Source organism: Carassius auratus, chromosome 18 (genome assembly GCF_003368295.1).
Source record: "Carassius auratus strain Wakin chromosome 18, ASM336829v1, whole genome shotgun sequence".
NCBI lineage: Eukaryota > Metazoa > Chordata > Actinopteri > Cypriniformes > Cyprinidae > Carassius > Carassius auratus.
In genome coordinates this window covers 7,023,484-7,167,662 of record NC_039260.1, presented here as the reverse complement: position 1 = coordinate 7,167,662, position 144,179 = coordinate 7,023,484, and the positions used below count along the sequence as shown (strand labels likewise).

The 144,179-nt window shown below is 36.6% G+C and overlaps 7 protein-coding genes and 2 pseudogenes across 10 annotated transcripts in view; 6 read left to right on the top strand and 3 right to left on the bottom strand.

The window, feature by feature from the left end:
* LOC113118777 (carbohydrate sulfotransferase 1) overlaps positions 1-6,402 on the bottom strand; it is an 8,615-nt gene extending 2,213 nt beyond the window's left edge. The window contains exons 1-2 of the mRNA XM_026288192.1: positions 6,296-6,402; positions 2,681-2,848 (exon numbers count right to left, since the gene is read on the bottom strand). Coding sequence (XP_026143977.1) covers positions 2,681-2,819 — 139 coding nt within the window. The 5' untranslated portion in view covers positions 2,820-2,848; positions 6,296-6,402. The remainder of the gene's footprint in view (positions 1-2,680; positions 2,849-6,295) is intronic.
* A 14,956-nt stretch (positions 6,403-21,358) lies between these two features.
* Positions 21,359-22,836, top strand: LOC113118005 (transcription termination factor 2, mitochondrial-like; annotated as a pseudogene).
* Positions 22,837-25,693: 2,857 nt separating this feature from the next.
* On the bottom strand, positions 25,694-29,350 carry LOC113118265 (dihydrofolate reductase-like). Its single transcript, XM_026287315.1, has 6 exons — positions 29,095-29,350; positions 28,126-28,175; positions 27,558-27,663; positions 27,012-27,138; positions 26,803-26,918; positions 25,694-26,399 (listed from the first exon to the last, which is right to left on the bottom strand). Exons 1-6 carry the CDS (start codon positions 29,196-29,198, stop codon positions 26,321-26,323), a joined length of 582 nt encoding a protein of 193 aa, XP_026143100.1. The 5' UTR covers positions 29,199-29,350; the 3' UTR covers positions 25,694-26,320.
* Positions 29,351-31,298: 1,948 nt separating this feature from the next.
* Positions 31,299-32,791, bottom strand: LOC113118004 (cryptochrome-1). The gene is given in 9 exon segments (XM_074559966.1): positions 31,299-31,411; positions 31,575-31,676; positions 31,809-31,871; positions 31,874-31,974; positions 32,093-32,153; positions 32,156-32,222; positions 32,306-32,525; positions 32,527-32,706; positions 32,748-32,791. Coding segments are annotated over 9 exon segments (951 nt in total).
* A 4,229-nt stretch (positions 32,792-37,020) lies between these two features.
* btbd11b (BTB (POZ) domain containing 11b) lies at positions 37,021-94,624 on the top strand. 2 transcript variants are annotated; one of them, XM_026287313.1, is made up of 18 exons: positions 37,021-37,139; positions 40,445-41,681; positions 73,799-73,942; positions 82,720-82,924; positions 83,960-84,112; positions 84,394-84,559; positions 85,907-85,996; positions 87,623-87,724; positions 88,034-88,127; positions 88,230-88,365; positions 88,475-88,695; positions 89,888-90,066; positions 91,076-91,181; positions 92,035-92,137; positions 92,290-92,371; positions 92,525-92,593; positions 93,181-93,294; positions 93,394-94,624. In XM_026287313.1, the coding sequence occupies exons 2-18, from the start codon at positions 40,817-40,819 to the stop codon at positions 93,601-93,603; spliced, it is 3,039 nt and encodes a 1,012-aa protein (XP_026143098.1). In that variant the 5' UTR covers positions 37,021-37,139; positions 40,445-40,816; the 3' UTR covers positions 93,604-94,624. The 2 variants fall into 2 exon arrangements, with proteins under 2 accessions (XP_026143098.1, XP_026143099.1); XM_026287314.1 differs by lacking the exon at positions 37,021-37,139 and having other exon boundaries at positions 40,274-41,681.
* Positions 94,625-98,525: 3,901 nt separating this feature from the next.
* LOC113118776 (membrane protein MLC1-like) lies at positions 98,526-104,679 on the top strand. The gene is made up of 12 exons (XM_026288191.1): positions 98,526-98,807; positions 99,915-100,159; positions 100,560-100,649; positions 100,737-100,790; positions 100,874-100,975; positions 101,266-101,367; positions 102,247-102,315; positions 102,403-102,519; positions 102,607-102,663; positions 102,844-102,966; positions 103,898-104,041; positions 104,337-104,679. The coding sequence occupies exons 2-12, from the start codon at positions 99,920-99,922 to the stop codon at positions 104,415-104,417; spliced, it is 1,179 nt and encodes a 392-aa protein (XP_026143976.1). The 5' UTR covers positions 98,526-98,807; positions 99,915-99,919; the 3' UTR covers positions 104,418-104,679.
* Positions 104,680-106,501: 1,822 nt separating this feature from the next.
* Positions 106,502-117,329, top strand: LOC113118263 (pannexin-2-like). 3 transcript variants are annotated; one of them, XM_026287311.1, is made up of 7 exons: positions 106,502-106,765; positions 106,898-106,934; positions 108,308-108,684; positions 112,677-113,791; positions 113,878-114,013; positions 114,102-114,296; positions 116,346-117,329. In XM_026287311.1, the coding sequence occupies exons 3-7, from the start codon at positions 108,456-108,458 to the stop codon at positions 116,636-116,638; spliced, it is 1,968 nt and encodes a 655-aa protein (XP_026143096.1). In that variant the 5' UTR covers positions 106,502-106,765; positions 106,898-106,934; positions 108,308-108,455; the 3' UTR covers positions 116,639-117,329. The 3 variants fall into 3 exon arrangements, with proteins under 3 accessions (XP_026143096.1, XP_026143095.1, XP_026143097.1); XM_026287310.1 differs by having other exon boundaries at positions 108,219-108,684; XM_026287312.1 differs by lacking the exon at positions 106,898-106,934.
* A 7,312-nt stretch (positions 117,330-124,641) lies between these two features.
* On the top strand, positions 124,642-131,654 carry trabd (TraB domain containing). The gene is made up of 10 exons (XM_026287309.1): positions 124,642-125,024; positions 125,706-125,755; positions 126,298-126,355; positions 127,366-127,532; positions 127,618-127,758; positions 127,876-127,986; positions 128,209-128,348; positions 129,031-129,203; positions 129,757-129,853; positions 129,938-131,654. Exons 2-10 carry the CDS (start codon positions 125,732-125,734, stop codon positions 130,107-130,109), a joined length of 1,083 nt encoding a protein of 360 aa, XP_026143094.1. The 5' UTR covers positions 124,642-125,024; positions 125,706-125,731; the 3' UTR covers positions 130,110-131,654.
* A 2,872-nt stretch (positions 131,655-134,526) lies between these two features.
* LOC113118261 (selenoprotein O-like) lies at positions 134,527-141,685 on the top strand (annotated as a pseudogene).
* Positions 141,686-144,179: the final 2,494 nt, after the last annotated feature.

The following is a 144,179-nucleotide window of genomic DNA, read 5'->3' as shown; positions in this document are numbered from 1 at the left end:
TGTTATGCAGTTTTTGAGCTCTGTAACTTTATGTCTGCATAAAATGATTTCTAAATGTTTTGAGATATATGATCTAGTCAAGCTCAGATACTTCATTCATTCTATTTATATGAATATTTACACAATGGAAAGAAAATAAAGGGAATGGAAATCCATTTTTACCATCTTTTGACATATGGATAATATCGTAATTTGGATGATGGATGAATGGATAAATTTAACAGAATACAATCATAATTTTTACTGTACTTGTTGAAAAGTGAACTTGAGGACATAAAGAAACTACAGGTGCATCAATTAGAATGTCATGGAAAAGTTCATGTATTTCAGTAATTCAACTCAATTTTGTGAAACGTGTGTTAAATACATTTAATGCAGTTCAAAGTAGTTTAAGTCTTTGGTTCTTTTAATTGTGATGACTTTGGCTCACATTTAACAAAAACACACCAATTCACTATCTCAATAAATAAGAATACTTCAGAAGACCAATATAAAAACAAAACATTTTAAAGTAAATTGTTGGCCTTCTGGAAAGTATGTTCATTTACTGTAGATGTACTCAATACTTGGCGGGGCTCCTTTTGCTTTAATTACTGCCTCAGTTCAGCGTGGCATGGAGGTCATCAGTTTGTGGCACTGCTGAGGTGGTATGGAAGCCCAGGTTTCTTTGACAGGGGCCCTTTAGCTCATCTGCATTGTTTGGTTTCTTGTTACTCATCTTCCTCTTGACAATAGCCCATAGATTCTCTCTGGGGTTCAGGTCTGGTGAGTTTGCTGGCCAGTCAAGCACGCCAACACCATGGTCATTTAACCAACTTTTGGTGCTTTTGGCAGTGTGGACAGGTGCCAAATCCTGCTGGAAAATGAAATCAGCATCTTTAAAAAGATGGTCAGCAGAAGGAAACATGAAGTGCTCCAAAATTTCTTAGTAAACGGGTGCAGTGACTTTGGTTTTCAAAAAACACGATGGACCAACAGCAGCATTGATGACATTGCACCCCAAATCATCACAGACTGTGGAAACTTAACACTGGACTTCAAGCAACTTGGTCTATGGGCATCTCCACTCTTCCTCCAGATTCTAGGACCTTGGTTTCCAAATGAAATACAAAATCTCATCTGAAAAGAGGACTTTGGACAACTGGGCAACAGTCCTGTTCTTCTTCTCCTTAGCCCACGTTGTATGTGGTTCAGGAGTTGCGTAACAAGAGGAATACGATAACTGTAGCCAAATTCTTTGACATGTTTGTATGCCTCGACCCCAGCCTCAGTCCATTCCTTGTGAAGTTCACTCAAATTCTTGAATTGATTTTGCTTGACAATCCTCATAATGCTGCGGTTCTCTCGGTTGGTTGTGCATTTTTTTCTTCCACACTTTTTCCTTACACTCAACTTTCCGTTAACATGCTTGGATACAGCACTCTGTGAACAGCCAGCTTCTTTGGCAATGAATGTTTGTGGCTCCCTCATTGTGAAGAGTGTCAATGACTACGTTTACAAGCTGTTAAAATTTGGGTTATGGTCGGGTTAAGGTCACTATACGGGTTTCTGAAACATTCGGGATAACCCGTTTACATGCGTGAGCAGAGAGAGTTACTCCTGTACACATGGAATGTGTAATCAGTCGCCAATATCCCGATGTAAACGGCGACGCATGGTTAGCGTCTGGACGTAAGACGCAATATGCGTCATTTCCGATTCTTCTTCCTGTATCCAAAGACTCAAAAGACCAAGATTCCTTGCGAATAGAACATGCGCAGAACACACATTTTGATGGGGATATGCCGAAACGCGTTTACAAGACCAAATATTCGGGTTAGAAAAGGGGTACCCCAGGTATAATATCCCGGTTTTTAAAAACCAGGATATGAGTATATCCGGGTTTTTGCCGGTGTTTACATGGCCGTGCGCGACCAGGTTATTGCTAATATCCCGGTTTTGAACGGGTTATTGGCTGCATGTAAACGTAGTCACAGATTGTCTTCTGGACAACTGTCAGATCAGCAGTCTTCCCCATGATTGTGTAGCTTTATGAACCAAACTAAGAGACCATTTTGAAGGCTCAGGAAACCTTTGCAGGTGTTTTGAGGTGATTAGATGATTGGCATGTCACTATATTCTAATTTGTTGGGATTTGGTGGGTTTTTGTTAAATGTGAGCCAAAATCATCACAATTCAGTCTGTGTGCACTGAATTTATTTAATACACACGTTTCACAATTTCAGTTTAATTACTGAAATAAATGAACATCTCCACGACATTCTAATTTACTGAGATGCACCTGTATAAAATGGATACCAGTCAATATAATATAATTAATTCATTTTTTTGACATTATGCTTTTAATCAATATGTCATGACCCAATATTCGAGTGAATCAACATAGTTATCTTGCAAAGATCTGTCATTTAATCTGTTTCATCCTAGCTTTAATAAATATATTGTATGATGGGAACATGCATCTGTACAGCACACAGAAATGACTCAGAAGCAGATAGAGGAAAACCTTGTTGATCTGTTAATCAAAATAAATGCAAATACAATCCATCCATCAGTAAGGTGTTGTAAACATGATACAATTTAAAGTAAACCACACATTGCACTGATCTGCAGAATGCTCATGCAATACTAAATGTCATTGTGAAAATCTAATGCATTGTGTTACAGGACAGTGACTCACCTTTACCCTGGCGTCCTTGGCAGTGGGCAGAGTCTTGGCATGGGCCACTGAAGGAGTCGTGGAGGGAGCGGATGGCAGTGTACTGAACCCCCAAAGACGTGCATACGAGCAGCAGCAGAGTCTTCCACGAACACTCCATACTGCTCCGTCACCATCACATGCTTCATTCTGTCAGAAAGGCAAGCATAAACACTTATTATCTAAAGCAACCTATTTAACAAAAATGAAGGATTACACTTTATTTTTGGACGTAATAGGAAGTGCATTTCAAGAAGAGTTGTTTTAAAATTATAAACAAAGTAACTGCTTTGCTTTGAGAGATCATTACACTTGAGTGCTTGTGGAGTTGGTATTACATATTTTTCACATTTAATCATCATCACAGTCACAGAATAGGCTGCTTGGCCCTATTACCATAGTATTTCCATATTTAAATGATTGCAACCTTATAACTTAAACCACAGTAACAAGGTGGTCATTTCTGTCACCTGGACTCACACCCACCGAGCAGTCCATTTGCTGGCCAAATACCTAATGCATGCATATCTCTCTTGATCTGTCAACTCTAATCTGATTTATTAGTTAACCAGGGAACAAATTTGTGTTTACAAGGTACCAATCTGATACAACAAGCACCACTAAGGATTAAATAATTCAAATAGTTTGCCAAATTTTGTCTATTATTCATATTAATCGTGTTGCTTTACATGTCGACATGTTGATTTTCATGTTGATCAGGCAGTTTGTTCCTATCCAGGGTTATTATATAACTATAACCATATGAAATGAAAACCATAAAATCATTTTCTTAAAACGAATGTTAACGGAAAAAAGTATTTTATTTCAGCTACTTGCTAAATAAAATACTTCTCATTTTAATGAATTAGGGTTAGGGTTAAAACTATAGACAAAAACACAACAACAATTTTAACTAAAGAAAAAAAGAAAATGGAAAACATAAAAACTATAATAGCACCTCATTGATACTTAAAATAACAATGTTCTGTTCATGTAAGCAGTTCTTGGCCAGAATAAGATGTGATGTGACCAGGCCTATTGACTTATTTTCAAAGATACTTAAGACTAATGAGTCGGAAGCATTCATTTTTGTCCATTTGCATGTGCTTTTAAATTTATTTACTTTTGAATGCCCAGAATTCAGCTCAACACTAGTACCATTTCAGTATTGGTCACAGATGACAACCCAAGCTAGTTGGTCTGTCCTCATCTAAAAACATTTCAAATTGCCCAAACCTTCCCCAAAATCAATGTTTTGCTGCAGTTTTCAGTTCAGACAGTTTGATCTGTAACACATTCTCTCATCACAATCCCATTTCTCTTCAAGTGGCAAAAAATACCAACTTAATGCAGTGCCTATTTCAGCTGTGATGTATGTTGCCACATGTTTCTCTTGAGGAATAACCATTTCATCAATCATAGGTGGCACAAAATTGGCAGTGATCGTCTGTGGTATCAGAAATGCTATATTACATATTTTCTTCTGCAGCTAATATAAATTAAGATGTCAGAAAAATGTAGCATGGCAATTTCAGACATTGTCAGAATTTCAAACACAGAGCAAAAATTTACAGATATGGCAATCAAGCACTCAACAACCTCCTTATCAGTGAACAGCCATGTCGCTTGCCTCAGGTTCCTTGAACTTTAGATGAAAACACTCTTGCTGGCCTGCTAATTGAACATTCAATGAGGTGGTTTCCCTGTGCTTTTTAATAGCTCCTGAGAGGGACTAGTCACCACTGCAGCTCTGTATAGTGACAGTTATATACAGCTAATGGTATAAGAGGACTGTGACTAAACCAGTCAAGCATGTTCCAGAGATCAATATATTGAAATAAGTCAACCTAAATATGCATGTGACCAGCTGGTTGTATTTTCTTGAACTTCTGGTTATGTCAGCTCTCCTGTTCTTTCATTTCCAAGAGAGGCCAAAAACACATTATGATGGCTTTTGAAAAAAAAAAAGAATAAAATCTGACACATATACTTTAGCGTCTAGACTGCAGTAAAGATCTTTTTCTTTTCAATCACAGCGATCTTGAAATCCTCATTGGCTACAGCAAACCATTTACAGGATTTTCAGGGTTGTCTCTTACAATAAACTCTCTTATGATTTTGCTTTTTCAGTCAACAAACTGATTACCACACTAGGAATAGGGAACGTGGGGGGAAATGTATTTCCATCAGTGTGCACACTGAGAGCTACGATTAGCTTTCTCTGTCATTTGACAAAATCGCTCCAGCCACATCGACCAACACAATCAAGCACCAGTACTATCAGCCATCAGCTACTGGAAGAAAATGTATATCTTTTTCTCTCTGTCACATTTCTCGTATGTAAATGTCTTTACGTCTCTTGACCTTGCTGTGAATATATTCATCTGTTTTCAAAAACTCATTACAGCCATGTTAATGTCTCCAAAGATGACCAAATAGTTATTATTTTACCTCACCTAATAAATGTCTAGAGTAGTTTGAAACCACAATTTAAAACTTCTTGTCAAATCAAAGTGTTTCCAAGGTCTCAATCTGCATTGGTACATCTATAGCAGATATTTGACCACTTTGAACTAAATCATATGAATGAATTTTTTTAGATTAATTAAGATGTTTATACAAGTCTATAAACATATGCAGGATTCTAAGTTATGATAAATTATTTAATATTACATATGTGTCTGAGCTCTCTCCAAGTGTCTATTTGTCTACAGGCACAGCAGGCTACTATTCAAAGTTAATGTGTGTCTATATATGTCCAATATAGCTGCAGGCTAGACACTAATGTGAGCGACCAATCCATAATATATATAAAAAAACAACAACACATACATACTGTATAAGTCAATAAACGACCATCAAAATGTCTGTAAAACATTACCCAATAGCTTTCCTGCAGAATTTGTAAGAATAAAAACTGCTTAACAATGGTTTTGCTGGTTTAAGACGGTATTCAGTTGGTTTGCTGGTCTCATTAAGATGGCTCACTTCCAAGACAAATTAAATGAGACGTGCCTTAAACCCTTCTTATGAACTCAGAAGACCAGCAAGAAACCATATAAGACCGGCTAAGCAATAAAGTCTGGTGTTTTTCTATTTTACCAGAGCATGCCTAATAGCTGGAACCAGGTGCAATGCATAATATTTAACATGCATGGTTTTTAAATCATAGTTAAAATGCATTAAATGTTTTATTTTTTTACACTGATAAACCAACCATACCAAACTCTTCCCACGAGACTGACAAATTAATTACATGCACAACTAATAGAATATTTTACCAACATCTTACTGGTAAATATACCAACATTAGTTTACATATCACTGATGTTCACAGTTTATAGTGCCAGTTTTTTTTTTTATAAGACTATTCACATCTGTCAAGAGCATCCCTTGTCACACAGCCTCCGCTGACACAACTTCTTGCCCGAGCTCCGAGAGAAGCTGTATTAAATACATCTGTAGTCTAAGTTATCATGATCAGTAGCCTACCGCTAGTCTAAAATTACACACCACATACACAAGATTGATAAAACCTGACGAAAGCAGTTAGATGAGATCAGACACTGACAAGAGAATTATCCGCGCGTCTCTTACCACTGACGACGTTCAGAAATATTCCCCAATAAAACACGCATGGACTCGGTCCAGTAAGTTGCTCTACAGATAGTCCTGCGGATCTAGAGTCAGCCCATCTATATCAGCCGAACGATAGGCTACATGTGCTGAGCGTCTGTATTAAGTGACAGATGGATGTTGGCTTTTCTGTAAACGCAGGGGGTGGGCACCGCGCGTGGATAACCAGTGGGTTTTTCTTTTCCTCTGTCTTGTCTGCGTTCAGTCAGAGACGATCGCAGAAAACCGGCATAATGAAAGACAATAAGTTTCTGGTTGTTATAGGCTACCTGACGCAAATCAGTTGATTCTTTCTTTCACTGACTAATTTCTAACACTTATTGACAGCGTTTCTAAAAAATCGTTTCTTTATGAGTCTATTATCGGTATAGTTCACTAAAAAAAAAAGAGTTTATATTTAATAAGCTTCATTTGGTTTTAAACCTATTATTTTTTTCCCTATAGAAATATGGTGATATGTCAAGCTCGTAAAAGGGATCTTAGAGCACTTAGTGAATCTTTTAAAGTCACATGATACTTTTTTGTGATGAACAACAGAGCGACATTATTCATGATAGCCTAGGCCGGTGTTGTGCCCATTTTCGACCCCCTGCCTACTAATTAGGACCAGATCAAACAATTTATTGAAAGGATTGGGCTCCAATAAATCTGCCCACTATTAGACATTGCTAGTTCTCTTGTGCATTGAATGTTCATGAACAACCCAAGACAGTTATGGCAAATTCAAAGATTGTTTGTGTTCCCACACAATTGCTATCATAAAAGACTTGAAATAGTAGTGAACATTTGTGCTGACTACTTCTGGGCCTGTGCTTTTATGTTGATATGATTTGCATATTGTTTTCCTACATCATTTTCTCACTTAAAGTATTATGTTACACTTGCAACCCTCATAAGTCAAGCATGTGTCCAATTTAGCAAATACATAAATACTTAAAGCTGCAGTAGGTAACTTTTGTAAAAATATATTTTTTACATATTTGTTAAACCTGTCATTATGTCCTGACAGTAGAATATGAGACAGATAATCTGTGAAAAAATCAAGCTCCTCTGGCTCCTCCCAGTGGTCCTATTGCCATTTGCAGAAATTCATCTGCTCCCGGTAAGAAAACAACCAATCAGAGCTGCGGTCCGTAACTTTGTTTGTGTTCAAAATGTGGAAAAATGTATATAATAAGCGAGTACACCATGAATCTATTTTCCAAACCGTGTTTTTAGCTGGTCCTGAATCACTGGGGTGCATCCTATAATAAGTGTTTATATTCAGACTATTTTAGATTGCTTCGGGGGTACCGCGGCGGAGTAACCCAGTACCTTTGTGATTCTTCATAGACATAAACAGAGAGAAGTAGTTCCGGCTACGATGTTCTTCCGCAAGACGCAAGCAGTTCTGTTTATTAACCGCTAGAGCATCCAAAGTTACCTACCGCAGCTTTAAATAAATAAATAAAAAAAAATGTGTGTGTGTGTGTGTGTGTGTGTGTATATATATATATATATGCAAGAGTTGATCAGGTTATTGATTGTGGCCTGTGGAATGTTGGTCCACTCCTCTTCAATAGCTGTGTGAAGTTGCTGGATATTGGCAGGAACTGGAACACAGTGTCATATACGCCGATCCAGAGCATCCCAAACATACTCAATGGGTGACATGTCCAGTGAGTATACTGGCCATGCAAGAAGTGGGATGTTTTCAGCTTCCAGGAATTGAGTACAGATCCTTGCAACATAGGGCCATGCATTATCATGCTGCAACATGAGGTTATGGTTGTGGATGAATGGCACATCAATGGGCCTCAGAATCACGTCACGGTATCTCTGTGCATTCAAAATGCCATCAATAAAATGTACCTGTGTTCATTGTCCATAACATACGCTTGCCCATACCATAACCCCACCGCCACCATGGGCCACTCGATCCACACCATTGACATCAGCATACCGCTCACCCACACAACACCATTCACACTGTCTGTCATCTGTCATGTACAGGGAAAACTGGGATTCATCCGTGAAGAGAGCACCTCTCCAAACCGATTGTTGCAGCAGCTGTCCGGGTGGCTGGTCTCAGATGATCTTGGAGGTGAAGATGCTGGATGTGGAGGTCCTGGGCTGGTGTGGTTACACGTAGTCTGCGGTTGTGAGGCCAGTTGGATGTACTGCCAAATTCTCTGAAACGCCTTTGGAGATGGCTTATGGTAGAGAAATTAACATCCAATTCATGGACAACAGCTCTGGTGGACATTCCTGCAGTCAGCATGCCAATTACACGCTCCCTCAAAACTTGCAACATCTGTGGCATTGTGCTGTGTGATAAAACTGCACATTTTAGAGTGGCCTTTTATTGTGGCCAGCCTAAGGCACACCCGTGCAATAATCATGCTGTCTAATCAGCATCTTGATATGCTACACCTGTGAGGTGGATGGATTATCCCGGCAAAGGAGAAGTGCTCACTAACACAGATTTAGACAGATTTGTGAATAATATTTAAGAGAAATATGACTTTTTGTATCTATCTATCTATCTATCTATCTATTGTATATATGTGTGTGTGTGTGTGTAGTTTGTAGTTTGTAGGTGTGCTTGCTTGTTTGTGTGTGTCTAAGAGCAATTCCTCACCAGATTCATGAATATTTTAACAAATGCCTTACTTATCATATTTTACATGTACAAAGCTCTGATTTCATCAAAAGTACTTAACATAGACAAAACCTCAAGCAAAAATATAATCAATGGTAGATTTGTTTTCGAAAGGTTGGAGATTCATTACAAGATCTCTCTAAATACTGTCCATATAACCACCAAAGGCGGAGCTGACAGACCCCTGATGCCAGGCTCCAAATCACTTCAGAGGAGCCCGCCACCAAGAAAAACCTGTAGAAAGATAGGCACAAGCATACACCCACACATAAATACCCATGCAACAAGCTATGTGCAATAATTATACCCACATCAGGGAAAAAGAAATGCAGCCCATGGCAGCAGGAAACTGAGCCTGCAGGTCTACAAACACCCTGAGGAGGCAGTGTACACAAGAAGACTAGAAGGAAAACATTATTTACAATAGGCAGCTGGTCCCATAAAAGAAAATAGAAAAATAAGCCACATATTCCTTCAAAAGATCATACTAAAACAGATAATACAAATCTTAACTAGATCTGCCAATTGAATGAACAATTAATTAAACCTAAGTACAATTAATTATTTTAAAATGAAATATATTCTCTGACACATAGAGAAACTTCATAAGGAATTTTCACACTAACTTGAAGTACCACCTGTGTGTTTTAAAATCATTTTTTCGCAATATCTAGTTGATGTACTGTACTGGTAATGTTTTAAATTATTTTAATTTGGGGAATTTCCTCAGTTCATTTGAAAATTAAATTATTTAATCAGCACAGTATGTAATTAATTCAATAAAAAAAAAATGGTTTAACAATGCTTCTATTAACACAGATTGATAATTTTTTTCAGGTTTGTCAACCTCATTCATCATTTGAGCCATTATCTCACCTAGAAACCCTGCACTCATCACACTCATTATAAAATCAGTTTACCTGATAGACATTTGATCCTCTCTACTTAATTTCAGTCCCATCAGAAAGCAAGAGGACTTATGCTGCTAGTGGCTTTTTTGTCCTGGAAGTCACTCCTAGCTCATAGTGTTTGTGTGTGTGTGTGTGTGTGCGGTTCAAGGGCTATTTCAGGGGGCATATCCTGTCTGCACAAATACTCTTGGTTGGTTGAGTTTATTAATGTGATTTTTTTGATTTAGTGTTGCTGTACGGCAAAGTCACATTGCCTCATGACACACATTTGAATTATAAACGCGGCTCGTCTCTAGGAACTGATATTTTTCATATATTATGTGTCATGTTTAACATGCAATGCTTTATGAAAAAAGAAACTACCAAGGTCACACAAGTCAGTGAAGATTTCAGAAAGAAAAACAGCATTCTTTCATGCATGCATTTTTATTTGAAATCAATATCAGGTAATTCCTTTAGATCACCACAAACTCAATGTTTAATTTTCTTTACAAAAAGGACACCCCCCAGTGGACATGCACTTCACTACAGGCCCGAAAAATCTTTTCGATGAAAATCGCAGCTATTTTATCAGCAGGGGTGCAGCAACTATGTCTTTAGGTAATGTCTTTCAATGCATGCTGCAGTTAAATGACTTTAAACATCACAAGACCGCGTAGACCCTAGATAAACTGGGTAAAATTAATTTACAAAGATGACCTAGATGGTCTGAATGAATCTTTTGAATAAAACAACGCTTATAAGAATCTACAGATGTTTCAAATAAAGGACAGAAGTGTTAAAGTTTTAAGACAAATACAAACATGTGTTGGAGCACAAATGACACCATGAAATACGACTCTTGCCTTTTAGTAATGCATAATGGCAGTTAGGGAGGTTGACAGCCTATTTTGACAAGTGAAAGCAGACATGGCCCATCTAAAAACCTGCCTGTCGAACTGGTCTACATTGCTGGATGATTCATGGTTAGGGACTTCGTTATGAATCATTGACACATATCAAAAGAAAAGAAAACAGTACACTAGTAAATCAGAGATGTGTCAAAGTGGCTTCAATCACGCAAAGGCAGTCTAATAAATGTAAGCACTGTTTTTATTTAGTGGCAACCATCAACACCTCTTTAAATCTGGCTTTGTGTCTCACTCAACAAGTTCTATTATTATATGGTTATGTTGCTATGACATGTTCAGTTAATTACCAAGATCGTTATATGTTCCCGAATCACTTTTTTCAATCATTTGACAGGATTTCTGAATGCAATCAAGGGGTTATTATACAAAGAAAAATCCATTAACACCACCCTGGATCTTTTATTTCCAGTGGATACATTGAGAATGCACCTGTGTTGTAATAAAAACACAAATATGGATTAAAGCTTTCAAACAATTCCAACCATCCCACAGTAACTCAAATGATTTTAATACTTATTTAACAAAGACAGTACTTTGGCTGTCAGCCCAACCACATTGATCATATCTGGAATGCACATTAACAGAGCTGTTTCTCTAATCTGTGTTTCCACACAGGACCACCAGCACAGCTTTACATGACATGACCACGTCCATCAAATCCACACTGTGCTCTCTACACACCATCCGTCAGCCTTTCTCTCACTAACTGCCGGTGCTTAAACACAACCAGCTGCTAGGATATTCATTTCAGCAGTAGATTCAAACTCTGTTGACACATTAATTGAAACCGAAGAGAAATTAGATCAGGAAGTGTTCTACACGTCCCCAGTCAGGAGAAGGAGGAAAATATTTATGGATGTGTTTGCACATCTGTTGTTTATCATTATCAAGTTTTCTGTCTTGGGAGAGATGATGTTCTAATGGTAGCAGTTCAATAGTGCTAAATGCCTCTTTACAGTATGGGATACATGATTAATAGAGATGTTTTTACGAAATGTGCAATTTTGAACCATAAATGCAGAAAAGAACTGAGAGAAATGTCTGTATAGGTGCTATATGTACACTATCCTCTATAAAACATATAGTAAAAGGAATAGTTCACTTAAAAAGTAACATTCTTACATCATTTATATTTTAATTTTTTTTTACCCACAAAAATAAGTCATACTGGTTTGGAACGACATGAAGGTGAGTGAATGAAATTTGTGTGAACTATCCCTTTAGGACCCATATGTTTGTCTTCATGCGAAATGAGCTTTGATGTAGGCTTTATGGCTTGTTTATTTTTGAAGCACCATTTGCTTAGTGTGTACTCAAGATTTGACAGGGAAACAAACCAGCTGGTCTTGTCTTTGTTGCACAAGGAAATGTCACGTGTGCTAGTAGCTGCTTTACATTACCCTCATGCCTGAGTCTTGCTGCGTGCTCACCTAGAAGACACTTTTGTGATCCATTTCAACACTTACAAGAACAACAATCGCCAAATGTGTAATTGTGAAATTGAACACCCTTTTGTCATACTTGAGCACCCTTTTGAGTAAATCTTACAAATCTTTCAGGTACAAAGGTGAAACTGTACTATATGGACAGTTCACTTAAAAATAAAAACTATTTCATCATTTACTTACCCATAAGAGAATATATTTTGAAGAACGTTAGTTACCATGCAGTTTTAGTGCCCACTGACTTTGATGATATGTACAAAATACAAACAAACAAAATATCTTAGTTTGTATTCCATAGAAGAACGCAATTCATACAGATTTGGAATGACATGCGAGTAAGTAAATGATGACAGAATTCCTGGTGAACTAAGCCTTTAGCTTAAGTAGTTTCCTCTTAAGTTTCACAATTACACTGTTCATGAACATTATGCACACATTATTGCTTAAAAAAGCATTGACCTTATATTCTACGTTTTCGTCGATTTAAGTGCTATCCCTTCCTCTTCAGATGGTTTAAGACCTCCCCCATGAATAGACGCAGATATTTTCTTAGCTCTAATTTTTAGAACCACCACAATACAGATCACAGCCAGTAATAATAGGCCTACAAGCCCTGCACACAAAGCATACAATGTCAGGTTAGTCTCAGGTTCAGGTTCAGGTTCAGGTTCAGGTTCAGGTTCAGGTTCAGGTTCAGATTCAGGTTCAGGTGGAGCTGCATAATTCCCCATTCGTTTTATAACAGGTTGGTGGTAAAACTTTAGATTGGTGACCTGCCTAAAGAGACACATCTCCAAGTATTCTTCATCCATTGCCCGTGGATAGGATTCCTCCTCATCATCATCGTTACTGCCATCATCACCGCCGTAAGCATCCTCATCATCACCTTCATCAGTCTCCAGCAGCACCACACACCAGTATGTCCCACTGTCCTCCTTTTGAGGATCAGTAAAGGTGAGAGAGGAATCTACCTTTGAGAACTTTACCCTACCTTGTAAATCAATAGGTGGGGTAAAAGAAGGATCCCCAGGGTCCATTATTTGGATGTCCTTCTCACCATTCTTTCGATACCATAGAACGCTGGCGTACTCAACTTTACCACTAAATGTTGGTAAGGACATAAAGTTACATTGGAGGACCACTTTCTTATCGCTTGCAGAAAAATAAATATCGGTGGTTTCACGCAAGGGGCACACATACAAAGAATAATCTTCAACGAGGAAGGTAGAGAAACATTTATAGTTCCCAGAATTATCCGAAACGAGAGACTGAATGACTAGGGAATAGTTATCAGAATTTGTACTTGTTGACACAAACATCTGATTTTTGGATGTCCCTTCGGGTGAGGATGAATTAATTTGTCCAACGGGTGTTTGCCAGTGATTCTGTCTGAGGGGGTCTACTGAACATGTAAGGACTACATCTTCTCCGTAAGAACGATAAATAGTCTTCAGTTCAGGCTCCTCTGGCAGTCCTATGGTTTGGAAGCTCCTGCATTGCTCTCCCTCCATGACCTGACAGAAAAATTTAGGTCTGTCCTGGATAAACTCATCTGAAACGTGTAAAAATGAGCCTTCGCCATGAACCTGAATGAGGCTTTTAAACTCTGCATGTAATGGCTCCAAAGACATCTTAGTATCCATGAACAAAGACACGTTGTGCACATCTCTGTACCATTTTACTGTAGCATGCTTTATGGAATCCATATTGCATACCAGATCTGCACCTGTGCCGGGTATCAGTGAGATTTCCTTAAAGTCGAACTCCTTGTCACAAACATAGAGATAGTGTTTGCCATAATTTTCCATAGAGCTGTCACTCCAGCACTCTCTGATGTAGATGCCAGAATCAGAGAACTGAAGATTAGTGAGCTTCAGACCCAGCAGCCCTTCATATTCAGAGGAGAATCTGATCCGACCCTTAAAGGTGTCAGGTGGTGAAACTGAGGAATTTGAGAACTGACCCAGTAGCTCCTTTCCATCAGCAGTGATTCTATACACAGCCATATCATTGCCAAAGCAATAACCTATCTCAAGTTCCCCACCAAGAGCTTTAAAAATGGGGTCTGGGTCTTTTTCTGCAAAAGTGCTCACCATCAGCAGAGCGAGAAGAATCACAGAGTTCTTGGTTTGGATCATCCTGTTCTACTCTGTCCATCCGTGAGACTGCATTCAGCCTGTTGCCTTCCACATACTCAGAAATTTGAGTAACCTGTTTCTGAAGTTTGGCATTAAGATCCACCCACATTGTGATGTTGTCCTTCTTAGGTGCAGGGTTTTTTCTTCAGCTTCTAAGGTGCAGTTTTCTCTCTTATGCTCTTCCTGTATCTTGTGTGTGTGTCTGAGTATTTATTTCAAGTGACACTAAGCACAACATTTTAACCACCGTGTTAATGAAGCATAATAGAGAAAATGCAATATGTAAAAAAATAGTCTATGTTAGTTAATTCTGATGTAAATCTGAAAAAAGAATACACCTGCACATTTTTTTTAGAGAGTTACAGCTTCAGTCAACCATTTCAGCAATGTTCTGCAGGAACCTGATTGTTTGCATACAGGGAAATTTGTTCACATGAGTGTTCACTCTTGTACTACAACAACATACTGCAATATCTGGCAAAGTAATGAATTAAATAGCACAGATGAAAAGTGTAACTGATTTGAGTTAAATTTATATTAGAATACACACACACACACACACTCTCTCACAAACACACACACACACACAAACACACACACACACACACACACACACACACACATACATCCATTACATAATACATAATAATATATACGCCGACATAAAAAAATACTTATACCTTTATATATATAGTAAATACTATAGTGTACAGCATACATTAACTATGTGAACTGATAAACTGTAATACAAACTGTAGTATACTTTTGTGTTTACCATATTAAACTGTAGTGTATTTTAGTATTATATACCCTAAAGTTGTAGAAAGCTTAGTACAGTATTGGGTAAAAATATTTGTTTATATATTACTATAGTTGATATATTAGCACAGCAACTACAGAATTACCACAACAAATTGCAGTTTTTCTCGATTGCTAACAATTCATGAAACAATTCACCATTTGCTCACAACTACAGTATAAGCACAATCTCAAAACTACACATCACCTTGTGCAAACTTGCAAAATACACACTAGTTCACTGCCTAGAGAACACTACTGAGATCAATTCAAAACACTGTTACAAAAACCAGTGTATTCATTCAATTCATTCATTCATTTAGCATCCTCTGCCAATTTGCATTATAGTATTGGTAGAATCCTTATTTGTTATAGCAGAGACAAAAGACTTCTCTGCCTCACATCGACAGTCATCTCCCAGTTCTGCATAAATACAATACACACTTCAAAATTCAATTCAACAGTAATGAGCTTGAGGGTGTACAGCATGTAGGCTACTGCAAGTCTGTGAACAGGGGGGGTCGCCCGCTGGCTAGAGCCACTGCCCCTTGCCCTCATTGGCAGAGGTGCCCCTCTCACCAATCCCCAATCACTCCCGCTCAAAGCTGTCTGTTACAGCTCCACTAAAGTTCCACTGATTCCACTAATCCACTCTGTGTGAAAAAAAAAAAACCTAAACAAAACAAAGAAGACAGAGAGTGAAGGGAGGCTGTTAAATTCAGTTCTACATTGCACACATGAATACAAAGCTCCAGCAAGCCAGCAGGTAAATCATCATAGAATATTTTAGCAGTCTGTCACACTTTAATTCTTGCAATTGAATATATTTAGGGCCCAAGCACGATGGTGTGAGGACCCTCTTGTTTCTGCTCCATTTATTATTATTCTTTTTTTTCTGTAACTTTCTCGAAAAGTCATGAAACTTGGCAAACACGTCAGAACTGGCAAAATATTAGGTATGATATGGTTTGCTAAGGTGGGTGTGGCAAAATGGCTCGACAGCGCCACCTATAAATTTTCAACGAAGTGCATCTTGAGCTACGTTTCACGTACTTGTACGAAAATCAGTACACACATGTAACACACCAATATCTACAAAAAAGTCTCTTGGTACGAAATCCAAATCCCAACAGGAAGTCAGTCATTTTTTTTCGATGTTTCGCCATGAAAAAGGAGGTTGCTGTAACTCAGACATACAATGTCCACTCTGCCCCAAACTTCACATGTTAGATAAGACTTCTGCCCTTAACAGATCTACATGCCCATATTCAGTTATAGTCATAGCGCCACCTGCTGGCAACAGGAAGTTTTTTCGCTGCGAAAAACTACTCCTAGAAATTTTTTGACATTAATGTATTTTTTGTGGTCAGTCTAATCTAAAGGCCTGTGCAATGTTAAATTGAGTTTTTGTTAAAGGCCGTGTTCATGGTGCCGTGACAAAATTTGATGTCTCGCCAGAGCAAGAGAAGTTGTTGTAACTCACTAATCCTGATAATAGCAATCTATAACACATCATATTTTATCAAAACCAAATTAATAGTAGGCCTATAAATAGTAAAAAAAAGTTGTTTATTTATTAGTATATAATATAGATTTATGCTTTAAAATATTAAATTAAATATCTAATACTTACAGGGGAGTGCTACTTAGCTACTTTTTTCTTATGTGGTCCTCAAGATAAGGGAAAATTAAGCAGAAGTACAATGTCTATCCTATTCTTGCCTATCCAAATGAAAGTATTCCTAACATTTTAAATGATCAGAATGTATCTATGACAAAGGGTTCTAAAAGTATGGCTTCTTCCAAAAAAAAAAAAGGGTTCCCATGGCTCAGTTTGCCCCGGGTTTGGGGTAAGTTGACCCGAATTGAGTAAGTGGATAAGATGCACCATCTGGGTGCAAAATTTGACCATTTGAACAAATCAGATAACTAATAATTTAAAAAACTAATTTAATAATTTCCTTTTACAGACAGTCATACTTTCTTTTCTTAAAGTTAACTTTAACAACATAAAACCAACCAAATGAAGTTTAAATTTTAATATTTAATTGTTTACATCTTTGAAACAATCTGTTGAACACCAAAGTTGTAGCCTTCCTAAAAACTGACTAAACAGAGAGTTTTTTACCCATTACTGCCTACAGGTGGAAATATATTTTTATTTATTTCTTTTTATTGGTTTTCATAGCAATATCTGGTAACACTGCCAGAAGTAATAGTAATCAAAAGAGCCCACAGACATGTTATTGCTGACAGGATACCACATACGGTGAGGCAAAGGTTTTCAAATTCAAAGATTGTATCTGTCAGAAACGTTATCAATTCTATCAAAACAGTAGCATATAACACTAGCTATCTTTAGATCTGTAGAACAAGTATGTTATGTATGTTAGCATATGTCTATGCTATTTCGTATTACATTTTCACAAACTCGTGTCAACAACATTCAGTGGTTATTAATGGAAACTATAACAGAAATAGGCCTATATGTATTGTGAATAATAGTAATAAAAACAAAACTGATAAAATTATATAGCCCTAACCTATGTAATGGTGCAATATAATATCATTTACCAATGCTCATTCCTCCAAAACAGAGAAAACATCTTCCACAAACATCTACATTTCTGTCTCTTTTAGTGTATATAATGAGTGGGGTTATTATAGCACAATTCTCACCCAGACCACACAAATTTACAAACCCTGGCTACGGCCATGGTGCCTTCCATTTCCCTAATGTATTTCTCCTTTTCACAGTCTGGCAGAAATGATGCCTAGTTCCAAAATACATGGTCACATGACATTAAAATTGTACAGTTGCCAAGATGCAGGGGGTGGATCAACTTACCCACTGGCTCAACTTACCCCACTCTCCCCTACTTCCATTGAAGATGAAGGCCGAAGCAGGCTCAGAGAGAGGGAGAGCCCACTCTAATCAAAACATTTACAATAAAGTTAATTATTACAGAGTGTGCTGTCTTCTCTTTTAACTGAATATTTGTAACAACTGTATTAGTATTAACAAGAACCCACCTTCCTTGTGCCCCTTATTTTGGTTTGGGCTACTGCCCCTGAAAATTGTGGCATTGTGTACTACAGTACTATTTACTGTAATAATAGAAATTCTCTCATCTGAAGTACTGCTACTACTGTATATACATACTGTTATATCATATGTGTAAGCAGTATTGAAGCCTTGTAGAGCAGCCTGTAGGCCAACTTCAATTTTAATGGTCAGTCCATGCAGAAGAACAAGGTCAACTAGTGCTTTGTATTTCATCAGGAACAAATGACATTTGACCTCATCCACTTCATTTTTATTTTCCCCTCCTATTCCTCTTTGTTTCTGACTATCAGGATTCATTTGACAAAATTTTGCATTGTGCTCCTGTGCATATCATCCTGAGATTCTGACCATTCTGTGTCTTCAGTCTTGCTACTGAATGTTCACACATGGATAAATATGCGCTGTTTTTGATGCTTGAGTTAATTATGTTGTGTGTTTGTGTTTTCTGAATGAGAATTTGGTTAAAGCTTTTCAAAATGATGGCGTTTTTGTGTAGAGTTTTGCATAAAACACTGAGCCAATTAGACCGTGTGTGCAAACAGGTGAAAAGTGTTGAAAGTTTTCAGAAACGTGTCTTTGTTTCGAGAACTGTATGTATGGTTCGGAAAATTGGGCCAAATTAATCAGTTATAGTGTGCTAGCAATCGAGAAAAACTGTAATTCAAGTTCTTTACTATAGTATGTTTATAAAACAATATAGTATTTACTATAAATTACTATAGAGTCTGGGAACATGACGTCAGCAACGTAATGCATTCTGGGACTTTAGGACACGGACGCTGCTGTATGCATTGTATTGGATTGATAATAGACTGTTTTGTTTGCTCTCTACAGCTAAAAAATAAGTTACAATGGTAAAACCTTGTTGTGTAATTAACTGCCATACTCGTACTCATGACCGGCATGGAATAATAATTTGAATGGAGTGCGATTTTTCAGCTTTCCTGCTGGAAAACCGCACCTTGATCTCAGGTCTCCGAGTTAACAAAGCGGCGTCACATAGCTTGGTTAGCAGCAGTAAGAAGGAAAAGAAGGATTGTCCCTTTGGTCTGATATATACACACATATGTATGTGCATTTATATATATATAAATATACAGAAATGTACGTTATATAAACAACTTTTTTTTGGATGTGATTAATCGATTTGACAGACTTAGAACCACATCTCCTGCATTATCAGTGTTATGCATATTGCATACCACCTGTTACAGTAATAAACGGCAAAATTGATCAATTCTGTATCTATTTATTTGTGCATCATAACACACTGAGGTTAATTTGTACAGTTTACAATAACGCATATTAAAAAGTAAAGGGGCAGTGTAACTCGCTCGTTGACGCGGAAAATTTGTAGGTTCTGCACCCATCCATTTGTAAATTGCAGGTGAGACTCGAGAGATTTATCATTTTTAAACTGATCAGAGGTGTACGCTCTGACACCACAAACAAGGTAAGAAAACACATTGGGGAAGGTTACGAGCGGCAGCTCTTTAAGATCATCCGACCACTCTTTGTGTTCGTGCAGATTGAGTTCATTGATTGTCTTGACTTTTTTCTAAATACCGCATCTTTGCTTCCTTGTTGAGTTTTTCTTTATATGTAATCTTACACTTGATCTGTATGTCATGTCACTTTCACTTTTACTGATAAGCGTGTCCCCAAAAATGGCCGCAACTACCCAGAATGCAATGCGCAGTGACATAGTTTCCCAAGCTCTATAGCATTTTTCATGTGGTAAATATATATATGTATGCCTGCAACATGTATGGTTTGTTAAAAACTAAAGATTTACATCTCTAAATAAGTCATAGTCTTCAAAAAAATTAATAAAAAAAATGCATTTTCTTAAACTGTAACTTGTGGGCCTTCGATAGTCTGTGGGGGCTGTCTGAATGCAAAGCTCTTTGTAAGTCGCCAGATTGTAGAGACTTCAAGGGTGGGCTGAGTGAACAGTTTGAGTAGGCAGGCATGATCCAGCATTGTGATTAAGCTCCAACTGTGACTCACTCTCCACTGCTGTTTAAACTAATTGCTCTCTGTGCTGATTGTTAGAACTCACAGTCCCTGATGCCATTTTAAGCAACTTTTCTGTTTTGAAAACACAGTTCCAAATGACTGCAGCTTAAAATAGTATTATCTGTTAAATAGTTGGTCGTCATTCATATTATATCAGTGACAGTTCTGACTATTTTGTAGTTTAGGTTAGTGGCAAATTCTCTAAATTCTCTAAATGAACAATCTCTATAAATCTAAATGTTTTTATATTTTCCGGTTTCAGTGTTCTTCCTGTACTGAAGGTGGCGCTGTTGTGCTCAGACCGCATGGGCTTTACAACCAGAGCTGCAGATCTAATCAGGTTTACTTATGAATATTTAGCAAATATATTATATGAGTAATAAATGCATGCCGCATTTAGACCATGCTGTTTGTTTCTTTACCTCGATGTCATGACTTATGTTTCATAAGAGAGAATGTACTCCCTCATGTTCTGTTGAGATTAAATTTTATGTGTTTATATGTAACGTTAAATACTGATGTACTGAAGAAAAAAAAATCTAAAGATTATATTTTTCATGGTGGACATTTAACTATTGGGATATCCTGGCTCCTCAAAGTATCTAATGTGTGTTTGTGTTTTTTATTTTTTATTTTCAATCTCATGATAAATATGTAAAGAAACTGTCTAATCTGTTTGTACCTTTTTCTGTGCGTAGTTGCTCTTGTGTAATTTTGCCTTTTTCTCCAAAACTAATATCTAACAGTTAGTTACCATAAGTAAATTATCTTTGGTGTTGATGTAAAATAACATGGCTCTTCTGTGGAATTTTCATTTTGAGGATGTTAGCAATTATACAGCTACACGATTTCTGCTGACAATTCTTTATTCTATGTTAGTCTATGATAGTTTAGTTTTTGAGTGCACACTCTGTAGTGTTCACTCGTATGACTTGATGTGATATCAGCTTTGCATGAGTAAATGAGAATGAGGAAGTGTTTAGTTTACTTTGAGACTTTAAGTAGATTTTCTGATATGTTTCAGGTACGTTACTTGCGTGCAGTGCAAACAGTTACCCAACAGCCCCGCCCACAGACCTGTAGATTGTGCCAACATGTTGCGATTAGTCACGACATCCCTGTGTCTCTACTGCCAGCTGGCTCAAACAACTACTTTGTTTCTCACGAGGCCCCGCTCTGTGATCATTCAAGAAGAGAACCCGGTTGCCATAAACGCCCTGTATGACTTGTCCATAGACATCAGTGAAGTCCGGAAGCTGAGGGGTTGGGTGTTGCGCCAGAGTCCAGTGTACGTGAGCCAGATTGCCATGCTGCTAAGGAACATGGGGGCTAGTAGGCCAATTATCGCCCGTGTTTTGGAACTCCATCCTGGGGCCATCTTCTGCAAACCAGATCAAATGGTGTGCGAAGAAAAAGCTGTGGATGTCAGTATGCACCAGTCAGAAGGATCTAGTAGGAATCATAGAAAAATACCCCATCTCGTTTTTCACCTTGTCCTCCGATCACGACAACCTGAAAGCCAACATCGCCTATTTACAGACGTTACATCTCAACAAATGCATCATCAGCAAGCTCATGGCCAGCGCCCCTTAGAGCTTCAGCCGACCCATCGAGCAAAATGAGCAGATGATTCAAACCCTGCAGAAGACCTATTTGGACTTGGTCGGGAAGCAGGACAATATGAAGATCTGGTTGCAGAAACTGTTTACACAGAATCCCTACGTGCTTCTAAAGCTTCCAGACGCTTTACACGATAACTTGGCGTTCCTACACAACGTGGGCTTTACCAGAGATGAGCTCTTGCAGCTGCTCTCCAAACTGAAGGGATTTGTTACTGAGCTGAACCCTGAAAATCTACTCCTGGGAGACCCTGGGATGCACAGAAGAAGAGCTCAGGCAGATCGTACTTCAGTGTCAAGTCTTGTTATATTATTCTGTGCCTATACTAGCTCATCGCTTCAAATGCCTCCTTACTGCTGGAGTCAGTATGGAGCAGATTGTGGAGACTCCAACAGTGTAAGAACCGACAAAGCAGGTAGTTCAGTATCACTTTCAGAAACTGTACTCTTTTGGTTATTATGTGCATTCAGGTAGCCTGGAAGTCCTCAACGGCACCAAGAAGGACTTTGAGATGAGCTAAAGGGAAGTTGCGTCTTAGGCAAGAGAGGCCACTTTCTAATCCAGTAGCTCCACTTCGAACAGAAGATAAAGCACGGAAGCCTGTTTCCAACATAGAATTAAAATACAAATATAATAACTGCAACTTTTTAATGTCAATTCTGACTTTAGTTCTTGCAATTCTGAGTTTACATCTATACTAACTTTTAATTAACATCTCACAATTCTCACTTTTTCTTTCTTTTATTTTTCTCGGAGTTGCACATTTTTTTCTCGCAATTCAGAGTTTGAATCTCACAATTTTTGAGTTAAAGGAGTGATGAACTGCCCCTGTTTATATTTTGTACTGTTCTCTGAGGTCTACTTCTTAAGTTATCAAAAACATAATTTAGAAGCAATAGGCTATATTCTGTCCTATTTTTGACCGCCTCTTCAGAAAGCTCTGTTCGAATAGGCCTGTTGGATTGTAGACTCCGAGTGAAACACCCAATGCTATGATTGCCTTGCGTGTATTTGTGATATAGTCACCACAGCATCTTCTAAATTTCAATCATTCTGAAAATCCTACATCGAATTGTGCCTTGTTTGTAAATGAATCCATTGTAAAAATGAAGTGAACAAAAGACTGAGTTCTTACTGGAATGGTCTGGAAAAATAAAGTTCATCCACTCTTTCCTAATGTTGGGATCAAAAGGAAGCCCATGCAAGTACAATAACCTCATGTCAAAAGATCAAGGGAATTTTGGTTTCTCAGTTCATGACCAATTTAACCTCTTGCAATTCTCTCCTCTCTTGCAGTTTTTTTCCTCCAGATTCAGATTTTTCCTCTCAGAATTGCAAGTTTATAATATAATTCTGATTTATTTTATAACACTTATTATGACTCAATTCTCTCACAATTTTGAGTAAACATCTCACAGTTTGAACTTTCTTTTTCAGAACTCCATGTTTACATTACATATAATAATATTGAATTTATATTTCACAATTCTGAGTAAAAATTTTAATTGTACAATTAAAAGTTACCTTTTACTTTTAAAATTACTTTTATATTATTATTTTATGGCAGAAATGGGCTTCTATAATTAAAATTGTATGTGCTACATAAAAAGTATATTTATAGTAGTTTATTTGGTCTTTTTTCTGCTTGAATTCTTTTATTTTGATCATTAATTTGCTGAAAGGTATAAATTATTGAATGCTTTGTGTCTGTTGTGGAAGGTGATTCTTACCAAATACAACACTGTCAACTCATATTGTTTTCAAAGAAAATGTCTTATGTCATCTCTCTCTTTACTACATTGTAAATGTATTTCTTGTTGTTGTATCATCACATACTGACGTGTTGTGCCAACAAATTTATGTAGCTTTTGAAATTCCTCATCAAAGTCTTTAATAATGAGCAATATGAAATACCTCTCGGAGGTATGCATTATGCAGATAAATATTCAGATCAATGAATGTTTACCCAAGTGTTGCTGTCAGAATCTCATTTGCAAGCATTTCCCAATATTTTGCCCTCCGGACAGCATTTTGAGATAATTTTACGCTTTTAAATGATTAGACTAAAATCTTCACTGGTATCTATAATGAAGTTACATTACATACTGCCTTATGGCATCTGCTGTTTACGCACTTGACTTTATGATTTCTTTAAAGTTTAACTTTTTTATTGGGGTAGGTTTCATTAATATTTATTGCTGCTCTGATTTTTCTATATCTCTTTAATTATCGCCTCTGCCTTTCTCTTTGTTCTCCACTCTTTGTCCACTCCTCGTGTATGGCTCCAACCGGATGGCTGCTTTATCCTGCAAATGACATTTTGAGTTATACCCGAAGGTTATTAAGCGAGGATATTTTATTTGAAATGTGACAGTGGGTATTATAAGCAAATATTACACATTGATTTTATGGGGCATAACTCTGAAAATAGATGAAACATGCAATTAAAGTCTATAATTTCCTGCCCTGGACTTAGTACGGTGGTAAATATTCCATGTCTGAGGTCAAGTTGAAGCGCTCTGCTGTCCTCTGTGCGATCTTCTCTCAGATGATCTTCTAATCACAATGTGCTGTATGCAAACATGAGTTGGTTTTTATTGATGTCAATGTGGAAATTTTAAACATTAGACAAAACAGATTTAAAAACCATTTAGCAATACCACCAATTTGCATAATTTGATCAAAACATTAAAACAGTAGTATTGTGAAATATTATTTGTATTTAAAACATGTTTTCTTTCTTTTTAATTAATTTTAGCATTTTTCATGACCAGTTTTAAGTGTCACATGAACCTTCAGAAATTATTAAAATATGCTGATTTGGTGCTCAAACACACACACACACACGCACACATAATATTACTATCAATGTTGAAAACATTTGTGCTGCTTATTATTTTTATCATTTATTATTTTTTTTGGAGGATCTTGTGTGCAATCATGGGTGGGCTAAACTCATGTTCGGAAAGAACAGTAATAGACTTCCTAGCTGCCGGCTCCATCTAGTGGGGAAAGCCATTCACTATCACAATGTTCACTGAACATTTACTCAAATATATACAAAAAATAATATCCCATTAAATGTGGTCAATAGGTTCCTGCACACTAAATTAACTTTATTATAGCAGTATAGATTTAATTTCACAAAAAAGTGTATAGGATGATATCACAAATCTGCGAAGTTAAATACACTGCCAACAAAGCATGCATAACAAAAACTATAACTAAAGGCACTCCTACTGTGTCCCATCCCCCTGATCTGCTCTGATCGTGTCACCATGGTGACAGTGAGATGAGTAACAGTAGATCTGTTACTCATCTGTGGTCACAACCTGTTGCATGTGTACTTGTGAAAGAAGTGGTGCTCATCACGGTCAGCATGTCACAATGTCTGTGTCCATCTGCTGTTTCAGGTCATGTGTGGTGTTATTTGTTATGTAATAAAAAAGTTGCCATAAGGAAAATACTCTTCATATGGTTTATATCAAGAATTAGCTGCTTTGAAATACCGTACTTATGATTTGGATGATGATGAAGTAGCCTACCACCAGTTATATACGGTAGCCTTTGAGATAAAGTGTTCTTCTGTACAATATTGTTAGATTGCTGATAACTATTACAACCAATAAAATTATGTCAGGTTGTACCAGTGGGCCCTGTTTGAAATGGTTTCATTTGTATGTTCGTTCTATTTATTTATTTGTGCTATTAACACAAAGTTTAAATTTATAGGTGTCCAGGTACTGAAAACAAATAATTAAATGTCAAATAGCACTGCTTAGTCTTCACTGTAAACTGTCACGGTCAAACCAAACTGTATTCAGACACCCTCAGCATTTCTCACATTTTCACAGTTTATTTGCTTTAGTTTAGAAATTGGTAATAAAATATGACAAGAACTCAGTTAAACTGTGTCAGAACAAATTCATCTTGATACTGTTTGACTTGATAGAAAGGTATGAAATGGATTACAATCAACCTAAAATTCAGATAACTGATAGTATGACAATATTTACACAACTATCAATGTTGAAAAATTTCCAAGCATTAGCAATTAAAGAAAAAACATGTAAGCAAAATATATAAAACTGTTTTAGTGGTTTTTGATATTTTAATAAAAACAATCTTATACATTTTACCTTTAATGACACCAACAGCATATAGTAAATTAGGTGCGGTCACTTTAAGAAAACAAAAAACAAAAAAAGTGACGTGACATTCAGCCAAGTATGGCCCATACTCAGAATTCGTGCTCTGCATTTAACCCATACAAAGTGCGTGCACACACACACAGAGGCAAGAGGCAAGAGGCAAATTCGGTGTTCACGCGACACTGCATGCCCCCTTAGGGGCTCCATAGTTTCAGACTAAGTAAACATAAAACGATTCTAGTTTTCATCATTTTTTGACAGTCTTGTCTCCTCGTGGCTTCAGTTTTAAGATTCTTTCTTGAATACTTGAAATTGAAATTTAATACCATTTTCTTCATGAATTTCATCTGGTACTCCAGGAAAGCTTATATAAAGAAAATCAACAATTAATAAGACAAATTACAATGCATTTGATGCATAAAAGTCTTATCAGTAACACTTTACAATACGTTTCCACTTGTTAACATTAGTTAATTACATAAGTTAACACAAACTAAGATTAATAAATGCTTTTAATTTTTAATTCATTTCAACATTTTCTATATTACTAAAATCAAAAGTTCATTTAATTTAATTGGACCTGAGCTTAAATGAACTAACAATAAACAAACATTAACAAAGATTAATAAATAGGCCTACTGTAACAAATGTATTGCTCATTGTTATGTTAGATGATGCATTAACTAATGTTAACAAATAGGACCTTACTGTAAACTGTTACCTTATTATCTTTCTTACTCCAAAAATAAATGAGAGGATAATCCTACCCCTTTTGCTTTCTGAAAACATTGCGGTCAAATTTTGGGAAAAAGACATTGCAGTCAAAATCGGCCATGATGTCGGTGAGATAGATGAGATCACACCATGGATGCTCAAGACTTTCCTAAATAGCACAGTTGCAATGTAAATCAAATTACTATATTAATAAGCATATTATATATTATATTATACATGTTGCATAAATCAGGCTTCTCACCTTATATACCTTTGGACCTCCTAAAACCCAGATGGTCTCCACAATGTGACATAAAGGAGGCTCAGAAGCCAGGTCAATTACTGACCCGAAATCCTTACACAGATAGTGGGCACGTAGAGGCACTGCACTGAAGTAATACAGAATATGGTAAATAAATACATTCTTTTTTTTACATAATTTCTTCCTGTGATGGCAATTCCACCAGTCTTCAGTGTCAAATGATGCCTCATGAATCATTTTAATATGCTGATTTGCTTCTTAATGATTTATTATCAACGTTGAAAATTCTTGAGCTGCTTAATTTTTTTTCTTCTGGAATCTGTGATACATTAAAAAAATATATATTTGATGAATATAAAGTTTTAAAACATACAACATTTATTTGAAATATAAATCTTTTATAACATATAAATGTCAAAACTGTCACTTTTGAACAGTTTTATGCATCCTTGCTGAATAAAAGTATAGATTTCATAAAAAAAGTCTTACTGACCTTAAAATTTTGAATACACATGCATAAAAATGTTTATAAATGAATATGCTTACCTCAACTTCCTGCTCAATACCAAATTTAAGCAGTTGGCCAAAGGGAAGACTGTTTCAGGACAGGAGATCCAGGAGATTCGGCCCCATACAAGCAGATTCTTTTTTCCTGATGTGCACCAGAAAAAAAAAAAAAAATTATATATATATATATCATCGTAGTTTTTGGACTATAAGTCGCACCTGAGTATAAGTCGCATCAGTCCAAAAATACGTAATGATGAGGAAAAAATCATATAAGTCGCACTGGACTATAAATCGCATTTACTTAGAACCAAGAACCAAGAGAAAACATTGCCGTCTACAGCCGCGAGAGGGCGCTCTACACTGCTCAGTTACTTGGACTACAGAAGCACTGAGCAGCATAGAGCGCCCTCTCGCGGCTGTAGACGGTAATGTTTTCTATTGGTTCATTTCTCTCAGTTCATGTCAAATTAATTTTGATAAACAAGTCGCACCTGACTATAAGTTACAAGTTACACACATATATATTATAATTGTTATAATTTCGTCATACTTTTAAAATTACATATAGAAAATCAAACTACACACAAAATATAAAGCCACTTACCAGGCGCTGACACAGCTGTAATTGTATCCAAAAAGAACTGAAATTCTTTTCTGTAAACAACATGAGCAAATTAGACATACTGTATGGTGCGCCATTTGAAACACATTAATTCAGCTTTGATAACTACATAGTGTGAAAAATGCAATTTGAGCTGCATGACAAATATCTTTGATGTGTTTATAGCATATAAAAAAGCAGGGCTGTGAACCAAAATCAGAGTTGAAGCAAGGATATCCTCCATCATACTGCATGCACTGATCTTATTTAATACGGGTGAAAGGCTCATACAAACATAATATTCTATACCATAAAGATACAGAAATTCCCAGTAGCCTACGATCCCTGTGCTACCTGTCAGCACGTTTTTTTTTTTTTATCTATTAGGCCTATCTCAAATGAGGCAGCTCTGAGGGGCTCAAAGTTCTCTAATCTCTCTAATTCAAAAAACTGCTGACATTCAGTCATTCAGTTTGAGTTCTAAAGGTCAGTGACATGTTCCACGAATAGGACACAGATAGAGAGAGAGAAAGTTAAGAAAATTTTCAAATTGAAAAGGTAAGCTTAAAATAAAAACATTCAAACTTTTAAAATAAAAAGATCAAAATGTATGAGCAGTTATTTTAACTTTTTATAAACACGCACGAACGTTTTAATTTAATGAAATGCAATCTTACAATAACTTCTAACTTGTCTTTTAGGCAACCATGGATTTTAAGTTCAAGACCTCCGACATCGCACAGACAGACAAATCACCGATTTGATGTTTTTAGGCTGCTTTCCATTTTATGATCTTTTCTATAACATTGAATTTGTGCCTTGATGTCAATAAAAGATTAAATATTCGTCAAGTCGCGACGCTCATTAGATCAGTTTATTAATGATTCAAATTATTAATTCATATCTAACATAGCTTATAAAACAGCGATTCCAGCTGGATGAAATCACTAGACTGGATGATGCTTGTCTTACGGAAGACTCCAGGGAAGCTGTCCGTTCTTTCCTATGCCCATGTCACTGCAGGCCGCCGCGATGAGCCGGATTGGTTTACGCATCTCCTCCCTCCCGATGTTCATTAATTACGATTTTCGATAAGAGCAACTTATCTGGTTTATGTCACAAACTACAGCCATCTATTAGATTTAGGATGAGGTGTTGGCATCCTTCTCGAACTCAACCCGTTAGAATATGGAGCATTAAAACATCAGCATGGCTGACCATGTGACATCCAATGGGCGTGGCCTTCTGTAACCAATGGTGCCTACAGGTTAAAGAAGCAGATAAATAAAAAAAGTAACATTTGAAATACACGTTTATTAGCAACACACGGAGCGCTAAATTGTGTCGCATTGCATGTTAGATAAAAACAGAATCTGAAAATTAAGTTTTGTCACTACAGTAAAAAAATACTCAAATGTATTTAAATAAATATATCTTACAATCAATCTTTGTTCAAATCATACAAACATAATAATAGCTAATCTGATCGTGTTAAAACAGATTGCATGTGGTCTGTTAACAGCCAACACTATATAAATAAAAAATAATAAATAATAAATAATAAATAATAAAAATAAATAAAAATAATAAATAATAAAAACAAACAATACTTAAGAACAGGCTTTGAATTATCTCATAATCACTTCAACAGGTCTATCATGTTTTAATCATGATTTATAAAGATATTACAACATTCAAAAAAGGTGTTGTCTTTCATATAAAAACAGCAAGTCTGTAAATAAGAAAGAAAAAAAAGTTATTTACAATGGTTTGTAGACTGAATAACTTACAGTATACACTTATATACATATTAGGCTTTGTTTCCCTGTAAATGACTTGAAACTAATACACTGAAGAGCCACAGGTCTCAATCATAGTTACTCCATTATAATCATAGTTACTCCATTATAAAAATTCACAAACATAGAGCTTGGATGTAGACATCTTAAATGCTTTACGTCTTAGTTTACAGTTTCCTGGGCCACCAAACGTTTGACCTCAAAGCTAACTCAAGCTCTACAAGCAGAATGACCTTAAGGCAAAGTTAAGAATTGAGGAATAGATATGGCATGCAAAGACATTGTCCTTTGTGCTAGGGTTCAGGACAGGTCCAAACACTAGTCTGAGGAGGAGTGTGTGTAAATCCTTGCTTCCGAGACCGTTAGATACTGTCATGCCTTTTAATCTTCGATTCATTGTCTGAAGCTCTGTCTTCAGTATGTCATTTCAAAGTACCTATCCCTATCCCTCTCCCTGAACACAAAAACAGTGTGCAAGGCTATACGTTCTATTTTTTATTGTAACATTATTGTTGAAGTGGCATGAAAAACAAACACTACCGTTCAAAAGATTGGGTTAATTAATGCTTTTATTGAGCAGAGGACACATTATACTGATCAAAAGTTACAGTAAAGACATTTTTAATTTTACAAAAGATTTCTAATTCAAATATGATTATACATGGTAACTTTCTAGAAGTATCTGTCTAGAACATAAGGTAAACCCTTCTTTTTAATGCAAGATCAGATGTGTTTAAACTAGTCTGTCAAAGAAGTGTTGTTCAGTTAAATCAAAACATTTTAGGCCACACTGAAACATTAAACTGCTTTGTGGGTCAATACTAGCCTGGTAATACCAGACTCTGCTACTTCACTTTGCTTCGTAGACAGAGTCTGGAATGGCATAATAGAGAAGTGTTTTCTCTCTCGCTAGGGGGCGCTTGTCTGAAGTTTAAAATCATTGGTTACCCGTAAGCCAATCAGATACGTTTAGTTATGACGTATGTTATGCGCCTGTACAGCCGCATCGAAGCACAGACATCATGCATCGAACTCAAATCTATGATTGAACTTCCACTGTAAACCTGTTGTTAAACACTGTTCTTGTTCTGGCTTCAGTTTGAAAAAGAGTTGAATGTTCTCCATAACAGAGCGAATTGCATCCCGTGTCTCGTTTCCCATTTCCGCGGTCGTTTCGGTTTTCGATTTCTCTAACCTACAATGTAAAACTCGGCGATTAGCATCTACGTCACGGCTCTCAGCCCGCCCTCTGTTCGTTGATTGGCCCGGCTGTTTCCAGACTGGTGGCAAACAGAAAGCTCTGACGCTGTATCAGACTGAGTACAGAAGCGAAATGAAATTGAGCAGAAGTAGGAAGTCTGACGTAGTCAGGCTAGGTCAATACAGCTTGAGTTCAGAATCTGTTAAGAGTCTTCTAAATTGGTTTGGACAGAACTCACCTCTCTGTGACTGTTTTTGAGCTTGTCCAACCATACCACTACCCGAGTAACCTAGATTAGAAAGAAAAACATCTTATGAAAGCAGCCTAAGGCCTGTTTCATAGTTTGTCAGCAGATCACGTGACACTGGAAATGGTGAGAACTCTAGTTGAAAACTTGCTGGTAATAGGTGCACTGGTAAAATCTAAATATAAATATTTTAACACAAGTATACATGCAATGTGAGTGCTCTCCTGTGTGTTGTCTCCTGAGGAAGGACCAGCTCCATTACCATCTCTATTGTTGGTTGTATTGGATGGAACAGTTGCAAGGAGCCCTGAAAAGCATTATGAGAAAACCCATTAAACCCAAAGATCGTACAGCAAAACACCTGCATCTAATTGAACAAATCAATAAATGATAGAAATAAATAAAAGTTCAACTAGATTTTCAAATGCATTTTTCTTACCAAGGCCCCGGTAGCAGGACAGCTGCTGGTAAATCTGCTTCAATCGCTCAATGTTTATTCTCGCACTCCAATTATGCACTTTGCAATCTTCTGAACATTTTCTGGGGCATTCCAAGAGTCATAGATGAATTTGGCAGAGAAGCCCCTCAATATCGGCAAATAGGGTCTGTAATAATAATAATGATAAATCAGCTTTCTAAGACATTAGTCCCAAAACTGAACCAAACTGGTCAATTATAGGAAACCGAATATTAGTGAATGCAAGTAAGGGTCAAGATTGGTACCTTATATAGTCTCCATTAGGGTCAGTATGTCGACCAAAGCCAACCGGACAGTAACAGTGAATGAGCTGCATGAAAGCCAGCTTCCAGCATTGACGCTCCAGTCTGCATCAAGCAGCATCTCCTCAAACACCTTCAAAAAACAAAACAAACAGTGTCAGTATAGATCCTAATGCAACCACAACAGATCTTTACTGAAATCCAGTATTGCAGTACCTTCATGCCCTCTTCCCAGCTGATCCACAGGTCTCCATGTGTGAGAAAGCAAGCAACAGCATGCCTGGCCAGATGGTGGATCCACCCCTCCTGCCTCAACTGGGTCATTATGGCATCAATCCACGGGAAACCAGGCCGGCCCTCTGCCCACTTTGCCAGAGCTTCGGGGTTCCTGTCCCATGGGATCTGCACGCAGATGGGATTGAACTCCATTTTGTGGGTTGTTAGTGGCTGCGGTGTAGAAGAACTCACGCCAGAGCAGCTGACCGTAGAGGGACATTGGTGGGACACTGTTTTTCTTGACCTGTGATTGAAAAGACAAGAGAATAACATTTATTTTATGATCAGTTATCAATATGATGAACAGTACCTTAAATGTCAGAGTAAGACAGTGCTGTTCTCTTTACCTTTCTGTAGAGATCTGTGAGTTTAGCAGCCAAACCGGAGGTAAGGGCTGACGCCTGTGGGGCTGGCCAGTAGGGCCATGACTTAAGCAATTATTTTCTTATTTTATGCAATTAGAATTTTTCATTTAAGGTGATAAGAAATTGTATTGTTTTCATATTTGTATGCTTCATTATATTACAAAAAGCAAAATGAAAAAATATAAAGAAATAATTAAATGCAATAAATGATCATACTATTCATATTATTATAATAACTTCATTTATTTTCAGATTTTTGTATTAAACTATATATACAATATTTATCAGCATAGTTTATTAAAAAAATTGAAAATACCGTAATTCCTCAAATAAAAGCCGGGGCCTTTATTTACCTGAACTGCAGAAGGTAACAGGCTTTTATTTGAAGCAGGCTTTTATGACAGAGATCATAACATTAGCACAGAATCAGTTCAGAATCAGTAACCAAAAGAATCAGTTCGGTTCAGACGCTCTGTGTGTCAGTCTGCTTCACGGCGAATCATGCATGCGCAGTATCATCAGCTCCTCGGTTCTCAAATCAGACGCGTCCGACAGAAACGGTTCTCGGTTCAGTGTACTGGTGATCAAAAATGTATATCATGCAATCGCACAATTTTTTGAGTATTACAATATGTAGTATTTTAAATACCATTTCTCAGCAAAGAGTTAACTATCAAGCATGATGGGCAGCAGCTTCCTACAGGACTGCTGGCAGCTACGTGGGAGTCATATGGGCATATGGCAATGATTACAGATACACTCACTTGTCCAGATCATAAAGTGTGTGGGAGATCCTGACGAAGACTTCCACCCCTGCCTCAGTGGCCAGCTTCTTAATGGCTGCATCACGATCTTTCCCTAGGCTTGGAGTCGTACTCAAATGACAGTCGAGTGACTTTCCACTCCTAGGGAGAAAAAAATTAAAATAAAAAGAGATGGAGAGTCAAATAAGGGGCAGACACAGAACAGCATGTAATGTCAGAGAGTTTACACAAAACTGTTGAGCAGCGTTTTGTTCATTAACCTTGAAAAGGCTTGAAAAGGCTGTTGTCCAAGTCCTCAAACATTGCAGCAAAAACCTATAATTAAAAGAATAATTAACCAAATTTTTATAAATTATCTACAGTAAGATAGTTTTAGATAGACATAGTTGTTCATTTTAATCTCTTGCAGGAAATGGAGAGATTTTTGTGACTTGTCCAGCAGAGGGCACTAACAGATAAATGGTATGGAAAAACACGTTGGTTATACTCTGCATTACATGGGTTGGAACACATACTATTTCTTAATATATATATATATGAAACCAGATTATATTCTAAGAAATGTTTGTGGTAGCCACTGATTTCCATAGTACAGAAAAAATAAATATATTAATTAATACAAAATACTGTACAATTCGATGGCTAACGGCAATGATTTGGTCTCCAGCATTATTAATAATATAATCTTTTTGTGAAGAATGAAACTCAAACTCATTGTCCACAACAACATTCAAAGGCATCAAACCCAAAATGTATTTTCAAAACTTTATTTAATTTATGGGAACTCCTGAATCATGTACATAAAAGAAAAGTACACATTTGAGTTTGTTAGAAAAACATTAAGCAGCCATTTTCAACATTGATAACAATAAAATTGTTAAATGAGCAGAAAAACAGCATACTAGAATGATTTCTGAAGGATTGTGAGACTGCATGACTGGAGTAATGACTGCTGGAAATTAGGCTTTGCTAATGGTTAATGGAAAAATTCCATAAAAAATGTGTAATTATATACAGTATACACAAAAAGTTTCAACAAATATTAAAGAGCAAAACTGTTTTCATTTTTCATGACACTGAAGACAGAAGTAATAGCTGTTGAATATTCACAAAAATAAATCACATTTAAAAATATAATCAAATAGAAACGTTATTGTAAGTTAAAAAAACGATTTTACAATATTACTATGTTTACTGTATTATGGTGTAGGCTAGATTTTATTATTAATTATTTATAGTGTCAGATTAAATAGTCCCATATTTATCATTTAAAATAAAATTGTGCTTCTGCATAGACACAATAAGTATTTTTTGGCATTTTAGTCATTTCATATTCAGTTTCTGAGCTGACTTTCACTGTAAAGACTTCCTGTCGAGCTGTACTGTACAAATAGGCTGTGCAAACATAACCAAGATATCAGTCGGGGTGTATTTGTCACAAAGACCTAATACAAAAGAACAAATTTATTGGAGGTCAATTCAGGGGACAAATTATACATGATGTGACCTCTCAAAAGAAGCCTTTGCGTGGGTTGTAATTTCAGTTACTGTTTAGCAACCATTAAGAGAAGAGGTGGCATACCGTAGGCGAGAGGCTGTTTGAAGGAGGTGGACAAGTAGGTCAGTGCTGAAAGGGGAATGAGGTAATAGCATTTACTAACACACTGACCTACTTCCTCACATCCTGCACCGACGGGGAGAGGAGAGGTGGACGAGCTGTATGTTACATCACCACTCTGCTTTGAGGGTGACTGCTCAAGCATCTCACAAGGATATCCCACCACATAGTACACTCTTATAAAGTGTATAAGTGTCTGCTGTTAGCCCCCCAGCACTAACAGCAGGCAAAAAGAATGGCAGTTACTTTGTATTTACTCTTTTGGTATTGTGTACAGGTCCTTACAAAATGGTAAAACAATCACAAATTAAGCTTAATTAAATGGTCTTTAAGATATCTACATAAGAAAAGGCTCCTCATGGCATATAAATATACAAATTAGCAATGTAAAGCTTTTTTCTTACTATAAACACAAACTTTCTCATTACACAGCACAGCTTACAGAAACTCTGCTACATACTGAGCTATTTATATTCAAACTGTGAACCATTCAGATCTTCAGCTTTTAAGTCACATAAGTGTGTGTGTGCTAATGAAATTAAAAACAGATACTATTGTCTAGTCACTTTGTCTGTGTGTAGAGAGCGAGAGACTAGTGTTCAAGAAATATTAGTATTGATTTGTAGAGTATGAATGTAATAGTTACTAGAAAATTGCTAGGGCTACCCGAATACACAATAGAAATATTGGCCCCAGATAATTATTTCCATTCTTACTGGCAACAAACTTTACACTTATGCTACTGAATTTTATGTTGGTCTATGGTTATTTACTTCACTAGTATGTATTCCAGTTTTTGCTGGTACATTTTCAGATTACACAAAAAAACTATACTAGCAACTTTTGTCACTATTCCAGTTTTGCTAGTGCTCAGTCTAATATCTTTTGGACAATACTAGTACCCGATGACTACTTACAAGTAGTACTAGTAAAGGTACCAACAACAACTGGAATACATACTAGTCTGAACAGTTATTATCTAAACCATATTGACATAGAATTTAAATGCTAAAATATTACTAATTTGTTAAATTAAACAATAGTTATTTACTAACTATCCCTAAATGACTAGTAGCAAATGACAAGTGTCTAATTCAATACATTCTTGTCACTTAAATTACTAGTAACATGGAATATATTAGTTTAGTTACTACTGGATTACTTAAAAGTAATGACAAATACGCACTATGAATAGCTATTGAAAGTGAAAACATACTAGTTACTATTGAAATACTTATTATTATTAAAGCTGCGGTAGGGAACTTTTGACGCTCTAGCGGTTAATAAACAGAACTGCTTGCGTCTTGCGGAAGAACATCGTAGCCGGAACTACTTCTCTCTGTTTATGTCTATGAAGAATCACAAAGCTACTGGGTTACTCCGCCGCGGTATCCCCGAAGCAATCTAAAATAGTCCGAATATAAACACTTATTATAGGTGCACCCTAGTGATTCAGGACAAGCCAAAACACGGTTTGGAAAATGGATTCATGGTGTACTCGCTTATTATATACATTTTTCTACATTTTGAACACAAACAAAGTTACGGACCGCAGCTCTGATTGGTTGTTTTTTACCGGGAGCGATGGAGTTTCTGCAAATGGCAATAGGACCACTGGGAGGAGCCAGAGGAGCTTGATTTTTTTCACAGATTATCTGTCTCATATTCTACTGTCAGGACATAATGACAGGTTTAACAAATATGTAAAAAAATATTTTTTTACAAAAGTTCCCTACAGCACCTTTAACAGATAGGTAGAGTGTTATAGGATCTGTCTGCTTCCATCTGTTCTCTGCAAACACGTGCTCGGATCCAAAGGTAACTTACCTCCATCTGCTGATTTCCACGTTGGACGATCCTGCAAACCCTGTATGTAAACCAGAGTATCGGCTCCTGCTATAGAGTCCCGCAGAGATGGGTTATCGTGGAACCAGTGGATCGTATTGACCACCATTATTCCTAATGTACCTCTGTCACGAATGCTCCAGCAACTCCCAAACTTGACATACCCGGACTTCTCAATTCAGGTAACTTATAAAGTCTGATCTGGATAAGTCTTCTTCAGCCTTGCTCAAGAAAAAAAAAACGTTTCTCATGATGAAGCTGGATCTCAGCAAAGAGTTAAAAACCTGCACCACCAAGAGTAAAACTGACAGACATATAAGTTATATATGCATGCACAAGAAAACCTAAACAAAGAAACCACGCAAAAGTCAACATTGACTCGGGAAGATAGAAAGAAAATACCAATCAATCTCTATCCGCATGACAGTACAGGCGTCAATGTCAATTTTAATTCATCCCGACTCCCGGGAACCGACTGCCAACAGTCGACTACACAGCCGATTGGTCAGATCCGCACGGCAGACGTAATAGCCATCACGTTTCTGCGGCGTGCTCGCGCTGACCATGGCGCTGACCCGCACTTTTAGCACTGATAACGTCACAGATGATTGATGGTAGATTGCGTGAAATTAATGGCATGTTCTCCATTATTTTGACCATGAAGTGTGAAGGTTACTTAAAATAACAGCGCATTTAGATAAATACATAGAAAAAGCTTTTTTGGTGCCCGTTACTGCTCGACTATGATTGGACAAGGCTTGAGTACCCGGATAGGCACATGAACCGGGTACAAGGGAACAGATGAGTATTTGGTAAATATTTGTGCACCAGTGGTAGCACGTAATTTAAACTGTATAAGATATTATGGCCACAAGTTCACTTCAATTTATGGTAAACTAGTAGCAATCTAATAATAAATTATGCAATTGTTATATATAATACACAATAAGCTACTATATATGACTAAGGATAGTTTGTCACGAGGGGGCAGTACATTTTGAGTCAAAAGTCCAATAACACATATCTGTTTTTGTTTTTCCGTCCAAACTAAAATTACAATAATATTATTTTATATAGATTTGGGTAAAATAAATGAAACCATACTGGCATACATTGAGGCAACTATGTAATAAAGGCAGGAATGTGTTGTAGACAGAGAGTGGCAGTAAAAAACACCAGGGTGGTCACATGTTATACAAGTTTATGAAGCCTTGGTTTATTAATTTCAGTGCTTTATTAATTTCAGGCACAACTGTCGGTCTTTTTTTCCTAGGCATTGTAAACTTAAAATTTTGATCGCTTTGATTAATCAGTGTAGCATAACATATATTTTCACGTTTAAGTCTGATATTACATTTCTTAACACCCATATTGATAGTTTATTTGGTGCAAATCTTGTATGTGGAGACAATAAATAGTCTTAACTGATGAAAGATCAGTATACTGATTATTATGTTGAGAAAACATTGCAAATCACAAAGGGAACCACTACATTGATCCAAGACATAATTGCTTTATTGATTAGGTCTGTGCTTTCCTTTAGATACAGAGAACATTAACATACAATAAAGTAAATGAGGCGATTTATCATTTAAAGATCAAGCCTCCTTGCTACTGCATTACTGCTGATTTAAAATCAGGCATAATAATAATTCCTTACATTTATATAGCGCTTTTCTAGGCACTCAAAGCGCTTTACATAGACAGGGGGTATCTCCTCATCCACCACCAGTGTGCAGCATCCACCTGGATGATGCGACGGCAGCCATATTGCGCCAGAACGCCCACCACACACAGCTTACTGGTGGAGAGGAGACGGAGTGATGAAGTCAATCAGCAGATATGGGGATTGTTAGGAGGCCATGATGGTCAGAGGCCAATGGGCGAATTTAGCCAGGATGCCGAGGTCACACCTCTACTCTTTTCGAAAGACATCCTGGGATTTTTAATGACCACAGAGAGTCAGGACCTCGGTTTAACGTCTCATCCAAAGGACGGTGCTCATTGACAGTATAGCGTCCCCATCACTACACTGGGGCGCTAGGACCCACACAGACCACAGGGTGAGCACCCCCTGCTGGCCTCACTAGCACCTCTTCCAGCAGCAACCTAGCTTTCTCAGGAGGTCTCCCATCCAGGTACTGACCAGGCTCAGCCCTGCTTAGCTTCAGTGGGAAACCGGTCTTGGGCTCCAGGGTGATATGGCATGGTCATTTAGTTGTTAATCATGGTAATTACTCTGGACAGATCTAAAAGTCAACCGACCTGATATAACCTATATCTTTCATCCTTATGAAATGATTGACATATTTCAGGTCATTCATCTGTAATGTCGCTCACTGATTTCTCAGTTCAGACTATTATTATTGTTGTTTGAATGATGATTGTTTTGGTTGAACACTAGATGGCAGCCTACCACAACAAAATGATAAATTCAAGTTTATCTCAAATAGTTTTTTAATCTTGTTAATAGAATAATTATGAGAGATAATTATCATATTTAAAATAGAATTGTAACAAATCTCTGAGGTTCAGGGCGTTTCATTAAGAAAAAACAGGATACTCTTGGCAGAAAAAACTTTGAAACTGTATCACTTATAGCCACAGGTTTTTGGAGTAGTGTTGTCCAAAGAGGTCAGTGTTGAGTAAAATATGGCCCCCACTTTATTAAAGCAGGTTTTTTAAAAAAAACACTTAAGTGATTTAGTGTATTTCAGCTCTAAAAGCATCTTGTTTTTCTTTCTTATGTTGCAGTCACTGATTTATGCTATTGCAATCTCTTAAGTCTGTAAACACAAATGTCATGATGTCATTTTGAGTTAGGTCTATTATTTTTACTTTGTGTCATATACTCACTGCATTAGTCCTAGCTATTAGAAAATTAGGAAGTGATTTGTGTGTCTCATTTCTATCCTTCGTTTTACATTGAAAACATGACCTTTTCAGACTGTGGGAGTGAAGTTCACAAGAACCATTCAAGATGACTGATATATTATGCATACTCTTCATTATTAATGAACAGGAGTCTTGTTACTCTGAGCCCCATCTGAAAGGGAGAATGGGGAAGAGGACAGGTGTTCATTTGATCCCTTGCTTTTTGTCCTCAAACATGCTGCCCTGCTTGGTCTACTAGATTGGAGCAGTTTCATGCATGCTGACTACTAGTTGTATAAAGTCTATCTAGTTTGATTTGGTCACTTAAGACCACTAGATCTAAAGCTCAGCTTTCACTTCAGAGACCAATTGCAGTTTAATTACTGATGGAATTCTTATTAAATGGGATGCAATCTGATCAAAATATCTATCTATCTATCTATCTATCTGTCTGTCTGTCTGTCTGTCCGTCTTTCTATCTATTGTGACCTTTAACGATCATAACACAAATAAATTATTTAGATCTAGACCTTGTTTTCATTAAAATGACTTTGCATAATACTTTATATAGTCTAAAGTTGGAGTCAAAATGGGACTTTTCTTTTCTTCTAAGATTTCTTCATAACCTTTTAGAGGGGATCTCCAGCTGAACAGAAGTGCACAGAAGCATCATGCAGCACCGTGCGAATTCAAAACCAAATGTAAGCAGCAATGGTCCCGTCAGCTAATTGGATTCAGTACTGTATGTGGCTCCTCCTCCAACTGATGCTTCGCAGCCTTCAAACACACTAGTGTGTGCCATAACAACACCACTGCTCCTTCAAAGTTGGGGGCGCATTTTCAACAGTGAACGCAACAATTTGGGAACTCGTCTGTGCCTTTTTAGTAACATTGTGAACAGAATAAAGCAGCCAAACAGTGGCTTTTGTTTGCAAAGGAACGTTTCCCCTTGCTTTCAGCCTTGTGGACAATATGAAGTGCAGTTATGGCAAAAAGTGGTAAATCCGTGGTGAGGACCCTGGAGGATTTGACGCTGGATTCGGGTTACGGTGGAGCCGCGGACTCCTTCAGGTCATCCAGCTTGTCTCTGTGCTGCTCCGAGGCGCACATCCCCTATGCGCATGGAGGGCACTGCTGGCATCTGACCGACTCCATGCGCAGTCGACATAACAGCCTAGACACCGTCAACACCGTCCTGGCTGAAGACGGCGAGACCCTGGAGTGTTCCGGACACTGTGCGAAACTTCCCGAGCTTGAGGATGTGCCCTGGAGCCTCGGGGAGGTGGAGAACGCGCTCAACAAGGAGGAAGAGTTGAGGTTCGGCACCGTGTCCGCGGATCTGCTAGCGCGCCTCTCCACGCTCGTGAGCCGCGCGCTGGTGAGGATCGCCAGGGAAACGCAGCGGCTGAGTTTGCGCTACGGCAAATGTACCAAATACGAAGTCCAAAGTGCCATCAAGATGATCTTATCGTGGACCGTCTCGGTCAACTGCATCGCCGCGGCGCTCAGCGCGCTGTCCATGTACAACATGAGCACCGAGGATAAATTCAGCCGGGGGAAATCGGAGAGATGCGGCTTGGTCTTCTCCGTGGGGAGGTTCTTCAGGTGGATGGTGGACAGCAGGGTCGCGGCGCGCATCCACGAGCATGCGGCCATATACCTGACCGCCTGTATGGAGAGCCTCTTCCGAGAGGTCTTCACCCGGGTGTTGAATAGCTCGGTGGTGGAAAAGGATAACGGGATCCCCAAATTCACACTGGAATCCTTTGAGCAGGCTCTGAGCAATGATTCAGAGTTGTACGGCCTCCTTTTGCCCTATCAGCACCTCACATGTGGGAAAAATGCCAATGGTAAGTTCAGCGCTTGAAAAGCAGTTCAACGGGCTTTTTAAATGAACATATTTATTTTTTATTCAGAGGGAGGATGAAAGCTTAAAGCTTGTTTATGTTTTTATTTAAGATTTTGATTATGGTAACTGAGGGGAAAACGTAACCAGCTATAATGTTTATACAGTGACATTAACTTCTAGGCCCATTGCCCAGAAATTGACATCATCTGTGTATATATTATTACACAGCTTCAATGACTGCGTTTACGTGCTCAATAATATGACAGCATTAATCAGAATTGGGTTGTATATTCTGGTTACGTAAGCATCAAGGAAGTGCATTAACCTGATTGCCATTATCAATAATAAGGTTAAATAAAGATAGATGTGAAATTTCAGTCTATTGAAGATGATGTGCATGTAAAAAAGGCCATTGGCTGCATTTACTTGCGCAAAAATTAAAATACGCTGATATTCTAATGCACTCTTGTGTTTTTTTTTTTTTTTTTTTTTTTTGTTACTGTTATGGAGCATGATAAATGGCAAAATCATGCCTAAATGTCTTTTATGGATGCCAGAATATGAACATAATAGCAAAATAATGTGCATGTAAACATAGTCATTATGATGTTTGGCCCAAACACTTCAGAAGTGTGAGATAACTTAATTTATCAGGGATGTGCTTTGATTTATGTGTGCATGGATGTATTTATAGATGTGTATTTGGCTGTGTATGCTGTGCACTGTGTATAATGTAAGTGTGTGTTAGAGAGCGGTTCATTTTTAATACCGAGCTCAGCTGCATTTTCCATGGGTAATTAGCTCACAGTACCATCTTGTTCTTTTTAATGTATCATTTGTACAGTTATGGTACTTATGAATGTGTCATCCAGAATGTTTCCAGGCTGTAGTTTATGTACAGGGTGACATAATCCAAATGATAGACCATGGAGCAAAGGGGCTATTCAATGTGTAACTTCCAATAATGCATGTGCAACAATGTGGACTTGACAGTATTGCAGCACCAAACAGAGTGATGATGTCATTGATTTAATACAGCTGCCTGGCAGAGAGGATTTTCTATAATAGTCTATTGCTGTCCATTTAAGGAATATGTATTTATGTATGGATATATTGTGTTCATTGTTTTTATTTTATATATACTGTTAATATACAAGATATGCATAGGATATACATATACTAAGTCAACTCAAAATTCATTCTATAGTGCTCTTTATGATACACACTGTTTCATTCAGTCATGACTTTAATGTTTTTATGTTAATCTTAATATCTTCACAGTCACATTCATCAGATTAGAGCTGGGCAATAATATAGCTTACATTGTGTGATGATACAAGCAAACAAGCAGTTGTGATTTTCTATACAGTATATATTATACTACGTTAGTAATTTGTTGTTTGTTGAAGCAAAAAAAATATAATTAAGACAGGGCACTTACTTTTTTAAGTTGAAACACTTTTTTTATATACATCCACTTAACTTTTAATAAAGAGCTTGGCGATAATGTACTTAACATTTTGCAATAATATAAACAATCAGATACATTTGAGATTTGCTATTTATTTTTTTCTACCACTTTATGTATATGTGTATATATATATGTGTGTGTGTGTGTGTGTGTGTGTGTGTGTGTACATTTATGTATACACACTGCATATATATGTTAGTACTTATACAGTATGGATATATACACACTGCATATATATGTTACTGCTTATACAGTATAGATATAACATGAAACAAAGGAATCTCAGATTAGTTTTAGTGTGTAATGGACATATTTCAGTATCCCATTACCAAGTATTCTCACCTCTGTCAGAATGCCTCATTTTACATAGATTAAGAGGTGAGCATTTCAACAAACCAATTACATGAAGATTACATCTCTTCCATAGTAAGGTACATTTCTCCCTCAAGGGTGGTATCAAGATGGGCTGCCAGATAATAGCCTACCCTTTGTTCTTCTCTGGAGAGCTGTTTTAATTGCACTAGGGGTTCATTTTGAGAAACAGAAAGCCTTCTTCCTCTGTAAATTGTGTTACAGTTAGTGTAGATTTTAGATATGCAACTGTTACACAACCTCTTAATTTTTCCTTGAATATGTATAACTGCATTAAATGTGTTCTATAATGCAATCGGCAAGCTTTCTCCAGTGGTGTAGATGTGGAGGCAGTTGGTTCAGCTGCAGAGGTGGCCTGCTCTGAGTTACCAGGTCTGTTGTTTGCCTGTGTGTGTTCAGTGCCAGGCACTGAGGGGTGTTTAAGTGTGTGTGTGTGTGTTAAGGAAGACAGTGTTAGGGAGTCTAAGCATGACACAGCTCTAGTTGTACCAGGCTGCCCCAGTACACAGCAGGTTCTTTACTTTCTGGAGCTTTGGGTGTCAGGGATTTCTTCTGCAGCGGGTTTGCTTGAGGCATTAGAACAATTAAGGGTAATGTTGGAGGATGAGGTAACTGTGGAGTCTTGGTTTCACAGATTATTGTTTTTAATACTTCAAATTCTTGTCTGTTTTAAATCTATCAGGAATTACTAAGGAGAGCAACACATTCATTGTCAGAATTCTAAAAGCTATCAATCGTTCTGATCTTAATTACTCAATTCAATTTGTCACACTCGAAATCCATTTAGTCTTGGCTTTGAATCGATCTAGCAGACGAATTAGCTCTTATCTTAGAAGAATGCAGGCAGTGTTGTGTTAATTTTTTTTCCAGGTTCTTCCGAAGGCTTTTGGCCTATTCAGATTCTCTGCCCACAGACTTTGCTAAAAATATGTAGATGATAACATCACTACAAAATGTGCATTCTGCAGTGCAGGAATCCAGCAGGATATACTATACAGATAAAAAGCAAAGGTAACAATACAGAGACAACCTCTAAAGAGAGATACTTGCCTAACCTATAAGGAACAATAAGGAGTCTATAAGGAACAATTTTACTCAAAACAAGAGGAAGTTTAATGTAATCTATTTGTGCAAAACTGTACATTTCAATATTGCACAATGCTGTGATTTAAAGAGGTCATAGGGTTGGGTTGGTATGACCAATATCTCACTCAGTGACTAATACTATGTTACAATTTATATGTCAAAATAGTTATTTTCATTATAGGGAATATGGCCGATATATTATGATTATATGCCTTAGTAAATCGTTAAAATTCCAGTAGATGTAATGACTAACAAAATATTTATTACCAATAATAATAATAGCAAATAAATAAATTACAACAAACCCTCAAATGTTTTATATATTATTTAATTATGCCATTTGATTATTTTTTGTTATATAGACCAAGGCACTATGTTATGATCATAATATAGCCCAGTTAATATTATAAGTAATATTGACAAATAATATTATTTTAACAGCAAAGACAACAACAACATAGTAATCATATTGATAATAATAATAACCCATATAATATTTATGTTATTTAATGATGCCATTTGATTATTTTTCTTTTCATAACACATAGGCTAGATATTGACAATACATATGATCATATTTTAATTTAATATTATACAGTAAGTAGACAGTGGAGTAAATACTGTAAATATTATTTAATGATACCATTATGTGTTGAAGCCATTTTTTGTCATCCTGATAATGTATATAGATAATGTTATGATCATGTTTAAGCCAGTTTATAAGTAGACATTGGAGACAACATTATTTTGATAATAAAATTATTATTATTACTACTAATAAAAAAGGGAACCATTTACATGATTTTTTGTTTCATAACTGGCATTGTTTTATCCTGCCAGTGTGAAATTTTGTTTATGTATATTACAATAGTTACATTAGAACCTTAAAAGTAAATAATACATGAGATGTAGTATGCATGAGAGCGAAGCCCAATCGCACAGATGGCTCTCAGCGTGACCGATGTGGCAGGTCCTGACAGAGGGAACACTCCTCTATTCATCAAAATTGACTGAACTATGAAACATAATGAGCTGAGCAATACACACTGTGTTTCTCACTCGGGCATGAGTATGTGCAGATTCACCCACACACATATGCACGTGCACACATTCCAGCTTTTGTAAATAAATAGACACACATATGGATGCGAGGCAGGAGCGAGGGCACCCACATTCACACAAACACACACGATCATAGACAACATACTGACAGTATGAGTTTATGGGTCAGTGATGTTACACTCAATTAAATATTTCATTTAAATAATGTATTATTAAAAGTATTTTTTAAATGCAAATTATAGAAACTATAACTTGATATATAAATTTATACATGTAAATTATATAATGTATTATTAAAAAAATATAAGTATAAATAAATAAAAAGCATGCTGACTTGAATGACTCAAATACACATTTTCTATAATGAGTATGTTTTCGATTTCTGATATTAAGGTCGTATAACTGTGCCTGAGATTATTAAATAAAACTCTCATTAAAAGTTTAAAATCACTGGGGGAAAAAAGTGCCACTCAAAGCCATTGTGGAGTAACTAAACGCAGGAAGTCATTTACTTATAAAAGCATGTCAAATTTGAAGGTCAGGTAATAATAAATATTAAATAACATTGCAGATATTGTTCTGGCAAAGTCTATAGGCACATACAGTAAAAATCTCTTCCATATTTCCCCACAGATGAGAAAGAGATTACTAGCAATCCTTACAGCAAAGATTCATGACAAACAAAGGAGGAAAATCCAGATCTTTATCAGTGTAATGCTCAAACTGAAGTTCATGATTCACCATTACAACATTCCAAAGGGAAAAAGATGCTAGAGATGCAGTTGTGGAGAACACTATCAGTAGACAGTAATGACAAAGATCAGTTTGTGGTGCAAAGTAATGAACACATTTCCACAAGCCCAAGGTCATTCAAAGGTCAGACAGCCTCCTTCAATAGCAATCGATACCACTAAGGGTTTCAGCTTACTAGTTTGTCACTTTGTTTAATAGTTCCAACAAGCTTCTATTGCTGTGTTCCATAGTGTATAATTCCTTTCATATATTAAAGAAATGTTCTGGGTACCATTCAAGTTAAGCTCTTTTGATTGCATCTGTGTCACGCTGTTGATTATCACAGACAACTCATTGACTTGTCTCTTGGTGGGTGAAAAAAACAAAAACCTTGTTTGCAATTCACTTACAATAGCAGGCACTGGGTTGAAGGGTTTAAAAAAGGCTTCTTATTTGTGTTTAAAAGTAAAATGTGTCATTTCAGAACAATTATCTGAAAGTGTCCTTTTAGTGTTGCAATGCATTGCCACATAAATGTCCATTTTAACTGCATTACTGAAATATATCTAATTGGTAAACTGTACAAGGAAACAATTTTCTTTAAGCAATTCTTAGTAAAATTCACAAACAATTACAAAGAATCAGCAAGTTTCTTTGAATTAAAAATTGAATTAAACATTACATTTTGAAACAGAAAACTGAAATAGTGTTATAATTCTTGCAAAATAATAATAATATTTACAACTTGTTTTATTTCCTAAATATTTCCTAAATGTAAATTACCTTATACAGTACGGTGAAAATGTTAACAATTTTTTTTTATAAGTAATTAAATATATGTAATTTTATGTTATTTGTAAGTTTAATGACAAATACTATTCAGTGAGTGTTTTTTTTTTTTGCAATTAAAAACTATGACTAACCGTATAATTTATGGTGAAAAACACCAAGGACCAATTCTCACTATTGTTTAATTGTTTATTAGCATGCCTATTAGTAAAATATTGGCTGTTTATTAGTACTTATAAAGCACATATTCTGCATGAACAATTTTTTTCCCATTATAAAGAACCTTGGAAAGGTTTCATGGATGTTAAAGGGTTATTCATGAAGCGACTCTTGCCAACAAAGAAACTTTATATTTTCGGTCCATATTTGACCCAAAGGATGTGCTCTCAGTTTTTAATAAATATCTGAATTGTGAATACTCTGACATTCAACATTCACAACAAGACAACACATTCAGACAGGCATTATTGCGGCAGACCAGTACCTACTCACACCTGTTTGCTGTGTCACTGGCTGTTCGCTACTTATCTAGAAGATGAAATTGCTGCTCACATCCCGCGGAGATCTCTTCTCTGCTAGTGAATAGAATGGTGATCCTATAAAAGACAAAGATATAAAGAATGAAAGCAACAGAGAGAAAAAGAAAGCCTGCAAAAACAGTGAATGTAGTGGTGCTCAGATGAAGAGGTACTGCAGACAGCAGCACACAAAAGCCTGATGGAATTTAGTGGAAGGATTCACATAAAAACACCTTTTTATGTCAGGCTACCATGGTGTGTTTCGTCTGTGTGCATGTATGTGAAAGATTTGTGCGTGGGAAACTGCCACATGTGCAGGATCACATTTATAAATGTGCATACCGAATCAAAACAGCAGAAGCCATAGTTCATATTAAGGTGTACAGGGCTCTTTTACTTTGAGTTTGGAAAAGCAAAAATCTGTCATCGTGTGTGACCGATTGCTACAGCTTCATCCTGTGCAGTTGGCATATGGTTTATATTATTTCAAGGTGTGTGTGTGTGTGCATGTACTTTTTTCTGCTTTCATGACATTTTTATTACAAACACATGCTACTTTCAGAAAAAGACTTATTTAATGTAAAAAGAGGGGCAGTCGCTAACATGATAAGAAGTCCCATGTATTGCCCTGGGTCACTTTCTGGAGAGGACAGACACACAATTAATGGCACAAATTGCCACAAGTTATACCGCAGTAAAATTAAGTTTAGAAAGAGCCTACTTCTTTTTTTTTTTTCACTGACATAATCAGTGTGCAATCACTGAAGTTGGCCTGTGTTGTACTTGTTTCTGTTTTCCATTAATGCGGGTACTTATTACACTACTTTGCTGCTTACTCAAATGGCATTAGGTATAGGTGGAGACATTTAGGAGATTTAGCAAATCTATAAAGCCTTCTGACCAAATTTGGGTTTCATTTCTAAAGCCCTCTAGCGCCACCAACAGTTCAGGGTTACATTTATTTCTTTAGCAGATGCTTTTATCCGAAGTGTGGAACATTTGTGATGTTTAAATCATAATTTTAAGTCTAATAGTATCAAATAAAATTTACGCCCCCATTAGATTTTCCCACTACCTTGGGAATTTCATTAAAAAAGCACTTTTTTGAACACTTGCTTTTCAAACAAATTTGGGTCATGATGGGCTTAGTCAGGTTAGATGCCATAATGAATTTTATGCAGATGAAAATGACGCTATGAAGGAGGAGAGACTTACAGTCTTATTTTCAGTAGTTTTATGGAGTTTTTGTCCACTGAAATTTTTCAGAAAGACATTTAATCAGCTGAAAAATCTGTGTGTTAAAACAACTACAATACAGTACAATAAACACAATACAGTCCATTGAACACACTGTACTTCTATTTCTTATAAACTTGTTTTCATCCCAGACACATTAAATATGGTGTTATCCTGATAAGGTAAACCAATGTTTCATTGAAGCCCATTATTTTACTGTTAACCATTTAGTTGTACTGCTGGATCTTTCCAATACTTTAGGATGTTGAGATTAGGGTTGCGTGAGAGAGCTGTGTGTATATTAGTGCATATTGGTCATTCTATTCTTGCATTTTGTGTTTATTCATTGGTGTGTGAATCTTAGCCATAGGGAAAGTTTGTGAGTCATTAGAATATTCATATTTTATGCCTCGATCAGCCGTGGAATCCTGGCTGGCCTGGTGTCTGTGATTAAGATGATGGATGACAGAGGGTGTGATTTATGCAAACAATGAATTAAATTATGATTGTAAAAATACTGCAGCACAGTGTTTGAGATGTACAGAAATAAATTGCATTTAAAAATATAATCAAACAGAAAACAGTTATTTTAATAACATTTCACAATATTGCTGTTTCTACTGTATTTTTGATCAAATACATTTAGACTGGTGAACATAACATATTCTAAAAACATAAAATATATTGTATTTATATATATGGTGTATTGTTTATTTGTTGTCCTGTCACAAAAAAATTGCTTAACTGTGTCACGACCCATCCTGTCATCTGTCAGTGGTGACTCACTTTGTTCTCTTTCTGTTTTCCTCAGAGGTTCCCTTTTTTAGGACTTTCCTGTTAAATTTCTGTCTGTCAAGAAATCTTTAAGGAAGTGCCTCTTAGCCGTTACAAACATTTAAGAGAACTTTGGATAATTTACTGGTTTCAGGTGACCTGCCTTTGATGCAATTAGAGGAAGCGCTCCACAAGCAGATGGCTCTAAATCATGTTGTGACCGTTAATCACATGCACATGGGCATCATGCCTGAAGCCTAATGCTAATGCTGATTTACAGTTAACCAGTTGTTTGAAAGTATGACTGATGGTTTTCATTTCTTCAGTTATGTAATATTTAATATAGGCTCAGCTTTAGGTACCTCACTTTCTGAATTAAGTTTACAACACTGCCTTTGAGGAAGAACCTAACAAGGGTGCACACAAAATAAAATTACTGCGCGCCCAGGCATGTTAGCCAGCATGCTACAATAAACAGCATCAGAGATGCACAAACTCGCAAATTCATACCCGCTTGCTGTGGTTTTGGTTTTAGACTGTCTGCGGGGCCACTGGAAAGCAATTAATTACTGTTTACACATACCCTTAGGTGTACCAAAGCAAAATGAAGTGCTGTTAATCACATTGACTATGCTAACTCACTGCTCTTCTGAGATTAGCCCTTATCGCCACATCAAAACATAGCTCTGATGTGGTTATAGCTGCAGTTTTTCAGAAAGGTACCATCTGATTCTCAAGTTACTCACTCTATCCTTGCCATCTAAAGCTATAAATAGGTTTCTACTCTAGTATATCCAGAAAAAAAACTAGCCTGCCATTTTCTATTTGTCTTCAGAAAGTGTGTCTTGTGCATTTCCCTTAGAAAGTAGGTTGTAAGTGTCTGCAGCACGTAAGAAAGAAGCAATCTTCCTGTGTCTGCCTGACCAACCAAAAGCCTTGTGGTGAACGGTCAGAGTTGCACAAACGAGTAAAAACGTTTCCATCCAATTTAGTCCATTCACTCTCATAGCCGAGGCCGAAAGTAGGGCAGCCAATGGCTAAACGCTGAGGTGCATGGGTAAGCCTTTATGTGAATGGAACGATGGGGTTGAAGCTGGCAGTCGTTTCGATCTGGAAAGGATAGTGACATAGTCGAATCAAACAGATGCACTGAAAATCCACTCACCGTAGCTTCGCATGCACCAGACCGCATTCTTTAATGAGCCTGTCAAAAAGAAAGTGACCATCTGGAAAACAAAGTATTGGATGGAGAATGTCATAAAATGTTGAACTTTCCCTCTCCACATCAGCTCAGGCACATTACCAAGCTCTGCATGACTTTAAAGGAGTTATATGATGAATTCTTAAGAAATTCTCCTTCATCTTTTGAGATAAAAGAGCTTGATGCACTATGAAAACATACTTCAGATTTCAAAACTCAAAACTTTATTTCTGTGTGGATTGTCATTTGAATCATCTGTCAAAATGTAATGCATGCTTTGCGAACTGGCATTTATTGAAGGATGGAGTTGTTAGAAACTATAATGAAGCTGACAGCAAACCCAAACTCTCAGTGTGAGAACAGAAAAGTGCTGTTATTGATATTTTATATGAAAAGGGGGCTTGAATTAACGACTTGAAAATGAAAAACAATTGAAAATATTGTTGACTTTACATTACAGAAATGAGAAAAATTGTGACAATCTGATTTGTAAACAGTTGATTCATTTGGGTTCTTTTGGATGAATCATTTAATCATTGTAAGCTGAATCTTTCACAGATCAGACTGATTCAGTTCCCCCCGCGATGATCTGGTCACAGTGCATAACAGTTTGCTGGAAAGGGCGATTCTAGATTAAAATTATTTATCAGAAATGTCATCTTTTGTGTTCCTCAGAAGAAATGAAGTCATACATATTTGGAACAACATGGGGATGAGACAGTTGTTATTTTTGCCTGAACTCCACAGGTCAATGGTCAGACAAGCTCAGGAATTTTTTTATTTAACTTTTTAAGTTAAGAGGGTGAATAATAAGGAAATTAAAGAGCAGTGTTAGTTAATTGTAGAAGGTTGAAGCATCTCATCAGTGACTCATACACTATCCTCCCACTCCTACAGGCATTCATAGGAGGTGACAAACAAGCTGATTTCTGTTTTTCTTTTTTCTCCAGAGAAGTTAGCCATCGTTACAATCCATGACAAAAGAAAATTCTATGGTTGCACAAGATATGTCAAAAAAAGCAATGTTTAAAACCACACCTACCAAGAAAATACTACGTCAGATGATTGATTGATTCTCCACTGAATCAGGACTGTGTTAAAAATGTGATGAAACTGAATGTCAAGTCATTTTAAAGGAAGATCTGATTCGTTTAGAAATCACCTTGTGTATATCAGATGACCTATATTTTATTTTAAGGAATCTTCATTAAAAGAAGAAGTAGGGGTTATTTTGAAATACAAGAATTTCCTTTTATGGGCTAGTTTTTATTCTGGGCCTCCCCTTGGAAGACAAAGTTACATCAGTGAACGTCAGTATGTGTTGGCAACATCCCAGTTACCCGCATGGTGACTAAATTCAGCAGTTCAGCATTGATTTGTGTGAATGTCCTAGCCTTTATAGAGACATTGTGGTGTAGAATCTGGTATCATGTCTTGTCATGAGATATTTGTTGTTTCTGTCAGCATTCCATACAGTTAAGTGAAATGTTTCAAGGGTTGGTGACAGAACTGGTTTCTTAAGGAACAAGTGTCATGTAACACTGAAGACCGGAGTAATGATAAATAAATAAAAAATCAGCTTAGCCATCACAGGAATAAATTACAGTTTAAAGTATATTAAAATAGGAAACAGTTCTTTTAAATTGTACAAATATTACACTTGTAATGCAAACGTACTGGTAAATTTGTGCCTCGTTATCCAGTAATTTTACAGACATTCATGTTAACCCTAAAAAACAACACAATGAAGAACAAAATTTAAAATACAGGCAAAACACCAGTAATTTTTATTTATTTATTATTACATATACATACATATGTGTGTGTGTGTGTGTGTGTGTGTGTGTAAATTTTTTTATGCTACATTGTGGGGACCAAATGATTTTTTTTTTTTTAATTAAAAACAGTAAATTATGTTTATCTGAAAGAGTAACAATGCAAACAGGTTTTCTGTAAGAGGTAGGTTTAAGTTTAGGGTTGGGTTAAGGCTTAAAGGTTAAAATATTGTTTGGTCAGTATAAAAGAAATAGAAGTCTATGGAAAGTCCCCACAATTCACAGAAACAAACGTGTGTGTGTGTGTATGCATGTATATATGTATATACACATACGCACACAGACAATTCCATCATATACAGTACATTGTGGCCTTTTACTGTTTTTTCAGTTTTTTTGATCAAATAAATTTAGTCTTGGTGAGCATAAGACACTGGTTTTAAAATCTTTCCAAAATTATACCAGCTTTTGAAAGGTACATATGAGAATTGCATTGCACACAGTATTTCACACTGTTACACCATCACCAAATAAACTTGTCAAACCTTGCTAGAGTTTAAAAAAAGGTTAGTTTTGGTGATTTGATAGTTGTTTTTTGGGATCCTTGTCAGAGTTCGCCTCTCACTTGCCACTCTGGAGACAGTTTAGTCTCTCCTCTGTGTATGTCGATAGATGTTTACACACAAAAAATAGCTCAACACGCTAAAGGGCCCACTTGTCAAAAGAAATCAGCGAACAATAAAGCAGTGCCCCTGCCAATCCCTCTGGCTTTTGTTCAGAACTCATGCAACCAACCCATCTGTCCTGAGATGCTCCCTCTGAAACGTTCCTGCCTGGCTCCCTTTTATATTAATCTTCCTGCCAAGCACAGCAATTCCCTATGGTAGAGTTGCACTGTAGATTGGAAAAATGTGTTGTGTGTATGCTAATGATGAACCACGCAAAAGGCCTTTATGAGACTTCATCTCCATCTCTGAAGTGAGATGCTTTTAAGGCAGGTATGCCAACGTATTACAGGGTATTTGCTTTTGAACCTCGCGGCAGGTGCTTTATTCGGTATTGAGCGCATGTGAAGGGGATTCTGTGATCATCGTTTCAGAATATAAATGCAAGACTGCGCTCACTGACTGAACTCTCTCCAACTGAGGGTCTTTTGGAAGAGGCAGCAGTGCCTGTCAGCTGTAATTCTTGTATTGATATTGTTGTTTAACATCGATTTGTTATATGCTGCCTTTGACATGGTGGCCTATTGCCTTAGGATGCATTACGCAGAAGAAAAGAATAAGCTTGTTTGAATTATGTTCTGCATGAGGGGTTATGCCACTGCAGCTCCTGCATGCCTGATGGACATGTTCTAGCAGCAGTCTATTACAAAATACTGAATTTCTCGTATAGAATTATAAAGATTCTTATTGGTTAAAGAAGAGCAAAAATGATTTTTTTGTCTATTTATTTCTCCATTTAATTTGCGAATTTCTTGTACTCAACCTCTCCAGCTTTCCCTACTCCACAGAACTTTGTGTCATTAACATTTTTCACGTCTACATATGGCTTAAGTCTGTTGTATAAAGTTGCACTTTTTTGTTGTTTACAACGGTTGATTGTCATATTGTTCACTCCAGTGAGATCTTGGATAAAAAGCTATGGCATACTGTTTGCCACCAGATGTCTGTATGTCATACTGTGTGATATACATCTTAATTAAGACTTTGGTCATGACTGACAGCATTGACTAGGCTTTCTGCCATCCTCGCTTTGACCTACGCAATTGAAATCCAAGAAAGCCCTTTCACAAATTTTGGCAATGATTTTCCTGGAAAAAAAGTATATGTAGTCCGTAATGCATGACAAAATAATATGTTTGTGGATCGTTTTTGAAATATAGATTTAAAAATATTATTCTAGAAAATATATTAAAAAATATATCTGTTTTAAATATATTTTAAATATAATTTTTGATATATGATCTATGAAGTACGAGGCTGCACTATACAGGCTAGGTTTTAAACTTTTAAAAACCCTCTGTATTTTTTATAGGTTTTATCAATTTGATTTTTATCTTATTGTAATTTTATTTATTGTTATCAATCTTTTTATTATTTTTATTATTACTCTTGTAATTATTATTATTACTATTATTATTATTATTATTATTTATAAAGGCTTTGGCAATTGCATGTGGTTTTATCATATATATTTGTATAGTTTTATAAGTGTTGTTAAGTGTTACTTTTTAAATTATATGTTATAAAAGTATTTATAGTGTTAAATATATATATATATATATATATATATATATATATATATATATACTGTATGCTATTTTTTAGATATTTTAAGATCATATGTTGATCACAGAAATATATATATATATATATATATATATATATATATATATATATATATATTTATTTATTTAACACTATAAATACTTTTATAAATATAATTTTTTATTTAAAAAAATATAATATATAATAAATACAATTAATAAAGAATTATTTTTAAATAAAATTAATAATATAAATGAAAAATATAAATATATTTTTTAATTATATACTTTTTTTTTTTTTTAAAGAAGACAAGTTTGATTTGCTTTACTAAACACTGTTAATCTGCAACCCCAGCTTTGGTCTGATGGCTTTCTAATGTAGTGACTGATTTACAGCCGGTGCCTTTATTTCTTGACCCGGGTTAACATCCGCCATGCTTAGATTGATCCTTGTTTGTTTGACCACATAGTGCTGGCTCTAAAAATAAACCAGCAGCAGGCAGTTCCTCCCCTGCTGCTCAGTTCACTGTGTGTGTGAGATGTGATATAATACATACAATATGAGGTTTCTCTGTGCTGTTATCAGGTGTGGCCTCATAGCTACTGATAATTAAATATTATATTTAATACATAAAGTAAAAGTAACTATGTGAGTGAACTTTTGTCTTTTGGCCAAAGGCTATGGAATGAGTCAGAGAGGCTAATTTCTATTATTTGATAAGAGACAAAACCGACATGCTTGATTGGTTCGTTCACTTCATTGCTTTATCATTTGGTAGACTAATGTTAGTCATTCAGTGCCAGTGGGAGAGTGTCAGAAACATTTAAACTCCATTTCAACAGCATGAAGAGCTATTAAGATTATCCTCTTTTTGTTGTAATTGCTTCATTTACAGTTTTATTTGTGGTCAGATACAACCAACACAGATTTCAATTTAAACATTGGGCATTAGTTTAAAACCGCTGGGTTTGGATAAAGGCGACATGCTTATAGACAGTTCAACCATTTATAGGTCTGTATTTGTGATTAATATTCAGGTTTTTACTGTGGCTCTGAAGCTTTATTTAACTCTGAAGTCACTACCCTCTGATAGGAACAGAAACACAGCATGGAACATTCCATGTCTGTGGCCACAAACACTACATGACTAGAAACCATTGAGAATCTCTCGCTAACACCCAGCAAACTGACATCATCCCTTAAATATCCCGAGTAAACAAAGTTTTCCGTACTCCACCATGGAAGAACTCCATGTGCTCAGAGTATGTCCAGCAAATGCTGTTGAATTTACAGCCTCAGTGTGTGCCATTGATTCAGAAGTGGATGGATAAACCGCCCGTTATTATGCAGTTGTAAAAGTTCCCTCATTTTCTTCTTTGGGTTTCTGAGGCCCTTATAGTGATGTCATCAAGAAAGTAATGCATTGAAGTCATTTCTGAATTAGTGTAATTATAAGATGACAAATTCTTCTCTAAGCTGAAATTATTTATTTCTATGGCCCCATTCATATTGTGGGTGTGGCATTAATGCACCTGTTTATAATAATGCAAAATGTGAACAGAAATTAATTTTAAAAAGAAACAAAGGTTGGTAAGATTGATATGCTTATGCTTTATTCATTGAATAAATATATACAAAATATGCTGTCAGTCGGTGTATTAGTGATGGAGAGTTTTCATTGACTCATTCAACTGATTCTTTCAGCTGATTCGTTCATACATGTATAGGCCCTGAAATAGGACACAGCTGTTTATTATTTCAGGCCGTTGTAGTAAGTGTTATGGGTAAGTCACTGAATCAGTCATTTGACCATTCAAACCTGATGATTCACTTAAAAACAAGTGAGTCTTTAAAAGGTTCACTCAGTTGATTCGTTCATTTATTCAGGAACGAAAAGCCACAACAGTGATTTGCGTTGAGAGAGACATGCAAAGCTTCTGCTACTCCTCAATATTAACTTCATGTACATTGAGCTGTTGTGTAAAGCAGGCTCACACCATCAATCATGCTGTTTTTCTGAATATCCTTCCGCTGTCTGCAAGTGGTCGCACTTTCACAGTGTGATATTGCCCAAGCTATTTTGTACTCTTTTAATGTGCTGGTTTATGTAAACATGCATAGTTTTTAAGTCTGTCAATTGAAAACTTTATTAATTTATGATACATCTGACATGGTGTGAATGCATTATAAGACCAGGTTGTGGGGATCTGGACAATTTATGGGCTCCGTCATGAAGCCAAAGCGCTAACGTTAGTTTACCGGGGAACACAAAATCAGAAAGGTCAATGTAAGAGGTCCAGGTCATGATCACTGATTTTGCTGATAAAACCAATGAGGCCTGCAGAGACATTAAAATGACTATTAAACCTAAAGAAACAAGTTCTGCCTTGATGAGATCTCTAAGATGGAGCTGGTCCACACAGTGAAGCCTGCTGACATTGGGTTTCTCTGTTACTGAACGAACTTCATCCTGAGTGTGTGATTTGATCTCTAGAGACTGTAATTTTATTCCTGCTCTCATAGATATGCCCACACTAGGCTGCTTTCCCACACTTTCGTCAGCGCCATATGGAAATTATTTCACCAAATCCACCTGGCAACTCGTGAGGCCAAAAGTGATAAGAATATTCCCTTAATCTAACTGGACATTTGTGCCTTTATCTAACTGACAAGGGTTCATTTTCAACTCGGCACACCTGTCAGCTGTCGGTGCATTGTGTGGAGGACATATATGTATTCAGTGTTCATGTGCCTGTATATATATATGATATATTGTCATCTGGAGCATCAGTAATAAGGATTTTTGCCTAGGATTTTTGATCAAACTTTCACCAGATAAGAGTATCATCAACAGCCAAAGCTGTGGCTGTCATATTTGTGGCGTACTTATTACTTGGCCAAACCCCATTATGCACTTTCAGCAAATGACCTCATGGGAATATCAGCAAACTCAATTACTTCAACTAGGGATGAACAGGCGTCCAATTTTTCCCAAAACAGTCTAGTATTTAAAAGCTTTTTATAACTTAAAGGGATAGTTCACCCAAAAAAGAGAAAATATTCTGCCATCATACTCACCCTCATGTCAATTCAAACCTGACTCTTTCTTGTTCTTTTTCAAGAAAATCCTGGCCACTCTTTGCAGTATAATGACAGTAAAATTGTACTGGACTCCACAATGCTCTTAAATGACAAAAAGCACCATTAAAGTGTCACGAAAATGTGGAAAATGCACAGTTTTTCTGGACTAAAGCCATATGACAGTATTCAGTGTCCAATTTGTGATGAATCATTCTTTGGGTCATCTGTTGAATGAATCATTGTTTTTGTTCACAAAATGGTCTGAATGATTCATTCACAAATCAGACTGATTCAGTTCTCAAGTCCAACATTTAATGGTTCTTTGGAATTCTCCAGTCCCAATTCATTGTAAATGCATGGAAATGAGTGACATTGTTCGAAATGTATCCTTTTGTGTTCCACAGAAGAAAGAAAGTCATTAGGGTTTGGAATGAAAAGATGAGTAAACTATAACATTATTTCTTTTTCTGGATGAACTATGGCTTTAATTTGCAGTTTGGTGCAGAAGATGTTTTAAAATCAATCATTTCAAAGAGGTCTCAAATATGAACAATCATTTCCCTGGAAAATAGCATGTCTGATCAAATAATTACAACACTGTAAATGAATGTGAAGTATTTTAATGCTAAAGAAGATCAAATGAAACGATAGACTCATTAATCAACATAGCAGTCAGGATTCTGTGGTCAAATGCGTTTTGTGAAGGTCATGGAGGTTTTTGTGTTTTGTGGTTTGAAAAACTGCTTATGGAGTCAGCTCTCTAGCTGACAAAGGACCGATTGTATTTCATATGCTCCAGCAGCAAATCTCATGCTTTTTCAATGCAGGCACATCTCATGCTTTCTATGCAGACGTGTGTGTGTGTTTAAAATCTTTTGTAAAGGTGAGCCATTATGTACACATCTGTAATTTAGCACTTTCCACCTACTCTTAGCATTTTCTCAGTGATCATAAAGTCAAAGTTATGATCCAAGATATTTCACATGGTCCAATCATGACTGGTATATACCTAGTGGTGAAGTGGACTGAAGTTGTGGTCAAGACCTCATCAAGACCCCATCTGCACTAGGGCAAAAAGTTATTCAATTAAAAGGCATAGAAATTAAATACCACAGAAGACCTATAGAGACCAATAAAATGATGACATATTGAATGAGGTAATATTTACCTACATCATAATAGTTAGATTAATTAATAATTTGTCTTCTTGTGAATTCTTTCTTGTTATTTGCAAATTCTCACCGGTGAGGAGAAAATGAGCATATACAGGAAACACAAGTTGCTTCACTAAATGATGTAGCAGGTGTTTTCCTTTAAGTCATTAACAAGCAGGCAATTTTCCACAGATTTTGACATTGCTGCCCTCACAGATGTAGTAATTTGCACATTTGTAGTTGCTCAGATCAGAAAGTACCCACTGAGAACATAAATACGTTTGTTTTGAGGTATCTGAACTTAAGCTTGCACGCTCGTGATTCATTTTTTCCCTGGCGGTGGAGTGGTTTGTTGTTTCTTTCATCACCTTGCGTAAAATCATTTTTCACTGCCATGCACTTCTGGAGGATGAACAGGGCAGATTGACTGTATAATAGCTGTCATAGCTTCCTCTCATTTCTGTTCATTTGCACTTTATTACGCTTTTTTTCTACACTGCAAGCGAGCAACAAAACCAGAACAGTCTCGCTATAATCAATGGAGCTGTCTGTGCTCCAAGCATGCAACATTGATTATGACGATCTCGTGTAGACAGCATTTTAGCCTGAAGATGAACTCTAGATCTCTCGGTGGAAGCAAGATCTCACATTTCCTGTTGAAACGCTTTCAGTAAAGTTTAAGAGCAGAATTAAAAGCAGAAGTGAGAGAGCCACAATTTAGTCCAAAAAAATAACACTAATACCATCATGTGGCATTGCCGATTGGCTTAGTTTGTTTCAGCCGGCACGGTATGTAGATTGAATTAAGGCCAGAGATGGAAGCTGAGAACATATACTTTTCACAAACACTGCATTCTGTATTTATAGTCCCCCTGTTATGGATTTAAAAAAGCACTTTTTTCTGAATCTGATTTCAATCCATTTAGTTACCTTTGGCTGTCTCTCTACTCCGATCACTGCAAATTTAGGAAGTCTGTAATTCTATCAGGTTCACTCAGTCACTGAGACCCAAGAGACGGACGTTCAGTTCAAATCCACTCAGGTCTGTTACGCTGCACAGTATTAAGTACGGATGTCATGTCTCGGCTCACAGTCACAACCCTATCATGTTTAACTACTAGATGTTTCACTCTTGGAAACATTTTGGTGTGTGTTTAGATTTTTTTTTTTTTTTTTTTTAATATCAGAATACTATTTTAAACTTGGTTTGCTTTTGGCATTTAAAGGAATAGTTGACCCAAAATTTAAATTCTGACTCTTTCCATGGAGGACAATAGGATATTATTTAAAAAATGTCTTACTTTTTTTTTCCACCCAAGTAAAGTCAATACACAGTGAAAATAAAGATTCTTTATTCATTCTCGGAAAACAAAAGTCCCTGGGGTAGTACCTTTTCAAAACATATACACTTTTGTACTTTTTACATTATAATATGTACACTTTAGATACTGTTACAGTATGCATTTTTAAGAAACCAATATGGACCCTTTGGATACAAAAAAAGAGGTACAGCACATTTTAAAAAAATTATTGCCCCAGTGACAGCTTTCATACCTTTTTTTTTCTGAGAGTGCTGGCATTTGTGGTTCCACGAAGAACATTTAACATCCATGGAACCTTTTCTTTGTGCAAAAGGTGCTTTATTGAGGAAAACAGTTATTTGGATTATTACAATATTCTTTAAAGTAAAAAAGGTTCTTCATGAAACCTCTTCACTGAAAGGTTCTTTGGGGAATCAAAATGGTTCTTGCTGCATACCCCCTTTTGTATCCTATGATAACCTGGATCCAGTGTTCTTTGAATTCTTTAAATTTTTCCTTTGTGTTCCACATAATAAAAAAAATCCATACAGGTATTTGTTGGGGGGGTGGGGTGAACTGTCCCTTTATATAACCAGGAAAAGTTAACAAACCATGTGAACATTTGGTCAGATTAATGGTGCATGCTAACCAAGCCCTATAAGCATCTAAATGCCTCATTTCTGTTCATTCAATGTCCAGGTTTATAAAAGACATGTTTTAGTAATTTAGATTAAGTAAATGGGTCTAGTCTTTGTTCTCTGACTTTGAACCTTTTCAATTTTCCACACCTCTGGGAAATAAGCAAAGCTTTCCAAAATCAAGCACAGTAGTAACATTAAGTCGGTCTTTGCACTTCCAAAAAAGTCCTTTATTCTTCAGGCATTTTTAACAAATCTTGTGCCTTGTAATTACAGTTTGAACTTTTCCCAGTCTTATTCTTCTCTGAGATTTCATGGCTCATAATTGCAGCAATCACGTTTTATGAAAAGTGTGGTTTGGACTGTTCTCTTTAAGTTTAATAGTGTGTGTTGTTTGGGTGGGAGTATGGGGGAACGAGGCACGATAAGAAGAGAAGGACGGAGGAGATGAAGTGAGGAGGGGTATTGGTTGTCACCGAAGCAGAAGCCGTCCTTTTCAACACATGCTGTCACTTGCGCACGCTAATCTGCAAAGCTGTTGCTCGTGGGTGTAAACAATGCCAAAGCGGCGTGGCACCCACATAAAGTAATGACAGGGCGATATTTCGCATGAAAGGTACAAGCTGACTCCAGGTGCCGTGTGTAATTCTGTGATTCCGGTTTCGCTTGACGACTAATCTTCAAGCCTTAATATTCACATCATATTTTGATGAAATGGCCGCTTAGTCATATTTGTGCAGTTTTAGTGTTTCTTAATCGCTCTGATTTGTCAGAGTGATTTTTCAGGAGAGCTTTGGAAATGTTGTTGATGAACTCTTTCAGAAAGTGTTATGTAATTTCTGTGCAATACTTTTTAGCCATCTATCCTTCAAACATGTTTGTGACAGCAATTTTATGATGTGTTTATGATGGCAACTCTGTTGCACAATTGAATCAAGCCTATGATTTAGTGTTGAATGATGTCATTACCACCGCAGTTTCAGTAAGTGGATTTTGAAGCTGTTCTCTGAAGCTGCACTGATACCAAAAGTGTCATCCAACAGCAAAATTGCATTGGAAACATAGGGAATAACCTGGAAATGATGTAATATGTCTGCAGTGCTGGTTGATGTCTACAGACAGTGAGGATTAGAGCAGGAGTCCAGAAAAATCTCATTGATTTTAAACAGATCTGGTTACTTAACGTATAATCTGCTTCAGGATTTAATTGGTCTAGCCTTTAGAAATATTTAAAATTGGACCTAAGTATTGGAAGGTTACCAACCAACATAATCTAAAACTAAAACTAAAAGAACTTCAGTTTGGTCACAGGAAGTGAGAATCTTTCATTTCTGATGTATTTTCTTTTTTAAATTGCTGATGACATCAGCTATAATATAGAGCTTAGAATGGTTTATAGTCTCTCTCCACCTTGCGTTTGCCTAGGGATATACTGTAGCATTTCATTTTACCCTGTTAGAGTATCCCAACATATTTTTATTATTAATTTTGCTTTAGTCATTTTTGCATCGTAGAATGTTTGAATCCATACTGACATTTACTGTAAAATCACCTTATAAAGTTAAAGGCACTGTGTTTTTCATAGAATGAGATACTTGTTCTATAGCTTTGTATTTAAAATGCTATGTTACTATTTTTTTTTACAAAAAAAAAATGTTTATTAGTTTTCTCAGTCACTCTAGATTTTCTTTTCTTCTTCCAGTCAGAATATCCCAGCATTTTTTTGACTTTATTAAAGTATAAGGCACCGTTTCATAGAATGACTCATATGCTGGCACACGCTAGCTTTACATTTCATGATAGCGGTCTCTTAATATGAAACCTTTTGCCCACCAATCTAACATTATTTTGATCTACCCAAGATTGGACTCAAATTTCAAATTTGGAAACAACTCCTGGAGACTGGTTTGATTTTCTTAAGGGGTTTCCACCCTCTTTTCAAACAACATTAGCTGTGACCTCTTTGGCAGTCGATTCAGTATTATGTAATGCATGTGAATATGCCTATTGAATCTCTTTTAGCTTGGCTTTAGCTGTATTTGGCCATCACGAGCAGCATAAACAGAGAGAAAGCCACAATCGGACATCAGAAGTCTAAAAGCATGCCTAAATTTTTTTTTTTAGACTGAAACGCTAACCTTGAGCAGTACATTATATAAAAAAAAAGTTTCAGCAGGGAGCCACGGAATGTTGAACTTTAATCTGTAGTTAAGAAGCTCTGCTTCCAATAATATTTTTCATCAATGTGTTGCATAAACCTCACTCAGTTTTGGCTCTAAGCTTGGGGAGTTTGTTCAAAGGAGAGGAATGAGGCAAGTTGAACATTTGGAAAACAAGTTAACGCTTCATCTACTCTGGGTCTCTGGTTTGGAGCTGGTTTCTGCTAGACTGCCAGCTGGAGCCAAGCTCAGAGCTCTGAGTCAGGATGACGCTAGTGGAGATCCGCTTCCAGTGCACCTCACGGTTGAGATCACGTCGAATAGAATAATACTTACACTCTTGTTCCATAAACACAAGCTCTGTTGTCTTAATGGACACGATTACCTTCCAGCCCTCTCGCTTGTCGTAGAGGAGAACACCAGCTGTTGTTGTGCATGCTCAGCTAATGTCGTGAAGTTTGTTTACAAAGGTCAGAAAGTGTTGTGTCTCTGAACACACCAAAGCTGATTCACACCATCAGTCAAATTCATTAAACAAGCTAATTTTGCCAGCTGAGCCCCGAACACATTCTGCCATACATTAGGAGTTTATTCATGGGAATTGAACCAAAAGATATAAAAAAATAACCCTTTTTTATATCTATATTATCTGTGTTTGTGTGTATGAGAGTGATTTTACTAAAAGTGTGTATGAGGTGATATGGTGGCAAGAAAAATTTGTCCCTTTTCCCCATCACATTGCTATTCCTAATGTAACTGTGTGTATTTATACAGCATGTGTGTCTGTGCTTATGTATGAGAGGAAGCGAGCGACAGTATTGTGATAGTAGCGCTATTATGCCTGGAGAAAATGCTGTGAGAATGAGTAGGTAAGATGCATTTGTGAGTAACCCCCTGCTGAAAAATTGAATGCAAGATTAAATTTCATAGATTTACATGCTGATTTTGCAAGAACAGAGGGTTTTACTTGGAAATAATAAGTCATGACCCCATAAAATGAACAGGTCTAATCATTCTGCTATAAAAAGCTCATAAGCTTGTTTCTCCATTGTGTATGACAGGTTTTATTGGTGCATAATCCCACAAGTCCTGTGTTCGGGATATAAAGTTATTGAGTAGCTAGCTGGATGAAGAGGTCAAAGCCAGGCCCTCATAGAATCTGTTCAGCAGATTTCCAATAAATTGGAGTAACCTTCATTCACAAAGTTCTGCTTCATGTGTTATGAGAAAAAGTTACAATTACAAGAAATAAAGTAATAAAGTAAAAAATCTTTTTTTCTGTGATGAAGATTGCTTTTTTTGTGTGTGCAACCAAATAATTTGTTAGTAATTGGATAGATGGCTTCCTGTAAACAAAAAAAACTATGATCGCAAGTTCTGTCAATACCAAATAGAGTTAAATGGAACTAACTACCATAGTTACCTAACAATGCTTTTGCGAAAACGCACCCCTGATTATGCTTGATCCAAATGAACTGGGATCAGACTGAAAAGGGTAGTGTAGACCTGAAATAATATGACTGGTAGGGAAAAAAATAGCATTTAAACATTTAAACAACTATTTTCTTAGGTTATTGGTTTTATAAGAAAAACACTTTTAAACAGAACTTTCAGAATCTGAAGGATTCATTCGTATTAACTAAAATTATGCTTCTAAACATATCTAATGTGAAAAAAGATGGCAAATTCCACTTGGACCTGGTTTCTCTCATGCTAGCCTAAGAAAGAATCGACCTGACTTTTTTCTAAAACAATAAGAACATAAATTGTAGTAACTGATTACAAAATAGACAGACAACAGACAGGACAAAGAATCCATGAATACTGTTCTTGATTAAATGTATTAAATGTCAAGCGCAATTGGCAGGCCTTCTTCAAAATTGGATGTACAATCAGAAAATTGTCGGAAAATATTAACGGTTGAACAAATGCACTCAGTCTTTTACTGGAACTTGTAAAAGATGTGGATTTGCAAATGCCAAGGTTTTTTTTTTTTTAAGTACATCAAATGACTATTTTAACTTGATTGGTTATTCTTCTATAACGTCCTGCATAAGCCTCAATCAAATTGCTCTCTGGTGTCACATGCAGCCATGTTAAAGAGCCAGTAGCCCAGAGTACTTCTCAGCAAAGTCAAAATGATGAATCGCACAGATCCAGTCAAACAATTACTGTGCAGTTTGGTGCTCGGTTGCATGCATATTACCACTCAGCACCAGGAAGAATGCAAAGAGTAATGAGCAGGGACTCAAAATAAACTAAAGTTTTCACATATGAATGCCTCAGAGGAAACTCTCACTGGAATCTCCTCAGAACTGTTGTACAATTCTTCCAACATTGTACCCCTCTGTTTGAATGACTTCGAGTCTTCGAGGGGGTCGGCTGATAACACGCTGTCCCAGATTGCTGATAAGAGAACGTTTTTGATTGTTAGTGACAGCAAGGCTTACTTCAGCAGGGGAGAGCTGGGGGCAACACACGTGCTGTTTTGGTGATGTAATCGGGGTCACTGCAGGAGGTAGCGCTTTCCATTACCAGTTGTTTTGGAGTTTTCCAGAGAGGAGGACCACAGGGCATCCAGGCCATCTATGACACAGACACTTAGCTCAGTATCTGAGCACGCAGCAGGCGTACACAGCATGGTCATTACCCAGCATTCATCGACAGGACATGTTTCCACATGCAAACACGACCGTGTTTGTGTTTTAGTGCCTTTCATCTCTTCTGATAAAAGTTAATGTCAGCTTTCACAGAGATTGATATCATTTCTGTCCGTGTGATTCATATTATTTTGAGGTTTTCATTCACAGATCTGCACTACTTTCATGCTTTCGGACTTTGTTTTGCTGTTCTGACTGATCAATAGCAAATGCTTCTAGTGAAGATTGCTGAAGGTCTAATAGGTTTTTACATTTATTCATTAGGCAAGTCAATAATTTACTAGAAATTCTCACAAAATTGATTTGAATGCAACACTGAACTTACTAAAAGATATTATAGCATAATGAACAAAGTAAACAGAAAGTGGAAATATGAAGAAAAATACTGGAACAGAATTCAAATCAGTTAAATCTATAGGCCTAGCGTGAAACATACAGTCTGATTCACAAACAAAAACCTCTTATAAGTTGGTTCTTTTTAGTGAATCAATACGTACAGTATAAACATTGTAGTTTGACTCCCAAATGCACGACTCTTATGAACTGATTCTTTTTAATGAATCAAACAAACAGAACAACCAGTGTAGTTTAATTCCTTAACAAATGACTCTAAACAGGTTCTTTTTAGTGAACCAAGAAGTAAAGTACAACCAATGTAGTTTGATTTTTGAGTTTGATCCTTGTAACCCATTTTAAAAAAAAGGGAATTAAGATACTGTAAAAACTGTGTAGTTTGAATCTCAAATGAATGACTCATATAAGCAGGATCCTTTTTAGTGACTTAAAACCAGACAGCATGACCAGTCTGGTTCAACTAATTCACAGACAATTGAGGCTGTTCTTTCTACTGAATCAAATGTGTAAAGCGTTCATTTTAGCTAGGCTTGTGAGAAATGTGAACACATTTCTGTTGGCTTAATATTTAAGACCAGTTTCTGCCATGGCGATCATTAAATAGTCTAAACATACCTTTTTCTGGAATTGTTGTAAATTAATGTATTGATTTATTTCAGTCATTTGGAAATGGAGTTGGAAGACCTGTCTGAGACGGTTATTATTTCTCCATTATATAAATTCTATTTGGTGACGTTAGTGGCTTATAAATTACACACTTCACCTTGAAAACTCCACTCAATGGAGATTGGAAGAAAATAGTTAAAAGCTTTTGTGAGCTCTTGTTTATGTGACCTGCAATTCAAGAACCAGTTTGGATCATTTAGAAGTCAACACACAATCTATTCATCCATCACACCGTTTTTAAGGCGAATGTTGTTTATGTACACGCCATTGCTGTTTTCATTTTATGTCATCTCTTGTATTCACCTAGTGTTTTCTTGTCCTTAGTATGTTCTAAGTGCCTTCAGGGTCAGTGTTACATGTGTTGAATACTAATATTGCTAACATATTTGCATATTTTACTGTTTAAAACTTTGGGGTTGGTAAGTGTTTTTGGCCAAAAAAATTGAACATAATAAGTCTCTTTACTATCACTCTCGATCAATTTATTGCATCATTGCTGAATAAAAATATACATTTCTTAATGTTTTTAGTGTATGTTTGCTGTATGCACAGTTGCTGAGTGGAAATATTTGAGGGGATTGTGCTGACCGTTTCTCTGACAGTCATGTGTGTCTTATATTCAAACAGACGCATGCCGTCAGCGACAAATCTGCGGACCGATCCAACTTTCTGATCACCGAACAACTCAGAGCAAATCCCTGGGGATGATTCCAAAAACCATTAAAGCTCTGCGGTCAGCCAGTACTGGAGACATACTGCGCAGTCACACGACGCATGTAGACACCGCCGCATCCCTCTCCTCAAACTCCTCCCTCCGTTCCCCAGAAATGCAGCATTCCTGGTTCTTATTGCCGTACATATGGACTCCATCTGCTTAGGGCTGCCAGAATGATTAAGCCTATTACAAAACTCTCTCAAACTATTGTTTCAGTTGTCCACTATATAGTTAAATTGAGGGTGTGGGATATAACGCCATTGCACAAGTCTCTAGTGTGTCACAAAAATACCATCTTGCACAAGAAATATTTGTTATTATTTTACTTATGTGTGGGTTTAACCTAGCATAGAGGTTGGTAAAGGAGTTGACCAAGCGCAAAACTGCGTGAGTGTAGTAGGTGTTGTGGGTGTAGGTTTACATGGTGTGGCTTGAATCACTTTCTAGCTTTTGCATGCTGGCATTGCACTGTGAGAAATCCAGGGAGTTGTTTTTCCACATTTGTACTTGCAGAGAGACAGAAGACGTGTGTGTGTGTTTTCATCTGCATTCTCAGGCTAAGTGAGCAGGCCGGGCTTCACAGGCCTTTAAAATAGATTTAAATACAGACTCTAAGCTCCAGTGAGGTCAGCGGCGTATCTGCACTCGGCACGTGTGCATGGGAAAGCTGGGAGAACTCTGGTATGTCCCAGTAGTTCCTCCCCATTGACTTCCCAAGCGTACTAGCTCTTCTAATGTCCCCTTGTCAGCCTGTCAAAGCGCTTTTGGTAGACTGGTCCACTGTGGAGCATGCGATAAGTACTGTAATGCAATTCTGGCACCCTAGAGGTAAAATGCAAATGATTTTATAGAGCCTCCTGTCTGAGCCAACCTGTGGATGCTGTGTTTTTTCCAAACCAAAGCCTTTGGTTTTGGCCAAAAGGAGTGTGTTGTATGTTGCCAATGTGAATTCATTGGGTTTTGACATTTGTTACAGGGCACTGACGCCTGCACACCCACAATCCTCAGCTAGTTTAAACCTGGCTGACGCCTTCATTATTCGTTCTCTCTTGTTTATCAGCTTGAAAACAGCATGTATTGAATTCTGCTAGTCTAAGTTAGCTTGAATAACAGTTTTCAACATTTTTAAATTACTTATTGAATGTACAGATAAGTAATGAGGTTGCAAAGAGCACCCTCAGATAAAGTATATTATAATTACATCTATAAGTGACAATTTCCCCCTAAATATGCAACATTAAAGATTTCATTGCATTAAATAACACTATTTTAAAATAAGTACCCTTTTTTCCTTTTTGCAATCAATTACTATTTTATTTATTTTACATTCAACCAAGTCTCCTTAATTTTGGACAATATACACTACTGTTCAAAAGTTTAGTATCAATAGGTTTTTCTTTTCAAGAAATTAATACTTTTATTCAGCATGTGACAGTAAAGTCATTTCTAGTGTTACAAAAGATTTCATTTATTGAATCTGCTAGGTTTGCTTTAATAAAAGTAGTTTTCAAAGTCACATTCTGCAAAAATCCATTGCTATTTGAGGTCAACCAAAATGCTTTATTAAAAAGAAACTACATCACAAAGTTATGACTTTTCACTCTATTATAATAACACACTCCAGTTGTAATATGGGCTCTAAACCACATCCCCATCTGAAGGAGGTCTGTATCTTTTAGTTCAAATGTCTTAAATAAATCCGTTGATGTCCAGCAGACAGTCAGAATACAGAACATGTGTGTTGTAAATTGGAAAGAAAAGCTGGAGGCTCTATTTTTCTCAGTCTACTTATGTCATCATAATCTGAGTTCCTTGAGAATAGAGACTTTGTGGAATGGGTATCACTATAGACACACTTTTAATGGTTTCTAAACCCACAGGCCTTTTGGATAGCGAGCTGGAGTGAGGGAGGTCTTAATCTGCAGTGGCATCACTGGCAGATACTGCACACTTGAAGAAGACGAATAAGGAGCTTGAGGGAAAAACTTTTCACTTCATGACCTGGCATCATGATCATTTATTTATTTTTATGCAGCATTATGCAAATGCATTTATACACTGGTCGCCATAACTCATTACAACCATGAGTGAAGTAGTGGAGGCTCTACTGAATGACAGTACGGTTTCAAGCTTCAGGCTTTTTCCTTGCACCCTGATGCTTTGGCTGTTCTGGTAGATCAGCTCTTTTTTTTCCTTTTTTTTTTTTACTCAATCTTTAATACCCATGAAATACTGATTTTCTTCTTTTCAATCAATTCCTTTTCAATAATTTAACTGCAGGTAATTATTTTTGTTGCAGCCACGGGATGCTGTTACCTGACCTCTGAATAACCTGAAAAATATTAATACTAAAATATTAATATAATTATTCTACACTATATTCAATTATTTATTGAATAAACCGACTCGGGATCTACAAAGAGCAACCTCAGATATATATTCATATATAAGCATTTGAGAACTTACATCAGACATAAAGTATATGAATGTTATCGCGCAATATATTAACCTGTTAAATGTCACCCCGTCCCGTATACGGGACGCCTACGTTGACTATACTATATTACAATCAAATCTAATCTAATCTTGACAAACTATATATCGTTGGAAAGGTCTAAGACTCCCAAATATATATTTTACCAATATGTTTTGTTAAAAATTATGTAGGAAAAGTTATAGATGAATTTATGATCGGAGTGCACCCTCAGAAATCTACATTACAAAATGAGCTTTGACCTTTGTTTAAAAAAAAGACTTCCTCGTTGCCTTTTTCTCTATCACATTTTAGAAATCATCAGAAGTTATATATCACTTGAAAACATAAAATCTCAAAATTCATCCTTCAAAACCCATTTTAAAATCAGACATTGCATTACCATGTAAATGGTACATCAAAATCATGTTACAAAATGTTTTCAGTCATGAATTATAAAAATTGAGGTTGGTATCATGCACATTCAAGTCTATCTTCAAAAACGTGAGTGACAGTTAACAGGTTAAACAAAGTGTTTGTTTTTTGTTTTTGCAATTTATAAATTTTTTTTTACTTGTAACATTTGACAAACATAAAGCTGTTACAGTTGATGTGTGCTAGCATAGGAATAAATCGCTTGAGGAGGATCTTGATCAAATGAGGAGTTTACTGAACATCGAAGAAGAATAACAGATAATATACACAACACATTAACATCACTAGGATAGGTCAACTTCACAGCATTACATTAACTTCACAATATTAATCACGGACGACGAAGAACTGAACAGACAGGGTATTTGAGAACAAAGGAGGTAATCAGGGAACTAGAGACAGGTGGGGATCAATCAATTAACAAAACAAGAACAGGAAGAAGACCAAATAAGGAAACTGAAAGTTCATGAACGTAACAAAAGCATCCAAATGTCTTAATTTAAAAAAAGCATTACAAGTATGCGTGAAATGGATCAACAGTGACAGTAAAAAGTGAATTTTTTTGCACTGAATTATATTTTCAAATATATAAAAAAGTTTTTTTTTTTATATTTTGAAATAATAATATTTTTACAGTATTTTTTTAAATCAAATAAATGCAGCATCAGTAAGCATACGATACTTATTTAAAAAACATCAAAAAATCTTTTTGACCACAAACCTATGCTTTAATTTCCTTATATTTAGGTAGGTAGTTGTTGTGAAATATTTTACTTGTGCTATTTTTCTTAAAAATAAATTATCTGAAGCACTGACCTTCAAAATATATTTTCGGCAGCAGGCCAACTGTAAAAACCTGCCATAAAATGTTTTTGAGCATGATTTCCTTTTGAAGCATAATCACACAGAACAAAAGAAGGCCAGGATTTGGAAGAAGCCAGGCTTTTAGAGTTATTTAAAGTGCGTGTGTGTGCATTCCTCTACGTGTGAAGTCTTTATAGCCTACTGTAATTTGAAAAGTTTACCCTGACCGATGTTTGAGGAAGTGGAGCTGAAAGGAAAGCGAGCGAGATGCCAGTCTTACCACCCGTTGCTTTAAGTGTTTCAGGCTGGCTGTGCATGAGCCTGGCACACTCATCTGTCACGGAGACCCGCTGAGAGTTTTAATAAGAGCTGTGGACTCAGGAGATTATAGTGAACGAGGGGGAATTTTGCTCCGCTCTCTAGGATCTTATACACCTGTCATTCATTCTTCATTGAGCTGAGGCGAGGGCAATGGAGAGCAAGATCTTATCATGAGAATCTGCAGGGATGCAAATTAGTTTGTATTAATACATGAATACACTAGCAGTGTACTAGACCTAGGACATTGAGGTGTGGCCTTGCATTGCTAAACACCTGTACTTCCTCCCATGCCGCAGGCAAGTAACCATCACTCCACCCCTGCCTTGTCTCCATGGCAACCTAGTTCAAATTCTATCAGGATGCGACTTATTTATTATTCCTCCTTGAAGCAAAGCACTTACTGTAAGATGGATGCATGATCTATATAGCAGCAATTATATAAGGGTGCATTTTTTATAATAAAAACATGCCTTGAAAGACCTATGTTGTGTTTGTCGAGCAATATATTTACATTATGATAAGCAACATACACTGCTGTCACATTTCCCCGACTGAAGCTGATTAGGGATTTACATCATTCCCTCTCTCAGAAAGGCCCCTAAAATAACATTTGCCTCATGAGAGTAAATGAGACGGTTCAAACGAAAGCCCCTCTGTCGGTGGAGGACAACAAAACCGAGTCATTTGTTTCCGCCACATCATAATTTAACACGCCGTCGGCTCCAGGAGTGTTTGGCAACAATGGGACTGGTGGAAACACAAGGATGAGAGCGAATCCAATTTTCGAGGAGCCCAACCATCCTGTTAAAAACAATAACCACTGTGATTCAGACACTAACCGAGTCTCACCCCAGCGGTTTGGCTGTAAGCCGGGATGAAAAGCTTTGTGATGGTATAGTAGTGCTGAACAAGCGAACCTTCAATCTAATGTTGATTTCAGGGACGCTGTGTGATGTTGAGTCTGTTTCATTGGTAAAGTGTAGAATCCTTTCAGGTGTCATCACTGAAACATTAGCATTAAGTTATATGCATGTAGACTTAAGTCTGTGTTCTACAAATAGAGGACAGCGGTTCTTTACAGTAATTGCTGGTTGTCCGGGAAGGTGATATGCCTCCCTTTCTCCTTGTGAGCAGACAAAACAAGCAGCCGGCCAAGTTTATTACCTGTTACCGCCTAGAAGGGAGCCCTCAGGGACCTGTTATAAAGATTGCCTGCTTATTATTGTTAAAGAGATAGTCCATCCAAAAATTAAAATGGGATAATTTGTTCACCCTTATGTTTGTTCCAAACCTGTTTGACTGTCTTTGTTCTTTGGAACATACAAGAAAATATTTTGATAAATGTTGATAACCAAGCGGTTTCTTTTCCGTTGACTTCTGTTTTATGGACAAAACAACACAATTGAAGTCAATGGAAACCATTTTTTTTTTTTTTTTTTAATAATATTCTTTAAAATAGCTTCTTTCATCTTTCACGAAAGAAAGAAAGAAAGTTATATGGGTTTGGAACTACAAGAGGGGTGAGTATTATAGAGTTTTCATTTTTGGGTGAACCATCCCTTTAAATAAAATGAAGATCCTCTGCAGTTAATGGGTGCCGTCAGAATTTAATTTTAATTTAAACAGCTGAAAAAAAAAAATCACAACATTCCGCTAGTAGTCCACACCACTCCTGTCCATCAATGAATATCTTGTGAATTGAAAAGCTGCGTCTTTGTTAGAAACACATCCTCCATTAAGTTTTTTTTTTTTTTAAATACCGCTTCTGGCCGAAATATGAGTCCATATCAATAAAATCACTTCTAATTAAAATCTATTTGCATAGTTACTGTTTTGGACTATTTTCCCTTGAAAACCGTGCTTGATCTGTGCATATTTCTCTCCAGATTTAGACGAGACAACTTTTCCACTGGAGAAAGCAATATTATGGATTGAGGATTTTAGCTGGAAGCAGTGGTTTAAAGTTTTTATGATTTTAGCCGAAAGCAACACCAATGTTTTTTTTTTTAACAGTTAAATTAGGTGTATTTTTTTTCTAGTTGAACATAAATGTTTTCATTCTTTTGTGCAGGAATCCTCAGTTTGCCGGACAGTTTGAGCCTGCACAGGAACCAGCAGCGCTCAAATAAAGCTGGAGATGCCTACAGTCAGTCCGAGCAGCGTACTATTGAGCAGTCCCTGCTGGCCACACGAGTGGGGAGCATCGCTGAGCTCAGTGAGTAACCAATGTCTATTTTTCAACTTAAATTAAAGCTCTTCTGGCACTTTATACTTTATTCATTCCTTGTTCAGATAAGGAGAAGCCACCATCATTCTTTGATTAAAAACTTGTTTGTGTTTGCATGTGTGTGCACAGACCTCTTTTAAGAGTTTTACCCGGTACTAGTTCTGTCGGGTGATCTACAGCTCTGTTTGATTTGCATGTAGAGCACATTTTCACAGTACTCAGTAACAGCTGCACGATGGTGCAGTGTGTTTAAAGGTATACATTTCAATGCAAATTCATTTCGTTTGAAGTATTAGCCCCAGGTTGGTGCATTTCACACTAAAGTGGTATGTGTTTACTAGTAGAAATCCATCTGCTCAGGATTCAGGTCTCCATCTCTCACCTCAAACAGGCCTTTAACTCTCAAAATCCCATCCAGCACAATCAACTCTCATACAAGTGCCATGCACTGTATTTAATTTCCCCATTCATTTAATGCACTGCTTTAGATATAGCAGTTTTTAAAAGGTGGATGATATTACCTGTTAACTATTTAACAATGCACTCAGTTAGGCAGCCAGCAGTTTGTCCTACAGTATGTGCATCTTCATCTGGTTCAACAATGAGTAAAAAGTAAAAACATATTGTATTGTTAATAATTAATAATAATAATCAACAAATGTGTAAAATAATTCATTTATAATTATGAAATTAGCCAATTAAATGTATTATTTTGTTCATTGTTCAATTTTGTACACACTCACATATCTATAATATATAATGCATAAATTTGCATTATATATTATAGCAGTTCTTATCTGCTTCATTATTATATATTAACATATATGCATTTATTTTTTGTTTTATGTATATAATATATGCAATATATAAGCAATATCCCACCCCCCCCACACACACATATATGTGTGTGTGTATTTATTTTCCTATATTTAAAAACCAATATATGTACAGTATATATGCACTATTTATACAGTTATAGTTGCCTAGTTGCCTTTACTTTACTGCACAGTGACGAGTCATGTGCAGCCATCTGAAAAAAAGATGCATGCTGAATGTCATGAAAATAACAGGATTTAATTTAAACAGAACCAAAGCCTAAAACTCAATCTTACCTTAAACTTTAACACTGTTTCTTTGCTGCCTTGCAAGCACTGGTATTTCCTTTTAGAAATGCAAATCTAATTAGATGTATAGGTCTTTTACTTAGGAGATTGGTTATGTAATTCAATATATTTTACAGCAGAAAGCTTGTTCTATTCTTGAGAACATTGATTTTAAATGCAATACTATATGTGCTGCAGGACAGACCTTGAAAGCGAAATCCTTGTATGAATTCGGCAACATCAAACACAAAAATACAACAAATAAGCACGGCACAGTTGAATATGTGAAAAGTAAATGGAAACTTCTCATAGCAAAGCCTGGAGAAGCAGATATGCGCAAAATACTGCAGTTTGTTCCTTCAGAAATGTCTGTGCTCTTCAAAACTTAAATAAAATAAAAAAAGCTCCATTAGTACTTTTTTATAGACACAGTATCCATGGAGATTTCCATAAAATGTTTCATCTATTTCCAGCTCCTCTCTTCTGTCTGTCTCTCTCTCTCTTTCTCATGGATGTCCCCAGTGACCCTGCAGGGGAAGTTGAGGGCAGTTTGAACCCTGGTTAGGGACAGCGGTCCTCCCCTGAATTACACATTCAGTATTCTGCCTCCAGCAAGGGCAGGAACAACAACTGTCACACAGAGGCTCTTTCTGCTTTTGGACAGTCACAACAGAACACTCTCACTCAAAGGGCAGCGTTTATTTTAAGAGAAGGCTGAACTTGCAAAATGTAAATCTAATTATACAGCTTCTAATGACAAATGAGTTTTTGTGTGTTGCTGATTTTTAGTTTAATTTATTAGTTTGCCAATAAAGATTTAAAATAGTTTAAACTTGATGTGAGCAAGCTCCAAGTCTGTATTCAGAAGAAACTGGAATGTTTCGTAATACATACAGTACTGCTGAAAAGTATGGAATAATTAAGGCTTTTGTAAAGTTTTAGAAAGATTCACAGTTCTAAATATACATTATGTGATACACTACCAGTCAAAAGTTTGGAATAATTAAGATTTATTAAATAGATTTCTTATGCTCACCAAGGCAATAATTTATTAGAAACAGAAATGTGAAAAATTACAATTTAAAAGAACTTATTAATGTTTTATTACATTTATAAAATGTAGTTATTCCTGTGATAGCAAAGCTGAATTTAAAAATAAATTTTTTGTTTAATATCTTTTAGGATGCTTTCAGAAGCAATAGTTTAAAAAAAATATGAATTATTTAATAGAAAACTTTTGCTATATTATAATTGTCTTTATTGTTACTTTTGATCAATTGAATGTGTTGTTGATGAATAAGTATTAGAAATTTATTTTAAAATCTTTAAGTTAGCCGAAACTTTTTAATGATAGTCTTTCATGGTTCCCACAAAAATATTAAGCAGCAAGAACTCTGCACCAAATTATTATATTAGAATGATTGCTGGTCATGTGACACTGAAAACTGCAGTAATTGCTGCTAAACATACAGCTTTGCCATCACAGGAATGCATTTTCTTTTCAATTATAATGATATTTCATAACATTACTAATTTACTGTAATAGTTTTAAATCAGATTTTTCATCTTGGTGAATGTAAGAGACTTATAGTTATTCCAAATATTTGACTTATATTACATCATGTATATTTATAACTGTCTTTAAGTACAGTGTTTGTACCAGGCTTTTGCAGTAGGATCGGGGTTATTATAAAGTTCAATGCTGTATGTTATTAAATCGGAATGGAAGGCATTTAGACTCTCAAAGTCACTGCCTCTCAGCAAATCACTGTACATCTGAAGTACATATGACCTTTTGTAGGCTTGTCACGATCCTCTCACAGCTGTATATATCCAGAGGGAAGCCTGAATTCCATATGGTAATAGTACTTTAATGTAATTACACTCATAAAATCCCATAACAGCAGAGCATTGCGATAGATTAAATCTTCTTCATACAGTACATAGGTTTTTATGAGTCACTCATGATGAGCAGGTTAGGTAGAAGACTTCTCTCCCTGCAGAGCATTAAAAGGTCAAAAGGTCAATGCATTAAGAGCCTTTTTTGTCACATTCTTGTCTCTTTAAATTCAATTGTGTCTTTGAGTTAGCAGCTCTTGTTCCTCAATAATTCCCTCTCCAGATCTGCACTGAAGAATCCGACTCCTTCTGGGGTCAATTTAACAGTAATGCAGATTGAGTAGCTATTGCTTGCTGTATAAAAAGATAAGTGGTGCATATTTAAATGTAGTTTCTATTATGTGAAATAAAATCTAATAACTGAGGGACAAATGAAGTCCAGAAAAGCTAAGCTCTATTGCACTTTATGGGCTTTCTCCTACATGGTTTGTTTGATCTAAATAAGACCACTTCTCCGCTTTCAGCATTTATGTGTGTGCGTGCAAAAAAATTACCTTGGGCTATGGCAGTTACTTAGCCATCAACAGCTAATTGGGAAACGTACATTTGTTGATAGTCATTTTCGCATTAGTCTGCACCGATTCTAAAAACAGCCCGAAAGGAGAATCGACTCTTATGCAGAATAAATAGGTGGTTAAGTGTCTTACATTAAGCTCTGTCTGAACGAAACCTGCACAACAGTCAGGAGTTTTTTTTTTTCTTAGGTTGGCCAGACACCAATCAAAGACCTTCATGGCTGGATTGCCATCACTGAGTGTTTCCATGCTGCCCATAACATTTTTTCCCTGTTTTCCTAAAAGTTTCTGTTTCCTCCCATAATGCATCTATTCCCTCTTGCTCCATAAAACGCTCATTACATTTCATTGCTTCATTGCTCTGAAGTACCGCTGGTGCCCAATGAATGGTTCTTAATTGTTTATCTACAACTTTCTTACACGATATACAGTAATTGTAGTGAGTAGTGAGTTTTCTGTCACAGGAAATGTAGCTGTAACCTTGATGGCTGCTGAGCTATACATTTCTCTGGCATGTCTGGAAAAGCCAACCTCATTATGTACAGTAGGTGTGAGGAGAACATTGCAAGTATTTTGAACAGAAGAATAAGAGAAAACTGTGGATGAATATCATGCAAAGGGTAAATATACAGTATCTACAGTATTTTAAACATATGTAATATATCTAAAACGAAGCAAAACTCAAATGGCCTTAAAATCGAAATTATTATTATTAGTATCATTATTAGTATTATTATAAATACATGCACAAAAAATATGCTCAAATGTTTCAATGCAAAAAGTCTTATGCTTATCATCATTATTATGTTATTAATTCTTTAATGGTATTTATTTCTATTTTATAGTAAATAATTATGCTATATTGCATTATTATATATATATATATATACATATGGTAGATACTGTGTATTTAGTCAATATAATGTTTTTTTTTTTCACATAACAGTAATGAGAATATGACTTTTTGCATTATAGTAGTAAGAAATGTGCTTAATTGTTTACTTCATTTAGTTTTGTAACTATTATAAGTTATTACTAATAATCATTGTTTAATACTTGTAATAAAGAAATTTTATATATTATTATTATTTTATTTTACAAACCAGATTTTACAGGTTGTGAGTAAAAAAGGAATGGAATAATTTACAAATGTCATAAATTACTGTACATTTTATTCACAATAGAATATAGATAACATCAAATGTTGAAAATGAGACATTTTGAAATGTTATACCAAATATTGTCTCATTTTGGATTTCATGAGAGCTACACATTCCAAAAAAGTTGGGACAGGTAGCAATATGAGGCTGGAAAAGTTAAATGTACATGTAAGAAAACAACTGGAGGACCAATTTGCAACTTATTAAGTCGATTGGCAACATGATTGGGTCTAAACAGAGCCTCTCAGAGAGGCAGTGTCTCTCAGAAGTCAAGATGGGCAGAGGATCACCAATTCCCCCAATGCTGCGGCAAAAAATAGTGGAGCAATATCAGAAAGGAGTTTCTCAGAGACAAATTGCAAAGAGTTAGAAGTTATCATCATCTACAGTGCATAATTTCATCCAAATATTCATAGAATCTGGAACAATCTCTGTGCGTAAGGGTCAAGGCCGGAAAACCATACTGGATGCCCGCGATCTTTCAGGCCCTTAGACGCATCACACAGGAATGCTATTGTAATGCAAATCACAACATGGGCTCAGGAATACTTCCAGAAAACATTGTCGGTGAACACAATCCACCGTGCCATTCGCCGTTGCCGGCTAAAACTCTATAGGTCAAAAAAGAAACCATATCTAAACATGAACCAGAAGTGCAGACCTTTTCTCTGGCCAAGGCTCATTTAAAATGGACTGTGGCAAACTGTTCTGTGGTCAGACGAATCAAAATTTGAAGTTCTTTTTTGGAAAACTGGGACGCCATGTCCTCCGGACTAAAGTGGACAAGGACAACCCAAGTTGTTATCAGCGCTCAGTTCAGAAGCCTGCATCTCTGTTGGTATTGGGCTGCAGGAGTGCTTGTGGCATGGGAAGCTTACACATCTGGAAAGGCACCATCAATACTGAAAGGTATATCCAAGTTCTAGAACAACATATGCTCCCATCCAGACGTCGTCTCTTTCAGGGAAGACCTTGCATTTTCCAACATGACAATGCCAGACCACATACTGCATCAATTACAACATCATGGCTGCGTAGAAGAAGGATCCGGGTACTGAAATGTGTCGTCAGTCTTCAGACGTTTGTAGACTATTTTAAAAAGAAGAGGGGATATATATATAGTTTTGTAAAATTTTATTATATTTGTTGTTTTATTTAAAAGGTCTGAAAAATGTATCCCAAAATCAATCTATCTAGGCCTATCTATCAAGGCTGTCTTGATTTTTGGGATACAAAAATCCAGTGACATGCAATTTTCCAAGCATTTTAAATAAAACAACTACAGTTAATCCAGCTAATCCCAGTCTGACGTTTCAAAAGACAAAAAAATCTGTTCTGTTACATAAAGCCAAGCAGAGCAGCTTCCTCTCTGGTGGCCTTTCCTTGATAATTTATGTCTTGGTTCAGGGAGGCCAGCCAATCGATTCTGCTCAACTTTCACAGTAAAACACCATTCTGCATCCTCCATTCCCAACGTCTCGTCTGGTGATGAAGGGCACCTTCTCTGCTGTTTTAGATGAGAGTATCATGTTTAACTCAAAAGACGCTCGAGCAAAAAGAAGATCTTATGCTGTGTTGTTATCTTATATTGCCACACGTATTCATATGAATACCCTACAGCACCTGTAGATGATTGGCTCTCTTGGTAATGAGGTTTACAGTCATGACTAATAGACGAAGACCTTTTGCCGTGTCCGTGTTTGTTTAGCTGGTTAATCTTGAGCATATCTCTCAGTCAGTTCCTCTGCTGCCCCTCTGACTTGAGGAAATGTCACACGCTATCATGAATAAGAGATGAGTGTCGGTCACAGAAGTGCCCCAGGTGGCTTTCAGCCCCTCTCCTTCTCTCGAGAGCCTTCTGCCACCACCTCCGACTGCAAACGTTGTGTCTTTCTCTGCTGACAGGTGTATTCTTGCGCTTTATTGTTTCGTGCGTGAAGCTGCCACGGCTGCTGATAATGTATTCCGCATAATCCTGTAATTATTGTGTGTAATTACAGTGCATATCTCTGGCCTCCGCTGTCAGAAAGTCCACATGCTTCCGCTCAAACTCATCAGTATTGACTCTTTACAATGCCTGCATTCTTGCTTTATTCTGTCTTTATGTACTCACGCACACTTTTGTATGTATGTTTTGTATGACCCACTCATGCTCCAGTGACTGCATTTATGTTAATAGGTTGGATTAGAGCTGAACCTTCAACCTCCATACTTATTTATATGAATTTATACGTCTCGCCACCATGTAAAATATTTATGTTTTCTTGTGAGATCAGGTTGGCTATTCTTTAAAATCTGCAGCCTTAGCAGAGGAACTACAACAGTTAAAAAAGTTGTTATTTCTCTAAATGAATGCTTATCTCGCACATGCGGGGCCTTGTTAATTCATTAGAGTAACTGAGATGTGAAATGTTCTAGAGAGAACGAGTGCGAGTGCTGCAGTCATTTAAGTTGCAGAGCAATAGATGAGGCTGTTTCTCAGTGTTCCTTTTAGAGTGTGCTATTGACTGTACTGAACACAGTGTGGTTCAGTTGAATGCATTCAGAAGAATTAGGTCTCATGGACTAAATGAGACCGTAGATGACCTGGAAGTTTCACATATGAAAGGCAATAGTCATTAAAGCGAGTGGAAGAGTGTTTAATGTTCTGTGTAATGAATGTAGAGCTTTGTGTGACCTTGTTTGAAAAGAGGTTTGTGACATTTTGCATTTTTGGTGTTCAACACAATACATCAGATTGTCTGCTCTTTACAAAACATCTCATGCAGATGTGCACATAACTTCATACACACTATATAGGCTGTATGTATATCTATAGGCGGTGTGTGTGTAACAGTATACTACAGCTGCATAGACATATGTATATTCATATAATAATACCCATTTTATATATTTTATATATAAAAGTAATATCACACTCGTAGACGTGAGATATGGCTGTATATTAGCATGTGATATTGTGATATGTAGTTTAACGGCATGAGTGTGTAAATACATAAACAAAATAACAGCTGAGTGCCTTTAAAAGCCCTCTTCTTTAAAACACTTCAAGAATCCTGCAAAGCTACATTACTGTGCAAAGTTTTAGGCACTTGTGTAAAAATGCTGTAAAGTGAGGATGCCGTCAAAAATAATGCCATAAATAGATTTTATTAATGAACTTCTATTGACTTAACTAAATTGAATCAACATTTGGTGTGACCACACAATGCGTTAAAAGAAAGCTTTTGTAGGTGTATTTGCGCATTATTTTTTAGGTAGCTTTGCAGTTAGGTTTCTTGAAATGTCTTGTAGAAATTGCCACAGTTCTTCTGGATTTAGTCTGTCTCTGTTTGTTCTGTTTCTTCGTGTTATTCCAGACAGATTAGATGATGGTGAGATCAGATCTCTGTGTGGAGCACTGACTGCTGTCAGACTCCTTGTGCAAACAAAAATCTTAACTCGCTAAATTTTGAACTTATTCGATATAAATATTCTCAGGCTGCATTGTGTTTTTTAACTGCTTAGCTGATATTTAATCAGTTGCTGTATATGGCAGTAATTAAGCACCAAATCAGCATATTTCCAAAATATATACTGTATTTATTACATATTTAAATATATTAAAATAGATATTTAAATAAAAATAAAATATTTTTATTGTAATGCACAATTTTACTCTGCTTTAGATTAAACAAATGCAGCCTTGGTATGAAAAAGAGACTTTTTTAAAAACCTTTTAATTACTCCACACATTTGACTTTTTTTTTTTTTAAATAATGTATATGCAAATAGGCACTTGATGAGTTTTTAAATTCAAAGGACATACCGGGTCATTTGGAGTGATAAAAAACCTGTCCTGACAGAGTCCTGACAGGTGTACTATGAACAAAATTACATAACTTTTTTGTGTAATATTTAGTTTGATGGACTGGCCAAGAATTTCATTACTGACAAATGTGCTGCCGAGGTCCTACAAACAGCTGACTGGCAGAGAAAGATTGACAGAGCTGCTAATTTTTTATGCTGTAGCACCAATGCGATGACAGTACTGTCCTTCACCATTTACATCATTCCCAGCAAACCAAAGGTCTCTTGTGCCCTGACAGGTGATTTAGTGTCCAGAGCCATGCATCACCTCCAGCCTCTGAGCATAAAGAACCACAGCAACGGCACTCCGCTCCCTCAGAAGAGCAGCCTGATCCACTGGGAGCCCGAGGCTTTATATACGCTCTGCTACTTCATGCACTGCCCTCAGATGGAGTGGGAGAACCCCAACGTAGAGCCATCCAAAGTCACCTTACAGACCGAGAGGTGAGGGGACTTCCACTGTGGCTGGGTATTTTTGCTAGGGAGCTTTCTGATTGATGCAGTGGCTCAAGACCTTAAACCAAGTCGTTTATTCAGCTTGACACTGTAATATGATGAAATGCAGAGGAGTGTAAATGTGAAATACAGTCCAATGGACTGGAAGCCAAAGGCAATGCAATGAAAGGAAGCCACGTCATAAATAAATGAAGAGTAGGTGACGCACTTCCTGTATTTGATGGAAAATTATGTTAGTGTCATTTTCAAAGAAACTGAATGAGTAAACATTTACGGGTTGATTTGTCTGCTATATTTTGATCTTGTTTGGTGTAAATTCTCAGGTTACATTGTGTTGCTCAGCTGCTAATGAGATCTAGCTCAGAAACCTAATTAAAAAATTTCATCTTCCAAGGTCAAGAAAAGGGCTTTTGTTAGTTGAGCTGATATTAAATCAGTTGCTGTGAGATCAATTCCAGTTTTGTCTCTCAGAGATAGAATAATTTAAAGATCAGTGTTGTTATTGCTAGCTAAAACTATTAAAACATTGTTGTTAATTGAAATAACACTAATATTAGCAATAATAAATATTAAATGGAAAACTTATAATAAGCAAAAATTAGATGTTGCCTTGGCAGCAGACTAAAATTAGTTATATATCTTATCATAAACATACTATATACATAATCTGATTGATCATGTGACATTGAAGCAACAGCAGCTGAAAATTCCGCTTTGCCACAAGAGGAATAAATTACATTTAGAAAAGTTCTTCATTAAAATTGTGAATTTTCTCTTTTTCTCTTAATATAAATATTAGATTTAAAAAAAATAACTAAACAAAATTTAGAAAGGTTGACTAAAACATACTGAAATGCAACTAAAACTGGAAAAAAATATTGAAAAAACCAAAAAAGCAAAATGACTAAAAATTAAACTAATGAAAATTAATGAAAACTTAAAATATAAAATATAATTTAACAGTAGTTGATACAATAATAATACCAAAATGTCATATAATGTGCATTTTGTCTCCTCCTGCAGGCCGTTTCTCGTACTGCCTCCTCTGATGGAGTGGATTAGAGTAGCTTTGGCACATGCAGAGCACCGCCGCAGCTTTTCAGTGGATAGCGATGATGTTCGGCAGGCGGCCAGACTCCTGCTGCCCGGGGTGGATTGTGAACCCCGCCAGCTGAAGTAAGCGTGCTACCATTAAATTAACATCCAGCTACCAGATATTGCTACCCATCATGAGTGAAATGAAAATAGCTCATAAACAGTCTGTACAGGGAAAACAAGCACAGTTGACCCAACATAAGGCATGCATCACACCATAGCTGCTGTTTTATTGTTATTAGGCCAAGTGTTGTAATGAAAGGTTCGCCCATAGATGAGTGTTTCACCTGGAATAGGCCTATGTGACTCAAGATTTTTTTTGGAGGATTCATTAGAGAGATGTTTTTGTATGTGTGCCACAGGACTGATGACTGTTTCTGCGTGTCACGTAAGCTGGATGCTGCTTCTACCGAGGCCAAGTTCCTGCAGGACCTGGGCTTCCGCATGCTCAACTGTGGCCGCACTGACCTGGTCAACCAGGCCATCAACTTACTAGGACCCGGTGGAATCAACAGTATGAGTGAACAGGTTCGAATGATTTCTACATGAAAATTTCCACACAAATATAAAACTTGCCATTTTTTTTGTATTTAACAGTATGTTAAGGTAGGGGTTTTATCATCTTTTTAATGATTAAAAAATTGCAAATATTATGATCCCTTTGCGTGGGAACCCTATTCCTGAAATATACTGTACACTTCAGTAAAAAAAAATTTAGGGCCGGTAAGAATTTTTTTAATGAAAGAAATGAATGCTTTTATTGAGAAAGGTATCCTAAAATGTAAATTTTTTATACTGCTCTTTTTAACTTATCAAAATATTCTGAGGGAAAAAAAAAACATTAGGGTTTCCACAAAATATTAAATTGAAAATTCTGCTTTGCTATCACAGGACTCACAGAACAATTTTAACATCAGAATAGATTACAGTTAATTTAAACTGTAATAAAATTCCACAATATTACTGTTAATTTTGATCAAATTAATTCAGCCTGTTTAAATAATAATGTAAACATCTCAACAATGAAGCTTTGATTGAAAAAGGAAGCTGTATATTTTCATGTATAAAGCCTTTCTAATATGCAAGAAAAATTGGTAGAATAATCTTTTCAAATATTTTTTACTTGCACTTTTCACTGAGATTAATTACATTTGAGAATTGTTTTCTTTTACAAATGTGTGCTTTGAATAGAATAAAATAAATTAAATTCATAATATTGTCTAGCAGGATTGAATGCAATTGCATGTGTCCTGGAGCTTTGAAAAACTGTGGTGAGTCATTTTGCACTGGTTTTGGCCTGATCTTGTAACCTAAAAGTTGCAGGGTCAGCCCCTAGAAGTGTTTCGTTTTTGAGGTCCCTTCCTATTACAGGTGTAAAAAATATATTATACATCACTTTATATAGATAAAAGCAACTAAATGCAGATTAATGTTGCTGACTACAAAAGCTTGCACACATTGCTATATTTTCCATTTCTGGAAGCCCAGAAGGAAACAAACAGATTTGCACAGCAGGTTTCCCTCAAGATTCACAGTGTTTAACGGTTGACCGTATTAATCAGTGCGCTCACCAGCGGTCTTTCCATCACTGATTGCTTTGCTCCGTTATTGGCCTCAGGGACTGGAAACATTTGCCATTACCTTTATTTTTTATCTAATTCACTTGTTATCTGATTTTTCATCTCTTGATTTGAGTGACGTTATGGTCTTCCAGGAGATTGGTTTCTATCAACGCAAGAAGACTGCTTGAATGTTGTCTGCATACATTTTTTAATGAAATGCGGCATATTGTCAAGTTGGATTCCAGTCGTAACTCCACAGTCAGAAGATATGTCTGGCATATGCTCAGTGTAACTGGTCTTGTGTGTTTTGCAGGGCATGACCCCTCTGATGTACGCATGTGTTCGCGGTGACGAAGCCATGGTTCAGATGCTTCTAGATGCAGGAGCCGACATCAACAGTGAGGTTTGTGACTACATCTCTGCTGTGTTCTTATGTACTCATCCTCCCCGTCATGTTTCATGTGTCTGTGTTTATGTGTTGTAGTATGACAGGAGAAAACTCAGACTGCTTTGCATGCCAGTGAGGGACTTGTCTGGGTAGATTTCCTCTGTGTTTGTTGAAAGTCACTGTCACTGGGTGCTGTTCTGCCAAACTCGGCCCTAGAAGCTAGCAGAGACCGATTTCTCACTAATATACACGCTCACTATTTGTCGCTATTTCCAGCTTGATAAAACACATCTCAAAGAGATATCACCGCAAGTCACAGTTTCACTCACTTGTAGCGGGGAAATAATATTGTTTACAACTGTGTGTCATAAAAATGTGAAAAGTTCATTTACGTTTGCTATGAATAAGGTGTTATTTTCACTCTCACAAAACCTTACACTTTCTGTAAGAATTTTGACTTGTTTTTTTTACCGTCAAAACATATGCCAGAAGATAAGGCAACATATTACGGTTAAACTTAGATTTTTTAACTTTAGAATGTGTAGAAATAAATTTGAGTTAAAATGGATATGTAAGAAAAAGAAATGTATGTAGAGTGGTGTCCATATTTGATCATTTTTAAAATAATTGACATTTAGTCATTTAGCAGATGCTTTTATCCAAAGTGCCTTACAAATGAGGACAGTAAAGAAGCAATAAAAACAAAACTATATATAAGTGCTGTGACATGTCTTGGTTAGCCTAATGTAGTACATGTAGCAAGGTGTTTTAAATACATACATATATATATATATATATATATATATATATATATATATATATATATATATATATAGAAAAAGAAATAGGATAGAAAAAATAGGGAACACTCATGTTAGAGTTTTTTTTTTTTTTTTTATAAATAGACAATGCTAGTGTAGGAGCATCATTTTTTTTATAATAAAATACAATTGTAAATAATAATTTAATGCACGTTTTTTATTGAAGGTTGCCGGTTAAAACCCCAGAAGTATGTTGTTATTATGATAACCTTCAGTTTGCCAAATGCAAGGTATTTGGTGCTGGTGTTAATATAAATTACAAGAAAAAATAACAAATAAAATCAAAATACTTTTAATAATAAAAAATACTAAAATTAAAGTGTATTTTAGTAGGTCTTTTTTTTATCAGTATATCTGATGCTTTGAGATTTCTGAAAGTTTAAACATTTTTTATTATACTCAAAAAAACATTTTAAGAAGGTTCTTCAGATTTTTAAAAGGTAAGAAAGAGATGGTTCTTTAAAGAACCTTTGACTGAATGGTTCTTTGTGGAACTAAAAATGGCATCACTGTGAAGAACCTTTAAAGCACCTTTATTTTTAAGAGTGTATTAATTAAATAAATTGTGTACTTCTATACTATATTTTGGAGGGGGGTATTATCAATGTAGAAAAATATTTATGCTTCTTAATATGTTTGTGGAAACTGTAACTTTAGATCAATTTATTAACTCCAATAAAGAGGCAAAAAGGCCAAAGATCCTCTCCTATCTCCATATTTTCAGCTAAGCGCAGCATCTCTGTACTTTTCCCAGGACAGGTTTTTAAAGGTCTCCATCTCTCTGATTTGTGCCCTGCTCTGTCCCCTGTACCTCCCGTAGGTGCCAAACACAGTGCAAAAGTACCCCTCAGTCTTCCCAGAGACCCGGCAGGCCACACCTCTCACCTTCGCCGTACTTCACCAGCACATCCCCGTGGTGCAGGTAGTGACCTCTCTCCTGCCCAATCTTTTGGCAAGATTTTAAGCCAAACAACTGAGTCAGACTAAAATTCCTTTAGCGTATGCATCAGTTTTCTCCTGAAAGCCCTGTCTGCATGAATTGAGGTTCTCATTTTGTCATGGAGTCGAACAACCATTATGATTCATCATGTGTTTGCTTATTTCATTGTCATTGTCTCTAATTCCTCAAATTAATCTTAGCAAGAATTGCTTTCATTAGCTTATCCGCTACAGCTGGAGTTCTCCTTAATGGAAAACCCTAATCTCTTCTCTCTCCTTCCTTTTATCTCAGTTGCTTCTGGATGCTGGAGCTAATGTGGAGGGCTCTCTGCAGGACGGGATGGAGAACTACACTGAGACGCCGTTGCAGTTAGTTTCCGCCGCAGGTAAGAAAGCGCACTAGCAGACCAGTGCCACTTCCTTCTCGAATAACTGAATTGTAAGCCAGCGTGACCACAAAAGAGGACTCAGCAGTTTGTGTGCTGTAGGGAACTTTGAGCTGGTCAGTCTGCTTTTGGAGAGAGGAGCAGACCCCATGGTTGGGACCATGTACCGCAACGGCATCTCTACCGCACCTCACGGGGACATGAACTCCTACAGTCTGGCCGCAGCGCATGGGCACAGGTAACACACACATGCATTAGTCAAATACACAAACACACAGACACACACACAGTCTCGTAATTTATTAATAAAACTGCAAAATTGTATCATCCTTATCTGTTTGCTGCAGGAACGTGTTCTGCAAGCTTCTGTCGCAGTCGGAAAAGGGGAAGGCAGATGTTCTGTCTCTACAGGAGATCTTGGCTGAGGGATCAGAGATGGAAGAGAGGAATTCCCTGAAGATGGAAGCAACCCGCACGGGGAAGGCCAAACTCAAAGCTCTGAGAGAGGCGATGTATCACAGCTCTGAACACGGCTATGTCGACATTACATTGGACATCAGAAGTCTAGGTCAGTACCGATACTGTAACTACAATAATATAATAATCGTATCACAATGAATTTGCATAACATTAAGTTACTTACTGTAAGTATAGCTTAATGTAATGAATGGCTTGTTGAATAGAGGTTTGCTGTGGAACATTTTGATATGGCTTACAATAAAAGATGGCTTACATTGTATGGAACTGTAATATATGTATATATATAGTGTCAATAATTCACCGTATAATGAACCAACAAACTCAATATTCCTCAAATTTAAAGCAATGAAATTTTTCTCACTCTGAATACTGTTGTCTTTATGTTCAAAGTCAATAGGAAAATATTGCCTGAAAATATACTATGTTTGTTTGAAACAGGGAACAGAAATATAACCTAAGAGGAGAGAACATGTTTAGAAAACAAATGTTCAGAACAAACTTTAAAATAAACACTATTTCGGTAAAAGGGGTCGATTTGTGGAATGGTCTCACCGATGATCTTAAAGGCACATTCACACCAAGAACGATAACTATAAATATAACTATAAAGATAACGATATTAGCATCCACACCAACAAACGATATTGTTTGTGTATTCTAAGGGGACGCGGGTCTGCTGCTTTAAATTCTCGAACTCATTACAGCAGGATTGATTCTGATTGGTTGGCAATGTTTTTTAAATTTTTATAAATTGCTAATGTTTTTAAATTTCCTGTTAATCATTAATGCTGTTTATGAACTTTCTATTCATCAAAAAAATAAGGCTTCTACAAAAATATTAAGCAGCACATCTTTTTTCAGCATCCATATACTAAGAAATGTTCCTTGTGCACTAAATCTGCATTATAGAATGCTTTTTGAAGGATCATGTGACACTGAAGCCTGTAATACCTGCTGAAAATTCAGCTATGCCATCACAGAAATAAATTACATTTTAAAATATATTAATGTATTAATGTACATATTTCTGATTTGCTATATTTTTGATTGAATACATGAAGCCTTGGTAAGGATAGTAGATTATTTCAAAAACATTTTTAAAAATCGTGCCAACCCAAAACTTTTGAATGGTAATGTACAAGCAACTAGCAAGTCCAAGATCAGAGACCAAGACCAAGTGTGTGTGTGTGTGTGTGTGTAATATTTTATACCATTGTGAAAATATTAAAGTTAAAGTAAAAAGCTAAAAAGTGTTTGTCGTTTGTCTTTGTGTATATCAGGGGTGCCCTGGACGCTGCATACATGGCTGGAGTCCCTGCGAACCTGTTTCCTGCAGCACCGGCGGACGCTGATCCAGGGTCTGCTGAAAGAGTTCAGCTCTATTGAAGAGGAGGAGTACACAGAGGAACTCATAACACACGGCCTCCCACTCATGTTCCAGATCCTGCGTGCCAGCAAGGTGAACAAAAACACATGCTAAACTCACATGCACCAACACAGAGTGCAAATTTCCACAATTGACATCATATGCTTTCTCTGGAATCAAATCTCTGATTTTGGTCTTGCTAGTTAAGCTTGCCTGAGATACATGATCATACCCATCAAGTAATTTCCTAGGGTTACCTCTTTTAGAATCCTTAGAGTCCAGAACCCTGGGGAACATATTGCTTCTGTAGAACAGGAAGGCTGAAACTTGCATAATTTGAATTGGGCATTCTGTTGACGTCCTCCCACAGCATTATGTAATCGTGAGCTTTGCTTTGAAACCTAGGGTGCTAGAAAGAATCCTTAGACACTGACCATTACATCTGCTTCACACATCCATACCTACTCCCTCTATAGCAGATCAGACAGTACAGGAAGTAAAGATAAACATGGATTTCCTTCTATTGGGGCTACAGTAGGTGTATGTGTGAGCGTGCCTGTCAAGGTTGATCTATGGTGGAGTCAAGGAACCTTACTCTGAGCCCTGCAGGGATGACTGACAGTTTCCGCTCCCTGCTCAACCTTCACAAGTAATGTGTGTCTGCTTGTTAGTACAAAAGAGTGAGAGACCAAGAGACAGAACGGTAGAGAGAGCGGGAGAGATAGGAAATAGCAGTGCTATGCTGACAGCAGGTGATTTGTAGAGGCAGATTCAGACCGGGCAAGAGAAATGTCAAGTTGATGAGGAACCTCTAACAATCTTTCAGAGAAGCTGATCGTTCAAACCGCAGAAGGAGTGATCTGACAGGGATTTAAGAGTTCTACTCCTGTCGCCTTCGTAACAAAGTACTGATCCCAAAAACACCATGCATTGATACTTCTCAAGAATAGATGGTGTGGTTTTGCTATGCAAGCTTACACATACACATAACCTTCACACAACTCAGGCACTGTAACACCCCCAAGGCAAGTCAAAATGCGTTGTTTTGTATTGGGGTTTGATGAGAGGGGTCTTACCTGTTTCTCTTTCTTGTGGTTTGCAGAATGAAGTGATTAGTCAGCAGCTGGCAATGATATTTACTCAGTGCTACGGACCATATCCGATCCCCAAACTTACAGAGATCAAGAGGAAACAGACGTCAAGACTGGGTATGTAGCACCAGATATACAGAATTCTGGCATGAAACTCTAGATGGCACAGTCCGATAGGTCTTACTCAGTCTGACCTAATGACATCATTATCACATGCCACAGCTGATTGGTTCTCTCCTGTACCGGTAGCCAATGAGGTCGCTGCTCAAAATTCAAATATACTGTATGACTAGTGCTTGCTGTAGCAGTTGCAGCTGGCTTCAGAAAATCTCCACTTTCCCCAGCTCCACCTGTATAGATCTGCTACGAGGTGTTTCATGTATGCTATATGGGAGTTATTTCATGTATGTTATATTAGCAGCAGCAATATTTCTTACATGCTCACAGCAGCATTTTGTGGATGTATTTGCAGTAGCAAGTCTCGGTACTTGCTCCGCCGCAGCAGCAGCGTAGCAGATCTTTTCACTAAGACCTACAATAAGAAATACATGAACATTGTCATGTACATTACCATGCCAATCCCTCTGAGAGCTTTCATGACAGAAATCAGGTTGTGCCGTGCTCTCTGTAAAACGCAAACAAACTCAAGATTTTCATGAACAACAGAAAGGGACATTTTGAATTGAATGGAGCACTCTTTCTGTTAATGAAATGTCAAGTGAAAAATGTCATTTGTGGGTGGTTCTGCCATTAAAAAAATATTTTAAATGCAGGTTGAAGAGATAGTTTAGTCAAAAATGAGAATTCTGTCATTATGTACTCACCCTCGTTGAGTGAAGTAAATATGACAGAATTTTCATTTTAGGATAAACCTTTGGAGTTCTGTTGGCAGTGACTGTGGTATGTTGCTGATTTTCACGGATTCCACAGTTGCAACTAATGAAATGCATCTGTGATATGTTTATGTCAGATCCTCATTTTCTAAACAACAAGGAGATGTCAGATGTGACCTTCCTGGTGGAAGGAAAGCCATTCTACGCTCACAAAGTTTTGCTCTTCACCGCCTCCAACAGGTCAGTTGGTGCACTGCATCCACCTGAAAAAAAGTGTGCTTTTGTTCTTTTGATTACAATACCTTATTAATAACACATATATGAGGCCCAAGAACAGCTTATCTATTTAAGGAGTATTATTATTGCTTAAAATTTTCGTTCTTGTACCCAAGGTTTAAATTACTTCTGGCAAACAGACCAGCTGCTGAGAACACCTGTATCGAAATCAGCCATGTCAAATACAATGTATTTCAGGTACAGTACCACTGCTTCACTAATGCTCTGAGAAGATGCGAGTGTGTCTTGCTATTTTTATGCTGCTTTTACTGAGAGGGAAAGGAGAGCTCATCATTTTTATATTGTGGTTCTGACTGATACATGAAACATTACATTTTGCTTTCCATATAGCTGGTGATGCAGTATCTGTACTGTGGTGGAACGGATTCACTTCACATCAGAAACACTGAGGTTATGGATGTAAGTACTAATAACTCTGTTTCAGTCCTTATGTTACGCAATCTAGCATATTTGTTTTCAAAGGGATTTTAAAGTGTAAAGCAGTCAAACTGATTCCTATTGCAGGAGAAATATAAGACAAGTGTTCAATTAATAATTGAAGTTTTTCTTATTTCTTCCACATATTAATAAAATACATTAACCTATGTAATAATTTATATTTTACTAAAGTATTTAATTTGTATTATACATTTAGTAGTTTCTGTAGTAATGTTTAAACATTTGTTCAAAGATTTGTTTCATTCAAAACTTTTATGCTCACCAAAGCATCTATTTGAAAAGAAATACGGGAAAATTTCAATTTAATGCATTCTTTCTGAATGAACGTATTTAATAAAGCACTAAAATAAAAATATACGAATAAAACAGTACAAACTTGTATATACTGTATTAGTTAATATATATATGTCTGTGTGTGTGTGTACGTGTGTGTGTGTGTGTGTGTATGTTTTTGACATTTGTTATTGATTACCTATGAATCTTATATACTATATTAGGCTTTTTTTTTTCTTTTGGCCACAATGTCTCTCTGCTCTGCTCTCTTCCAGCTCCTCTCTGCATCTAAGTTCTTCCAACTGGAGGCTTTACAGAGACACTGTGAGATCATCTGCGCCAAGAACATCAACACTGAAACTTGTGTGGAGATCTACAACCATGCTAAAGTAACATACAATCGATGTTCATACAATCGCTTGAATTTTCCATGCATATGAAACATTCTTTACATGCTCAGTATGTTCTTTCCTCTACTACTCTCTTAGTTCCTAGAGACACCTGAGCTGTCGACCTACATCGAGGGCTACTTTCTGAAGAACATGGCAGTTCTCATAGAGCTTGAGCCATTTAAACAGTTGCTCTATAACAACCCGGTGGAGAACTGCTGCCCCGACGTGTTGCGTGATCTGGAGAAGACGCTGGCCACGCGCATTCGCTCCATTCATCTGTCCTCCTCGAAGGGATCCATCGTCTAAAACTGCCTCCAGACTTCATCAAAGCATGCTGAGATCCAAACACGTGCACTTCCTTCAGGACTCTAGCAGTGCGGTGTAAATGTATTCATTCAGTGGCAGTAGCAATGCACTCGTAGTTCTCCATCTAGGACTGTGGTGATCTATTCTCAACAGACTTGATCTATGCTTTACGTGACAGCCATAAAGGAAACAATGCCATTTTACATTTCTTCTCCAAATTGAATAACACCTGTGACAGATAATGGTTTTCTTAGATGCAGTACCTTTACTAACCTTGGAATTTTGCAATTCCAGTAACTCATTTTGAAGCACTATGAGCAGCAAATGTGACGTGACCCAAAAAAAGTGGCACTGTTGAGATCGCTACAGCAAGCAGGTCACGTTTTTTTGGTACATCATGGCTTAGGGGTACAAGGGGTTAGTCCTCTGGAATAGAAAACAACTCAATCATTGTCAGCACTGATTATAGATGTTACTAAATATGCTTCCTAGATTTGTATTTTCGAGCATTGAGATGATGCTTCTTCACAGTTGTACAGATACTGCTCTTGTTATCAGTAACCATATGTTTAAAATGTGGGCAGAGAATGTGGCTGCCAGTGTAAATACTGACGGGAATCTCTCATATGGAGTAGTTTGATCTCCAGCTGTACGTAGATGTATATAAGATGTCATCATCTTTAGACTTCTGTCAAGAACTCACAATAATGTATTATAGAAGTGTTCTTGAAGTCTTGTTAACTGTTGTAAATGTAGATGAGCATGTAAGTATTTTCATGCTTGGGTTTTGTTGATGTCGTCATGTCTTGCATTGACTTTACACTCTTCTGTGTGTGCGGGGGTCTGTTTTGTCTAGGAAAATGAACTATTATCAGCATGGAGTTGCAGAATTGTAGCTGTGAATCCCCTGAAATGACTGATTCAGAATGTGCCTGCAATGTTCTGATGTGCTGTGTCTCTAATGACATTTGTGTCACTTGATGACTAAATCAGTGTTCTTTATAAAGATTACTACAAAATACTAATGCTTCTCCTCATTTTTCATAGTCTGGGTTTTTTCATAAGCTGGAGGTTCATCATTTTTGTTTGCTTGTATTGCAGAACCCAGGTTTCCCAACTCAGGTGGCCACCCAAACCACAACTGTTTATCGCACAAAATAGGCAGAATAGAAAAACGGACAGTTTAATTAATACTGAATTGCAATGGTCCGATGCTCCAAGCAATCAATAAAATGTATGTAACCGTTACAATTATATAAGCCTATTTATTTTGATCTTTTCATAGATATGATCATTAAAATAAAAATCTAAAATGTCAAGTAGTAAATCATTTTCTCCTACATTTTGAAAGTTAATGACCCTGTTTATTGTTACTGTCATTTCTTAAATTAGTAAAAAAAAATAAAAAAAAGATTTTGATTTCTGAAACACATGAAATAAAATGTAAGTAAAGGTCTATTAATGTTTAAAATGTAATAACCCTGTTAATTTTTTATTATAATGTGTTAAATGAATAAAGATAAAATGTAAAATAAATAAATAAAGCATTTTCTTTCATTTAAATTAATTAAGCCTATTTATCAATAAATGATCATTTATTAAAATTTATATAAAGCATTTCCTCATATACCTTTTGAAATTTAATGGATATATTTATTTTGTTATTCTATATTAAATTAAGATGCAAAATATCCAACATATGTAACAATTTGTTCTATACATTTTAAAATATAATACGCCAATTTATTTAGTTATTTTACCTATGACTATAAGACTGGTTGCATTTTATTGCTTTATATTTTCCCCCTCTGCTGTCCACAGTCAGAGTAGACCTGTGACCCGCAGACACGACTTACTGTACCAGCTGAGAACCATTGAGCTTAATAAATTGTAATGCTGCTTGCTGAATTTTAATGCTGTTTGTTAGCTGATTCAGCAGTGCTGAGTTTTCTTTTGCTTTTTTGTAACTGTGGAGTGCAACTTAGTCCTCAAGTTGTTTGTACTGTGTTAAAGAAGACTTAATCTCAGCAAACCAGACAAAGTTTACAGGCACAACAGATGCTAAAGAGGGAGAAGGGCAGGGGAGGAGGAAAGCATGAAGGGTTGCAATGAAAAAGCCAAGGATATATGAGTCAGAAAAGAGAAAAGAAAGAAACAAGAGAAGCATTGTCCTTTTATGTGGGAAGTAGTTGCCCAATGGTGAAGCATCTGGACTCAAAGCCCTAGATTTTAAATGATTTGTAAGAGCGTATTTACCTCAAAGAGGAAATTTTTCACGTTTTACACCATCTTCTCTATTTATGTCAAATGAATAGAATGTTGTAATATAGATAGACTATGTCAAATGTTAAATAACAAACAAAGAAACAAAATTATCATATGCTTTGCGAAATAATTGTTTCAGAACGACTGCAAACTGCAAGCTGAAGACTGCTTAAAACTCTTTAAATGTATTAAAAACAGCAATAACGTTCAGTAGCAGCACAAGAGTTTTAAATGTAGGTAATCTGCAAAATATTATAATGTTTAAAATGTCATTAAATACCAGATAACATGTAGTTTATTAATTTGTAACCCTTGTTATCTACCAACAAATGTGTAACAGAACTTTTACAGTCAGAATTTAAGAAACTTGTTTATGCTGAAGTAAAGCTGTGGCTGATACGTGCTCCGAAGCACTGATTCAAAACACAAGATTTCGTATAATAAGGGTTCAAAGATTCGTGAGGCAGTGAATCGAACTTGCCCGTCAAAGACTTCGATTCGTGTTCGATATGGTTCTCAGAAAGCAAACATACAGTAACCAAGGTCTGGCACGTGATCAGCTGACTCTGGACGCTAACTGGTTCACTGAAAAGAACCGGTTCAAAATGGTGATTGAGTGAGTAATTTTCTACTTATCATGTGACATTATGGCAGCACCTATGACAGTAATTGTCACTCTGTATACATTAAATAACTTTTATTAGGCAACTGACGACTGCAATCTTAATGTGATTGTATCTGATAAAAAAAATACATAAAATACAAATAACGGTAAAGGGAATCAGGGTGAAACTCTTTATATGTGTGTTTCTTTCAGCATCCAGTAGGCTACCAGATTTGTTTTCAAACCTTTAGTTTATGTCTTTAAATGCATATCCCTAAATCCCAAAATGAATGTATTTTTCAGGATAGCCAGAACTATTACAGCTGTTTGACACCCTCCTTTATTTAAGGACCACTGGGCGTTTATGGTGTGTGAGCTTTCCCATCAGGACCCTATAAAGAGATTTTCTTCATGATTTACATGTAAATAAAAAGAAACATTTAAGTTTCTCTTTGCTACAGCTCACAAACTTTAGACGTTTTCTCTTTGCCTCATAAACCCCTAAAATGACTATTGAAGCTGAGTTATAGTGAATCAATAACGCATCTGCAGGGATTTCAGTGGCTTGGCATGTCTGGAGTGTGTGTGTGTGTGTGTGTGTCCACATGAGTGTGTGATCTTTGTGTGGAGCATATTCAGAGGGCAGTGAAGTGTGGTGGCCAGCCATTGGAAGGGGGCTGTTTAAAAGGTATCCATGGATACTGCCTTTCAAGGACACTTTTGAACAGTAGCATTGATGTGGATGAGCATTTTTACACATACGCTCACTCGCCTCTTATTTATCTCTTTTATACCTATAGGCCAAAATATGGTAATCCACACAGTTGCATTTATGATTAATGATGCTGATATGACTGGATTCAATCGCTTCAAAGGCATGTGATAAAACGCTTGAATCTTCTCAAATGTGCTAGGATTAAAGACCCTGTTTATGAACCCACTGGTTACAAACTTCAGAAGCCCTGTGGGACGTCCCAAATCTCTGGTTTGTTTTTTTCACTCCAGTAAAACGGATGCCCAGGTGGCAGGAGTCAAGAGCGGAGTGCTGCACAGCTTTTAACTTGTTATGTAACCAGAACTGTGTGTATCTTGTTTGTTTACATTCTCTACCAGTTTAAAATTTTTTGAAAGTTTTTGTAATAAGTATCTTATCCTTATCAAAGCTTCATTTGTTTGATAACAAGTACACTAAATGCAGTAATAATGTGAGATATTATTACAATTTTAAATAACTGTTTTCTGTTTAATACATTTTAAGATTACATTTATTATTGTGATGGCAAAGCTGTATTTTCAGCAGTCATTATCTCAATCTTCAGGGCAACATGATTTTTCAGAAATCATTCTAGTATGCTGATTTGGTTACATTTATTATTATTATAAATGCTGAATATTATTATTTTGCTTCTTAATATTTTTGTGGAAACTGTGATACACTACCATTGAAATGTTTTGGGTAAGTATGATTTAAAAAATAAATTAATACATTTATTCAGCATCTTGAAATCTAAAATGTTTTCCGTTTCAAATAAATGCTGTTCCTTTGAAATTTCATCAAATAATCCTGAAAAATACAATCACAGTTTTTACAAAATTTTTTAGCAGCAACTGTTTTCAGCATTAATTATAATATACATAAAATTTTAAGTACCAAATCAGCGTATTAGAATGATTTCTGTGTAAATAATGTTTTCACTGAAGACAAAAGCTGCTTTGCCAACACAGAAATAAATGTAATTTTATAATATATTAAAAGTGAAAACAATTATTAGATTGTATTGTTTGACAATATTACTGAAAATATTTCAGAAAATAAATACAGCCTTGCTGAGCATGATACTTTTAAAAAAAAACACACAAATAATTATTCGGTTTTTAATGTGATCACATGCATGAAGAAAATAAACATTTGTTGGTGCCCAATTATGGTTACATGGGAAAACTCATTCTAGGTTGTGTGCATTCTTTCTGTGTGTGTTTTTGTGTGTATGGTAGCGAGGGGGTGTTGATTTATGTGTGAGTTCTCTCATTGAGTTGAACAGAGCGGTAAGAGGCTCTGGTCTCAGCTGCCACTGATCTGAGCCCCATTTCTCCGCTCCATTTGCATTCACTGGCTAAAACTGGCTGGCAGGGCAACACTCTCAACTTTCTGTTCCAGGCTTTGAAGCGTTCCAAAAGTTTTTTATTGACTTGGAGTGGAGGGGACAGAGAGAGAGAGGAGAGGAACAAGAGGAAGAAGACAAAGATAAAGTACAACTAAAACCTTAGACTTCCACAGGAACAGGGGAACAGGTGGGCCAGGCTGAAATAAACGGTGTCTTGAAGCTGGAGGCAGGTGAGTGGGAAGCGGAGATTAAGATAAAGAGGGCTGGAGAGATAAGATGAATGAATGGAGGAAAGGAAGTGAGGCTCAGAATGATGTTGAGGAGAAGAGGTTGAGGGAGGGGTTGGTGTGTTTCAAACTTTTTTATGAATCATTGCCTTCATGCATTATCCCCGCAATGCATCCTCTTTATTGCTCTGTGTTCCCGTGGCTGTTTACGTAATACCGTGAAAGTGCTTTATATTCATTGTGCGTGTGGGTTTTCAAGAGGGAGCAGTTTGATTGCGCTCTGTTTCTTTATTGTTGACCAAAAATATACTTTTTTCCCCCTGGATACCGATATATTGGTAGTTATTAGTGGAATGTAGCACCGGGAGCTCATAGGTCTTGTATGATGATTTTATCAGTGCAAAGAAGAAAATGGTGTTTATAGCACACTGTTGTGTTCTTGAAGCACCTTCAAGACCCTGCTCTTTCTAAATTGTGCTCAAAAGCTTGAGCGTAACACACAGCGGGTTGTGGTTATGTCACTGTAAAGCCATTGTTTTATTGCCCATATGTTTTCTCAGCTGTGCCTAAACAAGGACATTTTTATGTAAATTTTTTAAATGAAGCATGACACTAAAAGGCAATCTTCAGTCTGGCTTTTTTTATGTTAGAAAAATATTGGGGAGAGAATATAAACATATTGTTATCATTAATATCAAGACTATGTATGATGTTAACATTTCTAAATGATACTGTTAAGCGCAACACTGAATACTGTATAACATTTTTAGATGTGCTGTTTAACAGTGAAAATTATTAACATATTTTAACACTGTTAGATTTACATTGACGCATTACATATCAGTTCATGCATTCCCTGGGAATACACAAGATATGTTATGATTGAATGATCTTCAAAAGCACTGAAGGAAGTAAGAGGTATAATGCGTTGCATTTCATTTACAGACCTTGGGGAACCGAGGTAAGTCTAAGTGTCATTAAAATGATCATATAGCAATCTGTCAATAGTGCATAAGCTATATTCTTTATCTCCTTCTCTAAATGTCTGCATTTTGTGCATTTTTTTCTCACCTAGTCAATAAATGTGATTTATATGAATTGGATCTTTAGGGGTCATGGATATTAGGATGCAACGAGAGGAGGCATCAGCTCAGGAAGTGTTCAGATATGCCCAGATGTCCACCCTGGAGCGAAACAGTGGGGTAGGAACGCTGAGTAGGCATCTGGAGCAGGAAAGGTTGGAAAGAGACTGCTACACGGTGGATGTCAGGGCCAGTGACCTGCAGCTGGATCAGCCTGGGCCATTACATCCCTGCTTTAGTTACAGAGTCTGGCTTTACAGCATCGTTATTGGGGTAAGAGCAGATTTTCACTCCTTTAGCTAAAAGATTTAAAAGAAAAATGAAAATGTGCTAAAAATTTACTCACTCTCAGGCCATCCAATATGTAGATGAGTTTGTTTCTTTATCAGAACAAATTTAGATAAGTTAAGCATTCCATTATTTGATACTGCATTGCATTATCTCACCAATGGATCCTCTGCAGTGAATGGATTCCATCATAAAGAGAGTTCAAAAATGTTGATAAATACATCGCAATAATCCACAAGTATTCCACATGACTGCAGTCCATCAATTAATGTCTTGTGTAAAGTGCATGTTTTAAACTTCAAACTGTTAAAGTTTGAGTCAAATATTCCTTTAACACAATGATTTTCTGAGGGTCTGAGTGTGTTCATCTGTATTTGACCCCTAGAGCAGCTTGCTGATAGCGGCAGCTTTCTCCCTCTACATGGGTAATGTGTTTCCAGGTGCAATGGACTACCTGCGTTGTACTGCTGGATCTGTGAGTGTTTGTCCTGAAGGACTTATAAGCTCACGGATGAGGCCACTGATCAGTTTGACATTCATATGTTTTGCTTCTGGTTTGTAGAGTATACCAGCTGCAGTGGTGAGCTTTGCTATTGCCAAGAACAGAAAAGTTGCAGTAAGTGAAAGGATATTTTTCAATAAGTACAGAAAAATCAACTGTGTCTAGTATCTTAATCATGGAGAGTATTGTGTTTACAGGTTTCAGACTTTCAAATGGTTTACGTGTCGTCTTTTGCTGTGACAACCACGTGTCTGGTGTGGTTCGGATGTAAACTCGCCATTAGTCCCTCAGCCATCAATGTGAGAACATTACAACTTTAATACCCTGAAATGTTTCTCATTGATCCGAAAAATGTCCTTCATGTGGTAACATCAAAATTAAATATATAGTTTATTATATTATATTATATTATATTATATAACAATAGAAAAGCAGAGATCATTTTAAAGGATCTGATGGAAATAATATGGTCATTAATAAGTACACTGCATTCTTATACACTTGTACATAATGCTCAGACACTAAGCTATAATGTGCATGTAAAACATCTATACTATTAAAACAGTTACTGCTGTCTGTCATCTTAAAGATTAACTTTAACCTGCTCCTGCTCATTGTGCTGGAAGTGCTCACGGCCTGTACTGTTATCCTGTCAGCACGCTCAGCAGACGACTGCTGCAGCCATGCAAAGGTGTGTGTGTGTGTGTGTGTGTGTGCGAGAGAGAGTGAAATAATTATCTGTATAGGCTGCCTGCAATATTACAATTATTTTGGCATATGTCAGTAAATAAATAAATACATTGTAAATATATTTTGAATTTTGAGTGTTTGGTGGAAATTTTGATTTCTAATATAATTTGTAAATATTTGCCTGTAATATCTTGTTTTTTAACATAATATTTTTCTATTTTTCATCTATTTTTTATCTTGTCATTTTTTATAGCTTTAATTTATTATTTTCATTTTAATTTCAGTAGTAACTAGTGCTGTCAAATCGCGATTAATCACATCCAAAATAAAAGTTTTTGTGTACATAATATATGTATGTATACTGTCTGTGTATATTTATTATGTATATATAAATACAAAAACATAAAGTATATATTTAAAAAAATATTTACATGTACATAAATGTATGTATTCATATGATATAAAAAATAGATTTAATATATAAACATATTTTTCTTAAATATATGCATGTCTTTACATAATAAATATATACATTATATTTACATATATTATGTAAATAAAATATTTTATTTAGGATGTGATTAATCGTTTGACAGCACTTATGATTACAGTACTTAAACTTATTTAGTTTAGTTAGTTGCCAAGGACACATTCTAATTCACTTTTTTAGTTTTCTATCTAATATTTATATTTTAGTTTATTTCAGATTTATTTCAAATTGAGTCCCAGCCATCAGGATTTTATCACCATGTGATATATCTATGACTAAATGTGTTTGTCTCTAGCTTATATGATTTACATTTTATATGCTCTCCCTTGTGCTCATGTCTCTCTGCTCTTTTTCTTTTCCTCATTGCTATCATCTATCTCATTCCTCCAGCCAGTGTCTGATGGCCCTGTGGTTGTGACCCCAGCTTCGTTCCCCACTCGTCTTCTCAAGGCTTACGCCGTGAGTTGCTTACAAATGAGATTGTGTGTATGCACTGTATATCAGCACGATTTTCACTATAGATCTGACGCTCTTTCTCTGCTGCAGGTAATAGAGGTTATAGTGGGCATATCCGCTGTATTTGGAGGAATTATTGCTCTGATTTTGGGTGCTCTCCTTCCAGAGCCATATCTTTGTGTCACTTTCTTCTGGTTTCTGGTTGCTGTGAGTTCAGTTTATTATATCAGTCCAATTCAGATTGAAAGTTAGAGTGATTAACTGTCATTGTTTGTGTGTGTGATACCTCTGCAGTGTTTCCCCAGTGCCATTGCCAGCCATGTGGTGGCAGAATATCCCAGCAAGAGTCTGGTGAGTCACATCAGGGTCTCTCCAGCAATAAAGCAGTGCAATCGAAAGTCCCTAGAGGACATTTAGCATTCTCATTCATTTAGCTGTCTGTCTGCCTTCTCCATAGAGTGATTCTCTCTGAATACTGTCTCTCGCCTTCTTTTTTTCTTTTTTTCCCGTCTCTCAATTCTACTGCTGTAGATGGAAATGCTGATTGCTATAAGTAGTGTGACCTCACCACTGCTTTTCTCAGCTTCTGGATTTTTGTCCAACAGCGTGATTAATTTTATTGAGAGTTTTCTGCATGAAGTGCCATTAGCAAAGGTGAGTCATTTCTGTGCACCACACCAATCGAATCAAATTAGTTCCAGTATGTCAGATTTTGACCTTTTTTGACCCCTTAAAGGGATCACACACCCAAAAAAGAAAATTTTCATATCCACATGCGGTGTTGTTATTATTAACCAGAACTTTTCAGACATTTAAATAAAGCTGAACTAAAATATTAATACAAAACTGAAACGAAAAGTTAAGATATTGAAGCTTAAAATAAATGTTAGAAATTAAAATATATTTGATATAAATATGTTGAAGCACAGAAATAGGCCTACTGAAATAAAAAATAAATTAAAGCAATATAAAAAAAAACTAAAACAAAATTAAAAATACAATTTAATTTAAAATATTAATAAATATAATAATAGCATATAAAAATACTGAGCTGAATAATGACTATTGACTTTTTGGATCTGCCTTGCAGCTGAAATTGTCTCTGTTTCATAATTAAACTATTGTATGGTTTCACAAGACTTTTAGTGCTTTCATAATATTGTTTGATCTTTTTGTAGTCGTGATGTGAATGAATTGAATTTGTGTTGAGTTTTAATTCACTTTTTTTGTAAGTTTTTGTAATATTGGTGTGTCATTTTTTTATAATTTTATTTAGCATTAATATGTTTTAAGTACTTCATCTTGTTTCAGTTAAATGGCAATTAATTTAATTATTATAATCTTTTTAATAAATTATTTTACGAATATTTTTAGCTTATTGTCTAATATTTGCATTTTATTTCAGCTTTATTTCAGTTACCAAAAAAATTTTTTTAGTTAACAATTTCAACTGCTGAATCAATTCCAAAGAACAAAAATAACTTCATACATGTTTTGAATGGCATTTCATCTTTAGGTGAACTATCCCTACGTTTGAAGGATGTTCAAAACTTATTAATTTTGTGAATGTATGTTGCACGTGCAGCAGTCGTATGACATACTGCTGCTTATCCTGATGGGACTGCTGCTGGTGCAGGCGGTACTAACATTGGCCACCACAGTAAAGTGTGCTTCCTACAAGAGCCAGCTGCATACTGAATGGGACACACTACACAAAAAACACTCTGAGGTGAAAACACAAACCTACACACTATGAAATAACTGATAAGTCAATTTAAGAGTACAGGAAGTGTGTTGTACTGTGAGTGATTTGTATTGCACAAGATGTTAGCCATGAGAGACTAATAAATGAGAAACTGTACTGTACAATGGCAACTGTAGCATGAAAGACAGTCACAGTGGAATGGTTATTCGCCTCTGTGAATTCATCATAACGCACATGGAGGATGTTGTGATTAACAAGGGAAGACCTCAAGGTGACTATTGGGTCATTTCTTTTCTACCATCTCATTCTTTTCTTACAGCATCAAATGTTAAATGGCACACTAAGGGATTTTGACAGAGAGAAGGCATGGAAAGCAGTGGTGGTCCAAATGGCTAAGTGACCAAAAATACAGGCATCAGAAGGAAAAAACAAAGAGAAAGAAAGTGAAGGTACAAATATGGAGTATGATAATGTCAACTGGAAAAGGATCATCATGAAACTTCTGTCATAGTTGTCAGCTGACCTGTCATATTAATGAACAGTACACTACCGTTCAAAATTTTGGGGCTAAGATATTAATTTTTTTTTTAAATATACTTTTATTTAGCAAAGATGCACTAAATTGATGTCAAACAAAGACTTTCACATTGTTACAAAAATTTTACAAATAAAAGCATTTTTTTTTTACTTTCTTTTCATCAAAAAATCCTTAAAAATATTAAGCAGCACAGCTGTTTGCAACATTGATAATGATAAGAAATGTTTCTTGAGCACCAAATCAGCATATTACAATTATTTCTGAAGGATCATGTGACACTGAAGACTGGAATAATGATGCTAAAAATTCAGCTTTGTCATCACAGGAATAAATCACATTTTAAAATATATTTTTAAAAAATGCTGTTATTTTTACCTGTAATAACATTTCATAATATTGCTGTTTTTACTGTATTTTTTATCAAATAAATGCAGCTTTGCTGAGCATGAGAGTTCTTTCAAAAATATTTTCAAGTCAAACTGACCCCAGACTTTTGAACGTTATGGTGTACGTCTGTCAAACATATTACTAAATTACAATTTAGTAAGAAAAAGTGGTCAAAATGTGTGGTTGGTTTTTAAAGTCTTTTGTAAAGATCCTAAAACCTGAGTCACAATCATGAATATATAAACCATACCAGTTGACATTAGAATCATATGTAATGAGTGCATGGCTGAGCAAATTTATATGCAAATAAATGGTGAACACACCATGCATGTACAATCTACAGCACTTGAAATGCATTATCTAGAAAACCCACATGTCAGAAGCAAGAAGAGTAGGCGACCTACTGTATGATGCTTTCAATAATTCTAACATTTTAATGGACCATATTACTTACATGCAACCATTTTTACTTTGTTAGATTGTATTTTTGTATAAATATATGCATCCTGTTATGTTATTGTCGATCAATAAAATTTTAAAGATTGTTTACATAAAATTTGAATTACTTATTCCAGAAAGTGACCCAACAGCTAAGTATGTTTGCTCATGTTTTAGACCAAGTGCAGTCTATAGCTTGCATACAGTAAATACAGCAAAATATAAAATTCAGATGTAAGAGCCTCTAAGTGCTATTTGAAATTTTCTTCTAAAATGAGAATTTTTATCAAGCTCCTATGTGTAGGTTTAGTAATTTCACTTCAGTGGCAATAAATAGGTTATTTGCCCTTAAAGTGAAATAATGGAACATAAATGTAGGAGCCTGAGAAAAATACTAATTTTAGATGAAATTTCCAGACGGCACTTAGAGGCTACAGTATGAAATATATTTATATTGAATCTTCTAGATGAAGTTAAAGAGATTCATCCAATAATGAAAATTGTCATAATTTATTCACCCTCAATAAGACATTTTGAAGAATGTCAACAACCAAACCATTTAGGTGACCTTAAATTGTATGGACAGTGATAGTAACTAAATGGTGACAGAATTTTCATTTTTAGGGTGAATTAATGAATTAATTAGCATGTAAGCTGTATATTTTACTATAAAATAAAAAGAAGTCTATAATATGACAAAAAAAAAGCTGGTGCACTGTTAACAAAACGTTTTTTACATGTTTCAGTCACCCTACAGTAGCTAACATTTAAAAAATACATAAGATAAATAGAACAGAATAGAATCTTGTGCAAGAAATAGCCTATGCTGTATTTTAATGCACGACATACAGAACAATGCAAAACCAAACAGATTATACAGTAAATAAAGGACAGCAGTAGACCATACTAGTGGAAAAGTTGAATCTAATACATATTTTTATGATTCCATAATGTCTCCTTTTATTTAATAAGCCAAATGTTTGGCTCGCGTTTCCACAAAAGCACACTAGCAATATATTATAACGTATCGTGTAAGGCAAACAAGCAACGACAATGTATCTTCTTGAAGGTCTGTGTGTAGATGATGATGGTGTAAACCGGGGAAGTGTGTGAGGTTTGTCTGGGGAGGGTAAGAGGGATGGCGAGAGGCGGAACAAACCGGTGTGTGCCCGGATACACGCTGAAACGGCTCGCCCGCACTGCAGATTAACTCTTCAGACGCCGGGGATGCTCACCACCAAAGCACAAGTCACAGCATCCGCGTCCATTGTTTTTTTGGGGGGGGGATCTGTTGGACGTTGTGAGATCTTTACCTGGTGTTGATGATTTGAGAGCATAGGATTCAGGCTCTGCGTGTTCCTCAGTATAATCGAGTAATCTGACAGGTATGTGACATCATGAAGATGAAGATGAGGTTTAATGCAACCCAGTCCTCTCCGTCACACTTTCACTCATGCCGTATATAGTATCATGTATTTTAGCATATCTATGTTTTAAGCCGCTATGTGTCACCCTAGCCAGATGATCCAGTGATGGACAGCTCCTCGACTAAGCGTAAGTGATGTGCACCGCATGACCTTTAATGCTCCAAAACATTCACAGTCAGTCAATATGTCGGACAATGTCGTTATACAGCATCGTCGTTAAAGCTTGATTATATCTAAAGCTGTTTTACGTCAAAAGATATAATATACTACTGCGTGCTGTTGCATTAGGTTTGCAGGACACATTTTTAATTACTATCAACTCGTTTGAGAGTTTTATCAAACCTGGTGTGAAAGGAGTTTTTCAGTCTTTTCTAGTGTCTCTTAGAGGATCTAAACTGTCTCTAACTAGGCCAAAATGACAAATACAAGGTAAAACTATGCCTAACATAAGCAATTTTTAATAGAATAGTTTCTTATATCAGCACATATTGTCTTCAAGACTGACAGCACCATTTGTAATAATTTAGAGCAAAACCTTGAAGTATATATATATACTTCAAGAATTAAATGCAGATGGAGTCAACTAGATTTGTCCAGTGAAATATACAAAGATATTTAACTCTGCATTTATGTTACAGGTAAGTGTAAGTAAATATTTATTACTTATTTAAAAAAAAAACATATTTAGATATTTAAATGAATTTTTACATTTATTAAATATGTTAATACATAAATAAAACCAAGTCAATCACAAACACTAATGTTTTATGTCAGAAAAAATAATTACCCACTATGGCACAGCTTTGACGATAAAGACATAGTTTAGTGTACATTAAAGATTAACATAAAACATCCATAGTGCATTCAGTTTAAAAACTGATACTTCATCACAAAAATAAAGTAAACTTACAAATGTGGGGTTTCTGCCATTTCTGTTCTTTCCATTTGCTAGAAAGCTGCTCCTTATTGATTTCTTGAGCTCAAAGCGAGATATATGCGAGATATATTGATTTTTGAAATGTACGACAGCTATTTTCTTGTCTGTGTTTTTATACCGTGGGCAAAGTCATTCTGCACCATATCAAGCTTTCACGTATTTCAGAAAAAAATGCCATAAAACTTTCTAATGAGTTAAAGAACAACAGTGTACCATCTTTGTACTCTAATCTGGACTGTCTTGAATGATTAAGCCTCTAGTAGGATGTCAGTATGTTTTTTTTGTCCTTGTCACTAGTGCACGCTCTCAAAGGACTCTGCAGATAGGCACACTCCACTGTTTACTGAATTAAAGGAACCTGCACTTTCATAGAGCCTAAACATGCAGAATCAAAGGCAATTTACTTTCACAGATAACAGTAGCTTTACTTTTTCATGATAATCTGTATCTGTTAACTCTCTTGTTCATTTACAGGTTTTTGCAGAAGTGGAATAGATATGATGAGAAAATCATCCAAGCTGTCAATATAAGCAAAAAATCAACTCTGATTTTCCTCTCTTCAGTCTACCTCTGACATGATCAGCCATCAGTAACCCATCAACTCAGGCTGACCACAAATCTTCCTTTGTGACTCTTGGGAGAAGGAGGAGAAGCTTCAAATCCCATCAGGAGTGTTGTGAGGTTAGTGGCGAGCGGGCTGCTGGGTGCCGAATGCAGAACATCCTCGAGCAGAACTTGGACATGGCCACGGCTCTGCTTGCGGGTGAGAAGCTGAAGGAGTTGATCCTGCCGGGTTCCACACAGGATGAGAAGGGCGGTGTGCTGGCGGGTCTCATGGTGCAGCTCAAACTAGAGTTGCCCTTTGACCGGGTTGTGACCATAGGAACTGTCATCATCCCTATACTGCTGGTCACATTAGTTTTTACAAGGAACTTTGCAGGTTAGTGGCATTACGCAGCATTATGTACAAATGAGCACTTTACGGTTTGCAGTGAGAAAGAGATTTGAATTCCATTCATTTTTAATAAGATGTGATGATATCCGAGGACGTGAGGAATAGGAGAGCTCAAATTTATGCAAATGAGCAGCGATATGGTGATAGTAACCAAAAATCAAAGTAAATTATTCAGTCACGTGACTTTCTGATGCACGTCTAGTGATTCATTTGGTACATACATTTAGTGTGTGCGCTTCTTACCAATTAAAATCATTATCTAACCTCAAATAGATCAGGATTATAGTTAACTAAAACTAAAAGTGAAGCTAATACTAAAACCAAAAAAAAAAAAATGTTGTACCTATTTTTCATTTTGTTTTATGTGATACTGAAATGGTACTAAAATAACTGAAACTAGAACTGAAATAAAAATTGATAAAAACTGTATAGACATTTAAAAAAAACTAACAAAGAACACAACACAAATTACTAAAACTTAAGCTAAAATTCAAATCGTATCGCACTGCGTAAACATAAAACCATGTCTGCATTTGTGATCTGAGAAACAACAAACAACACTGCTTATTGGCAAATTATTTAAATATAAATAATGTACTTACGAGCTGTGAGTCAGAAGCGCCAGACTGTTTTTGCAACATTTGAACTGCCCCACTTTATAGAAACAGGCATTGTGCCACATGCATTGCAGGCTACTGGTTCAGGAACAGTCCTCATCCTCCATAAAATGCGCAGCACACATCTGAATATTTGGGTTGGACTGTTCTGGAACAGTGTTGAAACAGAACTTAACCACTGATTTCTAGTTGTGTCCTCTTTTGGAAGGCCAAACAAGTAGTTAAAGTAGAATAAAAGGTACACCTTCTTTCTTTGCGTGAACATTTGGGCAGCATTATGCAAATCGTCGCACGTAGTAACGTAAAGATGTTGGGGCGTGTTAGAACGAGCTGTTTTAGGGGGGAGTGGTTGACTGTTAACTTTTATAAAGAATATCTCTTTGGATTTGAGACTTTAGTCTTTGCAACTTTACAGATCTTCTTTATGCACCAAGAGCTTGTAACACTCCAAAAAGAAAGGAAAAATTGAAATCGCATAATATGATCCATTTAAAATGTGTGCATGTAAACATGCTTAGAGAAAACACCCTTTATACATATGAAAAACTGATGACATGGCAAGTTTTAGAGAGTTTGGTTGAAGTTTTATTAAGTGAGCCATTATTAACAGCTCTATGGGTCTTTCTATATTCCTGCTGTCCATTGCTATCCAGAAAAGGAGTGGTTAAATTATTTTTGCTAGAGAGATTGTGGGGTGATTAAATAAGAAAAGAGAGAGATAAAGAGAGGTTGTGGTGGTAGGAGGGGGTTTACTCTAAACGCTGAGTCAGTCTTACTGCATAGCAGCACCAACTGGCTGTGACTGAACATTGAGAACCCTGCAGGGCTGAAACATGCAGCATGGTTTAAATCTGAATAACTGTTGGAGATACACTAACATTTATGCTTACGAAAGTCGTAGTTGGAACTCCTTTGAGATAAACTGCCTTTTCATACCATTTGAGGGCTACTACATTGCAGTATTTTTCTACAATAGGAATAACTGTTGTATATCAGGAATGAGGATTAGTGAAGGCCAAGCATTCATCATTATGTTGGCTATGGCTGTTTAGGAAAAATTGCAAGGATAATAATTTTAATCAATCTAAAACTGAAAGAAAACGCCTGTAACCATAAAGATTTTATTCCCATATAGACATGCCAAATTTAACACACATATTTGCTTTATTAAACTAGAGCTTATGACCATATTATCTTTCTTAACATATTGACTCTGTGCAGGAGTGTAATCCAATTAGACCCAGAATAAGCTTGAGGTATCTATAGGAGTTGCAGTGGCTGTGAAAGAATTACCTCTATCTTTGTCTAACTGGCACAGACAAATGTATTATTTGTTTTATCACTTATTCATCAGTTCTGGCTTGTGGTGCCTCATACTTTGCATTAAAGCCATTCCAACCTGATGACAGCTCGTTACTAGAAACAAATCCCAGCTGGGTACACCAAATGCCAGATTTTTCTGGATAGTGACAGTTATAATATCAGGTAATATCAAGTGTTAATTTTTTTACAATTTCTTTTCACAGTTTTAGTTGCAGTTTTCAACTTTTGATGAGAATATTCTTTAAATGTTGTAAATATTTCATCATATATTCCTTAAATTAATTTTGACTGATATGCACTGTCAACAAAAATAACATTGTAGTTAAATAAATTAAAATTTCATCACCTGATAACATCAAGAATAATTACTATTTTAACTAGAAAAATAAGTAAATTAGTGTCAATGTTACTTTTGTATTATTTATTTACTATAATATTTGTATTATTTTGAGCTAGCTTTTATTTTTACATTTTCAGTTTAATTTTAATTAAGAATTTTGTCAATATACTTGACAAATACAGCCATCAGGTCTAAGATAATTAAAATCACGGAGTCACTTGCATCGGTAGCAACTAAGATAGCGTTTAACATGGCAGATTTGACTCAGTGCTATGGAAAGGCTTGAAACCAGACTGAAAGGTTTCTGAGATGCAGTTAGTACTTAGAAAAGATTGAAAATGACACAACACAATATTTTCCAGTGCCTTAGAGATAAAAGGGACCACAGAAATTTGACGATAGTTGTTTAAAACAAACATGTCTAAGGAAGGCTTCTTGAGCAAAGGAGTAACAGAGGCCAATTTGAAGCATGCAGGAACCAAACCAATTGATAAGCATTTGTTCAATAGGTAAAGTAAATTGGGGTCAACAGACTCAATTAACAATTTAAAATACTGGGGGTGAATTACATCGTGAGGACAGAACAAAGCTTTGAAGGAGTTAATAATTTCAGTGAGGAATTGCAAAGAGATGGGATCAAATGTCTCCCATACAGATGATGACTGGGAAACTTCAACAAAAACAGGATCATTATGAGTGTTTGCCACCTGAGATCTTAAATTTACAATTCTTTTGTTTTTCAGATAAGAAGCTCAAGAATCTTTCACATAGTTCATTTGAGGTATTTAGTATACAATTGACAGGTGGATTTAGGAGAGCATTTATGACAGAAAGCAAAACTTCTGGCTTATTTTGATTGTTATAAATCATATTAGAGAAATATGCTATTTACTTAGCAGTCTGGTTGGTCAGAAGAGAAGACTTATACACCTCATGTGAAAATTGAAGTCTATCCTTTTTCATTTTTTGCTTCACTTTTGTAAATGTTTGTCTTAAAAAGTGAATTTCGGGAGTTAACCACTTTTCAGATTTGGGTTTTGGTTTCACAACTTTGAGAGGAGCAGTTGCATTTCAAATGTCCATCCATATGTGATTTAGCATCTCAAGATGTTGATTGACATTTTAGATCAGAAAGTGAGGTGGTGTCCAAGGACAACTGTGAACTTAGTTCATTAAAAAGCACTTAATATCCAGATGGAACTGAGAGGAGTAAGATCGAGACAGCTTAACAATATGATATGGAAAGGGTAGATTTGGCAGTGACAAAGAATAAAATAGGCTTGTGATCAGAAATAATTGCATCAGAAACCTCTAGCTCAGAAATAGAAATCCTATAAGTGAGATGTAGGTCCAAAGTGTGCCCTTGTAGATGGGTGGGTTCATTTATGCACTGTGTAAGGTTAAAAGATTCTATAAGACTTAAAAACTCCTGAAAGTGAGTTTGATAGGCAAAAGACATGAACATTTAAATCACCAACTAATATAAAATGGTCATAATATGTAGTGATTTACAACACATCTAACAGAATAGGACCATTCCACATTCCACCGTTGTGGTGTGAACCTTGCTATTCTCTTATAATTTGATTATTTAAACTTTATTATTGTTCTTGGTATGAACAGATAGTGATATCTAATTGATTGTTATTTAGAAATCCTAAATATTTTTTGAAGTGGGATTTTTCCTTCTCTTTTAGAGGAATCTATATATTGCTACACCCCACACAACTTCACACGTGACCAGGCCCTGTATGCCAGAGGCTACTGCTGGACAGAGCTTCGGGATGCAGTTCCTGGCGTTGACCCTCAGCTTCGGCCCTCCTTGTTTGAGCACAAGTTTCTGCCCTACGCTCTGCTGGCCTTCGCAGGCATCATGTACATACCTGCCCTGGGATGGGAGTTCCTGGCCTCCACTCGGCTCACCTCAGAGCTCAACTTCCTCCTTCAAGAGATCGACAACTGCTACCACAGGGCAGCCGAGTGCAGAGCTCCCAAGATTGAAAAGCAGATCCAGTCCAAGGGGCCAGGGATTACGGAACGTGAGCGACGGGAGATCATTGAGAACGCAGAGAAGGAGAAGAGCCCGGAGCAGAACCTGTTTGAGAAGTATCTTGAGCGCCGCGGGCAGAGTAACTTTCTGGCTAAGCTGTACCTGGCGCGACATTTAGCCATCATCTGCCTCAGCTCAATACCCATAACGTACCTGAGCACTTACTACTCCCGTCAGAGGCAGAATGAGTTCACTTGCGCGCTTGGCGAACCGCCCGACACTAGCAGCATCCCTGAACTGCGGCTAAATGTTAACTGCAAGCTACCAGCCGTGCAGCTCCAACGCATTATGGCCGCAGTGGACATAGCTTTGTTGTGTACTATGAACCTCATTATCCTTGTGAACTTGCTGCATTTGTTTGTAGTGCGCAAGTCAAATTTTGTCTTCAACAAGCTGCACAAGGTTGGCATTAAAACACGCCGCCGCTGGCAGAAGTCACAGTTTTGCGACATTAACATTCTGGCCATGTTCTGTAATGAGAACAGAGACCACATTAAGTCTCTCAACAGACTTGACTTTATCACCAACGAGAGTGACCTAATGTATGATAATGTGGTGCGGCAGCTGCTGGCAGCGTTGGCTCAATCCAACCAAGATGCCACTCCAACTGTGAGAGACTCTGGGATCCAGACTATTGATCCCAGTATGGACCCTTCAGTAATAGGTGTGGGAGAATTGGGAGGAGAGCCCTTAGTAATCAAAAGACAGCGCAAGAAGATCAAGTGGATCCCCACATCTAACCCTCTGCCACAGCCTTTTAAGGCAAGATGTTCTTGTTTGTATTTAGTCGATGAATAGCTTACTTGTTGTTTGTGAAATGTACCTCATAGTTCTTTGTTTTTATATAGGAACCCTTGACTCTTACCAGACTGGAACACAGCATAAAAGCAGAGAAACCTAAACCAGTCAGAAGGAAGAATGTACCAGATAGCATTATTGCTCCACTTCTGGACAGCAAGAGCACACAATATCCTCCTAACAAAGGTACTGGTATAGTAAAACCTGGTTTTAGTTAGTATAGAGAACGTCATTAAAATCCTTCACTGATCTTTTACCTCATTTTATTTTTCAGCTGCAGAAACAAATAATATAGAGAAGAAACAGACTCTTAACCTCTCGCTGGATGTTCATCCTTATATGCTAACCATCCAGAAAGCAAAAAAAGAAGCGGTCAATCCTGAGCAACCCCCTGTTGTTGAGCACTCTCTCAGTAATGTGTATATTGAGGGTCCACATACAGTTGTACATGTCTCATCTTCTCATACTGGTATGCTTTAAGGATGCACAGTATATTTAGTACCATATTGGCATTGTTAGAGTTTGCTGCATGGATGGTGTATTTTAGTAGGCCAACCTGGAAGTTCCCTTGTTTAATTTTCTTTAGGATTATTGGAGAAAACAGCTTATGATTCTTACATATTTTGTTAATTAAGGTAATCTTCACAAATGAATACAACATTTATTAACTTTTTTTTTTGTATAAGTGTAAATACTAGCCTGGTAATACCAAACTCTGCTACTTCACTTTACTTAGTAGACAGAGTCTGAAAGGGCATAATTGACAAGCGTCAATTGTCTGAAGTTTAAAATCATTGGTGTACCTGTAAGCCAATCACATAACGTTTGGTTATGTCGTGTGTTATACACCGGCTCAGCTGCCTCGAACTTCCGCTGTAAACACAGGTAGGCTGCGAAAACAAAACCATCGAGCGAAATACTGGAGTGAACATGGCTGTGAATGACTTTTGCCAAATATGTGAAGTAAATCTACACATCCACGGTACAATCAGTGCATCTAAACTAATATTTGACAGTAGAGACTAACAAGAAAATATTTGCAGCCAACTGTCAAAGTTAGGATTAGTTCTGTTAAACACAGCTCTTTGTTCATTTCGAGTCTGTCAGAAATGCTGCAACTTAATTGCAAGATTACAGCATGACATGGCAATATTCAAGGACTGGAAAAGAAAGGAGACACTGACCTGTCAATAGGGTACCAGTTCGCCAGCACGCCAAGCTGTGCAGCACACATACCAAGTTTTGCTGCCTCCTTAACCTGATCCTCCATGAGAGCAACCAAGGGGGACACAATCACAATTAATGCCTTTCCGGACTTTGGGCTCCCCAGTTTCTCGCTGATGATCGTAACAGTCGATAAATAAAAATTTTCCCAAAACCTGTCGGGAGTAGGTCCACAACATCACCTCCATTCAAATTGTGAAACAAACACTCTTCTTGTTTGGGCTTCAGTTGGGTTCAGTTAAATAATATTCTCCACAACAGAGTGAATAGCATCCCATGTCTCCATGTCTGCTGTCATTTTCTATTTCCTTAACCTAAACTACAATCTTAAACTCTGCGCTTAGCGTCTACATCACAGCTCTCAGCCCGCCCCCTCTGTTCATTGATTGAACGGCTGGTGCGGAGCCATAGAAAATCTGGGAGCTGGTTTGCTCTCTCAGACTGAGTACAGAAGCAAACTGAAATTGAGCGGAAGTACGAAGTCTGACGTAGTCAGTAAAAAGCCAAAATTAAGATATAAATAAACTACACCATGGTTGTATGACTTAAACATCACCAGTGTTATTAAGTGTCCTACAACTTTCAAATCTTATTTAAAATTTACAAGTTGGAAAGTTTGAATTACTGTAGAATAGTTATAGCAAGTTAGAGACTAACAACATAATGAGGCTGTAAAAGCAGAATAGCAGAATGAGTAGATGAGTTTTCCTGTTTGGTGAGATGACGTCTGGATATCTCTCACTTCTAAATATCTGTAGTCACACTTATTAGACTTAAAAAGCTTTAAAAATCACAAGGTGATGGTATTAATGGTGGATTTTATGCCATAGAATAAAACATGAAAATAGCTTTTGTTATCCACAGGCCTTATTTCAGGGATTCCAAAAATCACACTGACTTTGGGATAATGGAACTGGAAATGCAAAAATGCTTTTAGATTAGGGTTTTAGGACTCCATTCCTGCAGCACTCAATTGCACATTCAACAGATTGCCCAACTTTGCCCTATTTTTACATTTTTCCTATTTATACATTACCACTTAAGCCTATTTCAATTTAATTGTCTGTTAAATCTTTAGCAAATCTTAAATTGAATATACATTTTTACTCCGTACATTAAAATATAGTTATGCATAAGTTGACTTGTAGGCTTTAAAATAATTGATTTTAGTTTTGGTATTTTTTATTATTATTTATTTAGACAAAATTGTATTTTAATATCAGACATAAAACAATATGTATGAGTTTATATTTGTATTACCAATAATTCTATATCATATTTTTTATGCCCATAGAGATGAAAGAGTCTCCTCCACTGTCCACCACCACTGCCTTCTCCACAGACACCCTCTCCACAGCATCATATATGAATGGTGGAACTCCCAGCATGCCTCCTCCAGATTTTCAGAAGGTTGAAGATCCTCTCGACCAGGAGACGGAGCCTGAGAGCCAGCCCGGGCCTTTTAGTCCGAACCCCTCACACCCGATGCTGAGCATCCATCACACCTTGTATGCGGACGAGGATGAGCAGAACAGAAGGGACAGACTAGCCAGACCGGGCGAGTTGATTGCTGCTGGAGAGTGTTAAAGGAAAATGCTGATACACACCTGCACACACACAAATGCAAAGGCACTTACAATATGAACTGGAGCACAAAGGAATATGCTGGTTTTTAGGGTTATGTTAATGGTTATGCCATTAAAGGTGGAGCTCAGATTATTTCATTTTCAGAGATGAAGATTAATGGACATTGGGACAGCCAATGTTTAACATATTTTATACTCTTAAAGGTGCACTTAATTATTTTTGTTTATGTTAAACTGGAGTTTTCAGTTACTGGTGTATTATTAAAAACACTATTAATTTTTTATATGAAGTGCACCTTTCAAAATCATCTCCCAGCCTTACATTCACATACTCAGACGTGTTAGTTTGAGGGGAAATAAAATCACCCTTGACCTTGGTGCTGTAAAGGAGTTGAGGCAGAAACCGAAGTATAATCCATATGCAGGGTTTATTAAACAGTTCCACAAATCTGAACTCAGTGTCAGTAAAGACAAGCTGTGAGGTCGATACACAAGGAGGCAGTGTGAACAGGCAAAAGGGCAACCCAAAAGAGTAGTCAAGAGAAACAGGAATGTGGTGGCCAGGTTAATATGGCCGCCAAACATAAAGTAGTTGCAGAAGAAGAGCTCACAGTCAAAACTCAGTCGAGAGCTCCCTTTGCTGGCCTGGTGTTACAGAACCCCAACCCCACCACCACCACCACACACACACCTCTAGAAGTGACTCCTGGTGATCTACGTGGATGTCCCCGTGGTCTTGACGTGGGATGGTCTGGCTTGGCTCGTTGAAATTCCTCTATGTGTGACAAGTCCAGAATACATCCAGCAGAGGTGATGGCTCTTGGGACTCAGCATTTGGTTCGACATTTGGGTGGACTGGTTTGAGAAGCAAGAAATAAAAAGATTGATAGATGTGGTAGTTAGCAGGAAGCTCAATATGTTTTTATACCTTGGGCTGAACTTCCTGCTCAGCAGATGTAGCTTGATGTCCCTGGTGGAGAGCCAGACCCTTTGTCCCGGTTGGTAGGGAGGATGTGGATGCCTTCTTCAGTTGGACTGTAGTTCTTGTACTCATACAGCTCTTTGAAGATGAACATGAGGGCTGTCCCACACCCTCTCACTACAGCGTATCCAATCATCAACTGCTGGAACAGATAAGGGTACGCCAGACCATGGAAAAAAGGGGGTGATATCCGAGCACACATTGAAAGGGGGTGAGTCTTGTAGAGGCTTGTAGAGGAATTTTGAGCGTATTCTGCCAATGGTAGGAATTCCTCCCACCGGTTTTGTTTCCGGCTGCAGTAAGATCTTAAGTATCTGCCGATCTTCTGGTTCAGTCTATCGACTTGACCGTTTGACTGAGGATGATGAAAAATATCTGGGAAGTGAACTGAGTTCCTTGATCAGAGACAATGTCTTAGGGTAAACCATAGATTCGTAAGACCTGATGAAATAACGCATGAGCTGTCTCCATGACAGTGGGTAAACCCTTGAGAGAAATGAGGCAGCAAGACTTGGAGAATCTGTCAGTGATGACCAGAATGGTTGCGAAATCTTTGGGAGGGGGCAGATCAGTCACAAAGTCAACTGACAGATGGGACCATGGGCGTTGAGGAATAGGTAGTGGCTGCAGCAGATGAGATGAAAGTTCCTTTGGGGTCTTAGACTGTGCAAAAATTTGACAAGCCTTCACATTACCTGTTATTTCTCTATTTATTGCTGGCCACCAGAAAATGATGGAACAATTTGATGGTATGAGAGTTGCCTGGATGGCCTGAGTTGATGGATATATGAACCCATTGCATGACCCATTTTCGTATTGCCTGGGGAACATATTGTTTGTTGGGTGGGCACCTGGCAGGTGGAGGATCCTGTTGAGTGGTCCTTTGAATTTCCTCCATAATTTCCCAGTTTACAGGGAAAAAATGACTGAAGGAGGCAAGACGGGTTCTGGTGAATGATCTTGGAGGGGAGGATCATGGCACTTAGAGAGGGCATCTGCTTTACTAATCTTGCTTCCTGGACGATATGTGACAGTAAACTGGAATCTTGAGAAGAATAATGACCATCTGGCCTGATGTGGATTTAGTCAAGGTTCAAGGTTTTTGGGATCTGAGATAACCTGAAATGGATGAATGGCTCCCTCCAGCCGATGTCTCCACTCCTCAATTGCAGCTTTCATGGACAGTAACTCCTTGTTACCAACATCATAGTTCCTCTCAGCAGAAGTGTTTCCTTGAAAAGAAAGCACATGGATACAACTTAGCTTTTTGACCATGACATTGCGATAATACTCCAATACTACCAATTCCACAGTCTGAAGCATCCACCTCCACTACAAATGGCAGGTTAGGTTCAGGGTTTTTCAAGATAGGTGCCGAAGTGAAGCTTGATTTGAGTTTTGTGAAAGTGGCGGTAGCTTCGTTTGACTATCTTAACTTGGATGGTTTCCCCTTCAGGAGAGATGTCAATGGTGAGGCAATCATGCTGTAGTTTCTGATGAAATGGCGATAAAAGTTCACAAAACCTAGAAATTGTTGAAATTCCTTAAAGGGGGGGTGAAATGCTCATTTTCACTCAATATCCTGTTAATCTTGAGTACCTATAGAGTAGTACTGCATCCTTCATAACTCCAAAAAGTCTTTAGTTTTATTATATTCATAAGAGAAATATAGTCTGTACGGATTTTTCCCGGAAAAACACGACCGGCTGGAGGCGTGACGTGTGGGCGGAGCTAAAGAATCACGAGCGCGAGTAGGCTTTTGCGTTGAGAGCGTCTGGAAGCTGTGACACAGATCCAGAGGCTGAAATTTAACAAGAGCAGCATCAGCAAACGACGTCACTATGTGGTATGTACTAAAACTGTATATATTTGCTTAGCGGTTTTGGAAAATGACTAAGTTCCACTTTATGTCGTCTTTTTTTTTTTTTTAAGCTGTACATGTGGAAAGTGCAGTTTGATGACAACATCGCATGTTGTTTACTTGATGTGCTTACACGCCGATAGCTAAGTTAACAACACAGAGATATTTGAAGCAGTTTTACTCACCGCATGTGGTTCCAACACACGATCGTGACCCTTTTTCATTGGGACTGCATTATCCTTAAGAAATAAACGATGTGCAAACCCGGCGTCAAACTGGGCCTTGTTTGTAAAACAAGCATCTTCGAAATGCAGGGAACAAACAAAAACACTTGCACAACTCCGTTGATGCTCTGTAAAAATAAACTCCATCCACTGGTCCCTTAATGCTGTTTTTTTTTTTGGTAATCTGTGCAGGGTTGTCTTGCCCTGGCAACCAAAAACACACTTCTGTGACATTTTGCGACGCTCTCGCTCTGATCAGTGAGTCTGTGCTCAGCCTCTCAGTGCGCTGCTATACGGGAGCGCGCGCTCTTCCGGCAGAAGTGTCCTTAGGACCAATATAAGGAAATTCCGCTCCATCTAACGTCACACAGAGCCATACTCGAAAAAAACTTTCCGAAACTTGTGACAAACCGGAAGGAGTATTTTTCTTCAAACGTACAAATTAATTTTTGAAACTTTGTCCATGTTTAGCATGGGAATCCAACTCTTTAACAGTGTAAAAAACTCAGTATGCATGAAATAGCATTTCACCCCCCCTTTAATTGTTGATGGCTGAGGCCACTCCGTAACTGCCTGAATCTTGGAATTATCAATCTCAACTCCATGATTATTTATGTGATATCCTAAAAAATTTGTGTTCTGTACATGGAATTCACATTTTTCAACTTTCACAAAGAGCTGGTGTTCTTGAAGATGAGAGAGGATGGTTCGAGCATGTTTAACGTGTTCATCTTCAGAATTGGAATATACTGTATATGGATGTCGTCTATGTAGGCAGTCACATATTGGTTCAACATATCAATGAAGATTTCATTGATAAATGACTGGAACAAAGCTGGGGCACTGGCTAGCCCAAATGGCATCAACAAGTACTCATAGTGACCTCCCGTGGTGAGAAAAGCTGTCTTCCACTAATCCCCTTATTTGATTCGAATGAGATCATAAGCACTCCTCTAGCTTGGTGTAAATCTTAGCCTCTCGAAGCTGTTCTAATGTGGCAGGAACAAGATGAAGAGGATAGCGAAATTTTACAGAAACATTGTTGAGACCTCGATAATCAATGCAAGTCCTCAACCAAGAAGAACCCTGATGTTGCTGGAGCGGTAGAGGGCCTAATAAAACCTAGGTTCAAAGCCTCTTCAACGTAATCTTCCATTGCCTTTGATTCATGGCGTGATAGTGGGTATGCCTACCTCTTGGGTGGCATGGCATTGGGCAGAAGATTGATGGTGCAATCCCAGGGACGGTGAGGTGGTAGCTGTGAAGCTTTGCTCTTGCTGAACACATCTGAAAAGCCCTGATAGTAGGCAGGGATTTTAAAACTGGAGGCTGAAGCTGGATCTTCAGTAGATGTTGCGAGACATGGTTGAGGCATATGGACATGCATGCAATGGTTTCGACAAAATTCAGACCAGTGAGTCTGTTCTTCATGATTCCAGGATATTATAGGATCGTCAGAGGATAGCCAGGGTTATCCTAGGATGATTTCATATCAGGGTGAACCAATGATAAAGAAACAAATGCTTTCTCTGTGGAACAATCCAATCTGTAACTGAGCAGGTGCTGTTTGTTGGGTTACACCTCCCTCAATGAGTTTATTGTCGACAATGATGATGAAAATGGGGGCACACAAGGTACTGTACCTCCTGATGATATCCTTGTTGACCAGATTCAAGGCAGCACTAGAGTCAATAAACGCTGTCAAAGTAATGGGACCATGTTTAGTAGTTAGCCGAACAGGAATTAGAAATTACTTTGAGATTGGTAGAGAGAATTGAGCTACACTCACCTGGCTGGTAACAGAGATGGACCTCTGGGCTTTGTGTGGGAACTCAGCGTGTCGATGGACTGTTTCACAACAGTAGTAGGACAGATTCTGTTGGGGGCGTTGAGTTCTCTCTTCATCAGATAAATGAGCATAATTTATTTGCATTGGCTCTTGGTGATCAGAGGGTGCAGTGAGGGAGTTAAAAATTGGCTGTCAATTGGATCTTCTGTTGGGTGTGTTTCTTAGCAAATTATCAATCTTGATGGCCATGGTGATGTATTCACTTTTGCATGCTAACTCAGCTGAAGCTCCAACTCCAACTCCAAAACTCTATTTGAACACAGCCTTCAATGGCACATCATTCCATCCACTTTGAGTGACAAGAGTTCTAAATTCAATTGCTAAATCAGCAGCGGTGCGGTTCCCTTGTGACATTTGAAGCAATTGTGTAGAAATATCCTTGCCCCAATATTCATAATCAAATATTTCACAAATTTGTTGTAACAGATACTCAAAAGACAATAAAAAGCGTGAATCTGTCTCCCAAACCATTGAACCCCAAATAAATCACTTTGCCAGATAACATGAAAAACGTGCATTTACTTCCTTCAGAAGAAAACGTATCTCTTTGGCTTTCCACATAGATACAGACTTCACGAATAAACCCACAACATTGTCCTGCCGAACCATCAAACATATCCGGCATTGCCAGTCTTACCGTTGAGGTGGAGGGCGAGGGAAGCGAATTAATGTAGTGGGTTAAATGGTCATGTGCGGATTGCAGTTTGTTGAGTTGTTCCTGGTAATTTTTCAACAACTCGCTCTGATGAGCGATATCTGCTTGGAGCTGAGAAACCTCCGCTGGATTCATTGATGGCAGAGTATTCTATAATGGAGTTGATGTGGAAGCTGAAGTAAAATCCATATGTAGGGTTTATTAAACAGTTCCACAAGTCCAAACTCAGTGTCAGTAAAGGCAAGCAGTGAGGTCAATACACAAGGAGGCAGTCTGAACAGGCAATCCAAAAGAGTAGTCAAGAGAAACAGGAAAACCGGTCAAACACGCGAGAACTAGACAGTGAAACAAACGCTTGGTAAGGCAGGGTAAACTGGCAATACTTTGCAAAGATGCAATGTGGTGGCCAGGTTAATATGGTCGCCAAACAGGAAGTGGCTGCAGAAGAAGAGCTCACAGTCAAAACTCAAGCAAGAGCTCCCTTTGCTAGCGTGGTTAATGAGTTCCCTATGACATTCCAAATGAAGGAAAGGCACATCAGAATTTTACACAAAGCACCATGTTCCTGTTATCATCAATGTCCACATGGTTTGGTGTTTTTTTCTTTTCTTTTTTTTTGCAATAAGTGTCTGTTTCATATAGATGTCTTGAGGTATCAAACGCAATACACTTATTCTTAAAATATGCAAGCTCATGTCTTATTGTCACAATATTATGCACATTAGGAATGTATATACTGAGGTGTACAGAAAAATAATAATATGAGAGATTTGAGACATTCTTTTTTTTATATAAAAAAAACTGTGACATGACGTGTTTATCCACACACCTCTAATGCACTTATTTAAAGAGACTATATCACTCTGGTTCTTAGGGTCAAGTGCACAAAGACATTCAACTCCGGATCCTCAGAGGAAATATGGATCCTTATATCAGCTTTTTTGAACAGACAGAGTTATTACGGAAAGATTTTAGCTCCTTCAACTTGACATTTTCAACTAAAGAGGATTCATAAAACATGCTTTTGATATCTAAATCACCATGAACAACAGTTTGTGTGTCATTCCACCTTTGTAAATCATACTTAAAACCTTTGATGTTCACTTATTTTGTGGTGAAGTATAACAAATGCCCTTCCAAAATACACAATTACGATTGCGAGTGAATACAAGAAGCACACAGTTAGATTTTGAGAGGACCTTTAACTACAAGGCATCAGATTGATCTTAGAAATAGCTGCTGCAGCTCACTCTTTTTCTAGCACATATCATGCATCCAAGTGCAATATTTTGATAATGATAATGTGATACAGGGAACACAGATCATGAATGACAATGCCTTTAGAGGGGAAGGAACCAAACCTGATTTTTCAGGCTTATATTTTAATGGTATTGTGGGTGCTAAATCTCAAACTTGAAAAGGTAGTTTGTGGACTTATTACCTTATTTGTTTTGTTCTTGCATTTAGGGGAAACATTGTAAATTAATATTTGTTTTGTAGCACCATTTCATTTCATTTCCCTTTTTTTTCTTTTTTTTTTTGTGCCACAAATTATTGAAAGATTTTTGTGTTTAATATGTGTATACTGTATTTATGGAACTGCAGCATTTCAACCAAGTAACCTGCTTAGAGAAATAAATTAATCTATGCTAAAAATAGAAATGTTAGATTATCATGAGTATACTGCATGGTACATCATTTACATGCATTTGAATCACCTAGTCTATCTTGCATAGGTCAGCCCTTTATCCTTTTTAGCCTATCTCTATATTTGATGAGATATTAGGTGAACCTCAGAAAATGGTGTATAGAATTCACAATGTTGTAAAATGCTGTAAGCAATTTTTAATATCATGCATAAAATGCTTACTACCTCACAAAAACACAGAAACAAGTATGAGAAATCCCACCTGTCCTACATAAGCTGAATCTGTTTTTGGATTTGGGTTTGGTCATTGGTTGATGGCGGCTCATCACGAGGATAATGAATTGTAGTTACCATAATAAAAGTTTTTCAAACTTTGTTTTCAGTTACTATAATATTATATGAATGACAAGGGTAATTATTATTTTATATATATATATATATATATATATATATATATATATATTAAATGTATTCTAAAATACATTTAATCAGCTGAAAAAAAAAATATCTTTTTAAAACAAAAAAATAAACTTTTTTTTGTTTCAGAAATCACAAACGTGGGTCAATGTAAATAATGTTACATCTAGGCCTACTTACAAAAGATACAAATTGCATTACAATAGTTCATTTTAAAACAGTTTAGCAGGGTGATATTTAAATTATACTTCCTACATTTGTTATATGGATTAATATGCATTAAGTATAAATCCGACATTTTTCCAAATAAAATCATGTTTACACGTCATCCTATATACACTACATTACCCATAAAGCATTGCAATAACGGGCGGCGCTAAAGAGTCACTTCATGGAAGCAGCTGAACTGTAGCTCTAACTTTACTCATTTTTGTCGAGGCTAGCAAATAAACTACAGTCAACGTGGTAGTTTTAGTATTCTTTAAATATCTGTATAATAAAATGCAATAATATAATTGTCACCGCGGCCCAAAATAAGTAATTGTTATTGTTGGTTTGTTCTTTAAAGTTTTTAAAGGGGTTTAGCTTTTATTAGCATAGCATCAGCTAACAGCTGCGCGGATGTGTGCGCAGTTAGCCTGTAGCCGAACTACATTCATCCCTCAGTACAACTGACTGTCCGATCCCAGTCCAATCTGATCCGATTCGTTACTTTCGTGGGAAGAGTGGCAAGCTGTCTGCTAAGTCAAATGTAAGAGTCATTTTTATGTTTGCTGCTTTTTCAAAGTGGTGGCTGAGATTGCAGCTAATAGTACATCAGATTTTACGTTTTAGTTTTGCCTTCTGTTTGGACTGACTGCTTATGACTGACTGACTTAACTTAATTTTAAAATGCGCTCGGCTTTTCAATGAAATTTAACTGCTTACAAAAGCATTTTAAAAGCTAGAAACTGTAAGCTGTCTGAATTGAGTTTGGTGTGCTAACCAAGTGGTTTGGTGACAGCAGGTTGCCACCTTTAATGTCTGCTTTCTATAGGATTAAATCTGTTTCATGGTCAACATAAAAAGCTTCGTTGTGCAACTTAAAAGATAGCTATCAGATCTGGACCCTCATCAAAACAAAAACTGATCCTGTTGTGCTGGAATCACAGTAGTTCGAAAAGTATACGTGGTGTAATTGCACGAGGCAAGATGGCAGGCTGATAATCAAGTCTGATTACTCCCTTTACTCAACCAACCCAACTGTACCAGTCAGAAAATGTATAAATCCTTTAATTAAACGGTGTCTGGTTTAGTGTTGAGGCATATGTTTCCAACAGGCCAGTACAGAGCCTTCCACACCTCTTAAAATCTGTTGAATGTCTCAATGCCATTTGTTGGAGTCATATTATGTGTTTTTGTTTTGTGTCTGACTCATGATCTTTAATTTCAGGTTGAGGTTTTACTGAACAGTGGACAATGGATCAGGACAACAACTCTGAGGTATCGAATGAAGAGCTCGAGGTTTTGTTTTGTCTTTGGAAGGATGAGACACTCACTAGAAGCATTTAATAACTAATTTATTTTAATGGTGATGGATTTTTATCTGTAATTATTAAGGAGGATTCAATTCAAGTCATAAACAAATGCCGCTAAATTGAAATGGCTTCTGTTGTAGTTCATTGATTCAGTTTCCTGTGCTTTTCATTTACTTCATACTTGGCAATGTGCATATAGTCTCTTTATTGCCTTCTTGTGGGTACTGAAAGTATTGGATATAATAGTGTTTTGTTTGTTTAGGTGGGCATTTCCCACAATGAAGAAATATGCACAGCATTCTTTGTTTTACTGAAACTTTAAAACTGCGAAAGATGAAAGACGTGCATGAAAGATGAATGCATGAAAATAATTTGCTCAACCTTGAAGACAAAACGGCAGTTCCTAGAAGTGAATGCCGAGCTTTTTTGCACATGATTTGTGTACGTTTTCAGAATTTGTTTATATAAAGAAATATGTAGATTATAATGCATCATTTTTGTTTTTAGGATGACTCCGTTGGCCAAGCAGAAGATGATACACAACCTCCATTTCCTCTTGGACTCTGTGAGTAATCTCTGATTTAAAGTTTACAAATCCCAATTTTCTTTTAGGCCCATATGATTTTGTAAGAAATGGTGCTGTGTAGTCCTCAAAATGCCTCATTGGCAAAAGTGTAAAATTGTCTCTTTTCAAAACTCATTGTTCAGTGCAGGGTTGTAAAGTTATTTTGAGAGTTTTATTAATGAAGTAATATGAGCAAATTATTAATAAAATGTATCTGTTGTTTTATTGTTAGTTTACACTTTATCATAGTATTAATGTTTTTTATTTTTCTAATTTAATTTAGTTTTTAGTTTTAGTATTTTAGAGCTACCAACTTTGTGATAACTTTATGATTTAAAATTGTAATTTACCATATTAAATTTCTCAGCTCAGTCTAGTGTTATTGCTGTCTAGTGGCATTTTCTTTCTTAATGCAGGAGGGTTGTAAAGCTTTGTAATTTTATAATATGCCATGTTTCAAAAACTTTATAGAGTCCATTTATTTTAATTTCTATTTTCCCATTTATGTTTTTATTTTAGTTTTGTTTAAAAAAAATTTCAATTAAGCTTTTGTTAACAGTAATAGCACTGGTCCAGTGCACATTTAATTTCTAAACTAATGAGTTAAAAATTAACTTTGATCTGATTTTAACTATTTCAAGTTTTCAGCTTTTTTCAAATGTCACACCACCACAAAAGTTCAGACCATATATTTTCTGAAGCTGAATGTTTGTGCCTTAGTACTGCTTGAAATGCAGATCACATGACTGATCTTTCCATTGCTGTCTGGTTTACATGCAACTTTTACTTTTGATTATGAGCTCATATGGAAAGAAGACTATTTACATACTTTTGTTTACGACTCATTCTCCATTTCCTTTCTGATTTTCAGCACTGAAACTAGTTCTCTTAAAATAATTATATACTGTGGCCATAAAGTGTATATAAAAAGAAGTGTGCTCGCTCCACCTCTTAGGTTCTTGAGATAAATAATATTTGTTTTGATCTTGAAAATGTTTTTGTCTATTTAGCGGACTCTGAGGCAGTGGAAGTGTTGTGGCAAGTGCGTACCCAGCGCCGACAGACAGACCCAGATCTGCCGGACACCGTGACGCGTCTCACCACACCTGAGGGCAGTATTGTGTACCTGGTTGGCACTGCCCACTTCAGCGACAGCAGCAAGGAGGATGTCGCCACTGTAAGCATTGGCTTTCTCTTTTTATGGACAAACATCAGTTCTACTGATTGATCAAATGCTGTATTGATACGGTGCATGGTTTCAGACGATCCGAGCGGTACAGCCAGATGTGGTGGTGGTGGAGCTATGCCAGTATAGAGTATCCATGCTGAAGATGGATGAGAAGACGCTGCTAAAAGAGGCTAAAGACATTAACTTGGAGAAGGTCCAGCAGGCGATTAAACAGGTCAGCCATGACATAGTATTTATATTTTATAACACATTCCTCTGCATTCATTTATCGACATGTTACTAGTCTAACCTCATTTTTCTCTCTGTTTTGCTTTCTCATTTCTCATGTCAGAATGGAGTGATGTCTGGCCTCATGCAGATATTGCTGCTCAAAGTCTCTGCTCACATTACAGAACAGCTGGGCATGGCCCCCGGAGGAGAGTTTAGAGAAGCCTTTAAGGAGGTCAGTGTGTATGCACATGCTCTCGCTCATGGTCCTGACATGCACTGTAACTCATGCGCTCGCTTCTGACTCCCAACAGATGTCACCAATTATCAAAGAACAATAAATGCGCATAGTCACGAAACCTGAAACATAAAACCTGTGGCCAACACGGTGCATGTCACAGCAAAGACTGATTTGCATAAATAAAATGTGCATTTCTTTCTGTTTTACCCAATGTAGGCAGGAAAAGTGCCCTTCTGTAAATTTCATCTTGGGGATCGGCCCATTCCAGTAACCTTTAAACGTGCAATAGCTGCTCTCAGCCTGTGGCAGAAGGCTCGTCTGGCCTGGGGCCTGTGCTTCCTCTCTGACCCCATCAGGTACAAGTCTACACCACTTTGTCTTTATGTGCACATTCATCACTTCTTGACAATTTTAAGAACTCTCTTATAATCTAAAACATCTTATGCTGTCTTAAAATCAAGTCAAGAAAGCACCAAGATGCCTGCTGCATGTGTACATAAAAATGGATAGTTGTTGTCTAGAAGTGATACGCTTGGGTTCAAAGATAAGAAATAAACTAAATAAGATTGATATAATGCATAAGCACTTTTGACAGTGTGTCCAATCCAATAAAATTTCTTCTGCCAAAGTAATGACTTCAACATTAATTTGAGGGCTTTTTTTTTTTTTTTTTACAAAAATGATTTGTAATTTAAATTAGTTCATCAACATTATTAATTTAATATTTAAAACAAACATATACAAAAGTAATTTAATTAATCTTTCACATTTTTATTTATATTTTTAATAAAGGGAGTGCAGCAAATTTGACTAAATTAAATCTTATTGAATTCCAACAAGCTTAATGAAGCCTTTATTTAGGACCATTATTTTAAAGACAATAATTGTTGTAAAAGTAACTGTCCTAAATATAGGCTTAATTTTAAGAAAAACATGATTTTTTTATTTTTATTGTGGGTGAAATATGGCCTGGAAATGTTTTTGTTTGGTTTAAATTTACCTGTATCTTATTCTGGTATTTGTTCTTACTTTTATCAGTAAGGAGGATGTAGAGAAGTGTAAGCAAAAGGATCTTCTGGAGCAGACCATGTCAGAAATGATTGGCGAGTTTCCAGCCCTTCACCGCACTATTGTTGCAGAACGAGACGTCTACCTCACACACACACTTAGACAAGCAGCGCGCTGTGTGGAGGCGCCTCCTAATGCTGAGAGTGAGTACTGCATGCCGCAGTCTTTTCCACCGCTCTGCTATCAAGTGATGGTGATGCTTATTTGATCTAGGGATATTTCTTTAATTTAAAAATACATATTCTGGTATTCTCAGGGTTTTTATGTTAAAGGGATAGTTCACCAAAAAATGTAAATAGTCATTTACTCACCCTCATGCCATACCAACAGACAATTTTGATTTCCATTGATTTCCATTGTATTTTTTTTCCATATGTTTTCCAATCTTCTTTATGGTTCCACAGTAGAAAGTAAGTCGTACATGTTTGGAAAGACACAAATTATAGCGGTTTTCAATTTTGGGTTGACTATCCCTTTAACTAAAAATCACTTGCGTCTTAACCGAAAGAAAATTAAAATATTAAAATAAAGAAAATTAAAATATTAAAATAAAGGCTAATTTAAAATAATAAATGTATGCTGTATTTGTGTATAAATAATTAGAAAATAAAACTGCCAGTGCTTTATTCAAGCAAGAAACACATTTGGAGTCATGTTAATCTCATTCAGAAGGTTTTTTCTTTTTTTTTTTTTCAGAAGTGCCTGCTGTGGTGGTTGGAGTGGTCGGGATGGGTCACGTTCCTGGTATTGAGAGGAACTGGGATAAAGAGCTCAATATTCATGAGATCATGAGGTACGTATCGACACAGTTGCATGTACTTTGGTATCTAATAGTACTAGATGTATCTTGACCAAAATCTTTTTCTTTTCCTTTTAGTGTGGCTCCACCATCTCGATTTGGCTGGGTAGTACGCAATGTGTTGAAAGGAGCCATGTGGGGGCTTCTAGGTTATGCCTGCTTCCGTGCCAGCAAGGGTGTGGGGAGGGCGTTACTCTCCTTACCAACAGTCCAATCGTTGCTTGACAATATACGAACACCTTCCTTTTGACATTTCTTTTATCGGCACAGACTCTTCAGCAATGAGATCAGGATGTCACACTGAACACCAATAGCCTTAACTACATGATGGTGGTTGGGTGAAGGGGAAAATTCGAGCTAAACATTGTCTCCATCCATATGAAATAAACTCTGTGGGTGAAAGCTTTTGACTAGCTCTCTACCTCCTCAACCCTCTGTACATCCGCTCTGTGTACGCAGAGCTATACTGCCAAAGAAATCGGACCACGCTTTTTTTCCCCCTTTTCCTCATTCTTAAAGTATGACCTAATAGGAAATTAGCTGCAGCAGGATTTCCCACCTAATCTTGAACTGAAGTTTTATTATATCTCTTGATATACTCTTGGTTGGCTCCTGCAAATAGTTAATGCATTTAGTTTCCCAGCAATGTACATCGGGAAAATGATTATGACCGAAGTATTTTTGGTTTCACTGATTGAATTTGTACGTTTCCGACAAAAATACTTGAAATGAGTGTAACAGAAACAACTGCACACCATGTTTAAGAGCTTCAATTCACATCCAGTAAGTGGGGGTGGTGGGGTGGTGATCAGACCTGATAAGGCCAGCATAAACTTTGCCCATGCTAGCTATCAAGTGCCTCCTACCACATGACCTGGAAAGGGCTAAAAGGAACAGAGACTGGTCAGGGTGTTTTGCTCTCGCTCCATATGGTCATAATAAAAGGGTACTATTAAATCTGGGGTCTTCTGTTTCTCCCACAGTTTCATAATTGGTCTTACTAATGGGAAGTTTCTAGAAATTAGTGAATTATGCAATTAAACAAACAAGCTGCATTTTGTTTATGCAATATTTTGTTGTAAGAAAAGAGATAAAAAATTTTTTTTTAATGAAATGAACATCTGTTCCCTTGAAATTAAGTATTTTCATTACTGTTTTTGCTACTGTTCATAAAAGTTGCCCAAAGGTTAATTTCACTGATCTTTTTCCATTTAATCATAATTTACCACTAACTCAAATCATGAATTGCATGAGACCATCATAATCACTTGAAACTGTAAGTGTAGAGAAACTAAATGCCAAGAAACCAAGAATAAGTGTAGAGAACCATTAATGAAGGAAAAGTTGACAAGAAAATGCTTATAATGGAAAAGCCATCAATAGCATTGGCCATCAGGGCACAATTTGTGAATCATGCTTCATATGGATGGATAGGTAGGTGGGAGTGTTTCTGCTCTCTGTGCTTAAAGCCCTTAAACTACTTTCCATGTAGCTTTTTACAACTGTGTCTTATAGGGTGACTGAAAACCAATTTTAAATGTCATCTAGGTCACAGGCACATCTGAAGCACAACACTTGAGTGTTGCGGGAATGCGAATGCCTTCAGTTGTTCTTTTAAATCTTTAGATGCTGAATGGTAAATGCTCAAATTAAGATGTGTTTATAGCTTTGCATGCATGCCATGTGCATTTAAAGGTATGCTGGAGAAGGAAATTACTATATGGATGTATCTGCATGATTCCTTGTGTAGATGGTTTGTTGGGATTATTTAATTGAATTTTTTTTTTTTTTTTTTTTTTTACAACATATTGTAATGGTTTTTAATGGATATTAGCATTCTGAGATATTCATAATGGATCAAGGTGGTTGCAAACTAATTAAACAGGTTAACTAGCTGACTGGTTTAATTCAATGTATTAAAACTATTCTACTGAACCAATGACCCAGTAGTCTAGTTCTCCTGTCGCTGTCTTCCTAAAAACTAAAACTCTGTCTTCCTGTTAACTTGAAGCAGTTTTACTTTTTGATCACCTAGATCTGCTGCACTTATTGGATGAGAAATGACATGGTCTGAGGTATTTGAGGCAAAACTTTGTGCATCCTTCAGCTGTACTGCTCCAATGTCTTTTTTTTTTTTTTTTTTTTTTTTGCTATCATTTATGTCCTTCATTTTCAGGAAACTAATGCTCAACTATATCTCCTATATTAAAATCTTAAATCAGTTTTCAAGCATGTTACATTTGTCTTTCATATCTTCAGTAAGTACTTTGATGCATGAATTGTCCATATACATGTAGTTCTGGGTAGATTACTTACAAATTGTAGTCCATTATTTACTACAGATTACGTGATGAAAATTATATGTTACACATTTTATGTAATGTATTCGTACTAATTTTTAGACTACTTTTTTTTTCTAACTTATTTTAAACTTCCTATTAAACATACTGTATTGACATAAAAAAGCAAAGAAATTATAATACATTTTTATAACAATTTCTTAAAGTCAGTTAAACGTATACAATCGTTACGACTAGGTTTAATGTACAAAATGTATTGTTTTGAATTGATAAAAAAAAAACTAATAATTAAATCACTAAAATGTCAACTAATTTTAACACTTAAAAACCTAAATATACGAATATCTTAATTGTTTCCTGCATGTCAATGTGACCCTTAACCAAACATCAGAGATCTGCAGAGGTGTAGTGGTAAAAAAGAGGTGGGTAAACTATAAATAAGTAAGGTGGGCCACTGCCTACCGGTGTATGTGTATCCTGATGACATCGCTATAGGCTATCATTTGATATTACTACCAAGGGTATCACTGGTTGTTCCCTCATATAGGTCACACAATCACTATTCAATTCATACATTAATCTAAGTTCTTGTTAAAGAGACTCAAGAAAGAATAATAAGGTTGAAATCTGTAAAGTTTACTAAATGACAAAACAGAGAGAACTATTTTTTTTAAAAAGAGGAATAGAGAGGGAGGCTTATATCCAGGGGTTCCAATGCAATGCACTTGTACATAATGATTAGGGATTTGGGATTATTTTCATAGTCGATTAATCTGTTTAATATTTTCTCAATTAATCGGTTAGTTGTTTGGTCTATAATATGTCAGAAAAATGTGGATCAGTGTTTCCCCAAATGCCCAGGAATGGTCCTCAAATGGTCCTCTCGTTTTGTCCACAACTCAAAGATATTCAGTTGACTGTCACAGAGGAGAGAAGACACTAGAACATATTCACATTTAACAAGCTGGAATCAAATATTTTTACTTTTGTCTTCCATATATTTTATCAATGACACAGACTGCAATGACACAGACAGCTTCATTGCAGAAGGACATCCTTTGGTCACGTGGTTCACGTGAGATGATTGACAGCTTTACAAACTAATATTATTACACTGATGTCATAGCTGACGCGAATCAATAAGAGGAGAGTAATCGCTAGTTAGCTGTTTTAGTTCTTCAGATCGAATAAATCAATGAGAAATGTTATTCTGTATGACGAAATATTTTACAAACATGTCATAAAATTATTACCTATCTCTTCAAATGTGCGTATGATTGGAATATAGCCCTGGCGGATCGTGGATATTGTATGTATACGAACACAAATAAACCGGAGATGAGATGAATGGCTGCTGTATGAGTGATGATTTCTATTCAAAATAACGAACGTTATTATTATTATTATTATTATTAATTGCCTGATATCCATTTTTTAAATTTGATGCAGTCTGTTGCGTGTCGTTCATTTTGAACGAATCTTTAATATGACTCAGGACTACCGAGTTGTCTCAGAGAGTGATTCGTTCATTTTTTGTTGACTGCACATGCGCATTACACAACATATGGGTTCTGACCTGACTCGACAGTTGAGGTCCGAGTCTTTCTCTTGTTCCTGTCAGTCCCATAGAGACGGGAAGAGAAAATATTAGTTCATTTTGGTGAACGAGACTCAAAGATCCGAGTCAGTAAAATGATCCGAACTTCCCACTACTACTGTCAACACTGACGAGTTGTCTTTAACAACAAAAACCTATGAAACTAATAATGAACAATATTAAACTAAAACGCCATAAGCTTAATTTAAAATGTCATAGGAACTCTATGCTATTTAGAGGTGGATAAACTCAATTTAGAGGTGGATAAACGCACTTTGGAGGTGGGTAAACGCTATTTCCGAATTTTGGGAGGTGCGTAAACGGCGTTTACGTGCGTTTAGCCTCCACTACATCCCTGGAGATCTGTAAACATGAGAATGCGCTGGTAAATTACTGAGATATTATATAACTTCTTCAGAGATTCCAAGTAAATATTTTGTCAAAGGAGTTTGACTGACAAAACGCTTGGGAAGCATTGCATTGCAAACATTAGTAAACGAAAACAGAAATGAGATTACTCTTCCCAATTCTTCCAGAATTCTATTATTTTTGTTACCAACCGTTACAGAAGGGTACTGTACATGATAACTACATCATCTGATTTTGGTTGTTTCATACATGGCTTGATACGTGCAAATTTATTTAAATCTACATGGCCATCCTATTATGTAAATATAGCCAAAGCTAACGTAAATGATATAATATTCATTTTTCGGTGAGTGTAAATGGGGACTGAGTAAATGTCTGTTCGAATCCTGTGTAACCTACTGTGTTTGTTTCTAGGGGGAACAAAAACAACGACGGACCAGATTCCCGTTGGCATTTAAGACCAGCTTGGTTGTCTTTGTAAGTTAGTTACGTAATAATGAGCGTCACTTTTTCCTAGTCTCCTTAACTAACAAGCTTTGTTAGACATCACTACGATGTGAATAACTTCTGCTGGAATGCGTTTAGCACGTCTTTATATCTCATGCTCCGGTGCTATTTTGCGTAGATCTCTATCACATGTGGGGATGGACGACATGGGGATAAACACAAGCCGCTCTTGCCTTCAGAGACTGGAGTTTGACAATGTTGCTCTTAAAAAGCTTCCACTGGACCCTTCCACTGAACCAGGGGTCCGACAGGTCCGGGGGGCCTGCTTCTCTAGAGTCCGACCCACCCCTCTGGAGAACCCAAAATTTGTGGCAGTTTCAGGTCCAGCTCTGGCACTGCTGGGTCTTGATGCTGATGAGGTTTTGAAGGATCCACTGGGCCCAGAGTATCTCAGTGGATCTAAAGTGATGCCAGGATCAGAGCCTGCTGCCCACTGCTACTGCGGACATCAGTTTGGACAGTTTGCAGGACAGCTTGGGGACGGAGCTGCATGTTATCTGGGAGAAGTGAAAGCCCCGGTGGATCAGAGCCCAGAGTTACTGCATGAGAATCCCACTGGACGCTGGGAGATCCAGGTGAAGGGTGCTGGACTGACACCATACTCTAGGTAGGCCTGCTACTGCATTTCACTGCGGTATTTTATGTGCCACATCATGTTCACAACTGTTCACATTTAAAATTATAATTCTGGATTATAATTTCCCTTTTCTATTTCTTAAGATCTTAGTCCAGTTTTTGTCTTTTGTGTTTTCTTTAGGCAGGCAGATGGGAGAAAGGTTTTGCGCTCCAGCATACGGGAGTTCCTGTGCAGCGAGGCAGTTTTTGCCTTGGGTGTCCCGACCACAAGAGCTGGATCAGTAGTGACATCAGATTCACGAGTCATGAGGGATATCTACTATAATGGCAAGCCACGCATGGAAAGATGCTCTGTGGTCTTGCGCATTGCTCCCAGCTTTATTAGGTAACCTTACAGTATGTTGTTTTTTTTTTGTCGTAAATGCTTTCTCAAGTAAGTGTTAGTTTAGTATTATTTACGTATTTTTATAGTTTTTTTTTAATTGCATAGATTTTTCTTTTTAATTTTGAGTATTTTTATGTTTTTGTAATTTTATGTGCTTTTATTATTATTTTCTTGTCTTATTTTAGTTTTAGAAATTTTAGATCTTCAACTTAGTTTTACTTAGTATTCAAAGGTTTTTTTCTTTCGAAATTTAATTTAATGTTTTTAACCAAATAATCATGTTTTCTTTCATTTCAGCTTTACATTTTTAATTAAATGACTGACAAAAATTAAGTTTTAGCTAACAATAACAAGTCTCGGCTATCTCTTTTTGACCTTGACTTATAATACTTTATTTTTTATATCTATCAGTGAAATAATGCCACCGGTAAAGTTCTTTTAGGTCTGTCTGTCATTGTTCTAGATGTTATATGTTGACCTGATTCTTGATGTAGGTTTGGATCATTTGAGATCTTCAAACGAGCTGATGAGTTCACTGGCCGCCAAGGTCCCAGCTATGGCCACGATGAGATCAGAACCCAGATGCTGGATTATGTCATTGAGACCTTCTACCCAGAGATTCACCAGAGTTACTCAGACCGCATTGAAAGAAATACTGCTTTCTTCAGAGAGGTAGACAGAGCTCTATTCATTGCTTTTAATAATACCAGTGCCACGGCTAATTTTTTTTTTATTTTCAGTTCCTGCAGTTGCTTGTTGGTCTTTGATCATCATCTTATCCTCAATGACCTTATTTACCTGAATGACTTTGGCAGGCTACCATCATCAGATTTAAATTCTTAACCACTAAGACTATGCTAGAGCATGTTAGCACTGTGCAGTGATTAAATTAGCTAATATAAATAATTTTTTTAATTTTCTTGAAATAGAACTGTTGTACAGTTAAATTTATTTGAGACTTATTAATAAAATACTTGTTTGATTTGTAATATTCCTTTTGATTAGTAACTTTGCATCTTTATTGTGCTTTTCTATATGTACTTGAACATCATATTTTTGGTTAAACTTTATATATTAAGGTGTCCTTGTTACAGTGTAACTATAAATTTAAGTACATACTATATGGTTAGGTTGGAGTTGGGGTTTGAATTAGTGTTACTTGCAGGTTTTTATGCATAATTTATTATGATAGTAAGTAGGAGTGCACGATAAATATCGGCCGATAATAAATGCGCATCTCATAAAGCAGCTGTTATACACAGAGCCGTTGTTAACTGACAAGCTGCACAAATCAATGGTGATAAATGAACGTGGATTTGCACAGCTTAACAGTTAACAACGGCTCTATTTAGTATCAGTTGCTCTATGGGAAATCACGCACCTGATGGAATTTACAGCTGATTAGCTAGCTTTACCAGCTTTATTGACAAGATACGCATTAATTAACAGCCGATATTTATTGTGCACCCCTAATAGTAAGTACATGTAACATGTAACAAGGACACCTTAAAATAAAGTGTAACCAGTGTTTTTTATTTTATTGATAGGTGACTTTACGAACAGCGAGGCTGGTGGCTCAGTGGCAGTGTGTGGGTTTCTGTCATGGAGTCCTCAATACTGATAACATGAGCATCCTGGGCCTGACTTTGGACTATGGGCCTTTCGGATTCATGGATCGGTAAAGTCTGACATAAACCTCAAATGTTATTCCAACTGTTCAACAGCGATTTGCATTCATGAACATTAATTTCCTTGTTTTTTCTTTCTAGTTTCGACCCAGATTTCATCTGTAATGCCTCCGATACTTCAGGGCGGTATTCTTACCAAGCCCAGCCGGCCATCTGCCGCTGGAATTTAGCTCGGCTTGCTGAAGCCCTGGCACCTGATCTACCTCCAGACCGGGCTGAACAGGTGCTGGATGAGTATCTGCCTCTTTACAATGGCTTCTATCTGAGCAACATGAGGAAAAAACTGGGTCTGCTGAGGATGGAGGAACCAGAGGACGAGATGCTTATCACAGAACTTATGCAGACCATGCACAACACTGGTATGAAGATAGTCTAACAAACATCCTGGAGAGATTGTGTTTTTCATGGTGCTGTAAAATGTCAGTCTTGATGTGCCAAATGTGTTAGAAAAGGAGGATAATTACAGGACGGTAGATGCTTATTCTATCAGATGGTAGATGATTTTACTTCTGATTTCTCTCTACATTTTCTTCCTCTTAGGCGCAGATTTCACTAACACTTTCCGGAGCTTGAGTCAGATTTCCTGCCCAACACAGCAGGAGGGGGAAGATGAAAGTGAGGCTATAAAACAAGCCGCAGAGCTTCTCCTGCAGCAGTGTGCCTCTCATGAGGAGCTCAAAGCTGCAAACACACCCACCATGGATCCACGGTAACACCTCAGTTTATATTCTCATGTACACTACCATTCAAAATGTTGAGGTCAAAAAGAATTGTAAATGTTTTTAAAACACATCTCTAATGCTCACCAAGGCTGCATTTATTTGATTAAAAACAGTTACATTGTGAAACTTATGACAGTGTTGAATAATATTTTACTATGTTCTAAAATGTAAGTTATTCCTGTGATGCAAGGCTGAATTTTCAACAACCATTACTTCAATCTTTAGTGTCACTTAATCCTTCAGAAATCATTGTAATATGCTGATCTGGTGCTCCAGAAACATTTATTGTGATTATCAATTTTGAAAACAGTATTGGTTCCTTAATTTAACTGTCACTATTGATCAGTTTGTATTCATCCTGGCTGAAAAATAGGATTAATTGTGTTTAAATAAAAATAACTCATCCCAAACCTTTGAATAGTAGTGTAAAAGTTTAGAAATGTTCAACATTGACAGTAAAAAAATATATTAATGGTGTATAATAATCAAAGTTGTGCATAGTTTACTGTGAAGAAAGCCCAGATGAACTATTTCCTCTAGCTCTTAAATAAAAAAATAAATTTACCACCCACTGACTAAATGTCACACAGTTCCCACTGACTACTTTGAGATGGGAAAAGATTTTTGGATGGCTGTTGAGAGCAAAAAGTATTCAGCAGGCCTTCAAATTTGCCTAATATAATCAGTGTTGTTGTTATTATTAACTAAAAGCATTACATTATTTTACAGTTTCTTAGAGTAAAGTAATTGTTTATTAAAATTAAGTTAAAATAAAATATAAATATTGAATATTTGACTTGTAAAATGTAGCCTTGAAATACAAAATACAAAACTAGATGGAATACAGAAAAAGTAAAACTAGAAATAGAAATAATTTAAAAGGAATAAAAACTAAATTACTAAGTATCAAAAGCACATAAAATTAGTAAAACATAAACTAAAATTAAAATATAAAAATAAAAGTGAAGTACAAGTGAAACATTAATAAATACTATAATTGTATAACTAAAATAATATGGTTTAAAATGAAAAAGACATGGTTAAATATCTTTCTTTGCATATTCCTGTTCAGTGATGTTTTCTTTCCCTCAATATAGGGAACTTGCAATGCTGCTGTCCATGGCTCAGAGTAACCCTGCACTGTTCCAGATGATTTCGGACCGGAAGACAATCGCCCGGCAGCTGGAAAAGCTCTCAAGATTGAAGGAGCTGATGGACACCACTGCAGAGCAGCTAAGGGCCAAACAGACAGAAGACTGGTCCAGCTGGATCAAAAAATACAGGTACAGAAAGGACGCTCTGAATGCTTTTGATTGAATAGGTTTTCATTTTCGGTTGGCAGTGTAAAATATATTGTAAAGCATTGCTTATGAAACCAAAAAGAGCTAAAGAGGACATGAAGTAGTTTTAATAATTTAAGATCTGTGTAAATTATATTTTTAACTATGTGCTTTTGCATATAATGAAAATCCAATTCTCAAGGCAGCGGCTTGCCCGTGAGTGTGAGTCAGGGGTTGATGAGACAGATCTGCAGAAGGAGAGAGTACATGTGATGAACAACAACAACCCATACATGGTACTCAGAAACTACATCGCCCAGAATGCAATAGAGGCAGCTGAAAATAATGACTTCTCAGAGGTGGGGCTATAACTAGCTTTGTTATACTTAAACTATCATTCAAAAGTATGGAGTCAGTAAGTGTTTTTTTATATATATTCATTTATTAAGCAAGGACACATTTGCTTAAATTTATAATTGACAGTTTTACAAGAAATTATTTTTTAAATAAATGAAATATATTTTTGTAAGAAATATTATCTTTATGCATCAGAGAAAAATGAAAATGTATCACAGTTTTTACAAAGATATTGATCAGCACAACCTTTTTGAGAATAAGAGATAAGCATATTTGAATGAAACGATCATGTGACACTAAAGACTAGAGTAATGGCTGCTGAAAAATGTATTTAAAAATTTATCAAAATGGAAAACAGTTGTTTTAAATTGTAATTATATTTCAGAATTTTACCGTTTTTTTTTGGGGGGGGGGTAAGCCTAAGAAACATATATACATAGATAGATAGATATAGATATTTATAGACACTGAACTTTTGAAAAGTTGTGTAATTATTAAACAGTGTTTACAAATGTTATGTTTCTTAGTAGTTCGTGGTTTTTTAGTTGTGATCTCTATCATTTCTCTTGTGATGTGATATTATGGCATACATTTCATAGTCTTACAAAATTAGCATTTAAGACTTTGTCGTCTTCTCAAATCCATTAGGTCCAGAGAGTTCTGAAAGTGTTGGAAAAGCCGTTCTCTGTGCAGGAAGGTCTTGAAAAGCCAGGCTGGGTGGGAAGAGGAAGAGTGGTGGATTCAGACGAAAGAGATGAGACCGGAGAAGAAGGGAATACTTCAGGAGCAGAGGCTCGAGTACTTGTCCCATATGACAGCAAGCCCCCTGTGTGGGCCAATGAGATCTGTGTCACCTGATCATCATAAAACCTTCATGACAACTAACCTGCTCATTTAAGCAGAATAATCCTGCAGAAGCTGGTTAGGTGTCAGGGAAGGTATTAAATGAGGCATTAAACTCCTGTCCACCAGTTAAAAACATGCAGTTAGATAATGTGTAGGGTGCTAAATGAAAATCAAGCACGTTTATTGCTGTATATTTAACTAGCGACAAATGATGACTTAGACCACCAGTCTAACCATGACAGGTCTCAGTCTGAAAGATGGAAGTTATGCCTTTATGTAAAATGACTGTGACTTTCAAGTAAAACGCACAAGACCTTGATCAACCAAACTCCAATGCTCAAACGCACAAACAGATGTAATCATTTACCTAAAGGCTTTTACTTTAAATCATGTAGTTATAAGTATGTATAATAGATTTAACACACAATCCATGTGTAGCTGAAATAGTCTATTAATTCAGCAACTGCATTTACTTGTAAATAGTAACTTGTAACTTAGTAATAAGTGCTTTGTTTCCTTACCACACCCTCTCACCAGTTCATTTTTAAAGTGTAATTGGACAATGCATAAATCATTTAACATTTTAATTTTGGAGCCAACAGTGGGAGTACTGTATTCTCATATGCTTTGTGTCCTTTCCTGAAATGCCGTTTTGATTTTGTTCAAAATATAATGAACAGAATTTTAATGTCATTCAGCATAGTTTCAACAACTGTGAAGAAATTTTCAGACAATTTTATAATTTTTATGAATGTCCCTGATGAATATGCAATATTTCTAAGATAAATCACTAATTTAATAAACCTAACGAATAGCATGTCTGTGTTTTAATTTTGTAAACTAGGATTATTTCTGTGAAGATGAGGTTTTGTATTTGTAAAAGACATTTTCAAGTGAGAGTGTGTTGGGGAAGCGGCTTCGATTGTTTTCATTTAGGAAGGAATGTCTGTGCCTTGGGCCCAATACTTAAGTAACATGTTAACACATGTTCAGATGTGCACCTAAAAATATTAAGGCAGATTTCAACAGTGTGAAGTACTTGCAGACCAAAAAAATCCCTGTTATGTATTGCATTTAACAGGGGAACAAGCATTTATTCTCTGATCAAATTGTAAATGACCAAAGCCAATGAGACTCGTTTTAATGTTTTTAAAGGCTATTAAAAGAACAAACATGAATCAGTTCTCACATTCACTGAAGTACAATCATGTTCTTGGTTATTTTGTCTTGGTGACGCAACTCTTGTATGGAAAGCTGTTTTGACATTTATTAAACCAACTAGTGGTAGCACTTTATTTTCTCACAATTCTCAATATGAAGTAGCTGCTTATTACCTTGCATATTACTGTAATTTTATCTGTTTATTAGTACTTATATAGCATATATTAAAAAATATATTAATGCCTTATTCTGCATGACCATATTTTAGACCCCTTATCCAACCCCACACCTAAAAGTAAAACAACTACCTTACAAATTATTAGAAAGGAGCAATTGATATGAAAATAATATTAATATTTCACCATCCACTTAGACGCATCAAACATAACTCCTTCAAAATCAGAAACCTTTGAGTTATGATCGATGATCAGCTGACTTTCTCAGACCACATTGCTAAAACTACTCTTTCATATTTGCTTTATTCAACATCAAGAAGATCATGCCCTTTCTTTCACAACATGTGTCACAACTTGTTCAAGCTCTTGTTCTGTCGAGGCTGTACTATTGCAATGCTCTCTTGGCAGTTCTTCTAGCCTGTTCTATAAATCCTTTACAGTTAATCCAGAACGTGGCAGCAAAATTAAGTTTTAATGAGACAAAAATAATGCATGTCACACCTCTGTTTTTCAATTTGACTGGCTACCTATAGCTGTTCGAATTAAATTCAAGGCAGTAATGTTTGCCTACAAAACCTCTACTGGCTCTGCACCCCTCAGACTTATGTGCCCTTTAGAAGCTTGCGTTTTGCAAGTGAACGTCGCTTTATTATGCCATTCCAAGAAGCACAATATAACTATCACAGACTTTTAAATTAAATGTTCCCTCCTGGTGGAATGACCTCCCCAACTCAATTCGAGCAGCTGAGTCCTTAGCCAACTTCAGTAATCGCTAAAACACATCTCTTCCATCTTTATTTGACCCTCTAACTCTAGCACTCTATATTCTAATTCTATTCTTAAAAAAATATAAAGTTTTTTTAAATAAAAAAACTTGCAATGTTCACTTACTAACTGCTTGTTTTCTTAAAAATCTTTTTGTTTTCAAGCTATTTATTTTCTTTTTATTATACAATTAACAAAATCAAGAAAGGCCTCTAACACTAGCTTGCTCTTCTTTTTCTATTATATCCGTTTTCTTTTTTTAATGTAATAAAAAAAACCTTGCTACATGTTCTGCGTTAAGCTGACTGAGACTTATTATAGCACTTGCGTATCATTGCTCTTTTGTTGATTTTGATTGCTCATTTGTAAGTAGCTTTTGATGAAAGTGTCTGCTAAATGTAAATGTAATAAATTTAGTAATGATTAGAAGACATTTTCAATTTTATCACCAACTTTAATTTGAATACTAAGTACTTAAAACATTAGCATCCAAAATCTAGTATTGCATATAAGACTAATAATTGCTTTGCTACTAGTCACTTTGCTTTGCTTTTACAAGTGACAAGTATCTAATTTTTACTTTAACAAATTTTATTGTCATTGAATTCTATTGGATTCTTTGTTCAGATATCAGCTGTTAACTTCTGAGAGGATGTTTACACAACAGCATTTTCAACAAAAAACATTTTATATGTTTTAGTAGTTCATTTACAAGGCAACAGCATTTTGGAGGCCTGAAAATGTAAACTTTTGAAAACCGGGTTCACAGTGCAAGTTTTTAAAAATAAAAGCAGTGATGTCATGTGCATGTGTTCAGTCTATGAGCAAATGTTCGTAAGCATGTAATGTTTCTTTAAAAACTGACATCACCAACTACTGATCTGGCATGCATAATACACCGTTTTTGTGCATCTGTGTGAATTGAGGTAATTTTAACAACAACAGACAACATTGTCTGTATGCGAAACCTTTTAAATACGCAGAAGAAAACTTTTCCGTTTTTAGTACCAATGTTGTGTAAACATACTCAATGTTATGCATTAGTATGTTTATCATTTGTTGTTCATACCTATTCCAGTTTTACTTGTTACTATTAATAATAATTACTAACATCTATTCAAGTTGTCATAGTACTTAAAGGGGGGTGAAATGCTTGTTTTCACTCAATATCCTGTTAATCTTGAGTACCTATAGAGTAGTACTGCATCCTTCATAACTCCAAAAAGTCTTTAGTTTTATTATATTCATAAGAGAAAGATAGTCTGTACCGATTTTTCCCGGAAAAACACGACCGGCTGGAGGCGTGAAGTGTGGGCGGAGCTAAAGAATCACGAGCGCCAGTAGGCTTTTGCGTTGAGAGCATGTGCAAGCTGTGACATTACCGTGAGGGAAAAACCATCATCCAAAACAAACCATGGCTTACAGTCAGATTCAGCCGTTTATTTATGATCCAGAATCAGATCCACAGGCTGAAACTGAACGAGAGCAGCAGCAGCAGCAGCAACGACTCGCTCCGAGTGGCCTCGAACCCGGGTCTCCGGCATGGGAGGGGACGCACTAACAAGGAGGCAGAGATATTTTAAGCAGTTTT

Coding starts and splice junctions, on each gene's coding strand:
- LOC113118265 (XM_026287315.1), bottom strand. CDS start 29,198: ATGAACATCGGGAGGGAGGAGATGCGTAAACCAATCCGGCTCATCGCG. Junction 27,139..27,557: donor GTATTGAGCAGGAAGTTGAG/GTAAGCATATTC, acceptor GTATTACTTCAG/TGCAGTGCCTCTACGTGCCC. Junction 26,919..27,011: donor GAGGTCCAAAGGTATATAAG/GTGAGAAGCCTG, acceptor TGTGCTATTTAG/GAAAGTCTTGAGCATCCATG.
- btbd11b (XM_026287313.1), top strand. CDS start 40,817: ATGGCAAAAAGTGGTAAATCCGTGGTGAGGACCCTGGAGGATTTGACG. Junction 90,067..91,075: donor AGATCCTGCGTGCCAGCAAG/GTGAACAAAAAC, acceptor TGTGGTTTGCAG/AATGAAGTGATTAGTCAGCA. Junction 92,138..92,289: donor CTCTTCACCGCCTCCAACAG/GTCAGTTGGTGC, acceptor CTTGTACCCAAG/GTTTAAATTACTTCTGGCAA.
- LOC113118776 (XM_026288191.1), top strand. CDS start 99,920: ATGGATATTAGGATGCAACGAGAGGAGGCATCAGCTCAGGAAGTGTTC. Junction 102,520..102,606: donor TCTTCTGGTTTCTGGTTGCT/GTGAGTTCAGTT, acceptor ATACCTCTGCAG/TGTTTCCCCAGTGCCATTGC. Junction 102,967..103,897: donor ATGAAGTGCCATTAGCAAAG/GTGAGTCATTTC, acceptor TTGCACGTGCAG/CAGTCGTATGACATACTGCT.
- LOC113118263 (XM_026287312.1), top strand. CDS start 108,456: ATGCAGAACATCCTCGAGCAGAACTTGGACATGGCCACGGCTCTGCTT. Junction 113,792..113,877: donor CTCTGCCACAGCCTTTTAAG/GCAAGATGTTCT, acceptor GTTTTTATATAG/GAACCCTTGACTCTTACCAG. Junction 114,014..114,101: donor ACAATATCCTCCTAACAAAG/GTACTGGTATAG, acceptor TTTATTTTTCAG/CTGCAGAAACAAATAATATA.
- trabd (XM_026287309.1), top strand. CDS start 125,732: ATGGATCAGGACAACAACTCTGAG. Junction 127,987..128,208: donor TTAGAGAAGCCTTTAAGGAG/GTCAGTGTGTAT, acceptor TACCCAATGTAG/GCAGGAAAAGTGCCCTTCTG. Junction 129,204..129,756: donor GGCGCCTCCTAATGCTGAGA/GTGAGTACTGCA, acceptor TTTTTTTTTCAG/AAGTGCCTGCTGTGGTGGTT.